This window comes from Corvus cornix, chromosome 6, assembly GCF_000738735.6.
Source record: "Corvus cornix cornix isolate S_Up_H32 chromosome 6, ASM73873v5, whole genome shotgun sequence".
Classification (NCBI taxonomy): domain Eukaryota; kingdom Metazoa; phylum Chordata; class Aves; order Passeriformes; family Corvidae; genus Corvus; species Corvus cornix.
Window position 1 is genome coordinate 494,433 of NC_046336.1, and position 121,896 is coordinate 616,328.

At 51.3% G+C, this 121,896-nt stretch overlaps 3 protein-coding genes across 7 annotated transcripts in view; 1 reads left to right on the forward strand and 2 right to left on the reverse strand.

The window, feature by feature from the left end:
* Nucleotides 1–9,784, reverse strand: part of PWWP2B (PWWP domain containing 2B) — an 18,956-nt gene extending 9,172 nt beyond the window's left edge. Inside the window, exons 1-3 of the mRNA XM_039553972.1 lie at nt 9,189–9,784; nt 3,026–3,113; nt 1,467–2,981 (exon numbers count right to left, since the gene is read on the reverse strand). Coding sequence (XP_039409906.1) covers nt 1,485–2,981; nt 3,026–3,113; nt 9,189–9,784 — 2,181 coding nt within the window. The 3' untranslated portion in view covers nt 1,467–1,484. The remainder of the gene's footprint in view (nt 1–1,466; nt 2,982–3,025; nt 3,114–9,188) is intronic.
* A 25,646-nt stretch (nt 9,785–35,430) lies between these two features.
* On the forward strand, nt 35,431–105,260 carry STK32C (serine/threonine kinase 32C). Of its 5 annotated transcripts, none has more exons than XM_039554232.1 (12): nt 35,431–35,607; nt 76,125–76,180; nt 93,882–94,033; nt 95,595–95,768; nt 96,210–96,247; nt 96,929–97,018; nt 97,639–97,742; nt 97,834–97,950; nt 99,408–99,533; nt 99,682–99,813; nt 100,448–100,515; nt 103,754–105,260. In XM_039554232.1, exons 1-12 carry the CDS (start codon nt 35,523–35,525, stop codon nt 103,941–103,943), a joined length of 1,332 nt encoding a protein of 443 aa, XP_039410166.1. In that variant the 5' UTR covers nt 35,431–35,522; the 3' UTR covers nt 103,944–105,260. The 5 variants fall into 5 exon arrangements, with proteins under 5 accessions (XP_039410166.1, XP_039410167.1, XP_039410169.1 ...); XM_039554233.1 differs by lacking the exon at nt 103,754–105,260 and adding an exon at nt 101,329–103,495; XM_019291295.3 differs by lacking the exon at nt 35,431–35,607 and adding an exon at nt 50,775–50,793.
* A 2,909-nt stretch (nt 105,261–108,169) lies between these two features.
* Nucleotides 108,170–121,509, reverse strand: DPYSL4 (dihydropyrimidinase like 4). The gene is given in 16 exon segments (XM_039554365.1): nt 108,170–109,060; nt 109,664–109,835; nt 110,819–110,998; nt 111,660–111,830; nt 112,849–112,990; nt 113,207–113,363; nt 114,009–114,129; nt 114,215–114,261; nt 114,264–114,282; nt 115,781–115,861; nt 115,952–116,013; nt 117,370–117,511; nt 117,513–117,535; nt 118,344–118,528; nt 118,809–118,897; nt 121,151–121,509. Coding segments are annotated over 16 exon segments (2,010 nt in total). The 5' UTR covers nt 121,478–121,509; the 3' UTR covers nt 108,170–108,968.
* Between the last annotated feature and the right edge of the window lie 387 nt (nt 121,510–121,896).

The following is a 121,896-nucleotide window of genomic DNA, read 5'->3' on the forward strand; positions in this document are numbered from 1 at the left end:
GGTCCAATCCAAACACTCTTGATATAATAAAGTCTTTAGCCAGAGTTAAGCAGCAGTTCTACAGGCAAGATCAAGAAGGAAGCTGAAATGTTGCTGCTGCAGTTGTCCAGACACCCTGAGCACGCAGCACGAACATGCCACGCTCTGGTTATTTACTCCAGCCAGGCTTGCTGAGTTGGAGTCATAACCCAAGCAAAGCAAGTCCTTCATCACACCCAAGCAAGGGGTGAAGTCCCATGACAGAAGGTATGAAAAAAACCCCATTTTCCCATCAGGATTACACGAGCACTGACCATCCCAGTCCCACTGCATTATGACAGTTTAGATAAAGAGCAGAGTCTACAGGAGCAGCACTGGCTTGCTCACTCAGGGTCCTTCAAGCATGAAACAGAGCAGAGCATTCAAGGGGACAACATAACGAACCACACTGCATAAAGCACGGCCTTTGACACAAGGCTCTTCCTAGTGGTTACCTCTGCTTTTTTGACAGAAAGTTCATCCCTCCCCTTGTCTAATACCATCACAGATGAGGTCTTGTCTGGACAGTGATGACTGAAAGGTTGTGAAATGATTCCAGGTTTTATCCAAGTCACTGGATTTTCTCATGGACTTCTATTCCCAGTCACGCCACATCCTGTATTTTTAGGTACCAAATTTTCATCCCAGGCAGACTGTTTGATGAGAAAGGGAAACCCATCCCCATCCATTACAAAGAATCAGCTCTCATGTTTCCATTCCCACCTGATGTCCTCACACACAGGTGAAGCCCAAAGAAAGTTAATTTGATCCAGGCCATTCCCCAGAGAAACACTGAAAATTTAGGTACAAACCAAACCTCAAGTACTGTGAGAGATACTGAAATACTGTTCCCCAAAGACAGTTTTTGGTACAACCATTTTGAGGAGCCATAAAGGGCCTTCATAAGAAATCCAAACCAGAGGGATCAGAGGGAGGGGAACAAAGGGCCCCCAAGGGCCCTGAACTGTTACAGGTAACTGCTGGGCACCAGCACATACATATGATAAATGTCATCCTAATTCCAGTGGAAGTTTCAGTTCTTTGACCCAAGGAAACTGAAAGGCTAGGAGCTGTTAGTCTAACCTCTTAACAGGGTTAGTTCTGACACAAAGCACTTCAATACCTGCCGCATCCCAGCTGTGAACGGCACAGGACTACAGGTTTATCAGTTCCTTGAACAGGCGGTGCTGCTTCCTGACGGCATCCTGCCTGGCCTGCACCTCCCTCTGGGAATAGGGGCTCCAATTCCCATGATTCCCAAATGAGTTTGAAATTAAAGCTTCTCACCACCTCTGAAATTATCCTCACCAACTAACAGCCAAGCATTTAAGTTTCACAGTTGTCAATCTCAGATTTAATGGAAAAACAAATGCAAACAAATAGTGGAATAGAGTTTAAAATGCATCAGGAGGCTTTTCATGGGAAGCATTAGTCTAGCAATCACTCACCTGATACTGGAGGCAAAGTTATGTCTCAAACTGTGTTAAGAGATCTCGTATTTCTGGAGTCAGGTGCTCGACTGCCTTCGCGGCTTCTGTGATTGCTTTCCGGTACATCCCTTTCTTCTTGCGATTAAATCTCAGTTTGAAAAATTCCGAGAAAGGAGAGAGTTTTGAAACAGATAAGAACGAAGTTGTTGGAGAACCAAACCATGACACTTTAGCTTCTCGCCACGAAGGTTCCCCATTCTCCTTCTGGCTGAGGTTTATGTCGAGAACACGTGCTGGCCACCACGGAAACCCGTGAATTTTACCCCAGACAATATCCCCCACTGAAACAGTCCTTCCATCTTCTGTAACACATTTAGATACACTCTGGGTGTGCAGTCTGACTGTCAGGGGTGGCACAATTTTACGCTCATCTTTTGAAGATGAAGAGACGGAGGCATCATCACCAGGCAAAAAGTCACCCAGTTCTGGTGATGTCACTTCTGAACTAGAAGACTTGGATTCATCTAGACTGTCATTGCTACACACCGATAAACTAGAAGAATCTGCTTTTCTTTTACGGTAATTCATGAGGAAAGCCAAGTTATCATGTCCATCTTTACCCTGGGGAAACCTTTTAAAGTCATCATCTTCACCTGAACTTCCTGAAGATATCTCAGCCAAACTTCTGTCGGTGGACTCATCATTGTAAAACGCTCCGGGATTGGAGTCCCTGCTGTTCTGAAGGACATTGATTTCGTCAATCAGTTCTGCCTTATAAATTGAAACACTCTGACCATCGTTGATGCGATGGGGCTTCAGGCGTATCTTTGGGGGTGGGACATCCACACTGGAATGCACTGGCCGCGTGAGCTTCAGTTTTGGAATGGAAGCGAGCTGGCTGCCTGCTGACTTGTCCATTAAACATTTGGTTTGTTGACACCGTTCAGAGTCCCTGGTCTCCTCTTGGTCCCCGGCTCCGTTCTGCAATACTCGCTCTGGACAGAATGGTTTGACCGAGCCATGAACCCGGGAAGGGATTTTTACCACTTCACCTTTCCCTTGTGGAGTACTGTAGGATATTTTTATAACTGGCGTTCGATGAACCAGTTCCCCAGAAAACTTGTCATCCTCCCTCTTCTCTCTTTTGTTCCTTTTCTCCATGTAGTCAGAGTCGCTGTGCTTCTTCTGCTCCTTGTCCTGAATGCTCAGCTTCCTCCTGGTTTTGGCATTCTGCCGCGGCGCATTCGCATCCTCGGGGTTCAGCGTGTTCTTGCACTTCTCGCAGAGCACCTGCCTGGGCCGCAGCCTGATGGTGCTCATGATGAGCCTCCCCGGGTCCCGGTTGCGTGACAAACGCCTCCTCGTCCTCTTTATAGTCCGCGGCGGCGGCTGCGGGACCCACTGGTTGTAGTGTGCCGCAGCCACAGGGGCCGGGGGGAAGGGGGCTCCCTCGAAGTACGGCGGGTAGGGCGGGAGACTGCCCGGCGCCGGCAGAAGCGGCGGCACCTGCTCCTCACCGCTGCCCTTGGCGGGCTGGTCACCGGTGGGCCGCGGCTCCGGCTCGCCCTGAGCGGTACCTCTGCCCTCGGCGGCTCCGTTAGCGCAGGCGTCAGCGGGGGGTCCTCATGCTTGGGGAAGGAGGATGGCAGACAGAATAATCCAGACCTACAATGGGGTAAGAAAGACAGGGAGGGAAAGAAACAGAGTCAGGAGCTTTGAAAGGTGCTTCTCTGGGAGCCCAAAATTCCCAACCTCCCACAACTTCAGTACTAAGAACTCAACACTTTCTCTCGACTTTTAAGACCAGGCAGCCAATTCTGTCACTGAAAAAAAATAACAGCAGTGCATAAATTTGGCAAGGTGTCCTACTCTTCTCCCAAAAAAGGCACAGGGATCAAACCCTGTATTTCTATGAACTCGTTGCACAAAGTTTTGCTCTAAGAAGTTGTTTTATCCCACAAAGCAGTTTACTGCATCAGCAGGCTGGCAAGGCCAGAGGAAGGATGTGATACGGATTAGCCTAGGGAGCTATGAAACTGCCCTTCTCGCTGTAGATGCATGGCTGATTTTCCAGCTTTTCATTCTAAACCTGAACACCTTGCCTTGGGTGGATAACTTGCACAGGTTCACCAAGACACAGCACTGCTCCTCTTCCCTGGTCTCTCCATCTACAGCTGTATTTGCTACCATAAGGAATCCACTGCTCCTTCAGAGCAGCAAGGTTAACAATGATGATATTCTACCCTTCAATGCCAAGTCTCATTACAGGCCACCAAAGCCTGGATACAGTATCTTGCCTGGATATTGGCAAAAGCAAATCCTCTGAAATGCTGAAACTCAGAACTGCAATTCATGTCTCCAAAATTTATGAATTTATGCTCTTGGCCTGGCATTAGAAATATTACGCTAACACAGCACTGGGACAGATTCTGCCCTGAAACACTGACTCTGACTGGGCAATGCTCACTGCCTTGGCTTTCCAGAGACACTTCTGCAGAGAACACACCCTCAGTGAAGCATGTGGGCTTCTTTAATAGTAATGAAATGTTGTATAGGAGAGCCACGAAGAAGAGACAGAGGAATGGAGAACAGGTACAGGCCAAATACCAGTGGGTTTTGGATGCTACATTCCCATTCCCTTCCTTGCCAGCCATTGCTTTCTTTCCAATCACCAAGAAGGAAGGACCCTTCCTGAGGCAAGGGAGGAGTTCCTTGGTGGTGTCACAGAGAGGGACACTTTGGTAAGCGTTAGCAGAAGGGCACTGAAGAGCAGCTGAAGGCACCCACTCAGTCCCACACCTCTGACCAAGAGCAGCACAAAGCCACTGCCGTGGGTTTCCCGATGGAGAGGAGCCTCCAAAGTCCTTCCCCATTACTGGAAAAGTGCAAGAACCTGCTGTTAAATGACAGTTTAACCGGGAAAGGATTAAGCTGTTGTAATCATGCAATTTGGAATAAAATATGTTTGTTCTAAGAAGCTTTTTTTAAACAGAGACAACCAAAAATGTAGGCGTCTTTAAATGACAGCCCAGAAAGCCAGTACAGTGCGTACAGCCAGACAGGGATGTCGGCACCATTCACAATCCAAAGTGAGACCATTTCTGAATGAAACGATGGCTATAAATTATGGTTATTTTATGCAGTGAGATTGCATGACTTGGTCACAACAGAAAACTACTCCTCATGTAGACACAAGCCCACTCCCCCTGCTTGTGCAGGGCCCCTGTCCACTCCCACAGCCTGGCTCTGAGCAGGCAGGTCACTGTACCCTCCAGAGTGGCACGGAGCTCTTTGTCTGGCAGAACTGGAGCACCCAAAGGTTCACTCACAGGATGGTTTATGCCTGTAACATTAACGTACCAGCACACTGTAACCCCGCTGGGCTGGACACGGCCTCATGCTATGGTATGTGCCCACAGACCCCAGGCCACTGCCCTCCCCAGCTGCCACCCTGTGCCAGGCGCCAGTTCAGCAGGGAGCCCTGTTAGAAAGATGGGGACAAACTCTTCTCAGTAGGGCCTGTTGGGACAGGACAAGGAGTGATGGCTTCCCACTGCCAGAGGACAGGGATGGATGGGATATTGGGAAGGAATTGTTCCTTGGGAGGGTGGGCAGGCCCTGGCACAGGGTGCCCAGAGCAGCTGGGGCTGCCCCTGGATCCCTGGTAGTGCCCAAGGCCAGGCTGGACATTGGGGCTTGGAGCAGCCTGGGACAGTGGGAGGTGTCCCTGCCCGTGGCAGGGGGGGCACTGGATGGGCTTTGAGGTCCCTTCGGACCCAAACCATTCAATGACTCCATGACTGTGTAGCAGCACCAGTGCCAGCACTCTGGGAGAAGACATGACCTGCCTTGTCCAAGGGATGACACAAACTAACATGCTGGAAATCAAAGCAACTTAGAGTTAAGTTTTGGTGGCAGCACCTTCTACATGGCCAGGTATGGAATGACTTGTTTGGGGGGCCATGGCCAGGTGGGGAGAGATGAGCTCTGTGAAATCCCACTATGGCACATGACATGGCAGGACTGCTCCTGTACTGGAAGTGTCTCCGAAGGCCAAGAGAGCAGTTCCATTGAGGAACCATGCTTCTCCCACACCTTCCACACCCCTTCCAGGCAGATGAAGGAGGAGCTCTGCTGCCTTGCCCACCTCCCTATAAAACATAGTGCATGCCAGCCCTACATCTCGGGCACAGGGGGAGGAAAATAGCTCCAGAGAGGCCATGCACAGATACTCTCACCTTGTCAGCCATTGCCAGGCGCCCGCAGTGCCCGGTCAGCACGAGCAAACCACGGCCACTGCCCAGGGCTGCTTTTGCTTTCTCTATCCGCCCCCCCCACTGCACACTCCAGAGGGGTTCCTCTATCCCCCCCCACTGCACACTCCACATGGGGATGCACTGACAGACCAAGCTCACCAGGCTCCTGCAGCCCCCTGAGAAGGCCAATTACACCTGGTTCCATCCTACCCTGAACCAGCTGCCGTGCCCACAGCCCCTGGCGCTGCCCTCACCCAGCCCAAAGTTGCTTTCCATGGCTGGCAGAGCTCCTTGTAAGAGGATTTCATGCCAGTGTGTTCCCATCCACAGCAGAATGAGAGACACTTCATCTGACACACCCGGTCTTCCAGGAGAAGCTCACTTTTCCCACGAGGAAAAACACCAAGTTCACCACCCTTCCCTACACCCCCCAACTTTTGTGTGCAAATCAGGACAAAGTTCATGTTATTTCTTCTGCCAACTCACTGTCACTGTTGGTCCTGCAGCCCTAACCCCACTCAGCTGGGATGAAGGTGCCTGAGGTGAAGGTTAGGGGCAGGAGTGCTGTGCAGGTACAGCGTGTGCAGCGTCCAAGGCCAGGCTGGACAGGGCTTGGAGCAAACTGGGATAGTGGAAGGTGTCCCTGCCCACGGCAGGGGGTGAAACAGGATGAGCTTTAAGGTCCCTTGCAATCCAAGCCATGCTGGGATTCTGTGATTAAAGCAGCAGGAAATACTGCTGATGGGATTTCACCCTGCTTGTAATCCCCCTTTCTGGGGCAGCTGCAGCCAACTGGACTCGGTTACCTCAATCTAGTCTCTGCTTGGTACAGAAGATGCCATCCTCCTTTATTTATACCCCTGCATAATTAAAACCCAACTTTTAAAGTAAGTTCACTTGCAGTAAAACTACCAAATCTTGTTATCAAAACCACTATAATTGCAGCCAAAATGCATTTAAATCTCTACTTGAGCATGTACACTATGGAGCTCACTTTGAGCAGAGCCAGTTTATTGGAAGCAAATAACTGCCAGTCACTGGGCAGGCCCTGGTGCTTGCTGCATCATCCAGGCTGGGACAGGAAGGGACACGCATAGGAAGGACACAAGCACTTTTTTCTGCAAATAATTCCCCAGTGGTTGGAAGGTCAGGCATGAGTGTTCTCTACATCCCCCCAGTCCTAAAGGCGCAGAGTGCAGGAAGGGGGGACAGGCAGGGAGCGGGCAGGGCATGGGCAGGCAGTCCTGCTGGCCACACACCTGCCCACGGGCTGAGCCCCTGCAAACCTGGGCAGGTGGCTCAGGGTTCAAACCTGCACCTGCCTTTGTGGTAAAATAACAGAGGCATCCAGCTGGGACCTGGATGGACGGGGTGCCCTGGGTGCTCAGGGTGGCAGGCCTTCCTTCCTCCTGCTCAGCTCCCCACAGCACTCGCTACAGCTTAGGAGAAACAATCATGGAATTACAGAATGTCTGCATTGAAAGGGACCTTAAAAATCATCCAGTTCCAGCTCTCCTGCCATGGGCTGGGATATCATTCATTAGACAACTTGCTCCAAGCCCTGTCCAAGCTGACCTTGAACACTTTCAGGGATGCGGCAGCCACAACTAAGTAAAACAGATTCATCTACTGTGTGATGCTGAAACCATTTTAAACCACAAAAGAAAGCTGAAGAACCACCATACAGGCCCTCCCTCCCTTTTGGGGTAATCTCTTTCCATGCAGCTGTAACAACCTGCTCTGGTGGCTCTTCTCCTGCCAGTCCCATCTCACTGCCCAGGGGATACAGGCAGAGCATGGGTGACCCCTGCACAGGGACAAGCTGGTGGGACACAGCTCCATCAGCCAGGCAACAGCAGGAGGGGAAACAGCTCTGCCACATATCCGTTTCAGGCACTCCAAGTTCAGCACCAAGTGGATAAATTCCTGCTGCCTTTGGGACACATCCTGACCTTCACCTTCCAATCACTGCCAGGCCGACTCCTGTGGTCTGCTGTAGGATGAACAAGATCTCTCCTCCCCTCCACACCCCAGACCTGGGATGACTGCAGTGCTCACTCCAAGTCCCCAGGGACCACCAGGAGCCAGGTACCTGCCTCACACAGAGAGTTCCTTCCTGAGAGCCACAAGCAGAGGCTGTGGCTCTCCCATTGTGCTGCCCAGCGCACCTCCCTGCCCCACCACGGTCAGCACAGGCCAGCCAGTGCTTGGCACCACTACAGGCAGGATGCGGCACCTGGGGACAGCCACAGAACAAACATCGACCTTCAGGGACAGCCCCAATGCTCAGAGGGCTGGTCATCCACTGCCCCCCTCCCACCCAGCACAGACCAGTGTCACCACTGACAGAGCTGGGCCAGCACTGGGCTGCAGAGCTGCCTTAGAGCCTGGGAAAAACACCCATCTGGTTGTTTCTTGGACCCACTGGGGGCAGAGAGAGGAAGAAAAACAAATAATGGAAAAAGGTTAGGGTGGAAAAAAAAGCAGGTAAAAGAAGTGTCACTGCAGAGAAAGAACTGAAATGTGAAAAGGCAGAAACAGCTGGTTTAGGGGGCTCGAGGGACACCAACTGCTCGGGCTGGGACCAGACTCCAGGGTGGGTTTATGGACTCTGTGCAGCATTAGGTGCCTGAATGCTTTTGAAGATCTGGCTCAAATTTTCCAGGATACCCATGTGAAATTGAATAAATGATGAAAATGAAGCTCAGAAGTCCTGCCCCACACACCTCGGAGGAAAGATCAGAGAGATGAGGCTGCTGTGCTCCCACGCAGCACTGATCTGGCATGTCCCTTACCCAGCACACAGGCACCAAACCTGTTCTTCACAGAAACACAGCCCAGCACCGCGCCGGCCACAGCGCTCGGACAGCCGGACCTGCCCCGCTGTGCGTAAAATCACCTTCGGAGCCGGGGCAGGTGCGACACACGAGGGTCCCCGCCGGGCAGAGCCGCAGCCTGTGGGTGCCCTGGTCGGAGAGATGCCCCTCTCGGGTCCGCAGAAACTCGGGTAGTGCAGCGCCAACGACGAGGGCCAGGGCCGGGGCCGAGGCCGGGGCTGCTGCGGCCACAGCCCAGCGGGAACCCGGGCGACGCCGCGGGACCCCCCCGGGAACCGCCGCCTGCCCCGGGGCCCGGCCGGGGAGGTGGGGAGGGGGTACGGGAGGGGGAGCTCGGGGAGCGCCGGGCGAGGAGAGAGGACGGGGAGAGCAGTGAGCGAGGCTGCGGCCGCGAAGGGTCGGCGGGTCCAGCCCCGGGTCCGGGACACGCTCACCGGGGCCACGTGCGGGGCCGCGGCCGGTCCGGCCCCACCGGCCCCGGGGCGGGGGCACCACTCCGGCCCCGCCGCGTGCCCCGGGCCGGTCCCGACCCCGCCGCTTTGTCCCGCGGGGCGAACAAAGGGCGCGGGGGCAGCGCGGCCCCGCCGGCCCCGGCCCCCGCTCGCCGCCCCCCGCCGTGGCCCCGGTGCCCCCATCCCCGGCCGCACCTCTTGGAGCAGTCCAGCAGCACGCCGGTGAAGCGCCGCTCCCCGCAGCTCAGCGTCACCACCAGCGTGTCGTTCACCATCTGCTCCACCAGCACCGGCACCCACGCGCCCACCCGCGGCGGCGACGCCCCCGCCGCGTCCCCCGCCGCCGCCCCGGCCTCGGCCATGCTCCCGCCGCTCCCCGCCGGCGGGGCCGCTGGGGCCGGGCCGCGCGGTGACCTCACGGAGCGCCCGCCGCCGCCGGGCGTGACGTCACAGCACCGCCCCGCCGCCGGGCGTGACGTCACAGCACCGCCCCGCTCCGGAGCACGTGCGTGAGACGGGGCGGGGGCGAACGGGGCGGGGGCGAACGGGGCGGGGCGGGGGGGCGGGGTCTGTTCGGACCGGGCGGGACCGGGCGGGACCGGCACCTCGCGCCACCTGGCGGCCGAGCTGCGCACCGGCACCAGCGGGCGGGGCGGGAACGGGGCGGGGCCACCCTGGGGCGGGGCCACCCTGGGGGCGGGGCCACCCTGGGGGCGGGGCCACTCGCGGGGCGGGGCCACCCTGGGGCCCGGAACCACTCGCGGGGCGGGGCCGCCAGGGGGCGCGGCCATCGCCGCCTCAGCGCGGCCTCCCCGTGTGGGGAGCCGGGTCCCTCCGCCGGCAGGGCCGGCAAACCCAGCCCGTGCCCGACCTCAGCGCACTGTCACACTCAGCTCCAGCTTCCTTTGAATTCCGACGTTCTGAAAAGTTGCACCCACTTACCTTCATAACCACCCTTTACAGAATCCCAGAATAGCTGGGGTTGGAGGGGATCTCTGGAGATCACCCAGTTCAGGGCGCTGCCCAGGCAGGGTCACCTGGAGCAGGTGACACAGGAACGTGTCCAGGAGGGTTTGGGATGTCTCTGGAGAGGGAGACTCCAGCCCCTCCCTGGGCAGCTGTTCCAGGGCTCTGCCCCTCCATGGAAAGAAGTTTTTTCTCATGTGGGGCTGGAACTTGCTGTGGTTTAGTTTCTGGCCGTTGCTCCTTGTCCTGTCTCTGGCACCGCTGAACAGAGTCTGGCACCATCCTCTGACAGCCCTTGAGGATATTTGTATGGATTGATGGGATCCCCTCTCAGCTTCCCTTCTGCAGACTGACCAGGCCCAGCTCCCACAGTCTCTCCTCATCTCAGAGATGCTCCAGTCCCAAAATCATCTCTGTGGCCTCTGCTGGACCCTCTCCAGTAGCTGCTTGACTTTCTTGTCCTGAGGAGCCCAGAACTGGGCACAGCACTCTGGATGTGCCCCACTGGGGTTGAGTAGAGGGGCAGGATCACTCCCTGGCCTGCTGCCTACGCTCTTCCCAATGCAAATACTGATCCAAATGCATCCCGATGCAAATATTTACAAATAACATGTTTATTTTTACCAATGCTTTCTGGAAGGAGCCTGTGATTTCCCAAATTGCTGACAGACTGAAGCATGCCTGATCCATATGGAATCAATACAGTGTCTCTGCTGTTACTGAAGCTGAATTCTCATTGTACCCAAAGGGCTGAGACCCAACTGTGTCAAGTAGAGACTTGCCAGAAAGGCTAATAAACGATTACTCCCATGAGCAGCACTGTGCTTCCTTGCTTCTGTTAATCTAAACAGCAAAATAGAACAAAAAAATTTCAGTTAGTGTTTGGTATCATTTTAATGGAACTCTGTTAGTGTTTCAATCACCGTATCAAGAGGGCTCCATGAGCCAAGGTGCTGGGGCTGCCTTGGAAATATGTTGAGAGTAGCACAGAGGCACAGAGGGAAGTTCTGATGTCCCCAAGGACAGAGAAATCTGAACTCGTTTTCAGAAGGAAAAGGATATTTTGAAGCATCTTCCAAACACTGACAATTGTGTTCAGAAAGTTCAGCTGGTATCCCTGCAGCGTTCCCTGTCCCTGTACTAAATCCAGTGGCTCTGGGTGTACCTGGGGCAGCTGGGCCATTTCGGAATATACAGAATGAATCAGTGCCCAGCTACCATTATGGACACAGTGGACAGACACAACCTCATGTTACACACATTCAAAGGAGACGTTTCCAGAGTGAATCGAATTGGGTTTGATGGGATCTTCCTTTTCATTTTCCTCCTCCTTCTTTCATCATTCCCATGTGCTGTTTGATGTGCTGTCCCGGTTTCTTTCTCTGAGGGACCTAAGTAAACACGGTAAAATTATTATTTCAGTTGCTTTGCTTACTGTACTAACTTTCTGTGAACGTCAGACCTTTCTGGCCACAGCCATGGGATCTGGAACCACCTCTTATTATGAGATAGTTTAATGTTGTGTATTTTCCCTTAAAGCTGATGAAAATTCCCCTTCATTTACAGGCACCTGTTTAGTAGTGGTGTCCTGAGAGGATCAGCTGGAACATACCTGGACAGTGAGTTGAGAAGAGCCTCAAATACAGGTACACTACTTTTTAGAAGTGCAAACTGGAGCAAACCAACACATCTTGTCATCAGGAAACCCAGCAGAATATCTCCAGCTTTCCCCATGCACATCGAGATTACAGAAGGGCAGGTGCTGTGTCCTCCTCCACCCCGGGGAAGGCAGCAGGGCCCTGCCTGCCCCCAGGGCCTCCTGCCAGGTGTTCTGACCTCTGGCTGCCCAGATCAGAGGACAGTCAGTTATTTATGGAACACAGCTCTGCTGGGAAACACCGATGGGTGCTGACTCAGGAGCCTCGTGGGGTCATGGGTGGCAGAGCCAAGGCAAAGCTCCACCTCCACACTCCTCACATTCCCAGATTTCTGCTCTTTGGCACTCTGCTGCCGGGCTAGGCCCTTCCCTCAGCAGTTTCCAAATTAAGCTACAAAAAAATTTTCTTTGTTCTGCCCGGTTGAATGCCTTTAAAACCTCAAAAACATCCTGTGAAGCAAATTATTTCCTAGACCAACCACCTTACCACGCATGCTTCAGGTTAACAAATCCCAAGGTTTTTCACCGAGAGAAATTATTGTGGTAGATTTGAATCATTTTATAGACACTTCATTTCTGGCTGTGCAAAGCTCCCCTCTGTGCTGCTTACGGGACATCTGCCAAGTCTATTTTAGCTGCAGTGCCTGTGCTGCTGCAGTCACTCAGCTCACAGAGCGAGAATCCTATGGCACAAACCCATTTCCAGAACTCTCCCTTATGGCACTATCACCAAGGGTGGTGACAGAGCAGAATGGATGGGGCTCACATCCATCTGACACACAGAGTATTTACTTTGGGGAAAGCCAAGGTGTGCAGTGGCACCACAAGTACTCACCTGTCCTGCCTTTAGCACAGTTGCTCAGAAACAGGATTCTAAATCCAAGACAATCCCGTAATTTTTAGGAAATATATCGTAAGTTGTATTAAGTAAGAGCAGCTGCCTTGTGTTTTTTTCCCCCATTCCAAGAGCTATTTGAAAACTGAAATCTGTGGGGTTAAATAAAGGAATATTTTCTGTCATGCCTGAGGAATATGAAAACTGCTTCTAACACATGGCAAGAGAACAAAGAAATACACTTAGCATGAGAGCAAAAAGAAACTTAATCAAAGTATGAGAATTCGTTGCAAAGTTCTCATTAATTTCATTGTCAGGCATTAAACAACCCTAACCCCGGCGTGTAAGGGGACAGCACCCGTCCAGCTGCGGTGCTGGGGTGCATCCCGTGCCCAGAACAGCCTCTCCCGGCGCTGCCGGTGCCCCCGGGAGCGGGCGGGCCGGTTATCCTGCCGGGGAACGGCAGAGGACAGCCTTGCCTTGTGCTGCAGCGCGCTGGTCCCTGCGGGGCTGCTGCGGGAGAGGCTTCGGCAACGCGGGAGCTGTCGCGACTTCTTCCGTCACCCTGAGTCCAGGGAAGGTGCTCGCAGATAGTAGTGACTAAATGAGGCTACTGAAAGAGGTATCAAAGAGCAGCACGACGATGCAGAGACAAAACTGAGAAGTGAAGGTACAGAACAGGATTTACAAGATGCAGAATTACGGGCGTTACCCAATTCCCCCCAAAATATTTGTGAATATTGTGAGGCAAAAAAACCCATTGCTACCACGGCAATTATTGACCAAAAAAAAAAATTAAGACCATCTCCAGTGGGTTTGTTCTCTCCTTTACACAACCAGGTACTTTCCTGTTTCTGAAAGGATTCACCAATACATTCTCTCCAATAGGGTTTGTATTATTTGCATAGTGCAAAATGTGACACATAAAACATTCATTAAGTGCTTTCTATGCAAATGTAAAGTAACATAACATCTTGTCTTGTATTTATATATAGTAATTTATCATATCACATATACTAGAAATAAAAAAAAGTTACCTGTAGTATTTTACAGTCCACTGTTATTCAGTATTATAAAATCCTGTTGTTCTTCTGTAGAAAGAATCTGGATATTCAAGGGTACAATTACCAAAACAGGAATACAAAAGGTAGCAACTGAGAAAATAAAAAAGACTGCTAGTGCTTTGAATTCTGGAGAAAAAAATATTTTCAATAATAGAAAATAGAAAAGTTGGTTTGTATTCTATACACTTACATCAAAAATTAGAAAAGTTCGTTTGTATTCTATACACTTATGTCAAAAATACCATTCATTCATCAAATACAGATTTGACAATGATGCATATTAAACTACTTTTGTGTTTTTCAGTAGAAAAGTGGAGTTTTCCAGCACTTGCATGATTCTTATTACACACCACGGAGGCTTGGTCACCTGCACAGAGGAGCTGCCTTGGTGCAGAGCTGTTCTTCCCTGTTCCAGTAAAATCCTGGGCTGCACCGACATGTTCATCAGCAAGAAATTCTTGTACATCTTTTATTGTTTCTTCTTTCAGCTCCTAAACTCTTGGCTTGTCCTCTTCCTTAGGCCACTCTCCTGCAGATCCACACTGGACCATGACAATTCACTCAAGTTCAGCTTCCCGGCAGGAAGCATTTCTGTGGAATGAAAGGGAGATTGCTGCAGTCCTGTGTACCAACTAAACTACTTGGGCTTTAAGCAAAACACTGTGTGTGTAGTGTCAGTCAATCAATCCAATGGAAATGGGGTTCATTGGTCTATTTTCTTTTAATACATATTTTATTCTCAAGGATTTTTCACAAAGCAGTCTGTGTTCTGGAAGAAGCCAGCAAACTATTGATGTACATGAGCACAGCAGTGGCTTCCTTCTGACAGATAATTAATGGATCTCATCAGCAATGGATTCACACAGTTAATGGATCTCATCATTTAGCAAACCTTTCACCTGGATTTTATCCATCCCACCGTGTAGAAGCTAATCCAACTTACAATCATTTTTGTTAAGTGCTCAGTATTTCTGACTCATGCCAAGTTTGAGAGCTCCCTGTCCTTAACACCCTGCAGAAATGAAGTTCTCAGAATTGTGTCCACAGTCCTACTGAGGGTCCCTGGTTGCCCTGACCATGGACACATAGGCCTGAGCACGACCCCACATTGCTGCCTGAGCCTTTGCTGTCAGGGCTCACCCAACCCCCTGCACCTGATGGAAAGTCCACCACAGCCCTCAGCAAGGTTTAAATGTGTCAAATCCACTGTATAAACAACAGGGAATTCTGAAACAGAGCAGGGCATGACAGTGGAAAATCCCAACTCTGTGCTGGGATCTCTACTTTGAAGAAAAATAGAGTGGAAGCCAAGACTGACGTAATTAATGTGCATATAAGGACTGAGTTAGAGCCATATATAACCCCAACTTCTCTCGCTTCATTTGCCTGCAGCATTTATAGCCTGCCAGTGCTGACTGGGGTATAAATAAGTATTACATGAGCTGTGTATGACTGAGTTGAAGACGGAGCTCTCTGCATGATGAATACGAGTTAAAAATATGTTCCATGTATCAGAGGAAGCAAAAAGGCAAAGCAAACAGCTACAATAATCGTTAACATACTACGAGGGCCCAGATGCAATCTATGAGTCAAAACAAGAGAGATCTTTTAACATAATCAATTTAAATTTCAAGGCCAGATTAGATGGGGCTTGGATCAACCTGGGCTAGTGGAAGGTATCCCTGCCCATGGCTTTAAGGTCCCTTCCAACCCAAACCCTTCTGTCATCCTGTGATTCTAAATATGACATAATGTCATGTCATGATGACAACAAAGAAATGAAAGCCTTTGCACACCTTGCATTTCATCCCAGCTGGCATCTCAGGTTAAACAAACTGAGCATTATCTCGAATTACACCTTTATAGGTACAGAACTGAACTCATTCCATGATCTTTCATATTTACCTGCTGCTGATTAATTCAAGGGTACATTGACACGGTGCTCCAAAGCCTGACTTGCTCACTGGGAGCTGTGTTTGTGTAAGGAATTCTTTGGATGCCCATGGAAGTGCCCAGCTGATCAATAGCTGACCACCCCAGAACTCAGCCACCCTTTCAGGCAGGTCTGTACCCAGAGCTGCTGCTGCCACAGTCACCTCTGTGATGTCCAGAGATTGTGAGGTTTGGCTCTGTCCAAACAGGGGTTTGGCTCTATCCGAACTACAGACTTAGGGGGTTCCCTGAATCCTGGAGCAGACACACACTGGGATTCCACCTCCCTCCTCTGCTCACATTTGGGAGCAGAAGCATCATTCCAAGGCACACTCCATTATTCTCTGCACACAGTGTGTAGCTGCTACTCCTTCCCCAGCTCCCACCCAACACAAACAGATGGGCCTCGTGGGAGGGAGCAGAAAACTCTCGCCTGTTACAGAAGGTTCCCAAACCTCATGTACGTGCCCACAGATTCTAAATATTAAGACCATGGGGATATTTTTCTTTAAATATACACTATCTAAACTACCATTAAACCTGGTCACAGAACTAAGTTAAAATGCTGTTCCAGACCATCATTCCTATTTGGTTTGTCATTCCAGCCTATTGGGTTTGAGTTAAACAGAACAGAACACAACTCCATGTACTTGTGCAGACAAAAATCAGCAGGAACAACACTTGGTTTGCTTTTTGAAGAATAGTAATCAAATCCTGAAAACTTTCAAGATTGTGTATCACTGAAGGGGAGTTAAAAAACCAAAATCACTAGCTAGAGTGATTCAAGTATGCTATGTTTATTTGGAAAGGAAGGCTGTAACAAATGGTAAGGGAGCTTGGGAAAACAACAGGAGTAGCCCATTTTACCACACAAGCAACACACACTTTTCAACTCTACTCTGCTCATTTCCAGACATAACTCATTAAAATGCCAGTATTCACCAACACCCCTGAAACACATAAAGAAACACACCCTCTACAGCTGCCTCCTCAGAAGAGGAACCTCTGATTTATTTCCATTATTAGCAATGGCCTGTGCTGATTCACAGAATCATGGAATGGTTTGGATTGGAAGGGACCTTAAAGCTCATCCCATCCTACCCCCTGCCATGGCAGGGACACCTCCCACTGTCCCAGGCTGCTCCCAGCCCCAGTGTCCAGCCTGGCCTTGGGCACTGCCAGGGATCCAGGGGCAGCCCCAGCTGCTCTGGGCACCCTGTACCAGGGCCTGCCCACCCTCCCAGGATATTCCTTCCCAATATCCCATCCAACCCTGCCCTCTGGCACTGGGAAGCCATTCCCTGTGTCCTGTCCCTCCAGCCCTTGTCCTAAGTTCCTCTCCTGGTCTCTTGGAGTCCCTTTAGGTACTGGTGCATGGACAGTTCTGTGAAGTAGGGAAAGGGAACTTTGGAGTTCTGGCTCTATCATCATTACTAGATTTAAAACTATACTAGGACTGGACTTCCAAAACCACAGAATATCTTTAAAAGAACAAAAGTATGCTTTTAGAGGCCTATTTAATTTATCACTGGTCTCCTTCCCGGAAAACTCGGTAAATGTTTCCAGATGATGAATTTACACTAATTCTGCTGTGGCTGGCGGCGGGTATGAGGAACACTTCCTGCAGTCAGATCTCTTCTCCTGGTCCACTTCAGTCTGACCTACCAGAGTTCCCATCTCTCATGAGCCTTGCTGAGGGAGGTATCAGTGTCCGTGTGGACCTCATGGAATCTGTGGTCGGAAACAGCCTTGCTTTAGGTCTTCTGAGAGAACAGTTTAACTTGCAAACCACTGAACAACTTAATTCTCTAATCCTTCTCATCAATCTCTCTACAGATCACATGCAATGTAGCTCTCTTGCAAGTAAAAAAGCCAAGTCAGGAGGGTCACACAGATGGTATCTTGGTCTGGAACTCCACTCGAGATCCTGTGAACTTAAAATGTTAAGTAAGCAGGCATTTACATACTGTGCATGCTAAAATAAATGTTCGCTAACACGGAAAAAATGATACAAACATTAAGCACAGGTAAGGCAGATAAAATGTGTCTCCTTAGAAAAATGCACTGCTTTCTGTCAGGTCATGTTAAAATGTGGTAAAATTTGAAGGTAAATAGTGGTAATTAAGCAACACTACTGATTAATTAAAAAAGAACAAGAATTAAAACCAAAGTCTTAAACCACAAAGACAGTAATCGTGTGTCATTCTGGGAATGCATGTGGTTGCCTATAATGATACCACACATGGAACTGAGATTTATAAAAAAAAGAGTCATCTGTACATCAGTATTGTGACTTCATTTCCAGTCTCACAATATTTTGAGCTGATATTTTTGTATTTTAATATTTCAACACATGGTTTAGCATTCCAAGTGGCTTATTTATACCCCAAATTTACTGCATTTCCTTGAATGATATCACATTTTAACACCCCTAATTCCAGTCTGATAGTAATGGTACCCACAGTAATTAGCCTTCATTACAGGAAAGCTTAAGTATGAGAAGAGGCATTCTGTGGGAATATGCCCAGTATTTCTATTATTAATGGCTTCTGGAATCCATCAGACCATAAATAATGCATCTTTCCCTCTCTGCTGACAACTTCTTAATTCTACCCTCCTAATGTAAATTTATAACTGCAATACCGGGGAAAAAAAAGAGAAAGTGTGAGAACAGACAAACACAATTTGCTCTAAGAACATGAGCTCAAACACCACATGTAAACACAGGCAACACTTTCAGGCTTCTGGTGTGTGGATGCACAATATCGAGCAGCTTTTAAAAATTACTTATGAGGTATTTACAGTGTACTAAATTATTTTTTGTAGTAGGTCTGAGCATCAAGTTGTACACAAATGTGATGATTATGTCCCTTGACACACGGGCACACAGAAGGCATTTCCTCCATATGTATCAGCCAGTAGTGTATTTCCATTTTTCCCCAAAGTCTTCTGCTAATTAACTGTCCTCTTTCATTCCCTAATATCCCAATTTCCCCTGTATCCCCTGTAAAATGTCATCTACCTGTACACATTCCTCTCTGCTGTTGGGATGAAGTGCCTGCTATGCAAACCACCATTTCTCATCCCAACAAAACAGCCCAACCTTCTGCTCCTGTTTCTTCTCTCCTTACTCCAAAGAACAGCCTCTGCCGAAAACTTTGTCTTGTGTTTCTCTAACCACATTCCATGGACTGAATGCTTTTGCCTCCCACAACCTCTTCTCCACCCAGGGCTGTGAGGTTCCATGGTTGATATTTTACCACACCATTTTTTCTCTTTCCTTATTTCTCCCGGTCCCCAAGATCCCCTTGGCTGCAAAGCTGGGTGACACTCCTCAGTGAAAAGGCCACAAGAAAATTGTCCCTTGGCTCACACTTTCCTTCAAACAAATTCCAGTGAAGGCACACAAATATATCTCCAACACACCTGAAGGGGCCGGCTCCATACAGAGTAGCTTTCCATTCCCAGAACGCCCCAAGAAAGGGTTTTAGTACCTTTTGTACAACACCTCAAGGTGGAAATTCAAGGGCTCAGATTGAAGGCTATCAATGCAGTCAAGTTTCCTGTGGACCGGGGACATTTAGCAAACCTGTGGTCCTGGGCCAGCCCAGGCTGAAGGGATCTCGAAGGACCCAGGGCTGTGAAAGGTGGGTGGGTGCTCAGGGGCCCAGAGCTGCTGAGCCAAAGAGAAGGGCTTGGATTTGCTGTGTTTCTGATTTCTATGATAATTACCAGTAGTACATAGGCAGACACTATATACCACCTTAAATTATTTAGTTGGCCAAGTCCAGTGATTCTCAACTAGTCCAAACCAGACAGTCTTGCTTGTAGTGATTGCCTGCATGCTTTTTCTTCTTTTACCTTTTTTGGGCCTTATATTCTCCTGTTGCTTAATAGCTTTGCAAACTTTTCATGTCTTTTTTAATTTGGTTTTTAAAATTTTTGACTGTTTCTCTAAGCAAATTGTTTGCCCCATTCCAGCTTAGTCAGACAAAATGAACTCTGTCAGCTAACTCAGTGCTACCACCCACCCATAAATGAATAGAATATTTTGATAAATAATCTTTTATACTGTATTATTTTTCTTCATATGAAATAAAAGGAGCTGAAGTTTTTAATTGAGGTTTTCCATGTTTTCTTTCTAGTTCATTGTTCTGACTTTCTGCTGCTGCTGAAATCATTGGGTCTATACTTCTTCTCAGTCCCAGCATCACCCGGAACCATTCTTGCCCAAGGAAACCACGAGCCACCATTGTCTCATATGCAGAAATATGTGCAGCAGAGGTCAGCCAGCCAGAGAGAAAGTGACAGGTAGGGTGGCAGTCACCTGTCAGGTCTTTCTCGCTGCCTGCTGAGATGGGAACACAGTGCCAAAGATGCACAATCCATTTCAGAAATCAGGTTTCTGCTGATTATTTATAAAAATTTATAAATTATGTTTCATAGCAGTAAAACAAAAGAAGCAATTTTCCCTTCCTAACTAGATTTTGCAGAATTAAATAAGACTTTCCATCATTTTTGATTCAAACAAAAGCACAACAGTTGAAATCTGGCAAATCTTTAAGAAAATAGATGTACCAAGCCTCTAAGAGAAAAGTAACATCATACTTTGTCCTGACATTTATCTTAGATGGACATATAGTTTATAAAGATGTACTTTGGAAGTACAGCACCAAAAGCCCCACTGATTGAGACAATCTCAGTCAGTTGTACTGCTGCAGTCACTGTAAATCTCCATTCCCAGCTCAACTGTACAGTCCAACCTGCCTCACCTTTGACAGGTTGGCTGCTTAAAATTCTGCCTGTGTTTGTCTGCCTCCCTCATTCCAGTATGAAATAATGGATTTTCTCTTTTTGAATGTTTCTCTAAAACCTCACTTGCAGAAATGACAAACATTGCTAATAGCACAGCTCTTTGATTCTAAATTACCAGTAATTAAAGCAGAAAGGAATGTTACAAAACAAATCTTCCAGTGCGATTAGCAGCTCCGTTTGACAGTACTTCCCTAGAAATGTCAACTCCTGCAGTATTGACAAGGTACACTTGAAAAGAAAAAACAAAACCCAGCATGAGAGAAACTGCAGGCCAGAAGCAGCAGACAGAGGCACCAGGGTGCTCTGGGACACTGGGAGAGTAAAGGAGTTTTCCCAAGCACTACGATGGGGACAACGGCTGGATCCCTCTGGGCCCATTCTCTTGGAAGAGAGACCTGAGACCCAAGTGCAGATGGATTCTTCACACCAAGCAGAGGGCACATACACCCTACTGCCTGCAGAGCTACACCCCAGGTACACCCAGAATGTACAGTCCTGGTGCTGCCATGGAATGTGGATTTGTCCCAGTTACACTGAAATTTAGAGGAAAGTTTAACTGCACTGCAGATGTGCCACATACTGGCTGCAGAACAGGCATTTTATTTTACTGTAATTAAAGTTTATGAAGGGACAACATGGAATCAACCTCCAATGTCTCACAGAATCATAGAACGACCTGGGCTGGAAGGGACCTTAGAGCTCAGCCCATCCTACCCCCTGCCATGGGCAGGGACACCTCCCACTGTCCCAGGCTGCCCCCAGCCCCAATGTCCAGCCTGGCCTTGGGCACTGCCAGGGATCCAGGGGCAGCCCCAGCTGCTCTGGGCACCCTGTGCCAGGGCCTGCCCACCCTCCCAGGGAAGGATTTCTTCCTAATATCTGATCTTACTGTACTCTCTTTCAGTTTGAAGCCATTCCCCCTTGTCCTGTCACTACATGTTCTTGTAAAAAGTTCAGGAGTTCTGAGGAGAAGTCAGGAAAGAGGAATTACCTGGGACCACAGAGCACTGGAAATGTTCCAGGCAAGCAAAAGGGCCAAGAAAAACCACATAAAGGAAGAATTTGCCTACAAAGCAAAAATCCAGCCCAGGAGTGCCATACATGTAATTATGATACAGAGTAACAAAAGTGGATAAAATTGAAAATACATGTTCATTGCACAGATTAAATATGCTGCTGTGTAATTCCTGCTGCTGGTTTTGTGAATGAAAATGTCTACAGAGCTTCTACAGGACTGTGTCACTGTCAAACCAGCGAGCATCCCCAGTGCCCTAACCCATCCCTCTGACTGCTGTCAGCACACGTTGGTGACAGGAGTGCTCAGCTTTGGGGGTTTAGCAAACTGAATGTATTCCCACAATCTATACCCAAAAGTTTGCTAAGCAAGATACAATTACCAGAACACCTTTTCATAATGTCATGAGTCACAAATTAGAAAATCACTTCAAATAATCATAAATTACAAACGCAGAAGTGGAAGAGTTGTGTTATTAACAAGCAGAAATGGCTTTGAAAATGCACCTTGTAAAGGACTATTTGGGAATACAATTAGATTTAAAATAGTTTGTTATGAAGAAACTGAATCTATTTTTAAACAGAAATTATCAAAATGAGTCACAGATGATTTCCCTACTGGAAAAATGCAATCTCTTTTTATCTTGCTGAAAGCCACTGAGGTTTGAACACTCTGATCCAAATGCAGTGGGGGAGTTGTCCAGGCCAGCAGCTGCAGCTCTGGCTGCACTGGCACGCCTGGGGGGGCAAACTGGCACGCCACCTTTCAGCATCCCTCACAAATTCAGTCACTTCAGTTTTAAACCACAGCACCTCCTGAGAAGCTTCACTCTAGAATTGTCTAAAGAACTCTTGGGTAGAAGTAGCCACAAAGTTCTCTGGTGCCTGGGCTTTCTTTAGTGGGCTGAAGAGTTGATAACTGTATTCTCACCCCCTTTTACAGCAGAGAAGACTGAGGCCTGGACAGTGAACTTTTCATCTTTGCTATTTAATGACAATTCTACATGAATCAGGTGAACCAGATTTAAGGAACAGCCACAGGTGAATAACAAAAGTGCTTTGTCACTGTTCAGGCTTCTGCTCCCCTTCCAAAGGTGGTGTGTTCATTGAACAGGCGACTTTTAACAACAGAAAGTAAAAGTTCAATCAACAAAGGTGAACACTGAGAATTCATTCCAGGTCTACATGAAAACATGCCCAAGATTAACAGCTGAGGCAGAATTATCATGGATCAGCCTCCAAACTGACTTCAGCTGACCTTACAGATTTTTGATTGGTATTGATAGTACCAGTGTCATAAAACTGGTGTTCTACTCACTAGAAGAGAAGACAGCAGGGCAGGGCAGTTCCTCTGAGTTAGTGCTGCCACTGCACCTTTGCCTCCTGTTTTGTCCTTGCATCCAGGTGGTTCTGATGGCAGAAGTACAGCCTGGGGAGCGATGCGGAACGGAGGAGGAGGAGTGGGCTGGAAATTAGCTCATGAAACATATATTTTTCAGAAAAAGCTGTCTTGTGAAAACATGAGTGTTTTGTAAAAATACACTAGATTTTGGCAACGCCTCCCTATGTCACAGGCACAATTCCAGGTGTTCTCCCAGGTACCAGGTGGACTGCCTGGTAATGTCCAGGTCCCTCTGACTGCATAACGTGATGTGGGCTGCCTTAGAAGCCCTGACAGGCACAGCTCCACCGCAAGGAAATCCCTTTAGTGATGTGGGTTAGGGAAAATCCTTGCATTCCATCTCCTTTTAGCCAAGGTTCAGATCTCTGTGCTGATCCAGGTCTCACCCTGTCCAGTGTGGGAGGAGTTGAGTCTGACACAGCTCCGGGGCAGAGGGACAGGGCTGTAAATACACCCCGTGTATGTGACGGGGTGGTGGCTGTGCTCTGTGTCACTGCCCCGACCATGCCACACACCCTCAGGCTCTGCCAAGGGAACAGAGCAGCCAAAGCAGGGCTTTTGGTAGGACAGCAGCACCCTGGCCCAGCCATCCTGCCAGCCTTACCCAGGTCCCTGTACTGCTAAAAATACCAGGAGGATGTGTCAGAGGGGTTGAGGCAAACCCTGCTGACAGCCCTGGCAGTGTGGGCCGGCTGGGACGGGCACCTCTGCACAGCCAGGTATGGCTGTGCCCGAGCACACACAGCTTGGAAAGCCTCAGTGCCTCCAGCCATCTGTCACCGCCGTGCTGCTGCCCAAAAGCCTGTCCTGAATTCCTGCAGTGCTCCGTAACCATTGCTGTGGCCTGAACAAAGCCTCCTGCACAGCAGGAACACCGGCATCCTTTTTTAGAGCTATCACCCACAGAGCCAGCAGAAATGGGTAAATTCCACATATGGCAGGAATCCCCTCATTTCAGCAACAACCTGGGAAACCTGCAATGAACAAAATATTACAGTGAAGAAATCCAGATCTAGGATCTGGCCAGAAAAGAGCGTTGCATGAAACCAGTTCCACTGCAGGAAGGCAGCAGGCCTGTGGCTTGTTCTACTCTGAGGGGTACAAAGATACTTTAATAGCCAAATAATATTTTTCTGATTTGTCACTGCTCAGCTTGGGAAAAATAGAACAGAGTTATTCCAGGAACAGACTGCTCATGTGAAGCAGGAATGGGGTATCTGATGTCCTGTCCTTCCCCTGCCCAGGTTACTGGTCATTCCACTTTGGCAGCCAGATGGGCAACAGCGGGACTGCAGAGGCCACCAAGTCCACCTCCAGCCCGAGGCCACCTCCCTGCTCTCTGATGTGCTTTGATTCCCTGTTCAAATCTCTCTCTCAAATGATCCTTATAGGAGACAGACACCCCAGGAAGAGCCCTGCTTCAGGATGCTGCAGGAGCAGCTGGCCCAGCGGAGCTGGGAGCACGGGAAACGTGTCCTGGCAAACAGCACCTGACCCACGGGGGCCAGCGGGGTCCTCCCCGCGCAGGTACTGCACAGCCCAGGTCACCTCACAGCTCCCCTCACCCTCTGGCACAGAACCCGGGGGGAGCAGAATGGGAGTGGCTTCCCAGTGCCAGAGGGCAGGGATGGATGGGAGATTGGGAATTGGGAATTGTTCCCTGGGAGGGTGGGCAGGCCCTGGCACAGGGTGCCCAGAGCAGCTGGGGCTGCCCCTGGATCCCTGGCAGTGCCCAAGGCCAGGCTGGAATTGGGCTTGGAGCAGCCTGGCACAGTGGGAGGTGTCCCTGCCCGTGGCAGGGGTGGCACTGGATGGGCTTTAAGGTCCCTCCAACCCAAACCAATCTGGGATTCTGTCATTATAAATAAGTAATTTCCCCCCCTTTCTCATAAAACATGTTTGCAATAAATTAATCTCATTTTTTAGATAAATATCAAAGTATTTTAAGGTCTAACCACAGAATTCGACACTGAGAGCCAAAAAAGTCTTTGACATCTTCAAACCAGAAGTGAGCACTCACCAAGCTCTGCGGGAGCTCATTTATAGGATTCCTTTCCAAAAGCAGAGTTTTCAATTACCTCTTCAATAAAACAGAAAAGAGCGGCAACTGTAAAAGCAAAGTTCACTGAGTTAAATAGAAACACAAGAATATTTTTCCTCCTTAATTCTTTTTCTTGCCTTTGTTTCCTTCAACAGAAAGGAGTAGGAAAGGCACACAAGACAAATCCAGATTTCTCCATCATTAACATCAGTGCTGGAAAACAACACACCCCAAAGCTTTCCAGCATGACAATCTGAAGTTTGCATTTATGCCCATTCATTATACACTGCTCCAATATTTAGTATTTGATCTTTGCAAATCCTACTTGTCACTTTAAAGTCTGATACTGACTGTCCCTGTTATAAACACAGCATTTGCTGTTGTTTATAATTTTGCTGAGCTTTAGCTCTTTGGGTTGCTGAGTGCCTTCCTCTGGCTAAATCTGAGCTAAAGCTGCTCAGCCATTTTTGATAATAAGATTAGAAAGAAATATGCCCTGTTTTTATTTAATTTCATCAACTTCCTTTTTTGAAAAATTCTGATGTTCCTGTTCTGGGAAGCAGCCTGGAAGCTTTGCATAGGGCACTAAAGACATTCATGTCACATATAAGATAATATTTTTTCATCTATCTGAAAACCTGTTAACATTTAGTCAAACCCTAAGCTTCTGAAAAATGTCAGCATGTCCAGGCTCAGAAAACAGTTGTTGTTCAGCTGTAAAATGCTCAGGGTTGCTGTGTGTGCTTCTGTTTGGAGCATCTCCTCTGGGCTCCCACGTGCTTGGGGTACAGGCACACTTCACCCCAGCACAAGGAGGGTGACCCTGTACCCACAGCCACGAAACAGAGACTAGACACAGACCAGGTTTAACTATTTCCTGATTTTCCACTGCTTCTATTTTACCATTTCAATAACATTCCTCTAAATTGCTTTTATATCCAGCAGCAGATCAGCTCGAATGAAAGTCTCTAGACAAAGTAGGTTTTACTTCCTAGCATTGCAATTTGACTTGTTTACTATTAAAACTCAACAGAACAAACACTAAGGAAGCTTGGTAGTTTCAGTCCTAATATTTCATTACCTCTAGGAAGGAGAAACAAACATTTTGGCAGCTGTTCAACACCAGATTAACATTTGTGGCAATATTTTAAGACATTTCAATTCAGTCAAAGCCTGAAAGCACTGTGTTCACATTCACATTTTGAAGTGGGGAATTCAATGGCTTTTAAAGCAGAAAAAGGAGGGAAAGGATACCCACAGAATTTCCAAATAGCTTAGAATACAGCTTTTGCACCAACATGTAATAAGGACAAAATGCAACTAAGTAATATTCAGTGGATATTTCTGACGGGCATTTCCTAAAAGCTGAGCTGCTGGTTGAAGTCAGTGGAAAAACACAAAGGAGGTAAAGTACAACACATGAAAGGACCAATAACTGACATTAGTTTTGAGGAAGATGCACACAAAGAATGTCAGTCAAAAAGGATTTCAACCCCTCATACAATGACAATCATACAACTTACAAACCATATCAAAATACTATCAGTCCTGTCCAATTTAAAAATTGTACATGAGAGCTGCATTTCAAAAAAACGTGATATTTTCCAGCCATTTTTAGAGACATAACCTTCATTTGCTGCATTTCTCTAATCACAAGTAGAGTATGTAGTGATTCACGAACAAGAGATCTTCAAATACCTTTGAGCACCTTGTTTCAGTCACAAGACAGAATCATAGAATAGAAAGGTTTGGGTTGGAAGGGACCTTAGAGATCACCCATTCCACCATTCACCCCCTGCCATGGCAGGGACACCTCCCACTGTCCCAGGCTGCTCCCAGCCCCAATGTCCAGCCTGGCCTTGGGCACTGCCAGGGATGCAGGGGCAGCCCCAGCTGCTCTGGCCAGGGCTTCTCCACGCTCACAGGGAGAAATGTCCAGGAAGAATTTCCCCAGTGACACCATCATATTGTTGTTTGGGTTTTGTTTGTTTTTTGCTTTTTTTTCTTTCACTTCAGATAATGCTGTAGCATCTACTGACCAAGGGCTGCCTCCTTTTCCTCCTCAACATTCTCACAGAAATGTTTATTTTAGTACCACTACTGCCAGCAGGCTAGTCTGTGCCAGTCTTTTCTTTCCTTACAGTAAAAAAATAATTTCTTTGTTCCAGTTAATTACCACATATTGGGACTTCTTGTCTTCCACTTCTGGAGTGAGAAGCAAGGAGCTGTCCAAGGACATCAACAAACCTGGTGAGAAGTTAATTTTGGTGGTCATGGCAAGGTGAGAACAAGTGTCACTCCTCAGGGTGATGACATCATTGTAGTGAACCCTCCTCCTTGCACACTTCATCTGAATAGGGACAGACAATTAATCCTCCCAACAGGTGATAAATACCTTGTCAGACAACCATCAAAAGCAGATTAATGGGTAACTCTCTGACAGAGCTGTCCTCCACTGTAACTGAGGAGAGACACAAGGTTTGTAACTGTGGGTCCACATTTCCACTTCCCCTACAGCACCATCAAAATAGTCACCAAATGAAAATGGTACAAATCTCACATGAAAAAAGCAACAGGTCTTACATTTCTGAAGCTAAAAGAGTTTAGAGATTCACCCTGTAATATCAGTTGGACCTTTCAGTTCATCTGAGCTTCAGCAAACGTTAAGCTTATCTACCATTGCCCTGCTCCAAAGTCAATACCAAAAAAAAGCATCCCAAAGTCTGACTGTTGCAATGAAATTACAGTCAGGCAAGTGGAAGATAAATACAATTGTTATTAAATTGCCTGTATGAGCAGTGATCTTACATGTGGTAACCAATTGCATAGGGAAGCTTTAATCCTTTTAGACTGGAGAACCAGCCAAAGCAGATCTGGCAGCTTCTGAAATAAATTGTCAGGAATTGTTGATAGGACATTTTCTTCCAGATGCCAGTTCTGAGAGAGAAAAACACAAACATGTTTTAAACCTAGAAAGAGGGGCTGGTGTTCCTTGGTATGTAAAATGTCACATGAGAACACTGTAAGGGGCTCTATGTTTATGTGGGAAGAACAGCTAAAGGGCATTAAAGAATGCACAACTGCATCAATTGCACATAGAAGTGATTTATTCAAGCATTTTTTTTCTTAAAAAAAAATAAAATCCAGGAATTATAGACCATAGCTGAAAATCTGTAGGTTGCCCAGAGAAGCTGTGGCTGCCCCATCCCTGGAAGTGTCCAAGGACGGGGGCTTGGAGCAACCTGGGATAGTGGAAGGTGTCCCTGCCTAGGGCAGGGGGTGGGATGGGATGAGCTTTGATGTCTACCCAACCCAAACCATCCTGAGACTCTACGAAACACTGAATACAAGGGTGCAAATCAGTCTGGCACTTTAAAGCAGGGTCACACCTGCTTATCTGCTCCTTGAGATCTGTCCCCTGTGCACAGGAGAACAGCTAACACCCTCACACAGGGCACACTTGGGAGTGTAAGAACCATCCCACGGCAAAATAGACAGCCTAGCAAATAAATTTTTGGGCAGACAGTAAACATCTTGTTAGATCCCATGCATGTGCAACTGGAAGCTGAACACCTCACACAGCCAGGGACGCTGCCCCCACTGCTCCCACCTTGGCTCACTGGATCAGTCCCCTCGTTTAGGAACTTCTGAACTCCGCGGGCTGCCCAGACAGGAGTCTGCTGTGTGTTAGAGCATGTGGGACCTTGAAAAGCTCTATTTTACAGGAAACCTCTGAGTTCTTAAAGCACCCACCATGTTGTCCTGCAGTGACATATCATGCTGCTGTTTCACAGAGCATTTGGCTTCAATTGGCCTAAATCTCCATGGGTTTTTTATGTTGTGTTTTTTTGGGTTTTTTTTGCTGGGGGCACAAGCTCTTGGAAAATGCCCTTCCCTGGACTGAATGAGGCAAAGCACCTGTTCTGCAGCATGGATGCCTCTCCCCTTTGAATGGACAGCTGCTACTAAATAGGCTATTACCTGATTTTAAGAAAAAGCAGGTATGACTAGTCATTGTATCATGCTTTTCCGGGAATAGATTTTCTTTCAGGCTACTTAGGTAATTAAATCCTAATTACAAGCAGTATTTGTAAACCAGAGGGCAACATTCATGGCAATTACAAATGGATCAATGGCAAGGAAGTGCTGGAAGAAGAATTCCTTTGTATTTGTTTACATGAAACAAAAAATATTTGAGGGTAGTTTTATTTAAGGTTACGTAAGAAAATACATTAGGATTGAAAGCAATGACATTGTTCCATTAATTAAAGCAGTGATTATTTCAGCTAGTTTTGATCTCAGCATTGTGTTTAGAATTTTATAGCACAACAGTAAGGGAGAAACAAGTTCACTGACATTTCAGGAAGAAAAAGTGGATTGGGAAAGATCCATAACTTAGGTAAATCATCTTAAAGCAGGACTTTCAGTGCTCCTTTTTCAAATCTAGTTGTCCAGTTCACCCTCTTCACTGAAGCCTGAGTTCTCTGCAGCATCAGCACAGTAACACAGTACCATTCCTTTGACATGACACCATCTAAGAAGGTTTTATCCTAATGAGGCAGAAAGACATAGTAGATCAAAATAAATACATCCCTCCATAGCTTCATTTGACTTTCAGCAAGCCAGTCATGAGCTCCAGTCCCAAAGCAGCAGCCAGAACTAAATGACTGAATTCTCAGAATGCATCTTATTAAACTATAGCAGCATATGTTCTTAATTTCTTAGCAAAACATTTGGTCAATAAATAAATGAATGACACGAGGAGAAAAGCAAACAGACGTGAATGAAAAGAAAAAGAACAACAACAAAAACTTAATGGAGGCAGAATTCCCCAAAAAATGAAAGAGCTGAATTGCTCAAATAGTATCAGAAATAAAATCACTCTTTCACAGCATTAGGCAAGAGAAAGCCTTACAGCATAGAGAAAATTAAGCAGAATATATATTTGATACTGTAAAAGGCTAAACCAAAACAAGCAACTGGAGTAGCTGCACTTACCTCACCAGCGTGGGAGGCGGGAGTTTGGCAGGGAGGGAGGCAGCATTTTTATCACACTTGGGTTTTAAGTACCTGCTGGTAAAGGCCCTGTAATGCCCCTGGAACTGCTGCTGGCACCTGTAGGATTGGCAGAAGCCTTGAACTGCTCTGAAAGGTGCGAGCCTGCCCCTGCCAGAGTGTTCAAGCCTTAACCTCAGTGCTGCATGAGCACTGTTCCTGCTTCCTGTGGGTCACTGCAGGTGATCACAGAATCAGGGAATGGTTTGGGTTGGAAGGGACCTTAAAGCTCATCCCATCCTACCCCCTGCCATGGCAGGGACACCTTCCACTGTCCCAGGCTGCTCCCAGCCCCAGTGTCCAGCCTGGCCTTGGGCACTGCCAGGGATCCAGGGGCAGCCCCAGCTGCTCTGGGCACCCTGTGCCAGGGCCTGCCCACCCTCCCAGGGAACAATTCCTGCCCAATCTCCCATCCAGCCCTGCCCTCTGGCACTGGGAAGCCATTCCCTGTGTCCTGGCCCTCCATCCCTCGTCCCCAGTCCCTCTCCAGCTCTCCTGGAGCCCCTTGAGGCCCTGCAAGGGGCTCTGAGCTCTTCCTGGAGCCGTTTCCTCTCCAGATGAGCCCCTCCATCTCTCCCAGCCTGGCTTCAGAGCAGAGGGACTCCAACCCTTGGATCATCTCTGTGGCCTTCTCTGGATTCTCTCCAGCAGCTCCACCTCCTTCTGATGTTGGGCCCCAGGGCTGGAGGCAGCTCTGCAGGTGGGGTCCCACCTGAGCACAGGGGCAGAGCGGCAGAATCCCCCCCATTCCCTGCTGCCCACGCTGGGGGACCAGCCCAGTACATGGTGGGGTTCTGGGTTGCCAGGGCATGTGTCTGGGGCATGTCCAGCACCCTCAAATCCTTCTTCCCAGGGCTGCTCACCATCAGCCTGTGTTTGGCCCTGGGATTACCCTGATGCTGGTGCAGTGCTTTGTGCTTCGCCTTGTTGAACTTCATGAGGTTCACACAGCCCCACCTCTCCAGCCTGTCCAGGTCCCTGTGGATGCCCCATCCCTTCCTCCAGAGTGTGGCCCCTCACACAGCTCAGCGTCACCATCAGTGCCACTGGCCATGTCTCCGGGACTTTACACAGTGCCAGTGCCAGGCCCAGCCCCCGAGGATGCCACTCCTCACTGGGTTCCACTTGACATAGAGGCCTTGATCACAGCTCTTTGTGTGCAACCATCCAGCCAATTCCATATCCACTGAGTGGTCCATCCATCAAATCCCTGTCTTCTAACAGGGTTTAGTTAACTGTGGTGCTGTTAAAAGACTTTGAAAAGCTGGCTCAGAGTCATTACTACTAGCATCTTTAAAAATAGAATTGGCAGTATTTACAGAAACACTAATGATAGGAAAATATGTGAAATTTCCCTCTTATGTAATGTTTATTGAAAGAATTATGCGTTCTCTTAGAGGAACTTTTAAAAATAAACATAGGCTTTTCTCTGTAGGCTTTCTTCTCGATTAAGAAGGCATGTGAATTTTGGGAATCACAGTAATATTCCTTTCAACATCTTAAACATGTCGCAATTACAGCCATTATATTCTGGATAGGGCTTTTTAAGGAATTTAATATCATGGTATCTTGCCTCCCTTGTTTCTATGCCCAAATTAGGAGTTTCTCACAATATTTGCCTCTTTTGCAGTTTTGTGATAATTGGTGGTATTTTTGTTTAGAAACCGCTTCATCAGCTCCCTGAGACCAGATAACCATGAAGAACATAATGCTGCTTCAGGCAGTTCTATTTCTGTTTACACTGGTTTTGTTCAGGATAACTTCACTGATACCAGGGAACCTGATCCTGATTTACAGCCATGAAAGGAGAAAATTGTCATCATTCTGTGCCACCAGAAACATGACAGAATGGGAACTGTAGTAGCTCCCAGTAGGGTACAGCATAACGAGGTAAACTCCAGGATCCGTGCCGCTTTAATTGAAATGTGAGATTAACAGTAAAAGTTTAAATATTATCTTCCGTTTCCCTCATACTAATTTTGACACGATATGAAATATGCAGCTCACAATGCTTGGGAATGAGAACGATCAGTCATTCTTCAAAGAAGACTCATTCACTTGCAGAACTGAGGCATTTGAGAAAAGTGGGATGAAATAATAGCTGATATAAATACTTTGATTAAAATACTAATCCAGGAATTTAATAAAGAATTTATTTGGCTTTATCATGTCTCCCAGTGAAATGAATGCACACTGACTTTGCCCACTGAATGTCAGTGGATTGTGATGGTGGTTCTGACCGGACAGAGAGTGTGTTTGGCTCAGCATATGCAATTCTGTAAGGCTGGAGATGATTTCATGGCTGGTGAAGTGAAAGAAAACTCTAATCTCTTTAAATCTGTGAGAAAAGAGTGAATACACAAAAGTGAACATGGATGGGAAAAGACAAACTTCCAAAATTTGTCCGAGTGGTGGCTGCGCCCTTTGCCAGGCTCTGCTCTCAGCCAGGCGAAACCCTGCGGTGCCAGCTCACCTGCGCAGGGCTGCAGCAGGGCTGCCACAGCACCTGACCTGCGGGCTGGTCAGCAGCCACACTCTCCTGGCCAGCGATCTTCCAGCACCGTGAGCCCTGGAGCGCTCCAGGTGTGGATCCAGCCCCGTGCGGGAGCAGGAGCTCCCAGCCTGGAGCCCCTGCAGCACCTGGCACAGGGCAGAGCTCTCCAGCAGGCTGGGCTGGGGCACTGCACACTGCTCCCACAGCGGGTCTGCTTTCCCTAAGGGTTTTCTCCTGCTTTCCCTAGAAGGAACAGAACCTTCTCGCAGCTTATTTGTCTTTTGTGATTTAAGCAAACCATCCAATCTGTTGTATGTTCACAGTTGCCAGGACTGACAGACATGCATAGAATATCCCCAGGACTTCCACTGCTCAAATGCCTGATTGTCTCTTCATAAAATATAAAACACAAAAACAAGGCTGGAAAACAAAGAGGGAAAACTGAAAAAAAGGAGTAAAGAATTCTCAGAGTTTTCAAGGACAGCCTGTTCTCAATGACCTCTTTGGCCACCCAGATTGTATGTTTGCCCCTTAGAGGTGCAGTCAGAGCTACAGCCAAAGATGTTTGAGGAATAAATTACTGTGAAAGTCAGCTTTTATTTAAACTCCCTCATTTCAAACACAAAGTGGTTCTCTGTTTCCCTGGAGACCGGGATATGTAAGAAGGCAGAATTTTCTCTCCATTTCCCTTTCCTACACTGGACCACTGTAGAGCAGCTTTTGGATTTTCCCTTTTCCTTCCTGCAGGATTGGCATTAATTATGACTGGCCACTTTCCTCAGGTGACTTAATTGTGTCACTGAGATGAGTGACCTGTGCTGAGACTCCCAACATGCAGGTGTTGCTGAGGGGATTGACATCTTTCACTGTACGTTCCTCACTGGGTTTAAAATTGGTATCAAGCATGAGTGCCCATTGAACAGAAAGGGAGACACTTTTCAAGTTCTTGAAGTAGAAAATCATTACAATTAAAATGAATATAATTCTACTACAGAAATAATGCAGCAATAAAAAAAATCAACAAACCAACTTACAAGATCTTTTGTCTCCTATCTGACTCCTCTTTAGGAAGGTAAAACCACTTACTATGCTGCTCAGTGAAGAATAAGTTGAACAAACCCTGTGTTGCACTGTCTGCCTCAGCACAAAGAAAGGAATTAGGAGATGGAGTGGAACAAAACCCCCCCTCTGGCATGAGGACAAACACATCCTTATATCCCAATCCTGTTCCTATACTACATCTTGAAAATTTATTGGGAAAAGACTCTGACTCTGTGCTCTGGATTTCACTGTCCAAATATTAATGGAGAATGAGAAAGAAATGACAACTGACTGAAGCCGTTTAATGGCATCTTTCGTACTTTTCCTACAGAATGTAAAGGCAGGAGAAAGGAAGGAGGAAAGCTGATAGCTCAGGATTCACAGTGTATTTAAACACAAACCTATCCCTAAACAAAGCTAAAATTACTGCCTTGTATAAATGTTCTATCTTTTTATTTGAGAGCAAATTCTTTCTGATTTTTCAAACAAATATTCTTTGAGAACTATTCTTTGCCATTGGAAAACTGTTCTTAAATGATACCCTTCCATTGTAATCCTTTTACAACTTCCAGGCTCTTTGAAATAATGATTGCCTCCCCGTACACATTCTGTGAGGAGCACAATAACTGATGTATCCATTTCAAAACATGCTGGGAAAGAAAACAGCATCAATTTTAAATGAAAACTTGGGAAACAGTATCTCAGGAACCATGAAAGTGCTGCTGGTGTAATAGCTGTGGCCTACTGGCTTAAGGGCTGTCCCTTGCCATGACATTTCTGATGTGGTCTGCTGGCACTGGGAGTTATTTCTGAGAGATGCTTCATTAGCCATTCCACGAGACACTCCAGTTCAGCAAGCCGTGAAAACCGAAGTCACGAGCATGTTCCAGCTCAACATTCTCACGAGCTTTAGCAAGACCAAGTGCTGGTGTTATGCCTGGATTGGGACAACCCCTGGTATCAGTCCGGACTGGGGTGTGAGCAGGTCAAGAGCAGCCCTGGGAGAAGGACCTGGGGTGCTGGTGGGTGAGAGCAGGCCATGGCCCAGCTGTGTGTGCTGGGAGCAAGAACCCCTGTGTGCTGGGGTGATCCCCCAGCGTGGGCAGCAGGGGAGGGGGGGATTCTCAGGTGAGACCCCACCTGCAGAGCTTCCTCCAGCCCTGGGGACGCCAGCACATCGGCCTTTTGGAGCAAGTCCAGAGGAGGCCATGGAGATGGTTTGAGGGATGGAGCACCCATCCCATGAGGAAAGGCTGAGAGAGTTGGGATTGACCAGCACGGAAAATAAAAAGCTTTGTGGGGACCTTATCGCAGCGTTTCAGTGCCTGGAGGGGGGCTACAAGAAGGATGGAGAGAGACTATTTACAAGTGCCTGGAATGACAGGACAAGGGGGAATGATTTCTAGTGACTTTCGATATCGGTAGTGAGCCCTACGGACCGCCGCAAGATGAGCGGTGTATGCTGGCACTGATACCGCCGAGAGCCGGGGAAAGGCTGGGCTGCACCACAGCCCGGCAGCTCATCCTGCCGGTGCGAGATTAAAAATAACGGGGCTGGTGCGGGAGCTGCTGCGGTGGGAGCGCCCGGAGGGAGAGGAGCGGCGGGGCCGGTGCAGAGCCGGGGACACGGGGACAGGCGGGGCTCAGCGCGGGGAGCTGCGGGGGCCGCGGCTCCGCCACCGCGCCCCACGGCCCCGGCCCGGAGCGCCGCCCGCAGCAGGGCCGCGGCCGCAGCCCCGGCGCGATGCGGGCGGAGCCGGGCGGTGCAGCCCGGCCCTCCCCGGTCCCGCCCCCGGTCCCGCTCCACCCGGGTTCCCCCCGGGCTCCCGGCCCCGCTCCACCCCACCCCACTGCCCGCATCCCACCGGCCCGGTTGCGCTCCCGGCCCCGCTCTGCCCGGCCCCACCGCTCCGCCCCGCCCGCATCCCCCGGCCCCGCCGCTCCGCCCCGCCCGCATCCCCCGGCTCCGCTCCGCTGTGGCCGCCCCGCCCGCATCCCCCGGCCCCGTTCCGCTCGCTCCCCGCCCCGCCGCTGTCCCCGCCCCGCCGCGCTGTGGCCGCCGCGGGCAGCGGGCGGGAGGCGGCGGCGCCGGGCGCTGCCATGCGGGCGGGCGGCGCCGGGGCGCGGGGCGGCTGAGGGCGGCGTCAGGGCCGCCCGCGGGAGCCTCCGGGCTGGCGGGGAGCGGCCGCAGGGCATGCCAGCCGCCTGCCCCGATGTTTCACTGGAGCAAGTGGAAGAAGAGGATGGGAGCGAGCGCCTCCTCCTCCAAGAGACCCGTCTTCGACGAGCGGGAGGACGGTGAGTGCGGACCGAGATGCTCCGGGGTGCCCGCCCTGCCCCGGGATGCTCTGCCCGGCCCGGGATACTCTGCCCTGCCCAGCCCGGGATGCCCAGCGCCGGGGCACTCTGCCCTGCCCTGCCCCGGTGGTGCCCTTGCCCAGCCCGGGATGTCGCGGGGTGCCGAGCTGTCCCCGCCCGGCGTTGTGGTCCCACCGCGGTGCCCCCGGCGGAGCGGGCGGCAGGGGGCTGCGGGCGGGGGGCCGTGCCGGGTGCGGGGTCGGGCCGGGCGTTGCCTCTCCGCAGGACGCGGGGACTCTGCCCATGGACACCCCACGGACACCCCGCGGACACCCCGCAGACACCCCACGGACACGGGGCGGCCGCCGTTAAAACAAGGGGGGACTGAGAAGGGGGAAGTGAGGGGACAGTTCAGCAGCAAAGTTTCAGTCTCTGCACGGACAGCTCCGGTGGTACCAAAGAAGGGCCAAGTGCCGCCGGCCATCAACACCCGAACGCTGTCAGTGCAGAAAGCTTGCTTTGGGGTTTTTCCCAAAATACAAGCTGGGGGATTTTTTTAGAAACACACCGTGAAATACCACCGTTGCATTAGAAATCTCGGGTGCAAGGTGAAATTTCAAAAGAGCAAAGGAAGGAAACTTTGACTGTGGGTGGGAGAAGAGTCGGGAGAGCCATCGGGCCAGCAGCCGGGTGCCGGGTGGCCGGGGCAGTCCTGAATGCTGTGCTGGCCCTGTGGCACCAACCGAGCACACGCAAAAATCCCTGTGTGTGTGAGGTGCTGGAATTGTGCACGGGATAAACCCGGAGTTAGATGTGTTAGTTTGAGTCTGAGTGCAGTGATGTGTGGGTCGGGGTCTGCTGGAATTCCCTCGGTGAGGGGATCAGACCTGTCTGTGCTGCTCTGGCAGCTGACAGGGGTTAAATTAGGCAAACTTTTCCTGGCACAGGAGCTGGTTGATTTCTCCAACATGTTTTTATTAGCAATTCACACTGAGCAAGCTGAGTAAAGACACTTAAATCAGAGGCTTTGCTGCAATTTCATTCTGAAAGCAAAATTTCTTTCTGAGAAGCTTTTAATTCTGCCCTGAGCCTGTGTGCAGCCAACCATGGAGAGTGAGTTCTGCAGGTGAATAACTACTGACAGGAGCCTGGGAACACCTCATCAGGTACTTTGAAGCAGCGCTTTTGCTATGTCCCAATTACTGGGACATCACTGCCTTGATATCTCCTGCTTTTCCATGATTCCTTGTTAGAGTGTGCTCAGAGCAATTAGTGTTGTTCCAGTGAACTCATATTTACTGTCGTGGCACAGTTGCTATGGTGATCTCTTAAGACATCCCAATAACTTCCTTAGATAAAGAAGCCAGTTGATACTCAGGTTTGTGTGTGACATAATGTGGAAGAGTTACTAGTGACAACAATTTGATGAGAAATCAATTAAAAATATAAAAAGGAAGAAGACCATTTGATATGTGGAATTCTGCCCATAGGTGGTTCCTGGTGATGAATTTCTGCACAAGGATGAGCCTGACTATCCAGCAGATAGTCCCTGTTTTGTCAGGGTGCATGTAAACAGAAGGTTAACGTTTATTGTAGTGAGTAGTAACACAACTAGTACTTTCCCTCAGATAAATCCAACTCCAAATCGTTGCAGACCTTACAGTCTTTGTCCCTGACTTCCTGGGGACTGGTTTTGGAACTTCACTGAGTCACTGGTCCCTGTCACACCGCTGTGGCTGAGCCAGCTCATGGGGGGTGTCCTGGGGGTGGGGAGTAACGTGTTTGCTCTCTTGGTGTAGAACACCTGGCCCCAGAGGGTTATCCACTGTTTACCCCTCCATTAAGAATTGCTGTTTCTCCTCAGCCTGCATCTGTCCCGCCCCAGCTGCCTGCTGTTGGATCTCAGCGGGATAAACGCAGGAGTTCAGTGTCACACCCCTCTCTCTGGCAGGGCCATGGCTGCTGGTGTCCTTGTTGGTGGGACCTGTGGGTTGAGCTCTCTGAGTCTGTGACTCCAAGGGTAAACTTAGTATTCCAGAGTATGTCCTAAGGATCTTCTCTCAATCCTCTCCCCTTTTTCAGCATCTTTTCTGACAGTGCTGGGGCTGGGCTTGCTCTTTGGCGGAGGTGGAAGCTGGTGCTGGTGCAGCTGGTGTGTGAGGCTGGCTCCTGGTCCACTCAGGGCCAGGGTGGTGCGGAGCTGTGCTGTGGAGAGCCATGCCCAAGGGACAGCTATGCTGCTCCCTCCTTGCTTCTCTTCCTGGGTGCGGTGGTGTCCCCATCCCCCCAGTTTTCCCCTGGTTCAGGTCACTTCCCTTGGCTGTGAAGCCGGGTGCAGGCCAGGTGTGCCTGGTCCTGTGTGTTGGGTACACTGCATCTGTCTGACCCTCCTGGGGTGCCCTGCCTGTGCTGCTCCGTGTCTGCACACACAGCCTGGGGGACATTTCTGGGCATTTCAGAACTGCGATTCAGCTAACAGGAAAGCTGACTGTGAAAGGACAGTTGCCTGCGTGTTCGTGTGTGCTTCCAGGGAGCGCTGGTATGGGGGAGATGGGTTTCTCTGGCCGTGGGAGCCACTGCTCCAGCTGGTTCCAGTCCCACAGAAACCTGGCAACCTGCACATCCATCATCTGGGAGGGAGCTCCAGCCTGTCCAGCCGGAGACACTGGCTGGGGATGCCTTTGTGAGAGCTCGCTTTTGGCGAGGTGCGTTGTACCCTGTTCATGAACAGAGAAAGTTAATGAATGGAGGGGAAGGAAGAAAAACAAAGTAAGGGGAAAAGTATGGGAAGAAGAAAACAAGGCAAAAGGACAGAAGGGCTGCAGGGTTGAGCACCTGCAGTTGTGGTGTGCTGGAGTAAGGTGGGCTCAGTGAACTGAAGTGAATTGTAGTGGGCTTGTGGATTCTGTGTTACCACCGTGGGCTGTTCTCCGTCAGGAAAAACACGCCCTTGTCTGCAGGGGCTTTTCAGGGTTTGTTATTTATACCTGTAAGAGTCTGTTGAAAACTCCTCACTTGGGGGGCAGATTTGTTCTCCAGCCCCACGAAAGGGTGGTCACTGCCTGTCTGCTGGCTGAGAGACATCTCTCTGTGCAGGGCATGGGGCACTGGGGTGTCTCACAGAATCACAGAATCATTTGGGTTGGAAAAAATCCTCCAGGATCATCGAGTCCCAGCTGTGCCCACCAAGGGATCCCCACCTTGTCCCCAGCCCAGTCCTTCCTTGGACACCTCCAGGGGTGGGGACTCCATCACCTCCCTGGGCAGCTCCTGCCAATGCCTGACAACCCTTTTTATGAAGAAATTCCTCCTGATGTCCAACCTGAACCTCCCCTGGCTCGGGTTGAGGCTGTTTCTTCTCATCCTGTCCCTTGTTCCGTGGGAGCAGAGCCCGACCCTTGCCCTGGCTGCCCCCTCCTGTCAGGGAGTTGGAGAGTGAGAGGAGGCACAGAAGTCATGAGTCTTGTTTGTCATTTGGGCAGGAATTACGCTCTCATTCTGGGAAACAGCCAAGCAAGTTTTATTGACACCTCCCTCCTTTTAAAATTCTTTTTTATTAGTTTCTTTAAAATTGATTTTTTATACTAAGTGAGGAAAACCTGTCATTGTGAAGCCAGTGGGAATGTTTCAACTCAGATATTTAAAAAATACTTAGTAGAGTTGTTGGACTTGGGCAACGGGGCTGAGCAGGAGGAAATACAGGGCACAGTTAGTCTATTAGCATTGCCCACAGTTGTGTTACATGAGAGAGGGGGAAAACCACAGCATGATTTATCTCTCTATGCAATTATGTCTGAAGAGGAATTTCAAGAGTGCATTTTGGATGTGGTTTCTCCTGAATCAAAGTGGTTTACTAAAAAAACTGTGTGTAAATATACATGAGAATCTGTGAAGCCATCTGCTGCTTTTTGCTTTGCTGTGCCTCCCCTCGCTGACACGAGACGAGTGGTCCAGGGTTCCTGTCCGTGTCCTGATAATTAGTTTTTCAGCTGATGTACAAGGTTTTAATGCTGCAGCCCAGTGACTTTCATCATGATTAGCATTTTGTCTCAATCACTTTTCCCCCTATCCCTTGTTTGACTCTCTGCCAGAATGCAGATTGTGTTTCGTAAGGGGGTCAGGTGCAGGCTCCTGTGTTTATCCTACTTGCATCAAAATCAACTTTTAAACACAAGTTTCCAGTTCTGCAGCTCATGGGTGGAGCTGTCCCAGTACACCAGCCTGAGTGAGAAGTGTGTGCTCAGGGTTAGTGCGTCGGGTGAAGTGTCCGTGGGTGTCATGTGCGGTGTCCCCTCTCAGGGAACAAGCTCCGATCACACTGGGAAGAGGCACCAGGCTGGGGTTGGGCTGAAACGCAGCTGCAGGGACAGCCAGCAGCGTTCGGGGGTGTGAGGGTGTGAGGTGCTGCGGTCACTGTGCCCTGTGGCTGCGGGTGCTGGTCCGTGTGGGGCTGACAGGTCTCAAAGCCGCTCAGCGATCGCCCGCTGAGAGCTTCCGAGCGGAGAGACTCTGGTCTGTAAAATGTGGTCATGTGGAAAGCCAGGAAGCTCTCACACGCCTTGATGCCGCCTCTCTGGCTGTGCCATTTGCTGAAGGGCCCAGCTTTGGGGACACGCAGGGCAGGCGGCTCTGAAGCCCCGCGCTGCCTCCCCGCCCGGCATGGCACCGTCCCCATGGAAACGGGCGAGAAGCTGCAAAACCTGGGGGAACTGCTTAAAATAATACCCGTTTTGATACCAAGCCGTGTGTTGGCAGGCGGGGGGTCACACGCCGGGAGCGAGAGCGGGCAGCCCCGCTCCCTCAGCCCGGGCCGGAGCCGTGCGGGGCCCGGCCGGGCCCGGCTCCCCCGGCATCCTGCGCCGCCTCCTCGCAGCCTGCCCCGGCCGGGGGCTGCTGGCCGCAGCTTCGGGCAGCCTCCCGGACCCCTGTCCTTGTCATCTGCATCCCGTGCAATTCAGGGGTTCAGTCCTCGCAGATCGGCAAGCTGTTTGTGTTCTGCTTTTCCTTCCTCTGTCCTGCTCCGATGGGAGTGAGATGTCCAACATTCTCCACGGCCCTCAGCAGTAGTTTTTCAGCTTGGGATTCTTCCCCATAACTTTTTGTTCCAGGGTTTGAGACCTTCAGGGAAACGAGGGCATGCTGCCAGACATTCAGAGGTTCGGGGCAACAGGGACATGGAAGGATGGGGAGCAAAGCCTGACCTCCCTTGTCCTGTGTCCTTTACCTCTGCGGGCACCCAAACCCTTCTGGCCAGGTGTGTGACAGGTCTGGGGACATCCTGCTGGGAGAGGGACCTGTGAGATGGACCCAGGGACCAGGAAAAGTTTCTCTCTCTCTCCTGAGGTGATCAGAGCCATAAACCACGTGCTGGTCTTGGGGCAGCCAGTGTGGCCTGGCTGCGTCCCCTGGTCCCTGTGGGCCAGGGCTGCCCCTTAGCACTGTCCCTGCTCGTGCTGCTGCCGCCTGCCTTGGCTGCTCCTCACAGGACCCAACTCTGTCACCTCAGCTGGGCAGGGCTTTCAAGCCCTGGGCAGGAAACACTGTCCTTTTATTGGAAATCTGTGGACTAGTGCCCAGTAAGGCAGTTGTGAAATCCCAAAAACTGCTTATTTGGGGTCAGATACAGCTTCCATGCTCTGCAAACCACTGACTAAAGTATTCCCTGCTCAGGCTGCAAGGAGCACTTTTCCCATAGCCTGACTTTCATGGCTGTGGGTTGGGAGCACAGATGCCTCTCCCTGATATTTAAAAACAAGGGAAAAAAGCCTTTGTGTATTATCGAAGTGGTAGCTAAGTAAGTAAGCAGGGAGAGGAGGGAGTGGGAATTGCAAGGAGGTGTCAGCAAAGCTGTGTTTAGCATCGGCGGGGCTTTGTTTCTGCTGCCCCCAGATCTGTGATGTTTTGCCTGTGCTTTGCCCAGGGACTCGCTCCCTCCATGGGCTCTCTGCCCCCGGCCTCCTGGCAGAGCCATTCCGGCCAAGAATGGAAAACTTTTCTAGCTTTTCAGTGTGTCATGTAATGCAGAAATAGGTTAAATCCTGGGAATTCAGCATTGTCAAGTCATGGAGATATGTGGTACCATGAGCAGTATTGGGATTACTGGCTCTGAACTGGTTAATGACTGTGCTGCCCCTCTCCACGCTGGTGGCCATGGTCCCTGCGCTGTAGTGCTGGCTGAAATCTGAAGAAAAGCCATTCTCGAGGGGCTCATGTGTCTGTGGGAGATCTGAGGAGAGGATGTCAGGGTGAAATGAGCCCTCAGGACAGCTGAGACTGTTCGCATGGAGCTGGAGTACCAAAAAATAAACAAACACAACAGCAATTTGAGGGACATTTGATGGATAGGGAGGGACAAGGGCAATCAAGGAAAAGTCACTGGAAGTACCATTCAAGTGAAATATTAAATCAGATTAATACTTGATGTATTCTGTGGAGGCCACAGTCCTCATGACTAGCTTGGAATGGGCTTCCTGTGAGTTGGGAATTACATGCAGGAGCACGTTATGGATCTGCCCACCTTCCTCCCCATGTCCCCAGTGCTGGCGTGGTGACCTTCCTGGCTCAGCTGGCATTCCCCCTGCAGCTGTGCTTTCTGGGGTGCAAGTCCCAGGATGTGGAGCTGATGGTACTAGGTCGCTTGTAGAGAACAGCACCAGCAGCTGCCGGCCGGGAGAGCTGTGCTGTTAGTGCTGGCTGCGGAGGCAGCACAAGGTCACCTCGTGCCGTGCCTGGTGGAATGTCAGTGAGCAGCACTTGACAAAAAAAACCTTCCCAGAAATGAAAAAAGCAGCTCTTTTGGCAGTTTGGTACTTTCACCAGCTGAAACTGGGGTACTGAACTGGTGAAACAGCTCGGTGTGTCGGTGTGTCACATTATGGGAGAAGGGGTGTGGAGCTGGTGTGTGCCATGGGGTCCACTCAGGGCTGGGGAGAGCCTGTGTTTCCTTCTAAATATTGCTTTATTTCTTGTGGGAATGCCTGAAATGGAGTGTTGCTCCCCCACAGTGGTGTTCTGTCCTGGGTCACGGCCTGGCTTTCCACTCGCTGTGGACACAGGTGAGTCTCTATGAGCATGGCCCAGCTGGACTCGGACAGGGCACGTTGCTGAGCCCACTGTCCATGGCAGCCTGGGATGTAAAAGCAGGCTTGACTGTTCCCACTCTTTTCAGTGGAGCTGCTCTCCAGTTCCGAAGGCACAGTCACTCAGCAGGCTGTGGAGCCTCTCGCAGCTGTTAAGGTGCAGTTTCCACCACCCTACCACACATCCTGTCCTGTGCCACCCCATTCATCATGGCTAGCAACTTCCTGTGGTGGCACGTGGCCACAGGTCCCAGAGGTGCCACAGGGAGCCGTGGCAGGCTCCGAGGGCTGGCGGGTGGGGTGTACCTCCGAGATGTGGTGTGTGCCAGCCCTGCACAGCTGTGTGCCGGGGAGGGGATCCGCGCTGGCTGGGCCCTGCTTTGGTGTTCATCTCCTGAAGTACAGAGTGTCGGGACAGCCTGTGAGCGGCTCAGCTTCTCCACACAAGAGAAGATAAATGTCAGTGTCCTCTTTCCCTCTCCCACTGTTCTTCACGAATTAAATTGCTTTCGGTGACAGTTATGGAAAATTAAAAGGGCTTCAGATGTGTGGGAACAGCCGTCTCTGAGCACTGCCAGGCAGTGAGGTGTGATAGCGTGCGAGTGTTGATGTGTTCATTTATATCTCAGGTGGTGTTCAGGGGCTGTCCCAGTACCTGGGAGTGGTGAGGAGATGCAGGCACTGAATGATGTTCAGAATTACGTGGCTTGCTGGTTTGCCTGTGCCCATGAATCCTTACAGGCTGATGGTTAGCCCTGCTGTGTAATTAAGTGAAATTAAATTAAACTGCAATGTAATGTCTTTATAGCTTTGCTGATGTTTCTGGAAGCTGATAAATTTCATTTATTTTTCCAGAAAATACTTGGTTCAAGTGGCTCCAGCAGAGAGCTGGTGGGCTCCTGAGGCTGATGATGCCTGAGTGACTTTCAGGGTAACCTGCAAAGGGCTGTCCCAACACAGAGTTACCGTCTTGTCCAGGGTTTGCATTTGGTTACAGCTGAGCTGTCCAAAGATACAAGTGATGTTCTATATTTCCGTGGGTAATATGTGCATTGGAGCACTGGAGAAAGTGCCTGGAGTAGCTCTGAAGCAGAGTGGGGAGGACAGGAGTGAGGCTGTGGAAGCACTGCAGGTACTGGTGTGTCACTTTGGGTCTCCCATTCTTCCCTGAGCCGTCTTTGCTCAGGAAAAAATACTTCTTTCTCATTTCCTTTATTTCTCCTGACCATAAACCACCTCCTACCCTCCAACAAAGAAACAACCCAAATAAAATGCACAACACAACAAAAGTTGCCGTCACCACTTAAAATACTGGGGTGTGATTTGTGTCCTGGGATTTTAGAGGGATCAATGGTGGCAACAAAAGGCCATCATATGAGTATTTCAGATATCCGGGCTGGGGGAAAAAAGCAAAGGAGCAGGGAAACTTGGTGGAAACTTAGATTGAGAATAACCTGTTGGGGTGTTTAGGAACTCAAGAGCCGAGACACTTCCCAGCATCAGCAGTGAACAGCACTGGTGTGTAGGTGGGACAGTCAGCATAAGGCACATGCTGGTTCCTTGACGAATTCCTGTGGTTTTGATTCTGGTATCTGACAAAGGTCAGAAGGGTGGGCTGGGCAGGGCTTAGGCTAAAGCTCAGGTTCCTCCTCTGAGCAAGCAGTTCTCCATGAGTTTTCAGAGCTCCTCTTGCCCCTGGTGCTGGCTGGACACCACTTTACCGCCGTGGTTCAGTGTGTTTCACTGTCAGAGGGATACAGGCCATCTCCTGTAGGAGAGATGTGGCACTTTAAATAAAGTTTATTTAAAATGCCACAGAATCCACGGGAAAGCTGTGTACTGCACGTTGGCTTTTTGTGTACTGGTTCCCAGTCTTAATGGGAACTGGCAGGCAAGACCAGCGAGCAGGGAACACAGAAAATGATACACATTATGTTTGGATTGTTTGCACTGTTGGAAAATGTGCTTTATGCTTCACAGAAAATAGGGCCAAAGCTTGGTCCCAAATAATTTTCACTTTAAAGGCTCAATGCTGCATATGGTAATCACATGAATAATTCATACACATGCAAACAGGCCCCATGATTTCATATTCAAGCCTGATTCTAGATTTGCACAGAACTTTGAACTGGCATGGGTTAGTGGCTCGTCCAGCACAGAAGAGGCTTGGCAGGACCTTCAGCCCAGGATGAAACAATCCCCTGTCCCGACAGTGCCGGCTGTGCGTCTCCTTAAGGGCTGGGAGCTTCCCTGTCATCCCTGCTTGGATGGACTGGCCAGTGGCTCTGACAGTGTCCAGAGCACAGCGCCTCGAGTGCCTCCTGAGCCTGACCTTGACGTGCTTTGTTTCCTTTCATGCACTGTTTCTCCTGTAACCAGTACCAAAGATTTTGGGGAGAGCTGGTGTGGGTCCAGGCTATTGCTGTGAGCTCAGCACAAAGCTCTGAGCTCCCCAAAGGGCAGGCAGTACCTGTTCAAGGAATGAGCTCAGGTTGTGGGAAGAGGTGTGGATACGGCAGCAGTGGGCAGGAACGGGAACTGGGCAGCTGGCATTGGCTGGGGGTCTCTGCCCCGGTGTGTGGGTGTGCCTGGCTCACCCCTCCAACAGGCACTGCCCATCAGCTCATCCCGGGATTTCTGGAGTAACTCAGGAGTGCTGAGGTTTAGGTACAGCCAGCACAGGCAGGAGTTCTGGGTGCAGCTGAAGAGCAAAGAGCTGCTCACATTGGGCTGCTGGTGGTGGCACTGTCTGGTGCTGCTCGGACATCCTGGCTGGCCGTGGCTCTCCGTTCTCTGCCTGCAGCTCCTTCAGGAGCCAGACTCAGGGGCCATGTGGAAGCTGCCTCAACCTGTCAGTTCCTGCTCGAGCACCAGCACAGGGGCTTTGCCGAGGTCCCTCAGTAGTGCCTTCGAAGGCAGTGACAGCCCAGCAGCCCTGTGGCCGCTCTGGTGCGGCGAGTGCAGCGTGGGGCGAGCGCAGGCACCGGGGGCACTGGCAGCTGCTGCTGCTCTGCTCCACTGGGTTTTATTCCATGTTAAATGCCACAGCAGGAGCATCGCAAGCAGGTGTCAAAACAAGCACAGCTGCAGCGAGGCAAACTTAGGGATTGATTAATGAATAGTTTCAGCCTGTTGTGTGTTTCTCTACATGGCTTTCTGATGTAAAGATCAATCTGTGAATTTATTTAAAAAATAACAGGTTTCTTTTAACCAGAACAAATTGCTTCTGTTTATCAAAAGGCTGAGTAACATCAACAAACAGTTCAGTCTCTGGTTGCCCCTCAGCACTACTTGGGAAATTATTTTAGTTAGTGCTTCTTCTGGCCTTGGTTTGAATTTTTCCATGCTCTTAGCTTGGCATCTCCAAAGGCGCCCCTGCCTTCCCCACTGCTCTCTCCAGAGGCCACTCTCCTCCTCCTGCTCTCTGTGCTGAAGTGGGGTTTTTCCATTGCCAGCTCTTCTCTCGCTCTCTTGCCAAGGCTGCACAGGGGTTATTCCCTGGGGGTTTGCTCCATGGGGTATCCCAGGGCGGATGGCAGTGGGCAGATGGGTGGCCCGGGTGTCCAGTGGTCAGTGTTGGTGGTGGGGATGCTGAGCTAACAGCCCCAGGGACGTGCTTGGGCCCCACAAGCCATCCGTGCTCAGGCAGCAGCGCCCCGAGGTGCTGTGCAGTGTGAGGAGGGGGCTCTCCCAGGGGCCGGCTCTGTGCCCCCTGCAGCCCCCCATGGTGCCCACCACAGCCGGAGGGGAGGGCAGTGCCCCTGCTCCACGTGCTGCTGCGAGACCTGGCTCCCCTCCTCCCCGTGGCTGGGTTCTCTGTCAGGAGATGTTCTTTCCAAAGCGACTTGCACATCACTGTGCTCCAGAGAATTTCTTATCACAGCAGTAGGATGTCTGCGTTCCCCAGAGAATTTGAACTTGGTGAATAATTCTGTTTGACATCCGCTGTGAATTTGGGTCTGCTCTCTTCTTGTGCAGTTGAAATGAATCCTGAGTGGTTATGACCATCCGTCCTGCAGGTGCCAGGTGGGTCAGCTCAGTCTCTGCGATGCTCGGGCGCTTGGGTGCATCAGTGTGGTCTGACCGTGGAGTGAATTTGTTCTGACACCTCCAAAAGAAAGAACAGGCTTGTTCTTGACTACAGGGAGCACCAAAGGAGATCACTGCTCCTACCTGGGGTCAAGCAAAATATCTTCAGGCATTCATCACTCTCTTGTGGCTCTTTTTTCCTTCCCAGATTTACTGTCATTGCCAGCATGTGTGAGTGATACCCCCCTCATTCATACTGCCTTGCTCCTAATTTTTCCTTCTTTGCCAAAAAGAGCCACTTCCATTGCCAGAACTGTGAGAAATGCCTGCCCAACTCAATGTGTGGCAGAACACAGACCTGCACTTGGGGACACTGGCGGGCCCAGAGACACCAAACCCCCTCTTGGTGCTGCCTTGGTGTTGGTGCTTGCCACCCTTGGAGCCGGTGGCTCTCGGAGCCGGTGTCGATGCTTAGCCTGAATGCCTGGTGAGCTGCTGCCCCCGGGTCTCCCCTCTTCAGCTGAGTTTGTCACAGGCATGTGGGTCAGTGGAGAAGCAGCATTTCCACAGCCGTTAAAATGCTGCTGCAGCAGCTCTGCCGAGCACCACATCCACTGATCCCAGCCAAAGGTATTTTGGGAGCATGTCTGCTGCTCACGAGCCTCTGGGACAAAGATAGGACCATGTGCCTGAAATAGCACCCTGGAGCCTGCACACCCCACCAGTGGCTGCTCTTGAGAGGGAAATCCAGAGTTTGTTTTCAAGTCATCATCACTGTGTTGACAAGGCTGTCGTGAGGAAAACGGTCTCAACTGGGAATATCTGAATTAACTCCAAGTGCAGTGTACACACACAGACAGTGTGCACTGCTCACCGCCCAGTGCGGGTACAGAAAGGACTCCTTGCCTTTTGAAACAGAATCACAGACTCACCTAGGGTGGAAAAGCCCTCCCAGCCCATCCAGTCCCAGCTGTGCCCCATCCCCACCTTGTCCCCAGCCCAGAGCCCTGAGTGCCACCTCCAGCCCTTCCTGAGACACCTCCAGGGCTGGGCACTCCAAACCTCCCTGGGCAGCCCCTGCCAAGGCCTGAGCACCCTTTCCATGGGGAAATTCCTGCTGCTGTTCACCCTGAGCCTCCCCTGGCACAGTCTATTGAGCTGCCTGTTGAGGGAGACACGGATTGCTGTTGTGGTTCAGTGCCTGCTCCGTTTTCAAGCTGTTTGCTGAGGGGCTCCTTCGGGCTCCTGTGTGCGAGGACACGCGTGGCAGCAGTGGGTGCTCAGGGCAGTGGACATGCTGGGGGTGCTGTGCCCAGGGCCCTCCCTGCGGGCAGAGCACGGCCGGTCTGCTGCCAGGCCGTGGAGGAGTTCGTGGTGGACAGTGTGCATTCATTAATGTGCACATGTTAAAAACCACAACCCCAAACCAGACATCACTATATTTTCATGGTGTTGATCCATCCAGTTGCCAAGAAATGAGCATAGCTGCCAGTTCAGCCCGTTTTCAGGACATTTTTTTCTATTCTTTTTGATTTTCTTTTTGGTGCTCCAGTGGTGTGAAATGCTGCAGCAGAGACCATCCTTCAGTGCTGTAATTGCAGTGTGTGCAGCAGTGCTGGAGTGCTAGAAAACAATTAAATGGCATTTCAAAATGAAATGTCTCTTCTGTTGCATCTCTTGCAGCTCAAATGCAATATGGCTGGTGCACAGTTTGACTTTTTGGTGTATTTTCCCAGCATTCTGGTAGTTGTCACCAGCCCCAGTGACGCAGCAGGAGGAACAAGACATTCATGACCCACAATAAATTTGGTGGTGTGGCAAGTAGTAAAAGCCTCTTTTGATTGAATACCAGAAGCAGCTGATTGTAGAAAATATTCTTGGGCCCTCTATGTTACAAAGAGTTCTTGTCACAGGGCTGTTACATCTGCAGGAAACTCCCATGCTTCTGGATTGATTTGGGAAAAGCAGTGATGATCAGGAGACATAAAATAAATGATAGAATATGGGATATCAAATAGAATGAGGGAGGTTGTTCCCCAAAAGACCTATGTTTGTCTCGGACCTTTTAAATCCTCTCATTTAATTTTAAAAAAGAGGTAATGCTGAATTCTGTTTTGTTATCAACAGTTTTTAAGTTCTCACTCAAAAATGCTTGCGTGTGATCCATCACACACTGGTTGCTGCTGTGAGCCCAGCAATTTTGTCACAATACCTCGCTGTCTACTGCTGCATAGAACACAAAGTTAAACAAGAAGTGGGCGGCTCCTTCTCCTCTGCCCTGAGCAGCCTTTGTGGCTCTCCTTGGGCGCACAGAAAAAATATGCCAGGTCTGAGGGCTTCAATTACCTGTGGTGACTGGGTTTGATGTGGCTCTTTCTTAGAAAAGTGTTCTTAATTATTGATATTGCTGCTTTTTCTATTAATTAATGTTTTAAATCTTCCAAATACAGTGTCAGGGCCTTCCCGAATGTTGTGGCACTGAGGTTAGCCATGGTCTTTCTATGTCCTTGTAAGCCGTTTCCCGATCTTTTAATACAAAGCCTTGTTGTTTTCCCTTCTCCCAGGTGGCTCCTTCTCTCCAGGACGCAGTTGTGCACTTGCAGGAGGGTGGGATACTGTTACAGCATGATAAAGTGCATTGGATTTCATGGCAGCAGTTGGTGCATCTGCGATGACTTGTGCTGTTCATTATTATATGTATTTCCATAGCAACGGGGAGGTCTGGTCAGGGACCCGGGCCGTGGTGGCGGCGTGGGGGTGAGGGCAGGGTTCCCTCTGCCACCACAGCCCTGGCACCGCGGGGAGAGGGCTGGGCTCTCCCTTAGCAGAGCTCCAGCACCGCTGTGCCCATCTCGTGTACAGCTACTGACTCATTTTGTTCTCCTTTTCCCTGACCAGACTGCAGCACTCCTTAACTTTCTGTGCCACACCTACTCCAGATGAGATCCCTGAGCCATCCCAGCCCTGTCTCCATGTGTGGTCCTACCAGTGCCTACCAATGGGAGCCAGCGGGGCAGGAACATCTGCTTTCGTTGGTGCATGCCCTGACAAAGTGTGAGCGTCCCTATTGCTCCCTGAGCTCGTCAGCCTGGGAGTGTAATACAACCTGACAACTCTTGAAAAAACCCAACTGGAGAATCTGTTCTCCTGCAGTCTCGGGGCGCTGTTTTCCACAGGTTGGCTGTTGCTATATAAAGAAATAGTCTGTTGTTTCTAAATTTACCTTATTAATGTCACAGAGCATAAAGAAAAATAGCAACAACAAACTGGCATTTCAGGCAGGGAGCGGTGCAGGAGCGGGCAGTGGTGGCCGTGCCCAGCTGGCTGGGTGCTCTGTGTTTGCACCTCTCTCTGTTTGGGTACCCGAGGCTGTCGGGTCACCCATGTGTGTGTGCCTGTCTGCACCCCAGACACCCTGCTCTGGGTGCCTGGCAGCTGGCTCAGGCTTTGAGGAAAACACAACATTGTCAGAATTTTTAAAGGAACAAGAAGATGAGCAAAGCACTGCTGAGGTTGCAGTGGGGCGTGGGATGTGGCCTTTCCACAGGCAGGCAGGAGCAGAGCCATGTGCCAAGGGGGGAGCTGAAAGCCCCCTCCATGTTTCAGGGAAGCCACCCTCAGGTTTCATTAGCACACAGATTGTTGTCAATCTCCTTGGCCTTGGCAAAATCTGGATACAGGCATCATTCTGCCCGGAGCTGTGGGTGTGTCTGACCAGTGCTCTGTGTGTCTGACCAGAGAGCCTCTTCCCTGCCACCAACAGCAGCCTTCTCACTGGGTGGGGAAAGGTCAGATCTGTAACTGCAGTCCAGAATAATCATTAAACATAGGAAATTACCTATGGTGCCACAATTACAGGCACATTTGCAAAAGAAGTAATTCTTTTTTTTTAGGACAGGGATGTAACATGGATGTACCTATCTGAACAGCTTCCCTTTATGGCCCCCAGGTGCCCCCAGCTTGTCTCACACTGGTGTTCCTCACGAGGATCTGCCATTGGGAGTGCGACTGGGGCTGTTCTGACTGGCCCAAGATCAGATTTCCCATGTGTGACCTAAGTGGCAGCTCCATTCTCCAGGTTTGATTTTAAACTTCTTTGTGAAGCCCCACTGCTTGCAAGTTCTTTGTGTCTCAACACGATGCAAATTCAGCACAAGGTTTGCTGCAAAGTAGGTCTCAATGCAGCAGCATTCGTTGGCGTTGGGCTCGAGTAGAGCTGTACAGTGTTGTCAGATCCATGCCCTACATACCTGAATTCCTTCCTCCAGGTGCTTCCAGGGGGGATGTTTGGTACATCAGGATGTGGTATGCCTCTGCCTGCAGGTGAACTCTGAATTGTTTTGTTGGCTCTGAGCACACAGAGGTGTTTGCCCAGGTGGTCCCAGCGCCGCCCAGCAGTGATGCTCTTGCTTAGGCCATATTGGTTTGTCCTTGGTCATGAGTGTCCCTTTGGGTCACAAAGTCCTCTCTTCAGGCACATGAGTGTCAAGGTGTTATAGCTGCCAGTTTGACTAATGAGGTGGAAGTGACCTGTTCAGCGGTGTAGGGACTACCTGCTGCTCTGGGCTGGGAGCCTCCAGGCTGTGCTGTGCCCCTGTGTTGGACTTGTGCTCCACGCATCTGGCACCAGGAGCATGTGGGGTGTCCTGGTAGGCACCCATGCTGGTGTGCTGGGACATGAACTGGGGGAAGAGACAGATGGAATGGGAAAATGATACCTGATTCTTCTGATGGAGCTTCTGCCTCTTTTAGACTGATCACTTAATGTTGTTTGAAACTCATCCCTCTCTGTTGGTCTCTCTGACACCGAGGCTCTCCCAGTGCAGTACTGTGGCTGCCCACTGCACATCAAACCTCTGTGTGTCCAGCCTTGGTGGTCGGAGTTGCCTTGAGTGGTGTTAAGGGATCAGTGTGCCCCCAGTAGGGAGACACACACAAATCCTCCATTTTTTCCCCTCTGGGAGCCCAGTGGCTGCCCCGGTGCAGCGTGACCAGTGGGTCAACACCAGGGAGGTGTGTTTGGTGCCACACAGACCCAACAACCTGGCTGAGATCAGCTCCTAATTAAAGCACACTGTGTTTGGAGGGCAGGGAGATGCCATTGAGAGGCGCTCTGCTGAGGCTGCTTGGGTGACACTAATTGCTGGCAGTTAATTAAAAAGCAGTTAAGAGGAGAGCTCTTTGAGGGATGCTAGCGAGGGCACAGGGTGGCTTGTTGGGTTGATCTCGTTACCATTTCTGTCTGACCCCATGCAGCTCTGCCCCATGGCTGTTCCATCCCCGATGGAACTCGAGATGTGCAGGAGGCGCCAGCAGCCGCTCCCAGGGTGCTGCCTCGTCACCCAACCCTGCCACCCCCTCTGCCTCCTTCCATCCGCCACATCCACCACCCAGCACTTGCATTTTCCCATTTCCACTGCAAATCTATATCAGCAAATGAGCAAAATAAACGTTGCTTGTTTGTTTTGACAATTACAGTAGAGATTTAATTACACTCCTTCCTCATATACTGCTGAATGTCATGTGGTGTGTTAGGCGTAAACAAAGATGTTCTGCCAACATGAGATATGGTTATTAAAGACACACTGTCAGCCTGCAGCCTCATCTCCGAGACTGGTGTCAGCTGGAACCCAGCTTCCAGCATCTGTATTCTCATGTCCATGTGCTGTTTGTGAGGAAGAGGCAGATGCTGAGCAGAGATGTCACCGAGAGTGACTGAGCGAGCTGTGGGGAAGTGAGCAAGGAAACAGAAAAATAAGAAAAGAGTGAAAACCACGCCTGTGTCTTCAATGATTTTGAGGCAGCTGCTTCAGGTATTGTAGCAGGAATACAGTATTTCAGTCTTTGAGTAAGTTCTCTGTTCAAAACAGTGGGGAGTCTCAATTGCCATCATGAAAAGGGCCCAATTTTCTTGCTCATCACTTACTGCCTTTGAAGAATCTGTCTTAAAGCCTGAGCCTATTGTGTTGTGTGAAAGCAGCTGTGGCATTGTCTGGCAATGGTAAATTGGCAATGACTTTGCATTTCATAATTATCTGACAAGGAATCATTTACGATGCACACGTCTCTCAAACCCCATTGAAATGTGCAGCACACGTTTGACGTTATTAATTAAAATTAGGAACTCCAAACTCTCTCTGGCAGCAGTTCCTATTTCCCCTCATTCCACTGGGCCATTGACAGGGACAAGGCTGAATTAAAGCAAGAGTTAGAAATTCTTTCTGAAAACTACTTTGGGACTCCAGGGTTATTCAGGAGGGCAGAAGAGACCATTGACCATGTTTCAGATCCCTCCAGCCCTTATCCTTAAGCTCACGAAGAGGCTCTGTGAGCTCCCCCCACTCCCAGTGAAGGTCAGTCTCTCAATTACATCTTGTCAGAAAACCTCTCAAAGAGGCAATTCAAGAGAGAAATTACTTCTAGAGATTCTTGTCAAATTACAGAAAGCCTTTAATTAAATGAGCGTCCATTACTTAATGGCAATTATGGAGAGAAAATCCTTACTTCTGAAAAAGGGGAAGGTCCACTTTCCTATGGAAAATTTAGTTTTTAAAATAATAAAAGATGGCTTATTCTGCTCCAGACCTGAAGCCTGAAAGAAATGAATGTGTATCCTTGGAGGGATTTAATTTGGAAAGAGAAGAGGCCTGGCGGTATCGTTCTGTGTGCTGCGGGAGCAGCCCCGCCGCAGAGCCGCCCTCGCAGCTTCTCCCTGCCCTGGCGCGGAGCCGATGGACCTGTCAGTGCTTTTGGGGTGCCAGCACCCCAGACCTGACTCTGGCTTTGCAGTTCTTCCCCAGCCATTCAGAGCCTTTCCCAACATCTTCCAATCAGCCTTGAAACGAGCTGTGTCACCAGAGGGGTGCAAGGAGGGCAGTGGCAGGAGGGTGCAGAGCCGAGCTGGGGAAGCCGTGTGGGTTTGGGCCCTGCTGGCCACCCTATGGCTTGTCCCAGCCTTATCCCCGTCTCACTGCAGAGCTTGGTTTGGCAGTGAGTAAGAAAACATGGCCCAGCCTTGCTGGTTTAGAACCAAAGGAGTGTTTTTGAGATTTGCCTTACGTCTTTCGGGTATTTTTATCGTCTGCCTCATTCGAACGGTCTCAACTGAGTCATCTCATCCCTAGTTTAGATTTATGCTCCTTCTACGCCTACTCCAGCAGGACCCAAATCCTCCTGGCACAGCCTGCTGCTGGCCTCGCTGGAGTCATGGAAGTCTGGCATTAAATTATGTGGGCACTAGGTTGGGGAGTTATGAATATTGATACATTTTATTTAGCAGCTTTCTGAATTTAATGAGTGTCCATAATACAGTAATTCATAATTTATCATAAATAAAGACAATAGATTAGGTTGCAGTTTAATTATTGCTTGTTTTGTAGCTGTTGTGGGGTTTGTGTAGCAAAGTACAGACAGGAAAAGCAACCTTCCTTAAATTCCAGCCCTTCCTTTCTGCAGGATTAGGGGAGTAGCTGTACCCCTTCCAGTGGCACTGTTCATGGGACAAAATGACAGGACTGTTGGCTTAGCAGGAACCTTGTCTGGTTTTGAAACTCCAATAATCATTATTCCGATGCTGTGGTAATAAAGAATCAGGGATTCACTGACACATTTTTTGTGCTTGCATTGACTGGCAGTCTGTGACAGGATGAGAGGGAACGGCCTCAAGCTGTGCCAGGGGAGGCTCAGGGTGGACAGCAGCAGGAATTTCCCCATGGAAAGGGTGCTCAGGCCTTGGCAGGGGCTGCCCAGGGGGGTTTGGAGTGCCCATCCCTGGAGGTGCCCAAGGAAGGACTGGACATAGCACTCAGTCACAAGGTGGGCATCAGGCACAGCTTGGACTCGGTCTGGGAGGGCTTTTCCAACCTCAGTGACTCTAGGATTCTGTGATTTTCCTTCCACAGACACTTGGTTTCTGCTTATTTAATGAACAAAACCCCTCCAAGTGGGACAATGGACAGCTGCTCCGCTCGTTTAATTCCAAATGGTGAATATTGTATTTATGAGGGAAAGATCCAAATACGGTCCATCTGGTACGAGTTACTCAGCTGTTCACTTCACAGAGAAGAGAACGTTTCCATATCTCTCCCGTGATGTTCACATGAAGAGCTGAGTCTTTTAAAGCTGTTCAATGTTTTTCTTTGCTGAGGGGTCCCGTACACATGAGAAATTCCACTAAACCTTGCACTTTGTGTTCCCTAAACAGCAGGGCTGCCCAGGTGTGTCAGGTTCTGGAGTGCAGCCTGGGCTCTCACAGCTGTGTGTGCTGTCGTGGCTCAGGTGGCCTCTCTGTCCCACCTGCCCGTGACCAGCCAGCTCGGGTGGGAGCACGCATTCAACGCCTCTATTCCAGTCACCGTGCTGTAGTGTGACGGTGCCAGATGTGTTGAAATTGGGCAAAATCAGGCAGAGCCATCATGTTTAAGTGCAGCCAGGCTCAGGGCAGCCGTGGGAGCTGGGTGCCGGTTCTGCTCCTGCCTGGGGAGGTGATGGCTGATCCCAAGGGGTGTTGGGGAAACCACCCCATTGCCCCGGTGTCTCCTGGGCTGGCTCCAAATGCCTGGCAGCTCCTCTGGGGTCACTGAAGTTCTAGTGCTGGATGCCACTGTTAAGAGATGGATGGTACAAAAAGCTTTAGGAAGTGGAGGAGGAGCTTTTTGCCAGAGATTTTAATTTTGCATTGAGCGTAAGGGGAGTGGAAGGAGTCAGACATAATCAGAAGAGAGCGAGGAGCTGTCCAGAAATAATGTCCTGTCTTTCCCTCTGAAAGCTTTGAGAGTTTCTGATTGATTTCAGGGGAAGCAGCACTGGAGACTGAAATGAAGGAAAGTTGCAGAAGATATGGTAGGTCAAAGATGAGATGGTTTAAAGGATTGGTGATCTGAGAGCTGCTAAGAATAGAGCACGCCAGAGACAGAGCAGAGTGTCAGGCAGTCTGAGGGGATGGATGCTCCTGCAGCTGCGGCGTCTCCAGCAATGGCAGCAGCAGCAGAGGTGAGGGATTTGGGGGAAACTGGTTAGAGAGCAGATCTACAAGAATAGAAGTTGTGCCTGGAACTGGAGCGCTTGATCCATAACAAAGCCTTGACATGGCAGCAGCCTGGGGAGGGACTGGAGGCAGACCCTGTCCAGTGACCTCGAGCTGAGAAGGTTGGCCTTTGGTCTGGGATCAGGCAATAGTGCCAGAGGGAGGGAGGCACCTTTTTCTCTATCTCCATCAGCAGCCAAATAAGCAGTAGCTGGTTTAATAAACAGGAAGAAAGCAGCGGTTGGAGGTTGTGGAAGGTTTGCTGATGGCATGGACAGCCAGCTCCGTGGGGCAGGCTCCCAGGGCCAGCACCACATGCAGAGCTGTGGGGACCACAGGGTCTCCTCATGGTGGATATACCCAGCTAGGTAAACAAAACCCTCTACAGGTGTATCTGTGACTTAATGCTTTTCCATAAAATATTTATTATTCCATTTTAGAAACTAATTTTCACTGAAAATTATTTCTTAAGAATTCTCGATCACCTCAATTAGAAAGAAGAACAGTTCTAGCACACTCATTTATGCACTGGCATAAATGGGAATAAAAGCCTTTGGTTTCCTGTGCTGCCTGGCAGTCGGGGTGTGCTGCGAGCAACTGCTGCAATTGCCATTTCCATAACACACGCATGCACACACATTAAATTTTGATTCACATCCCTGACATCTAGAAAATTGCTCCTTAACAAAAGGAACATTATAGGCATGCTACAAAATACAGGCTTGGTCTGGCCACATTTTGGATAACGCTACCCTATTCTTTAGAAAATTGGTTTTATTGCTGATAATTAGGCTAAAAGGAAGACTATTTAATCCTGGCCAACCCAACTTTCTGGGACATTAAGTTCTAATAGGCAGATATAAACTGGTCTTAATAGATGAGTCTGACATCATCTGGCTGCTTATTAACTATTAAACTTTGTTTCAGTAATTCTCTTGGCAGCTCTGTGTGTGTTGCCATAGTTTCTTTGTTAACAGAACAAGACATTAATGCATTTTGAGTACTTCTTGCCCAAAAGACATGAAAAAACACCTTCTGTTTAAAGATGCAAACTGGCAGCTGTTCGGGCGGCAGGCAGAGCCGCGGCGGCTCCGCGGCTGGTGGTGCTTGGGGCGTGGGTGTGCGCCGTGGAACGGCACCGGGCACCTCTCTCGTCTCACCTGGGCTTTGCTCACCTGGGCAGTCACCTCGGAAATGTAGGGGCCTTTTAGTTAGCAGTGGCTGGGCCACCAGAGTGGAGATTTCCAGCGCTGTGCAGTGTGCTTGGCTGGGGACACGCGGGGGCCCTTGGGGACAGCGTCCCCAGGGCTGGGCAGGATGGGGCTCAGCATCTTTCTGACTCACGGACCATTCGCCAGTTTTCATCTGGGACTTGAGCCGTATGCTTTTCATTCCCTCTCCTTGTTGGCACCTGGCATCCTCTTGAGAGCCATCGCCAGAGGGGACCGTGGGCAGTGTGACCTCCACGGCCACGCCGGCCTGGGCTGGAGCTGTTGAAGGACTTTCAGTAAATATGAGTAACATCTAATTCGTTTCTTCTCATCTGTGGGATAGATCAAACTGGAGGATAAATAGGCTGAAATCAACTCCTGTCTCTCGGCTGACAGTGATCAGCTTCAGCCTGAACTTACTGAGGGAAAATCTGTGGGAGATCTGTACAGTAGTGAAAGGCTTTTGTAAATAATTATAGGCTTAAGGGACGTTGTAGCATTGGATAGTGACAAGTGGTATTTATTCCATATTTTGTTCAATATTGTAAATTACATATTTATTAAAAAAAATAATAACAGGCATCACCTGGACCAGCATCTCCTCCCACACCGGGGTGCAGCAGCTGCTGCCTCTGGACTCCCCAACTCCTGCCAGAGCCAGTGGAGTCAGCCAGCAACTAACACGGCAGTTTTTAAAGGAAAAACAAATGCCTGTGTATATGCAAAGTCAACCTTGGTTTGCCTAAAGCAGCTGGGAAGGGCCTTCTGTGGAGAGGTTACTGTCTGGGGATGATTCAGTGTCAGCACTTGGTTCCGTTACCCTTGGAGATGCTTTGCAGGAATTCCAAACAGGTAGCTGAGACACCCATATTGTTTACAGAAGAAGGCTGAAATGTTGCTTTGCTGGGTGGGATTTGGGCTTCTCTGGCGTGGATGAGCAGGCTCTGCTGGGCAGGAGTGTGGCCACATCCCCAGGAGGGTGGGAAGCACTCGGGGCAGGGAGGTTCTCCTGTGCTCAGCACAGTGCTGTGACCAAGCTCTGATTTCACAGACTGTTTCTGTTCCTTTTGGAATTTAGTGGTGCAGCTGGGTGGGAGGGGAGCACGAGTCACTCAGCACTTAGAGCCTTGTTTTGATCCCCAGCGCCAGGCACTGACAGGCTTCATTCTGCGCGGGGATAAGCACAGCTCAAGGGCTAACAGTTTAAATACCTCCTGCAAAACCAGCACACAAAGAGGAGGAAAAGTCAAGAAAAAACCACAGAACTTCTTTTTCCCGTTTTTTTTTTCCCCATTTGTGCTGGGATGAGGCTGTGGTAGGACACTGGTTTTAAAGCTGGAAGGAACAAAGCAGGTTATGCTCTCGCAGCTTTTCCAGGAAGGGTGTATCTGTGTGCCTGTCAGACACTGGATCTCCATCCTTACCATGAGCACAACACTTGGCCCCTCCTCTGGCAAAAAGTCCCTTCCTCCCAGTGATCAATTATGGTGTAAATGTACATATTCTCCATTGTATGAAGATACATATATCCATTATAGTGACTTTTTGATATTTCTGGATACTAGTAGGCTAATTTAAGAAACATTTAGTCTTTCTCTCTCTGTTTCTGGATCAAAAGGAAGCAGATTTTGAACAATTTTTTCCCCAGGAGGTAGAAAAGTAGTATTTGCCTTTAGGGAATAAAAGAGAACACTTTCTGTTCATTAAATCTAACTGGAAAGTGCTCGAGATGTCAAGTGTGAAGACAGAGGCTGAGAGAAGGGAAAGGTTTTGATTTCATTCAGTTGATTGTACAGTTTATCAGGAGTTTGTTGAATTTGATATTTCTCACTGCTGTTCATAGAGAGATGCATGACAAAAGATGTGGCCCAGCTGTAGGGAAACCAGATGGAATATGAAGAGATGGAGGAGGGATTTGGGGCAGTGTCACAGGCAGGTGAGAGGACTGGATAGCCCCCGGTGTTGTCCCCACCTGCTTGTTGAGACTGTCTCCTCCCCTCCTTTTTTTCTTGGGGGAATTGCACTAGTTTGAACAAAGGCAGGGCTTCACTGGCATTTTCAGTATTTCAAAGTTATATTTATGATGTTTCATAGGAGTTTATTCCTTTGTCTGTTTACTTGGGTGCTTTTGGCATCAGTTAGATGCTGGGTTTGAGGTTTTTCCTATTTTTGGGGGTGAGTCACAGTGTGGCTTCCATGTGCACTCTCCTGGCAGGCAGATGGGGTTCCTGCCTCCGTGACAAGACTGGAGAGGCTGCTGGGTGATAGCGCGAGCCCCTGAGCTGACAGTGGTGTTGGGTTAATAGCTCTGGGTTGCTGATAACGAGGATGGGACAGTCTGTGCCAGGCACGGGACGCCAGCCCCCGGCACAGCCCCGAGCGTCCCCAGCTGTAAGGGCTGCCCTGGTTCTGTGAACATCTGTGAACATCTGGGAACATCTCCAGTGTGCAGGTTCTGAGTGTCAGCTGCCACACTGGGACATCGTCACGTGAGGAGCTGCTGTAAATCCAGCACATCAGCAGCCGCATAATCTGGAGGATAAATCGCGGTGACATGGAGCCGGGAGCCCATCAGCTCCAGATTACACCATTTGCTCGTCTGTCACCGTCACACCGATCGTGGGCTTTTCCTAATGCGTCTTCATTTCGGCTTCCCGTGGCCTCCCTGCCACGCCGGGAGCGCTGGGGAGAGGGTCCGGGTGGCTTCCCGGCAGTTCCCTGCTGGCTCCTCCGGCACCAGGCTCTGCCGTGTGCGGCGGCTCCGCTCCCCGGGATGTGGCGCCTGGTGGCAGCGCTCCCGCCCGGACAGGGACATGGACATGGACATGGACATGGACACGGACATGGACATGGACATGGTGATCCCGGGCATCTCCTCCCTCACACGCAGCCGGGCTCCCGCCCGGACACTGAGATCCTGGCATAGAAATAGTTCCTTCCTCTCTTTCCCTGGAAATAAAATTGCACAACTGTATTTACTAAGATTTGTTGGATGAATTTCAGTCATGTCCACTGGTGGAACTGCACATTTCGTTAGACCTCAGGCACGGTCCAGCATCATTGCACCAGTGCTTTTATTGGATCCTGGGATTGTTTTGTTCTGCTGTGTGAGGTCTAAGACAGCTACAGAATGTACAGAATATACTGGGTGTCCTTATGCTTACTGGAGTCACACTTACAGAATAGACAATGATGCTTTCCTGTTAATATTCGTTAATACTAGGTAATATATATTCACATATACATTCCAAGCATTAAGAGGATCCTTATTTTCCAGCTGACTGGTATTCTAAGGACATTTCATTATAGCAGACTTGTTGTGAGATGCTGGAATACCCCCAGTTTTGTTTTCCATATAACAGCCAGTGGTGATGGCAGCAGCTCTGGGCACCTTCTGTGCCAGACCAGCCACTGCTGGCAGGGGCCAACACTTTTGTGGGAAGCAGGAGTGAGCCTTAAACAATTATTAGACAAGAAAGGGGCTAATTTGATAATCAATAGTTTCACTGGCTCTTTGCAGTAGTATTGCAATAGGTGTCACCTGCTGTGGCAGAACCATTCCTGTAAGCACCGTAGTTACTTGCCTCAAACTGCAAAAGGATCCTTTCCAACTTTGCCTTGCTGATGTAGAGAAGTGAAGAGGATTTTACATAGATTAGACATCTCAATCAGCGTGTTTCCAGCAGAAGCTGGTGCCAGTTTGTTGCAGTAGTTGAGTGGGAGGAAAGAAATGTGAATTTGTAAGTGAAACAAAACAGGAGAAGAGGAATAAGTACAGGTAGGGGATGGAGAAGGAGAGAGAGTTTAACGTCAGGATCTGGCGTAACCTGTATTTTCCTTTTGTGTGTGATTCCATGATAATTTCATGATGTGAATTCTCTGCTTTGAAAAATGACAGAAGCATGAAACAGAGGTTTTCCAGTGAGAGAAACTGCCTTCTGAACAGGCATGAGCTTTTGCAGTCTGAAGTGATGTCCTGGGCAATATCTGATGAAACTGATCTCAAGGATCTGCAGCCAGTCCTTCAGCAGTGATACAGAAATGGTTACAACCGAGTTGCTTGTGAAAAGGATTTGGTTTTGAAGCTCCTTTAGGGATGGAAGTGCCTCTGTACTGGCAGGAGGCATCATCTTGTAGGGAACTTGATGGCCAGGTGCTGCTCGTGGAAGGCTCCCTGGCATCCGGCAGCGATGCCTTCGGCTGGAGCAGGTGGCAGGGGGGCGTGGGGCTGGCGGCGGGGCAGGAGGGGCTCTGGGTCCGTGTGTGGGGCGGTGCTCGGTGTCCCCGGCGGGGCACTGCAGTGAGGGAGCACGATTCCCTTCCCAGCTGCCCGGAATGCTCCTTGCGTGCCAGGGCAAGAGTGGATGGATCTTGGAGATGCAGATTTGCTGGCACGCGAAGTGGGAGTCTGGAGATCCAGAAATAGCGTCTGTGTCATCTGCACAGGGAGGAACTTCCGTCGGGCGCCAGCGGGGTGGAGCCGCCGCCCCTCCCGGGGGTTCCAGCCCCACAGGTCCCATCTTTCCAAGGTGGGGAGGCTGTGGGAATGCTCCTGTCCTGCCAGGGTGGGGGAGGTGTGAAGGGAGAGGGGTGATAGGGCTTGTGGGCAGCACCAACTTCTTTCTCAGAGAGCATCCTGCCGTTCCTACCTGCCTGCTCCTTGGGAATCACTCTGGTGGGAGGGAGCAGAACGGGACCGGCCAGAGCGGTTCGGGAGGTGCAGGACCCTGTGAAAGGGTTTTCTGCACTGGGTAAAGCTGTCAGCCTCAGCTGTGCTGTTAAGTTTCCAAAATGACAGCCATCCACAATTCCTGAACCTTTGCTGAAGGAAAAAACAGCCAAGATTTTTAAGAATTGTAATTTTAGCAACAGTCCTTTCCCCACTGACTTCACGGGAATCATCCTGCTGGCCCCGTCCCTGGGGCCGTGCACACATACCCACACACACCTGTGCCCATGGGAAGGTGGACTCTGGGGTACCTGGTGTGGAGCAGGTCTGAGAGATCTCCCCCAAAAATGGGCATCTCATCAGATAGGATCCCACGGGATCCCTGCTGAGGTGTCCGCATCAGCTGCGGGGGGGTTCTGGGGTTCATACCTTTACACCTGTTACAGAACATTTATTTTCTTTCTTGCAAGTATGATAGTAAAGGGATATTTTTTAGGTGACAAAGTTTTGGGGAAAAAAATAAACCGTTGGCACAAGTGCTGGGAAGCAGGTCAGCTGCCAGGAGGAGGAGCAGGCTGGGCTGGCTGAGGAACAGCACAGGAGTCTGCTGCTGCTTTTCTGCCCGCGCGCAGGAGCTGGGGCTGTGGCAGGGATCCAGATGGGTGCACAGCTGCTAGGGAGGTCCCTGAGTTTGGAGTCATCCTTTAATCAGCAGTATCTTGATACCAATTTAATGGTTTGAAGTATTTCTTTTTGCAGACTCGTAAGGCAGCTCAGCAGTTTCTCAGCGCAGGATTCCCTGACGCTGTTCCCAAATGGGCACTGTTGGCACTGCAATCACAGAGCCCAGTGCTTCACAGATACCTCCATCAGCTCTTGGGCACATGCTGATCCTGCCTCGCTTTTCTCAGCGGCTTCAGCCTTGCAGATGTTTGTTCATGTGGGCCATTGGTCCGTGATCAGAGGTGTCTGCTGAGCTTCCAGGAGCACAATGTGCTCTGGCTCCTGCCTGCCAGCGGCACGGCCGCAGTGTGCCCGCTGTCTGCTCCTCGTGTTCCGTGTGCCTGGGTGGGACACACCACCAGGGCATGGGCACAGGGTGCTCTGAGCCCATCCCAGCCCTTCCCAGCCCTGCCTGCTCCAGAGTGCAGCTGTGACTGCACTCCTGCATCTTCTGGCCAGGGCAGAAGGGCTCACACAAGGTCTGGGAGTGCCCACTCTGAATGGGGTGCTAACATCACTATGAACACTTTATATTGGGTATCAGGGAAAATTTCTCCATGGAAAGGCCTGTCCAGCCCTGGCACAGCTGCTCAGGGTAGTGCTGGAGTCCCCATCCCTGGAGGGATTTAAAAGCCGTGTGGATGTGGCAGTTGGGGACATGGGTTAGTGGTGACCTTGGCAGTGCTGGAGGTGCAGTTGGACTCGATGGTCTCAGGGGGCTTTTCCAACCTAAACAATTCTGTGATTCTGTGGGCAGTACTTTTCTGAGCTTTTTTCCTTTCTCCCAGCAAACATCATTGGGTTTTGCAGACTCACAGGAGTGAGTTGTCTCGCAGAGCCTGGGTGCACAGCGTGGCTTCTGGAACATTTTGTTTTCAGTTTAGACAACACTGAAAAAGTTGCACTTGGCCCCCCAGGAGTCCTAATTAGCTCCGTCAGTGAATGTGCACAGGAATCATTAAATGTGTGTGGTTGGGTTTAGCTAAGGAGGAAGGAACATCAAGAGCCACCTGACTGCACGTAATTAAGTTTAAAGCACGAAGAGTTAATCCTGCTGTGAATTAGAATTTGTGCCATTTGAGTGTGAACTTCTCAATACATGGGTGTTAAAAGTTGGTGGGAATTAGTGTAAGCTGTTATTGAGCTGAACAATCAGAACAAGCGGAATGCTGGAATACGACTGGGAGCAATACTATTATTAGCACTCATGTTCCTGAGTTGGTAATGATCTCTTCGACCTGCCATGGGAACGAATGATGCAGTAATTAATCCGCTGCATATGGCAGGGCAGCTGCATTCTGTGATCAGCATCCCTCTCTCGTGGTGTGAATCACAAACAAACAGCATCCTGGAGCACAGAGTCAGGCTGGAGGGACTGGGCTTTGCAGGGACTGGGCCATTGCTGGGCTGTAACCGTGCTGGAGGGTGCTGACCTGTGTCACTGGGTCTGGCTTAGGGCAGGTCCCTGGTGCTTAACCAAACTGAGCACCCAGCTGGTGCAATGGGGTGGCACTTCCCAGAGCCTTACTGGGGCAATCTGTGTCTAATTAAAGTCAGACAAAAAAGATTCCACAGGGCCAAAATATCCCCAAGCTCTGCCTCTGCCTTTGTGCATAGAGGACTTCTCATTGTTTTTGCTTTTTCTTCCCCTGGGAGCTGCAGGCGCTGTGCCACGAGCAGCAACCTCTCCAGCCTGGGGGCAATTCTGCTCCAACATCTCCGCACAGTTCCTGTGGGGATCCAGAGCCCCTGTGTTGCTCCCATGGGTGGCACAACATGGGGACACTTGGCACTGCAGAATGGGCTGTTCAATGAGCAGCACAGAGTTCAATGAGTCAGGCAGTGCAGTTCACTCTGGATCAGAGATGGCACCAGGAACAGAGCACAGGGCTGGTGGCTGTCCACGTCCTCGGTGACACTGTCGAGGTGCTGTGGTCCCCTCCATCCTCCCTTGCACTTGCCACACTCAGTTTCCTTCCCTCCCCTTCCTTCATGATGGGATTAGTCTTGATTTTCCTCTGTCTCGTCAGTTCTAGTGAAGGTATTGAACATTCCCAACCCTGGAAATGTCCAACGCCAGGTTGGACAGGGCTTGGAGTAACCTGGGATAGTGGAATCCACCCCCCCTCCCCGGGCAGGGGATTGGAACTGGATGAGCTTTAAGGTCCCTTCCAACAGAAACCAGTCTGTGATTCTTAGATTCTGTTAAAGGTCTCTTGCTTTGTACTTTGGTTTCATGTGCCACTTGTTTCCCCTGGGCTGAATCCCGTTCCTGGAGGCTGGAGGCACCAGTGTGCTCTCCAAGTGATCCAACGCTGGCACTGCCTGTGCAAAATGCAACAGGAGCACAAAGCTTGAACAGGGCCCTTGTTCTGTGGTTCTCAGTGAGGAAAAATTCCCGTGGACCAAACAGACAGCAGCAGCCTGGGCATATCCTGGCTGACAGCTTGCTGGGAACAGGCCTCGGCCAATTGTGTTTTGTTTGGGGATGTGTAGAACCAGAAAATTAAATGTGCCAGCAAGAAGTTTTGGTTTCGGTTTTTTTTTTAATGTCACATTAAAATCTGTTTATTTTGGAGATATTTAGGTAGAGAAAATGAAAAGAAGGAAAACTACAACCTGCTCCCCCTTTCAAGGCAGGTGCAAACCCCACTTGGCCAAGGGCCATGGTGGCTGGGCTCCAGGCAGGATGGAGTTTTCCCAAGCCAGAGTAGTGGCAGTGGAAAACTGGGGTTATTTCCTTTGCAGTTATCATTAAAGCTTTGCTCGGGTCTACAGGAACACCAGACAGAAGTTGGTCTGTTAGTATTTTCACTGGGTGCAGTTTATTAAAAATGGAAAGTCAGGGCACATGGTGGAGACTGTGGGAGCAGCATGAAAAATGCAGACGGTTTAAATTTGGCCCATTGTCACGTGGAGCAGAGCTTAAAAATGGAAACTGGGGAGGGGAGCACACGAAGTGTATGGTAATTCTTCTATGGGATGAGCATGACCTATTTCTGTAAGTCATTCTTGGCTGCCAGCTCTAAGAAATGAAAATGTATTTTCTGAGCAGTGAATAATTTAGCAACTTTGGAGTGATTAACATAGAGGAGAGGCTGGAGCATGGAAGGTGGAGTGCTTTCGGAGTGAGACATGCTGCTGGGCAGGATGGCAGCACAAACCCTTTGCATCCTTCTAGTTCTGTGAATTCACTCAAAGAAGGTTCCTACTGAGAGAAGGGCCAAGATTTAGGTTGTCTCATCCTCAGGGCACAGGTGAACTGAAGACCTGAGGGCGGGGAGCAGTTTTTGTGTCAGACCCTCAGAGGGGGCTTTGTCACAGAGCATCTTTTGTTTAAATTGTGGACTGGAGTGATTTAAAGAACTAACTTCTTGTTTAAGGGGTTTCCCTTGTACAGTCAGGACCACAGGGTGAGCCAAGCTCATGGAAATAAGCAGATTTATTTCTGATATAAGCCCTGTACTTCTTACTCTGCAAGCTGGGGACACTCAGTGGAACTATTACTGTGCCATAAATGTTAAAAAAAATCTGTCCTTGTTGTATTGGACAGGACTGAACTGTGGTTAATGCTTTAATATGGTGCCAGAACAGCACAGCTCAGTCTGCCCCTCACCCAGGCGATGTGTGCTTACTGGCACAGACAGAATTAAACCTTATCTCAAACACTAAAGCACAGGATGGATGGATGGATGGATGGATGGGTGGATGGATGGAGGGATGGATGGATGGATGGAGGGATGGATGGATGGATGGATGGATGGATGGATGGATGGAGGGATGGATGGATGGATGGATGGAGGGATGGATGGATGGATGGATGGATGGATGGATGGATGGATGGGTGGATGGATGGAGTGATGGGTGGATGGATGGAGTGATGGAGTGATGGGTAGATGGATGGATGCATGGGGCAAGATGGAGCCTGGCGGCTCAGGTAGCCAGAGGGTCCTGCACCACTGCCTTCCAGTGCTGTGCCTTCTGGAAACTTCAGACAAGGCAATGGAGCTTGACTGGTGGAATTGCTTCCCCACAGAGCAGTAAAACCTGCCATTAATTGTTTCCTGCTTGTGTTTAGGAGAGAAGCCAGCAGAGCTCCTGCTGTGTGTACCCGGGGTGAGGTGCACCACACTGGCTGGCAGGTCCCTGTCATGGCTTTTGCCCCTGCACCACAGCCTGTGAGATGCTGATCCTTCCCTTCCCTCTTGGGGAATCCATCCCATGTCACACTGGAGTGGCTGCCAAAGGGAAAGCCAAACAGGAAAATGGCTGTTGGACAGGCTGCCACAGGAGCAGCTGGTTCTGATCCTCCTGGCTGTAGGGCCTCTCTCGCATTTCGGCCGGAGAATGGTGCTGGTGGTGTCCTCAGGATGCGAATCCAGAGGCACCAGCTCTCCAGCAGGTCTTCAGACACATCCTCCTTCCACCTCAGTCTGGGTTTGCATAAGCTCAGCTGCCAGCCCTGCTGGTGTCCCACCTCCAGAATTCATCCAGCATCTCTGGATGGGCTTAAATATTTTAGAGTTCAGCTGCAGCTCGAGGGTGCAGGACAGGCTTCCTGCTCCAGTGAGGAGGCTGAGGAGTGCTGCAGTATCCATATTTTATGAGTGACAGGTCTGATGAGGACGGTTGTGATGAAGGAATGAGTTGAGGGTCCGATCCAGCCTCTGCAGAGCCCTGACCAGGAGGGGAGTGCCAAGGACTTGGGCATCTTCCCTTTCCACCTGCTGTGTGTTCTGGGGGCTGTGGCTGATGGTAAAATACAAGGATGCAGTTGTACTTAAGGGAGGACTTCTCCTGTAGTAACATAAACCCTCTCTGGCTAAAAAGCATTTATTGGAGTTGTGTTTAAGGGCATGAGCTGTAGAACTGGGGTCCCATGAGGCTACACACACATCCCATAAAGGGGGAAAAATCCTGCCTCAAAGGGATTTCTAATTAAATCAGTTTCTTTGATTTTAAAAGATTAAACTGACAGAGGTTAAATTTAGTTTAGATATACAGGAGGCATTCTTCCCTGTGAGGGTGGGCAGGCCCTGGCACAGGGTGCCCAGAGCAGCTGGGGCTGCCCCTGGATCCCTGGCAGTGCCCAAGGCCAGGCTGGACATTGGGGCTGGGAGCAGCCTGGGACAGTGGGAGGTGTCCCTGCCATGGCAGGGGTGGCACTGGATGGCCTTTGAGGTCCCTTCTCACCCAGTCCAGTCTGGAATGCTGTGACTCTGTGATCCATCTCTGTCATGTGTCTTTCAACTTAATATTGGAGATGCTTCTTGAACTTCCATATCCTGAATTTTATTACAGATTTCAACAATGTTTTCTTCTTTTCTTCCTCCTCAGGCTTTGTTCTTCATCACAAGGGTCCCCTGTGGACTTCTGCTTCATCAGATGTTAGTAACAGTTGTCTCATAGAACTGGGAGGACTGGAGCTGGCTTACAATAGCAGTGATGAGTTTCTTCCTGGAAACAGTATATGTCTGCTGGCTGGGTATTTTTTCTGATTACTAAAGGCTTCTACATCCCTATGAGAGTTCCTTAATTGTCTTTAAGCTGGGCTTGCTCAGCAAACCTTGACACTGAAGAGCCAGAACATAAAACCATGGATGTTTTCCCAGGGATGGGGGTGAACCCAGACTGACAAACCCCAAATATCCTGTTGTGCTGAGCAAAACTGCTTGTCAGCTTTCAGTTTTGACAAAGACACCCCAAACTTTGTTCTCAGCCTTATTTTTGGCACTGAGGGACTGGATTGTGTGCAGAGCAGGGAACAGAGCTGGGAAGGATCTGGAGCCCCAGGAGCAGCTGAGGGAGCTGGAAAGGGGCTCAGGCTGGAGCAAAGGAGGCTCAGGGGGGACCTTGTGGCTCTGCACAAGTCCCTGACAGGAGGGGGCAGCCGGGGGGGTCGGGCTCTGCTGGCAGGCAACAGGGACAGGAGGAGAGGGAACGGCCTCAGGCTGGGCCAGGGCAGGCTCAGGGTGGATACTGGGGAAAAGTTTTCATGTAAAGGGATGTCTGGCCCTGGCACAGCTGCCCAGGGCAGTGGTGAAGTCCCCATCCCTGGAAGCGTTCAGAAACTGAGTGGATGTGGCACTTGAGGTTTATTGGTGACCATGGTGGTGCTGGTTGATGGTTGGACTGGGTGAGCTCAAAGGTCTTTTGCAACCTTAATGATTCTGTGATTCTATGATTGTTTAAGCTTTTTTCCCTTTTTTTATGAGAGTGTTTTCCCCCAAACCAAAGTGTGTTCCCTGTGGCCCACAGGGGATGCTGACCAGGGCTGGGGATCCCTGCCTGGATGGTCAGGATGTGGAGCTGGGCGAGGAGCTGAAAGCTGGGCTGGAGCTTCATCAGCATTCCAGAGGAGTGGTGAAAAATACCCAGTTTGGGTATTTCACCTGAAATTCAGCCTTTTTCAGAGGAGAAAAGAAAACTTCACTTGAGGTCAAACATTTAATTTTGTGTAACTCTTTATTCTTTTTACCTTTTAAAATAAAACTGCAAAAGAGTCTTTATTGTGCTAAAAAGTGCTGGCATGGCCAGTATTGAAAACACTCCAGAAGAGACAATTTTACACGTTGTAAACAAATGAATGGAGGAAATTAATTCAGGGTCCTGGTCCAGCCAGCTTTACAATCCTTGTTGGAATTAATTTGTCTAAAATTACGTAGCTTTACAAAGGTGCTTCTGTTCACTTTGGGGATTTTAGCAGTCCCAGCCAAGCCCTGAACACGGTACAGCCTCAGTCTTTCATGAGGCACCAAAACTCAGCCATTTATCATTTCTAACATGTGCTGCAGAAACATTAAGTAACATCCAGCAGCTGTTTATTGGTGACGTTACGCTACTATAAACATGCGCTATAAAGGCTTTTTTTCTTTTGTTTCTGTAAACGAATTTTAGTTCCTTGAAATAAAATTTTCTCATCGGTAGAAGCAAGGAAAAAAGCAAGAATCCAAGTAAAGTCCAGCGCTGGGGCTGCTGCTGTGAGGCAGAAGTTGACTGTGCTGCCGCATTAGCCCATCCGTGCGGTGCTCCTGTGGCAATGCCCGCACTCCCCGGCTCTGCCCCGGGGCTTTGTCACATCCAGGGAGCCGGGATGGAGCCGGGATGGAGCCGGGATGGAGCCGCTGTGTTCCTGTCACTCCTGGGAGGGCTCTAATTAGCAAGCCTTTCAGCCCAGATCCGCGATGCTGTGATCAAACGGCTTCAGCTCTCCTCTGCTTCATACTCGGGGCGCCGGAAGGGTTTGGTTGTTTGCCAGGGAGGGTTTGTTCCAGCTGCAGATGAAGTTTTCCATCCGGGCTGGTGCTGGCTCTGGGCAGGACGCCGGCAGTGGCTGCTCCTGGCACGGGTGAGCGAGCGGGTGTCCCGGTGTGCTGTGGCTGCTGAGTTTGGGCAGTGGCCCCTGCGTGCTCCGGGCCAGGAGGGTGGCTCTGCGGGCTGTCCCTGTCCCCGGCCAGCCCGGCACCCGCCTGCTCCCTCGGCTGCGGGACGGAGGGAGGCTGGCCCGAGCCCTGGCCCTGCAGGCTCCCCGGGGTGTTTGCATGGGCGGGGGCGAATGCGTGAATAACCTTTGCTTCCCCAACAGCTCCACTCTAATTTCCCGGGAAGCTGTTTAACGAGGGGCACCACTGTGAAATGGACCATTTACCAGGGTGCCCTTCTGGAAATAGCAGCCAGACACGTGGCAGCACCGGGAAATAGAACCACCCTCCGTGTTGGCCTTGGGGCACTGGTCACTCACTCCGGGTGGTCGCCCTGCAGCCAGCCCCCGAAACACGCTGCGCCCTGAGCCCGGGGAGGCTGAGCGCTGCCGGGGCTGTGTGCGTGCAGCCTGCGTGTGTGAAGCGCATCCTCATCTCCCGTGCTTTCGGCCAGGACCGCTGTGAATTCATTTAGGGCTCGTTAATCTGCACCAGCCAGGGCTCAGCTGGTTAATGAGTGACCTGTTGGCCTCCCCGGGTGGTTGTTGCACAGTAACGTGTATTTCTAACAGGAATAGCGCTGGTCAAGCGCACGGAACACAAGGGATGGGGTGCTGGGTTTCCCTCTCGGTCTCTGGTGCCTCCTGAGCTCAACTGATGGAGATCAGATGAATGCAATGCACTCACACTCCTTGGAAGGGCTCCTGGCCAACACAAGTGGTATCTTTTTGCTAATTAGGAATGGTTTCTGGCCAATGCAAACATTTTTGTATTCTGTATCAATTACCCAGTCTGCCTAAGCTGACTTAGCAGTTGCTTTGCTCGGTGCATTTGATTCCTTAGGGAGTTGCAGGGACTCATTTTTAATTATACAATAACTCTCTGTTTTTACACAACTTTAGAGTTGCTTTCTAATAGTAGGTTTGAGTCTGTGGTTTCTAGAGGGGCTCATTTATAGCACTGGGCTGGCATTGTACCCTTAATTTCTTCCATTATCTACTAGCATTCTCTGGATTCCTGGGTAGTTAATGCTCACTTGAGGTTCCTGACAGTCATATTACACTGCATTTCCATTTCCCTCACCCGTGTAATCTTCTCTGTGGATGTGAATAGGCAAAACAGATTGGCCCGAGATGCTGGAGACCGAACATGCTGCTTGTGCTTTCTCCAGGACAAAAGGGAAAGCAGTGGTTTCCTGCACTGCATGGAGCCCTCTGGTTAGAGAAAATAGGATGCCTTGTGTTCCAAGGGTTTCAGGCTCGGGAAGGACTGCTGACATCACCCCATTGCCCTTTGCTCCCTCTCTCCATACAACACCTCTGCATTTCTCCCCGTGTTGCTTTGCCTCATCTCTGAACACAAATCTCACTTTTCATCTTCCCCGTCCTCCCAGTTCACCCAGGCTGATCCTCCGGTTTGAACTCTTTTCACACTGAGTCCTCCCGTCCCCCCCGTTGTCCTGCCCCTCTGTCCCAGCTGTTCCTGGCAGGCTCATCCCACCTTTGGGAATGCTCGTAGCTCTCCATTTGCCGTGGTGCTGCCGTGTGGACTCTGCCGTCCCTCCCTTCATCTGCCCCGTCACCCTGCCCAGCCCAGCCCCACCCTGTGGCTCCAGAGGTGCCCCAGATCCCCACATCTGTTCATCCTGCCGGGTTTCCTTTCCTTCGCTCCTGCCCTCCCCGCCGTTCCCGGTGCCGTGCCCGTGTCCCGGGATGTCCCCTCCGTCCCTGCCCCGGGGCTCACAGGGGTGGCCTCCCCTCTCTGTGTCACTCCATGTGTGGGATGGCTTTGGAGCAAAGCTGCAGCTCTCCTTCCTGCCAGATGAAACTCATGGCCTTTTGTGGCAGCAAACTCGTGGTTTCTGTGGCCACAATTTAATGTTTCTACGCCAGTTACTGGGGTGCTTCTTCCAAGCTCCATTGCAGAAGGACAGTGGGTAGAGAAATGCTATTAATTACACCAGTGTTTAGAAATACATTGATAGAAAGTAGATCATGTCATACTACTCCAACACATTTGGTGTTACAAGATTTAAAAAATAATTTCTTAGGCCTTTAGTGTTGAAGAGAATCATTCTTGGAGTTAAATGTCCCTGTTGATATTAATGAAGCTGGAAAACATGCAGATAAAGAGTAAAAGGTTGACTTGAACCTTAAAATGTGATTTTTAATTTGCTGGTTTCCCCTGGATTTGAGGGTATTGTAGACCAGGTTTACTAACTGCATCCTACTACGTTGTTCTGCTGTTGGAGATTAATACCAGGTCCTGATGTTGAACCCTCACTGGGAGTCCACTGTGTATCTGAAGTGTTACTTTCAGGTATCTTGCAAATAAATGCAGAATAAACAGCAAAAAATAATGAAAACATTCATAGTTTCAAAATAGTAAAGACAAAGCCCTCTTTTTTTCCTTTTTGCATCTCTCATCCTTCTGTATAATGAATTTTTGCAGGGAAATGGACTCTTCATTCTCTCAGTTTCACTGGAACGTGGAAGCTGTGCATCCAGCCTGCTTTATCCCACAGCACATCTTGTGATTACAATGAGATCTTAATTACAGGGATGTCAGGGCAGCACCTGGCACTCTGTTGTGCAGTGGGCAGGGCTGGGCTGCGTGAGATTTGGGGAGGTCCCATGGGCACATGGAGCCCTGCCATCCCTGCCACCCCTGCCACCCCTGCCATCGCTGCCACCCCGCTTGTCACACGTTGCTGGAGCTGGAGAACAAAGCCCCAGCACACGGAGCAAAGCCAGGCTACGGTATTTATCTTTATTTGTGATTCATGATTTGTCACTGGGTGCCAGGGAGAGCCAGGAAGAAGCACACGGCAAATGCCAAGATCTTAGGTCCCGTGGTTTCCCTGCCCTGCGAAGGTGCTGCATTGATCAGGAGCTGCCAGAGGGGTCAGTGGAACAATTGGTGTCCTGTCCTTGTGAGGAGCTGAGGAAATACCCCTGAGGGCATTGCAGCACAGCAGATGGCACTGGCTGGGTGTGATGGGCAAGGCAGCTCCTCACGTTTGCACATTGCAGATGGGATGGGATGGGATGGGATGGGATGGGATGGGATGGGATGGAACAGAAGAACAGAATACTTTCAGTTGTAAGGCACCTACAAGTCCCACTCACCTAGACTTACCTAGTCCCACAGTTTGGTGCTTCAGGGCTGCCCCAAGCTAAAGCAGGCTATTAAGGGCATTGTCCAAATGCCTCCTGAACGCTGACAGGCTTGGGTCATGACCGTGTCTGCAGGAGGCCTGTTCCAGGCCGTGAACGGTCTCTCGGTACAGAAATGCTTCCCAAAGCATCCAGGTTTCCAGGTCCCTCTGCCCCTCTTGTGAGTTACTCCAGCTCGTCCTCGAGCCAAGGCCATTTCTGCTTCTCCAGATTGTGGCTGTCGGAGCCGTGCTGGAGCCAGAGCAGCGGGTGAGCAGGGCCTGGGAAAGGCAGCAGCTGTCACCTCCTGCTCGCTGCCACCAAAGCCTCCACTGGCGCCTGTGACTCAGGCTCGTACCAGTCACCCCCAGATAATCAGCTCCTCTGGCTGTGGGTGAATGACAGCTTTCTCCTGTCAGCGCAGAGAGTGGAGCCTCTGGAGCATACACAATTGTTCCAGGCAGGTTCAGGGTTTCTATTTTAGGGATAATCACATATTCTGTAGTGATAAGTTAACATTTTTAGTAATCCAGCGTGTTGTGCACAAAAAGCAACACACTGCTACTATGGTTTTCTTCTTCAAATGCTGAGATTGCTTTTCCTTTATTGGGATCATGGAATCATAGAATCATTTACTTATATAGAATCAGATTGCTTACTGAATCCTGCAGAAAATACTGGAACTGGGAGACCAGTCAGTGCATCATCTGAACTTCCCATCAGCAGAACTCTCTATTAATTTATTAAAAGTGACATCTCTGCTGATAGGTTCAAGGGCCTGGTGAATATTCATATCTAGGTTTGTTTCCTGCCTGCTGACTTGAGCAGGCTTCCCAGATCAGTTGTAGTCATGGATACATGGAAATGACACTTTGGGGTTTGTTTTCTCAGTGGCAATGCTTTTTTACACAATATTACAAACATTATAACAAAGAATTGTCAAAAGCTCTCCTCCTGGAGTGATGGCAGATCATGAGCACTTGCATGTGGTTTAATTGCCAAAAAAATGCTGCCCTTCCAAGGGGCTCACTGTAGCTGGGCATGCTCTTGGTGATGGGAGGTCAGTCAGTGGATTTAACTGCATGTGGAAAACATTTGTTCTGGTGCTCCAAATGCTTCAGCCGGAAGATTTCAGACTGAGTGTTTATGAAGCTGAAGCTGCAGTTTTGCATTGCTCACTGCAGCCCCTCTAGTAGGGGTGGTAGGAAAATTCTCAATAAAATCACTGCTTAAATGAAAGGCCCACAGAGAAGGGAGGTGATGAGGAGGTGACACACCACCCGTGGAGCTGAGCTCTTCCCCTGGAGATGTGGGAGGCTGTCAGAAGGCTGGGGGGACACTGGTGTCCCCATGGGGTCTGTCGTGGGATCTCCTGGAGAAATCTCAGGGAGATCACAGGATCATTAAGGTTGGAATAAGCCTCCAAGATCAATGTCCAGCCTTTGACCAATCACCACAAAGTCAACTAAACCAACTAAACGTGGAGCAGTCGTGGTACATCTGCCCTTCAGCGTCACTGAGGGAGGGGACTGGGAGTGCAGGGAGGCACAGAGTACGAGCTGGCCCAGATTCTGTTTTCAGTTTCACTTGGCCAAGTTTTCTGGGCTCTCCTACAGAAAATGTCCCACAAAAGTGACAATAACAATATTTTGGATATAAGCCTAGCACAGAAGGGTAATAGGAGCTCAATGGGCATGCGTGGGCTCTTGATTCATCCTCAGAGATGACAGATGTGCATTTATTTAAGATCTGGGAGTGGGACTCATAATATTTATAGAGAATTCTTTGTTCCCACTCTTCCTAACTGATTTTGGTCTCTGTGGCCAGTCAACAGGGTCAGTGCTGATTGTTGACCATCTCGAGCTGCAAACCCCCAAGCCCACGCCAAGCATTTCTTTTCAGACATCTGGCGAGGAATGCTGAGGGTCCCCTGCACGGTCAGGGTCTCGTGGTGGAACTGTCAAGGGCTGGCAGCTGTATCTGAGCAGGTGGGCTCAGTCCATCAGTGAGCTCCTCCTCGCCTCATCTTTTTTATTTAAAACTGATGTTAAATGAAATCGCGGCAGTACTTTGGTATAAAAATAATTTTGTTTGCAGCAGCAGCTGATCGAGGCAGTGGCTGAGGTGTTATGGCTGCACGATCATTTCTTGTCATTGTTCCTCCCCCTGGCTCTGAAAAAACAACGGATCTGGTCCAGATGGGTTTGCATGTGAAGGGAGTGGAAGGCTGTCCCTGCCCTCTGAATGCTGCTGTCCTTTGGCAGCACCAACACCAGCACACCCAGCGCTGGCTGAGCACAGGCGGCGAGGGGAGCAGGGCAGGGGCAGGGGGGCAGTGTTTGTGGGGCAGGGGGCAGTGGGCAGGGGCCAGGGGCAGTGTTTGTGGGGCTGTGGGCAGTGGGCAGTGTTTGTGGGGCAGGGGGCAGTGGGCAGGGGCCAGGGGCAGTGTTTGTGGGGCTGTGGGCAGTGTTTGTGGGGCAGGGGCAGTGGGCAGGGGCCAGGGGCAAGTGTTTGTGGGGCTGTGGGCAGTGTTTGTGGGGCAGGGGGCAGTGGGCAGGGGCCAGGGCAGTGTTTGTGGGGCTGTGGGCAGTGGGCAGTGTTTGTGGGGCAGGGGGCAGTGGGCAGGGGCCAGGGGCAGTGTTTGTGGGGCTGTGGGCAGTGGGCAGTGTTTGTGGGGCAGTGGGCAGGGGCCAGGGGCAGTGTTTGTGGGGCTGTGGGCAGTGGGCAGTGTTTGTGGGGGCAGGGGGCAGTGGCAGGGGCCAGGGGCAAGTGTTTGTGGGGCTGTGGGCAGTGGGCAGTGTTTGTGGGGCAGTGGGCAGGGCCAGGGGCAGTGTTTGTGGGGCAGGGGCTGTGGGCAGTGGGCAGAGTGTGGGGCAGGGTCACTCCACACTCCCCACTTTGTCCCACTTGCAGTTTGCCTCTGAGCTCTGTGAGGCTCTCCCTGGGTCCATACAGGTCGAAGCTGTATTTTAACTTGGGCTGCACCACTAATGTAGTAACCTCATCCAACCCTCTGCCAGTTCCCTCCAGCAGGTGAAAAGGGACTTGAAAGGAAAGCAGCTGCTGTCCTGCAGCTTCCCCAGAGGCAAACTTTTAATACAAGCTTGGCCAATGCTCTGTAGTTGTTTCCCTGTCTTCTTTTAAATGCAAGCTTCTTTGTAGTAAAGCATTTACGAATTTAAATTCTTTTTTCTTTACCTTGTAGTGAACTTTGACCACTTCCAGATTCTCCGGGCAATTGGGAAGGGAAGCTTTGGCAAGGTAGGCTTGAGCACTTGGTCTTGCATGGTTTATCAAGTGTCTGCTGTTATGTACTTGTGTGTTACTGGAACGGTAACAGAGCCAAAATTGGCTATTTTTGTATTTTTTTTACGACGGCTGCTCAGTCAACACAGGAAAAATGCTCAGGAAAATACCTTGTTGCCATTTGGCATTGCTTTAATTCTTGGCATCTCGGTGCAACAGATGCATTTTAAATTACCAGCGCAATTGTGACCATTTTATAGCAAACATTTTTTATGTTTTCAGCTTGCTGTGGGGATGTCTGGGTTGTGAGGGGGGGCAGTGAGTCAGGAAGGTGCTGGAAGTTGCCCTTGGTGATTGACTGAGCTGGCACACCGGTCAAGAGGGTTCTGTGAAGTCCTGGGCTGTTTTCCCAATCAGAAATCAGTTATGCTGAAGAGGTTTTGTTGTTTATTTTTAACTGTTTTTTCTTGCCAAGCATGTGGGAGGATGTGGGAGGTGATGATCAAAAAGCTGTGTATCTCTGGGAATCGGTTACTGGTTGGTTTCCTGGTGTTAGTCCTTTTCCATTCCCTTTTTCGCTGGCTCTCACTCCATCCCTGTGCAGGTGACTCTCAGCATTTCCCCCTGAGCTGGCAGGGCCAGCACAGCATTCAGGGGCTACCTTGGGAGGTCTGCAGTCCTTTTGTCACCCGTGTTTTGCTGTGACCAGCAGCAGCTGTGCCCCTCTGTGCAGCAGAGTCCCCTGTGTGTGGTGGATGGGAGCTGTGGGAGCAGAGTCCCTGTGGCGATCCCTGGACCCTGCTGAATTGGGTGTGTCACCTGCTCAGGTGGCTCTCTGTGCTGTGGGCCGTGTGCCAGGACTGGGGCTTTGGGAGGGGACATGGCCTTGGAAAGTGTGCAGAACGTGCAGTGTCAGACCTGTGGAACAGCCCAGCCCAGCCCAGCCCAGCCCAGCTCAGAGGGTGACACAAGTGTCCCCACACACTGGTAGGAGACAGGCCAAGCCGAGTGCTTGGGGTAGGCTGCACCTGCTCGCGTTTCCCTCTGGTCGGGTCATCTAGGCCAGTTTCTCCCATCGTACTTTGATCAAAAGCTGGTGCCATGAGGGTGAGAAGATCCAGATCTGGCTCTGGAGATGACCCGCACTGTCCTTTGCCTTCTCCCTCTGTGTGGTACAGCTCCCTCGGCCTCGGGAGCAGCCTGACCTGCTGTGCTTGGATGGCTGGAAGATGGAAACTTTGCAAAAGCAGAAATTTCCCAGGAGATCTGAGACCTGTTTGGCCAGAAGAACCCAAATTTTTACCAGTTACTGAAAATCTCTTTTTGAATACTTGAAATGTATTAAGCAGCGTCAGTGCTGAGTAACGGCAGCAGCACAAAATCAGCCACAGTCTGTGTGGGGAGGGTCCAGCTGTTCTGAGAGTCAGGAGAGGGGACACAGTCAGTCACAGTGCTGCCATTAGTGCTTCTTCCTGGTGAAGACGTTTCATTACAGCCTCAGTTCCCTGACGAGCACCAGGAGATCGATTACCCTGCTCTGGCACAACCCACCCACGTGAATTCCTGCTGGGCTTCGATGTAAGTCTGCCTGGGACTTCCAGGGCTGATGAAAATGGATTGCCAGCAGTGTGCAAGTCACTGAGGGGGTGGTTTGAAACACTCACCCCTCTTTGCAGCCACATCCCTTGAGCAAGGAGAGGTGAAAGCTTGCAGCAGAGCTCTGTCAGATTTCTGGGCTTCTGTTGAATGATGGTGGGTGAATGATTAAATACCAGCTCAGTCCTTGTGCTGTGAGGATAAGGCAAACAGCAGAAGAAAGTCTCCCCAGACACTCCTGGTGAGAACAGGAACACTCAGGGTCTTGTGTCTTCAGCTCACAATCAAAGACCAAACACTAACTCAAAACCTTGGTGAAAAAGAGCAGCTCACATTTTTGTTTTGCACTGATAGGAGAAGATTTATACTTCAAATATAAACTTTGCAGAGAAGGAGGTTTTATTCTTTTAAGCAGCAGCACCTGGAAAATTAATTCTGCTCAGAACATGAAACAGAGAAAAAACCACTCTTATCCCAGGGCAGGAGCCTCTTGGCTTTGAAGAGAGCTGCTCCTTGTGGCTGCTCCCCGTGGCTGCTCGCTCTGCGCTTTGCGTTGCAGAAAGGTTAAGTCTGGCACGTAGCAGTCTATCAGGCATCAGAACTGTACATACACTTTCAACAAAATACTGAAATGATTCATCTGTCATCTTTCTGGATAATTATGTCAATATGCTGAATTTCCCCTGACACTGAGAAAAGCTTTTTGCGTTTACCAAGTCATTTACAACTCACATTTAATTACAGAAAACATAAAACTCTCTACCTGGCAAGTGTATTTGAAATTGAGGAGTGACTTAGTTGCTTTGTTTGATATAACCACTCTCTGCCTGTGTCCAGGAACATATTTAGGGGCCAGTGTCCATGTCCGTGTGCATGAGCGGGCTGTGGAAGCTGTGACACCGTGTGACTCATGGTGACAGGACCCGGGAGCAGCGTCTCTGGTGGCCTTGGGCACAGCATTTCCTTCCACGGCCACTGTGCACCTCTCAGGACAGACTGTGAGGTCCTTGGTGTGGGAGCTGTAGGAAAGGAAAGAAAAAGGAACTCAGAAATCCCATTTGAGAAGCCTGAGAGCCCCCGAGCTGTGGCTCTGGCATACCTGAAATAAATGGCCAATTTCTGATGTCTAGAGATGGGTTTAATCAGCTTTAAGGTACAGTTAATCAAATGAAGGTCAGGTTCAATTCCATGTTTACTCCAATTAGCAAGTGTGTAATATTTTCCACACATAGTAGAGGTGGTATGATTTGATTTTCAGTGATTTAGTATCAGCATAGTGTTCCTCCTGTAGCACAGGCTCCTTTCCAAGCAGCAGCAGCAGTTGCTCAGGTTTTGGCTGCTCTGGTGCCATTTCCCAAGGAACAGCAGCCAGGAGAGGGTTTCTAGAATGGGGTGCAGATTGTGGCCCTGTTTTAATGGGAAATATGCTCTGAAGTTCATTGTGCTTCAGGAGAGACAGGATGAGACCCAGAAATCTCCGAAGGCATCGGTGGCGTTGCAGGGTCTGGACCTCTCCCTGTGAGGAGTTGGCCTCTTGTGGCTGCAGTTGCCGTCCATTTGATCTGTGAGGCAGCTGGGGGTGTTTGGCCTGTACTCCTCCTCCCACCTGGGCTTCCCTCCTCATTCTGCAGCCTCAGCCCCAGCCGCCTTTTCCAAGGGATAAAGAGCTGGATGGGGTTGTGGGAATTCATTATTTACACTTCACTGCTGTGAAGGAATAAGAACACACCTGAAGTTTTTCAGCACAGATTTGTGTCTTTGTGTGCCATTGGAAATAGGGGATTAAACCAGGGTTGGGGCAGGAATGAGCAGCAGCAGGAAATGGAATCTTCCAGAGGGAACCAGTGGTGTGGGGCCGGAGGCCCGTGGGGACCTGGCTTTCAGTCTCCTCTAGAAGGGATCCTGGTCCCTGTGCCCGGCTCCGCACTGACCCTCCCAGGGAAGGCTGGCTGTGTGTGGGTTGCTTTGCACAAGTACTTCTACTTCATGATTTTGGTGCTTCAATAATTCACACAGCCTGGAGCTGGGTATAGAAAGGCTTTAATCCATTTTCTAAAGGTCACAGATGCCCACCCAGTAGCTGCACCATAAATAAAATTCCCTTCAAGTCTATTCTCAACTGAATCCCTCTTTGACATCAACACTAGCTTGATCCATTTTCTTTTTTTGCAGCTTTATAAATGTTGGATTTTTCCCCCTAAAGAAAGGCTGGAAACTTAATCCCTTGATATTTAGCTGCCACAGATATTTTTTGCCCTTGATTTTTCCTTTATTGTCCTGGATCTCACATGAGGCTGAGGGTTTGCCAGAGCCACAGGCAGGGACTTGGGGTGCACGTCCCTGCTGGACGCTGCTCCTGTCACTCGATCGCGCGCCATGTCACTGGCAGGCTCCGGAGACAAGGGTGCTTTGTCAAAGGGCAGCCTGGTACTGGAGAGGGCACAGCCAGGTGAGAGGTGTCCCAGGGTGCTGGAGAGCCTCTGGTGTTGGGCCATCAGTGCTGGTCAGGCCCCATCCCGCCTGGCCCCCGAGGCTGCCCACGGAGATGGGCAGCTGCAGCAGGAGTGACGTGAAGGACATTAACATTAGGAAGAGGTTCTTCCCCCAGAGGGTGCTGGGCACTGCCCAGGCTCCCCAGGGAATGGGCACAGCCCCGAGGCTGCCAGAGCTCCAGGAGCATTTGGACAGCGCTGCCAGGGATGCCCAGGGTGGGGTTGTTGGGGGGTCTGGGCAGGGCCAGGAGCTGGATTCATTGTGGGCCCTTTCCAACCCAGGATATCCCATGGTTCTGTGATTCTCTGATTCCACAACATTCTCCACCATTGCATCCAGCACAGGAGCAGCTCCCTTGGCTGGGGACAGTGACCAGGAGCAGGCGTGTGAGAAAGCACAAAGCGCACACACAGGGGGATCCTCCCTTTAATGCAATCTCCCAGGTAGTACCAAGTGATTTTTCTTCTTTCGTGGATGCTCAGCTGCAAGGAGCCGGGGATTATCCTGCCCTTCCCCACTGGAGACCTGTTTGGGGTTTCTGAAAGATCAGACTTCAAAAAACAGTGATTTATCAAACAAGCTGCCCACTTTAGTTATTGTTAGACACCCGGTGCCTTATTAACATTTGCATTAGAAAGTGCCTGGGGTTTATTTGAGCCCCCATCATTCCCTGTGGGTGAGTCACGCTGGTGGGGGGGTGTAGGTGGGATGGGAGGTGGGACAGACCCTCCACTCCAGCAGCCAGGTTCCTGTGGACAGGAAAGGTGTGAGAGCAGAAGGCAGAAGCATCATCCTCCACCCAAACATGCACCAATGGGCCTGGGCCACCCCTGCAGGGCTCCACGGGGGGCTGGCACTGCCAGCAGCGGGTGTTGGAGCGTGGCCGTGGCTCGGGGCAGGTGGGGAAGAGGTGGTTGATGTCCCCACGGTGGCTGGCTTGGCCTGTGGCAGAGGTGATCAGTGCCCTGTGGTGGCTGGCTGGACGGGCTGCATCCTCAGCATCCGGCAGCGGCTCCGCTCAGTCTGGAGGCAGGAGCGGCATCGGAGAGGGACCGCACGGCAGCTCCTGCCACTGGTGCGGGGAGAGCTCGCTGTGGCTTGTGTCAGCAGGAGTGTTTTCTCACCTGAATTCCTGTGTGTGCATCGAGGCTCAAGAGCAGTTGGCTGCTCAGGTTCTTCCTGGCTCTTAGATGAGAGTTTTTTCAGCATTAGATTCTACAACAAAATCCACCCACACCCTCCCCGCTCCCCCTCCCCTCCTGAACCCAAAAGAGATCTCATTTTGGGGTCTTTGATTAAGGAAACCTTTTTATGGATCAGCATATGCTGCCTGCTGAGTGGCAGATGTGCCTGAATCCAGCCCTGACCCTTTGTCAGAAGGGCCAGCCTCGCGGTGGGTGAGGGGACAGAGAGCTGCAAGCGTTACAGGAGCAGGAGGAAGAGGAGTTGAAGCGGGAGCAGGGCAGGATGGAGCTGGGTCATGGTGACCTGGCTGTGTTGGAATAGGCTACCCAGGGAGGTGGTGGAGTCCCCATCCCTGCCTGGTTGTGTTCAAGGAATGACAGGACGTGGCACTCAGTGCTCTGCTCTGGTTGGCAGGGTGGCGTTTAGTCAAAGATTGAACCTCAATCTTGGAGGTCGTTTCCTACTGAAAGGATTCGGTGATTCTGTGAGACGTAGCCTAAATGCATCACTGAATTCAATAAACATCCATCTGTAAGGACAAAGAGCAGAATGTTTTGGCATTGATCAGATTAATAATTGGAAATCTGATTATAGTTCTGTTAGCACTGCCCTCAGGAGAACCTCCCGTTCCACTGTGTGCCGCTGGCAGAGGCTCCTCCTGCCCTCAGCATGGCCCACGTGGCCACACCAGACTGCAGCTCTCACATGGCTAACATTAAAAACTCTAACTTTTAAAGTAAAAATCTGTCCTCTGTCACTGTCACGATCCGCTAATGCAAGCGGGGGTCGTGATGGTTCGTTTATCGATCTCAGAGTGTAAAAGGACACAAGAGATTTCAGTTTTAATCAAAACAGTGCACCTTTATTAAGTGCCCACAACACAGTAATGGCAATCGAAGAGAGTAAGAGAGAGAGAGAGAGAGAGAGAAACAAAGTAGAGAGGGGGAAAAGAGGGGCAATAGCTACCAACGGATGAGACGAAGTCCTCGCTGTCTTCCGCCAATAGATTCGTCTTCTTTCCGTGGGGAGATCTCCGATCTCGTTATTTCAGAAGTCCCTTTATAGTCCTTTTCAGAAGCGAGGGGCAACTGGCCAAGAGGTTGGAAATCTACAGCCATTGTTATGGGGTCCGTTGCTTGGGGAGCAGGTACAGGACAGACGTACAAGACAGGTGTACCGGAGAGGTGTACAGGACAGCCATTCCTTTCTGCTTCAGCGCAGTCCTTCCCGCCTGGGCAGCAAGAACGGCGCAGTCCATTGTGACCTGCACTAATTTTCCTCAGGAATGCGTACCAGTTCCCAGTGGGCACACCCGTAGGCAACACTTGGCAGACAATCCCACCTCAGCCAGGCCAGGACTGCTGTGTTCAGTCTCTGTCTTCGGCGATGATCGTGAGGCAGATGAGGGATTTTCGGACCGTCTCTTACAGTCACTAATGATAATTATAAATTTCTAGAGGCTGAAATGTGACCAGCATTTGGATCTTGTTTTTGTTCTGACAAGCCATCATAGCACACACCCCCACCAGCTTGTAAATGGAACTGAGAGATGGAAGGTTCCAGCGTCAGATGCAGCTTTTGGCAACAGTAAAATTGAAGCTGTGTTGGACATCGAGGTCATCTACAGGTCCTTGGAAGCTGCAGCTTGTGAGTTTGGGATGTTGTGTTAATGCTCATGGTTGGACAATCCAATTACAAACCATTTAATGTCATAAATTATAAGGAGCAATGTCCTCAGTTCCTATGAAATTATGAATACATCAGCATGATACAGCAAATAGAGTTTATTAAGGAAAATACTGCCTGGGTTTGTCCACAGCCTTATGGGTGTACCCTGTTGTTACTCTGGGCAGTACCATCAGTCAGTGGTGCCTGTGGAAGGAGACTTTCTCCTCTTCTTCACAGGATGTATTTCTTCTTGTGGGTCTAAAGTTCATGAATTCCTATTGAAGTGTCTGTGTGCTGCTGAGAAACTGATCTGAATCTCTTGGGAGTTGTGTGGACACAGCTCCATAAGGCTGGATACAGTTCTGCTCTGGTTTTCCTGCGGTGAAGGCAGGAGCTGCCCACAAGCCACTACAAGGCTGTTGGGATTTCCTGTGCCTCAGCAATGAATTAAAGATGGAACATGAAAAACAGAAGCGGAAACTGATGCAACTGGTGCACAGCTAACAATAGAAACGAGTGTTGTGACGAGCATTTGACATAATTTTGCCGCAGTTGGAGGGACCCGCAGCCTGTGTTGGGCACCTGGAGTGAGTGGCAGTGCCGGTGCTGCCATGGGACAGGCCCTTCGTGTGGGCCAGGCTTGCTAGGAAGTGTCATTCCCAGTGATGACAGGTGCTTTTATTCCTCCCAGTTTTCCTGCCAGCCTTTCTCCTTTGAAATGGCCTCTTTTCCTGTCCTCTAAGGTGGTGATTTGCCTTGTTTCCCAGATGAACAATGTTGGTCTACTGTAGAGATGGGCAAGAAGAGGATGTAGGAAAAACTGCTGTGGGATAGACCTTTGGAGGTGGATCAGAAAGGTTGTGTGGAGGGTTGGGTGTCTCATCCAGCTGAGGAGGTCCCTTGCACAGAGCCCCCGCAGCCGGGCGTGGGCTGGGTCAGGCCGGGGCTGTGTTTGGGAGCGGGGCCGGGCGCGCGCTGCCCCACGGCCTGGAGATAAATCCCTGCTCTCCAGAACCAGAGCCCTCCCTAAGGAGCTGTGCCCTGCCACTGCTCTGCTCCACACTACCTTCTCTGCCCAAGACTGGTGGATTGATCTGGGAGGAAGAGACAGAAATGGGTAATTCTCATGGCACCTGCTCTTTTTGTCTCTGTTGATGAATCTCCATGCTCAACACCACTCTCAGCACTGGGGAAAGAGGGCAGCAGAGGATGGGCTGAGGGAGGGGTCAGGCTGCTCAGGCTGTCACTGCAAAGGGCTCCTGAGAAAATGGCCAGGAAATACAGAACATGTTTGTGAGCAGCATAGGTATTAGGGTGTGATTTTTGGTGGGTTTGGGTCCCTTCCCCCTGGCTCTTTCCATCAGTGATGCTGTTGCCAAGGCCAGGGTGAGGGGCCCTCAGGTGCAACTCAGCGAGGGTCACCTGCTGAAAAGGCCTGAACATTATTTATGTAATGTGCATAGCAAAATCATGTCTGTTTCAATGGTTCCATAAAATTAAAATATCAGGAGTGAAAGTGTTGTGAATTCTAAATTTAGTGCTTTCCATTTTCATACCAACTGGCCGTTTTGTTCTCTGAAATAAAACTATAACTACAGGATCACTCTGACAATTGCAAATTGGCTTTTCTTATTTTTTCTTAGTATTTTTTTATTCTTACTGACCCATCACATTTGGGATAGACTATATTTTATCTGTATTATCAGGGATTCTACCTCCCTTCAGAAAACACTCTGGACTGTAAGTCCATGAGATTTTTTTAAAAGAAGGAAAAGCATGGAAAGAAACTATATTTATTGAACAGAAGCCTTTTGTGTCTCTGCTTTCCACCCTCACCTCCCGTTTACTTACTATTTATGTCCAAAATCCTTTGAGATTCCTTCTGTTCCTGTCGCTCTCTCACGGAGTTGCAGTAAGATTGTTGTGCCATATTATTACTTTTGATCTAAAAATCCTTTTTAAAAGTAAATGCTAAAAATTCCTCTCAATAAAGGGCAATGCAGTATGAAATACTTATCTGTTCATGTACAGCAAGTGGTGCAGTTAAACCAAACCACACTGAAGATTACCTGACACCAGCCCATTCTCCTGGCTGCCAGCTGGACAAGTGCTGTTTGCCAGGATGCAGGAGGTTTGCCCACCTCTTGCCCCACGTTGGGATTGTGCCCCGTGTGCCCCTCGCAGAGGTCTGGGCATCTGCTGCATCCTCCGGCTCTCAGCTCTGCTCTGCTCTGCTCTGCTCTGCTCTGCTCTGCAACTCCATTTTAGCCCCTGCTGCGATCTTCGGGCTTGTCAGAGAGATTAAGATTGTTGTCCAGAGCAGCTGGGGCTGCCCCTGGATCCCTGGCAGTGCCACAAGGCCAGGCTGGACACTGGGCTGGGAGCAGCCTGGGACAGTGGGAGGTGTCCCTGCCCATGGCAGGGGTGGAATGGAATGAGCTTTAGGGTCCCTCCCAACCCAAAGCATTCTAGGATTCTGTGATTCTAAGATTTGCAGGGTGCTCCTGGGCAGAGGAGTCCCATACCTGGAAATATGGAGAAATATAAAGCTTATTCCTTTATCTTGGTAACTTGATATAATTAAGTGCTGTTTGGTAGGTTTGGTAGAGAGGCTTGTGAAGCCTGTGAAGGCTCCTTGGGGACAGGCTGCCCTTGTCTGAAGGTGGCTGCTGAGGTGTGGCCGGTGGGACCAGTGAGGGAGGAAGGAGCCCAGCCAGGAGGAGCAGGAGTTTTGTCTGTGTCCAGGCACATCACAGCCCCTGTGCCCCCACGCTGGAAGGGATCGGATCTCCGCCCCAGCCTCTACAGCTGCTCTTCCAGGGCCGGTCCCTTTGTGCAGCCTGGTGGTAAACACCAGCTCAGTGGAGCAAGCTTCTGCCAAGGGAAAAATAAGCATTTGGCTGCAAGTGGCATTGATTCCTCCTGAGGGTTTTGCACTGTGAAACACGAGTATCCCCTTCTTTCTTGGCTGAAAAGAAAGACCTGTGTTTATTTCCTTCAGCACAGAAGGGAAACTCTGGTGCCTGGGGCTGTGTTGTGGCAGCAGCACAAACGAGGACATTGGGGCCACTTGGGTCTCGATGCCAGCGCCCATCAGGGTTGGATCATGATGAGTGATGAGGCTTTTCAAAATAGCACAGCGAGTGTTCTTGCCTTGGGGTCAGGGAACTTCAACATGAATTTACATTCAGAGATTAAATAAGGCCCTCCAATCTTCATTGGAAGTAATTAGATTTCTTTCTGTTCCCAATATCTGTCAAATATATAGCTAAAAAAAATAATTTTGCCTCTTTAACCAGCCTATCACAGAATGTAGTCTTGGCCTTAAGGAGACATGGCTCCAAATGCTAGACATAACTCAAAACACCTGTCACCCACAGGAAAACATTGCACAATTTGTTCAGAAAACACTCATTAGCTGTGGTTGTGCACAGGGGTCCAGGTCCTCATGTAGATCTGTGGAGTGCTGCTGAGGTGGAGGAAATGCTGGATCCAGGTTTGGATCCATCCAAAAGGCAGAAAGATGGGTCACAACGTCTTCAGGGATCTCTGCAGGTTGGTCTGAGTTTTCATCATTCTACTTTAATTATTGGGAAAGAAAAGCCCAGCAGAGATCTCTGAGCATGTGATTAAAGCCAGACAAAAATGTAGATGCCTAACAGCCTTTCCGTAGGAAGTGTGACAGCTCCAGAACACATCTCCTGGGCTGTCCTCCTCCCTGCTCTCGGCAGAGCTGTCCACACGGTGGAGGCACAGCCCATCCCCTGCCGAACCTCCCCGGGCGGCTGCTCCATGGCCTTGAGGCAAAGTCCACGCCGTGCCACACCGGAGATGTGCTCTGGGCTGTGGCCAAAGGATGATCCCAAATGTCGACATTTTTGTTTTAACGTTGAGTGAAGACGCCAGGTTTGGGGTGCCTGGCTGGTGATGAGGCCGCACAGCCACGTGCAGGGGGAGAGGTGGAGAACCAGGACAAGTAAAAGCAAAGAAAAACGCTCCTCTTTCCTTTTTGTTCTTTAGGTTTCTCTGCTGTCAGTTCTTCAGTTTCTCCTTGTTTATTTGGATTAGTGTCTCTCCTGAGGAAGAGAATACACGTGTTTTGGAGCTGCAAGTCAAATAATCCCCCATATCCAAACTCAATTACAGAAACATCTGCTTAATGTCTGATGGGACCTTATTTTCTCAGCATGACATTAAGGGGAAATGCTTACTCTGAATCACCTTAAATTGCATTAAATCACAGGATTCAGACCTTGTAGATAACATTCTGCACCCCCCTTCCATGATTTCTTGCAGGGAAATTAGGAAATGTTCCCAGTTAGACACCAACTGGAAGGCCCCGGCTCCCTGTTTGCAGGGTACCAATGAGGAGAGCTTTTCCTGACATCGTTTCAGTGTGCTGGTTGTCCCATTTGTGTGAGCAAGACAGAATAAGGCTCATTCTGGGAAAAAAAAACAAACCAAAAAGCATGAACAAGCTTAGCTTTGCCTGTGTTTCGAGCCACTCCAGCTGCACCTGCGGTTTCCTTTGGCAGTACATGGAGTGCTGGGCACACCCAGAGGTGACACAGATCCACAGGGGTCTGCTGAGCCTCAGGGAGGTCTGTGGACCTGCAGGGGAGAAGCATAGGAACACATTCTTAGGATTCCAGATTGAAGCTATTGAGATTACCCAAAGCAGCTGGGGCTGCCCCTGGATCCCTGGCAGTGCCCAAGGCCAGGCTGGACATTGGGGCTGGGAGCAGCCTGGGACAGTGGGAGGTGTCCCTGCCATGGCAGGGGGTGGAGTTGGATGATCTTTAAGGTCCCTTGCAACCCAGACCAGTCTGGGATTTTATGATCCTCTGATGTACAGCACACTGAGGTGCTGCTGAGAACAGCAGGTGTTATTTTGGGTCAGAAGACTTTTTTGGTTCTAGCATAAGCAACTGAGAAAGAGATTTTTTATGGAAGTGTTGACATGACCTGGAAACACCAAGAGGCTTGCTATGAATAAAAGTTTCATCAGCTGCTGTTACAACTTGGCTGCAGCAAATAGCAGTGCTGCATAAAGAGATTTTAATGATTTATGGTGTTCTGACAAATGAGCCCATCAATCTTGTGGAAAAGCACATCTTTTCAGCAGGGAAAAACTAAAGTTGTAAGGCTCCATGAAAAATATCTTAGGGAGGGAAATGTGGCAAGGTGTTTGGAAATGGAAACAACTTCAGCACTTAAAGATGTGAAGGCAGATTTGTTGAGCTGATAACCTCATACTTAGAGCATGGCTCCTGAGGGTTGCACTTGTTTGGCTACCACGGCAACTTTGGAGTTCTAGATGGGATACTGGGAACAAATTATTCCCTCTGAGAGTGGGGAGGCCCTGGCACAGGGTGCCCAGAGCAGCTGTGGCTGTCCCTGCGTCCCTGGCAGTGTCCAAGGCCAGGCTGGACAGGGCTGGGAGCAGCCTGGGACAGTGGGAGGTGTCCCGGCCCATGACAGGGGTTGGATGGGATGAGCTTTAGGGTCCCTTCCAACCCAAACCATTCCGTGAGTCCATGCTTCTGTGAGCTGGATGGAAAGGCTGAGGAGAGCTGTTGGCACAGCCAGCAGCCGTCACTTGTTTGTGTCCCCTGGGCTGGGTCACTGGCACACAGGAAAGGTGGGAATGTCAGCAGATGTCCTGGTCCTGCAAATGGGTCTTTGTGTGCTGCAGATAATGGCTGGGAGAAGCACTGCCAGAGACACTGCTCTCAGAGCTGTTCCAGGACAAAGTGCTGCTTAAATAAGCTGCATAGCCCAGCAGTGCAGGGTTTTGCTAGATTCAGTGTGTTTTTATTCAGGATGAGACAGAGTTACAGGTACGTGTCCTCGCTGAGCATGGGGCGAGTGCCGCTGTCCCGGGCAGGTTGTGCACAGCTGCAGCCCTGGCCCAGGACTTTGCCTGGTGCCACAGGCCCCGCTGAGCTTTACTGGACCCATGGCCCACTAAGGGTAGGTCTGAAAGGATCTGCCTCGCCCAGAGCTCCCTCCCTGGGGCCAGCCCTGAAGGGATGGAGAGGGGTTGCACAGGCTCCTGCAGGTGCTGGCAGCCTTTAACATTTCCAGCCTCTCGTGCTCGTGGCACCAAGCTCTGGGTCAGCATCTGTGGAGGGCGAACCCCTTCGAGGGACCAGCAGCTCCCTTGAGGGGCTGCATCCCCTTCTGGGCCTGCTCTTGTAGGGGAGGTGCTCCTGGGGGTACCCGTGGCAGATGCTTCCAGCAGAGCTTCATCCAGCTGTTCCCATGGCTCATGTGCTTAACGATCCCTGATACTGCAATTATATCACTGCAAATACACCTGCGAGGCAGCTTTAAGCTTTGTTCTCTTGGCTATGCCTAAAAAGAAATTGGATGAGCTGATTTTATCCTTAATATTTGTGAGAATTGTAGAACAAATTATGATGAACTTTTTGATTACCAGTATTACACAGATGCTAATTACCAGGGAAGGGTTGTATTTTAATTGCCAACAGCACCATCATAATACAGGACGGATACGAAGATGCATTTAAATGCCAGGGAAGTAGTTCTTTGTCCTGTGCAGCTGTGGCCATGTCCAGAACAGAGTGATCCCTGTTTGCAGCTTTCCTGATAGCAGCTGAGAGTTGAAATTTTTTTTTTTTTTAATAGATAATTGGCAAGATTCTGCCTGCAATTCTTGGTACAAGAGCAAAGCAGAGGGGTCCTGGGGATGACAGGATGAAAACCCTGGGAAACGTGAATGAAGCCTTGGTGTAAGAGCTGAGCCATTCAAGGAGAACTTGGCTAAAGGAGATGAACTTGTTGGAAGCCAATATTGAGGTTATTCTTTTGGCAGTGCATAGGTGCAGTAAAGCCCTTCTCACCTGCTTTGTGCTTTGCTCAAGAAGCTCAGGAAACCAGTGAACACAATTGTCCAGCCTGTCCTTGCTCTTGCAGTCTGTCTCTAAAGTAAAATTTAGTGTTCAAAAATGAAATCAGTTGTCAAAAAAGCTTGAGCTGTTTCTACATCATGGTAAGTGCCTTCTCATTGCTTCTGGTCCTTCAGAATGGAAGACCTAGTTCTTCCTGCTCCAGAGGCTGCAAATCTCCTGTTTCCTCAACACCCTTCCTGAGGCTGCTGCCGTGTGTCCCCCATAGCAGAGACTTCTTTCCCCAGGCAGTCCCAAAGCCTAGAGATGCTTCTGGGTGCTGTGGGCAATTTTATATTAATGCTCTGCATTTCAAATTCTAACCTGTCTGGTAAAATGGCAGTTCTGTAGATACTGGGGAAAACAGGGAGGGATAAATTCCCAGCAGAAGCTGGAGGAGAAATCAGTATATGTGGGCAAGGTGCAAACACTGCAAATAAGCATTTTTGTAAACTAGAGCAGTGTCTGGCCCCGGTTCAGAACTGGGTGGGATTAAGGTGTTTGTTGTAGGTGTGTAGTGTTGGCTGACTCTAAGCCTTGACTCTGCTCTAAAAACAAAAAAAGTGAAATCCAGGTTTGTGCACTGAAATGTCCCAGTGGCTCTGAGCCGAAGTCAACAGTGTCTGTGTGTGTGCAAGGATTACAGGGCATCGGTCTCGTCTTACAAAGGCAGAAGCCAAAGAAAGAGAAATTCAAGAAGGAAACCCACTGCTCCCAGTTCAGATCCCTGAGTCAGCTGTGGGTTTGTGCACCAGCCGTGACGGTGGCGTCCCTCAGGGGGCACGAGTACCTTCACTTTGGGTGACCTCTGCATGGGCAGAAGGAAGCAATGTCTTTGTGCAGCCGAGGTAGAGCGATCCCCGCTCTTGACCGGCTGCATGGATCCTGCCCGGAATGCAGACACTGCCTTCTGTTTGAGCCCAGGAAGACTGTGCTGTCCCTGTATAACAAGGCTAAGTCAGGACAGGCTATTTAATGATGATTAGGTGACCTCTCATCTGAGTGGGGATTTCAGCCCGATGAATTCCTTCAGAATCAGCAGGGGGGAAAGTTACTGGATTCCTAAAGGAGAAAAGGCAAAGCCCCCTTGAGGAAGCGCAGCGGGCTGGGAAGCGCACGGATGCAGAGGAGCTGCCAGCTCGGGTGACAGCACAGGCGAGGCTGGGGTGGGCCCGGGAGGTGTTACCTGCCCCTCTCCTGGCAGGAATCGTGCCTGGGGGCTCCAGCCCTCCCTGCGCTATGGGCGGCTGCACACAACCCCTTGGCAGCGCCGGAATGCTCGGGGTATCTGGGACTCTCTCAAAGCTTTTGTGTGCCGTGTCTTGAGCAGTCCGCTCCCAGCTGCTGCCCGCCTTCTGCCTCGCAGGGCTGGCTCCGTTCCACTCGTTTTTCCTAATGGCTGTATTTAACCACCAAACATTCCCTTTGTGTGGCTGCATTGTGCAGAATGAGGACACAGTCATTTCTGCTTCTTACCTTGCTCTGCATCGTAGACTTGCCTGAAAATGGATTAATTTAAAAAATGCTCTCTTGACTTGTGACCAAATAGATGTTTATTCCTTCCTCAGGAGCAGATGCATGAACGGAGAAGCACAAAAAGAGAGAGATACGTCTTGTGTCACTGACATTTTGGGGGGACACAAACACATTGATGCATTTCTGTAAGCCCGGGCAGCTTGGGAATGGTCCCTGCCTGTGGAGGGGCACCGAGTGGCTGCGCCCAGCCGAGGCAGCACCGGCACCGGTCCGGGTGTTGAGTTAGACCCCGACCAAGAGCCTGTAATGTGATCAGTACCTGGAGATGGCTGTGCTGCAGCGTCGCTGCAGCACTCAGAGCCCCAGCCCCACCTGTCCATCGGCCGTGGGGCTCATTGTGCCCTCGGGCAGCTCCCGTGGGCACGGGGCAGCCCCCGCTCATTCCACGGGGCTCAGCTGCAGGAAGGACCTCTCCACTGAGATCCACTTTTTTCCCCAGAAATCAGAGAACAAACATTTCCAGAGTGCCCGGAACTGGTGCTGCTGTGTGTGGAGGTGATGCTGTTCCATTGCAGAAAACCGTTTATTATAATTACAGAGTACATGAAGTTTTCATCATTTTCTCATTTATTATGCTGAGCTCCCATTTTCACTGTGGAGAAACAAGAAACAAATGACATCAGAATAACATGCAATACTCATTGAGGTACGGCAAGTCACAACCTAAAAAATAAACCACCTAGAAATTAATGAGCTTCCAGCAACAAAGTGGAATAAACTGACATCAGGAGAGAATGTTGCTCGGTGCCTTGATGGCTGTTACCCAGAGGTTTGTTTTTAGAGCAGTTCTGCAGCAATGACCATGTTTTAAAGGAAGATTGTTAGGGCTTTGCTGCTCAAAGAATTTATAATGTATAAAGTTATTTTTGCCTGGTTTATTGAATGTACAACCAATTCAGCCTGCTCTAGGCGGGGGCTGGATCCTGCTGGTGGTGTGCGTTGTGGTAGGCTGTTTATTATCATTATTAAGTTTGCATGAAGGAGGTTTTCCCTAATGTTTGTACCTGGAACAGTCCTTGGCAGCTGGAGTTGATGGGCTCTGCTCGCCCATGGGCACCGGAGGGGTCCAGACCCAGGGAAACAGCTCAGGTCGTTCTACCCACGAAGCGCCCTTAACGTGAGCTCTGAGGTGTGCAGAGATTATTGCAACACCTGATTTTCAGCTCTCACCGTAATTGTAACGACGGCGGAAAATAATCCCGGTAATTCCTGTGCATCGCTAATTGCGGGGTTTATCAGGCTAACGATAACCAGCCATTATTTTGTCACCTCCGTGCGGCAGCGTGTCCTTGATGATATTATACTGAGCACCATTAGCACTTGCAAATGGTTATTAACGGCAGCGTTTGGAGGTGCGGAGTGTTCGCGGCTCTCACCGGTCTCCGGCTTCCTGCCATCCACAGAAATTCCCTTTCCTTGTTCCCACCCGGTGTGAGCGGGACCGCTCTCGGCCTGGAGCCAGCCCGGGTGAGCCGCCCTGCGCCCCGAGCGCGGCAGTGGCCAAACTGCCAAAGGGAATGCATCCAGCTCATCCTAGTTACCAGCAGGTCTGATAATTAAAAGGGGGCACACATAATTATAGCAGATATAGACATGCCATTAGTTCATTTAAAAATAGTTACCGTGAAGCTAATTAGCCTTTTAAAAACAGTTACCTTGGTAATTAAGGTGTCATTAGAGGAACTGAGGAGGCGCCCAAGGCTGTGCCGTGGGGAGCCCGTGCCCGCCCGGCGGGCTCCGTGCCCGTCGGCAGAGCTGGGCTCCGGGGGCACTCTCGGGGTATCGCTCTGCGCCAGGTGGTTGTTGTTGTTGTTGTTGTAGCGAATTTGCATTTTAAGCGCTTTCTGCTAACCCAGAGGGGATTATTTTCCTCTTCCAGAGCACAGCGATGTGCGTGGCAGGTGAAACCCACCCTGCTGCGCTGGGCAGCCGCGGCTGTGGGCAGCAGCGAGGCGAGGCTGGAAGGGAGGGAGCCCCGCGGTTGCCTGACGCCGGCTTCCATCCACAGACAGCGAGCCGAAAGGTCTCTCGCACAGCTCCCAGACACAGTTGTTGGGAAAGCTCTCCCTTTGGAAAGCTCTCCGCAGCCGGCCATCGTGCCCTGGAGGCAGCTGCAGTTACTGATGGCCCGTGGGCTGGAGCAAAGGCCGTGCACTCCCCAGTCGGGCACGGCGCTGGGAGCAGGGATGCTGCTGTCCGTAGGTGCCAAGTCACAGCCTAGGGATCAGGGATGTTTGAGGTGCTGAGCAGAGTGAGTGTCAGCCCCTAAAGCAGCAAACGAAGATGTGGAACGTGTTCCTGACTCTCTTTTCTCCTCCCCGCCGCAGGTGTGCATTGTGCAGAAGAGAGACACGGAGAAGATGTACGCCATGAAGTACATGAACAAGCAGCAGTGCATCGAAAGGGACGAGGTGCGCAACGTGTTCAGGGAGCTGGAGATCCTGCAGGAGATCGAGCATGTGTTCCTGGTGAATCTCTGGTGAGCAGCTCCCTCCTCTGCGCCTCCAGTGCTTGCAGGGCCACACACCTGATAATTCGAAGGCCTCTCATAACTTTTTCAGCAGCAGATCACTACAAATAGTGACATTTCAAGTTGCTCAATAATGACTTCACTGTGTGTGCACTGGCAGAAATATCCTCATTACTGAGCAACATTTTAGGGTCTAATTTTAAAAAACACTCCTCAAATCACATTGAACTTGTAAAAACTGAGAAAGTTTTATACCCGAAGTGATGGAAGTGGGAGATGTGTCACATTTGTTTTGTTGATTAATTGCTCCAGAATAGCCAATTGAGTTAATATTGATATTTTTCAGGTTTTCAGCAATTGCAAATGTTTTGCCCAACAAGTAATGAAATTCTAGATAGAACTTGTTTTCATAGCAAGCCCTTTCAGCTCATAGTTTTAGAATAAACCTACATTTAAGATGGGAGCAGAAGTGAGTGATTCATAAGTATTATACAATCCCACATACTCTTTCCTTCTGCAGTCACCAAATATAACAATGAGCGTTGTTTTGGTGTATCCCCACTGCTGTCAGTCTCCCGTGGGACCCACGGCAGATTTAGAGAGGCGGTTTACTCCACAGTAAATATAAATCTCTTTTTCTGGTTTATCTGGTTAAATTAGCAGTTGTGTTCTCCAATTCATCTTCAGGATAGGCTGAGATATTTTAAGCAGGTTTATGAGATTGTTTGCAATTGAAAATGTGAAGTTTCTCTGAAGTGTGTGGCTGACAGAGCCTGAGCTCTGCGCTGGTGGGCTGACACGGCACTGCTGCTCAGGGACAGTGACAGGGTGAGCAGGGGGACATTCCCTGGGATACTCACCTCTTCCAGGGAAGCATTGCTTAGTGTAGGAATTCATTTAAAAAACAAGCCAGCATCTTGAGCTGGACTTGCTTGATTGCGAAGGTGCAAGCAGCAAAGCTGCATATTTAGTTTTGGGCCCATCACTGCAAGCACCTGGAGGGGCTGGAGCGTGTCCAGGGAAGGGAACGGAGCTGGGAAGGGGCTGGAGCTCCAGGAGAGGCTGAGGGAGCTGGAAAGGGGCTCAGGCTGGAGCAAAGGAGGCTCAAGGGGGACCTTGTGGCTCTGCACAAGTCCCTGACAGGAGGGGGCAGCCGGGGGGGTCGGGCTCTGCTGGCAGGGAACAGGGACAGGAGGAGAGGGAACGGCCTCAGGCTGGGCCAGGGCAGGCTCAGGGTGGATATTGGGGAAATTTTCTATCCAAAAAGGGCTGTCCAGGCCTGGCACAGCTGCCCAGGGCAGGGGTGGAGTCCCCATCCCTGGAGGAATTTAAAAGCCCTGTGGTTGTGGCAGCTGGGGACGTGGGTCAGTGGTGGCCTTGGCACTGCTGGGAATGGTTGGACTTGATGGTCTGAGAGAGCTTTTCCAATGCAAACGATTCTGGGATTCTGTGCCCATAGTGGGACCATTTGCAGTTCTCACAGGAGCTGTGTAATTAGGGGAGGGGAGAAGCCTGGCTGGGTTTGTGAGCCCCGCGAGGCTCAGCTGCTCCCCGGGCACTGGTCCCGCAGGTATTCCTTCCAGGATGAGGAGGACATGTTCATGGTGGTGGACCTGCTCCTGGGAGGTGACCTGCGCTACCACCTGCAGCAAAACGTTCAGTTCACGGAGGAAACAGTCAAACTGTACATCTGTGAGATGGCGCTGGCTCTTGACTACCTGCGGAGCCAACACATCATCCACAGGTAAGTCGCAGATGGCACCTGGTGGGACCTGCCTCTGCTGGGTTTGGGGTTGGTTATGTTGTCTGTGCTGGTCCTGGCCACCCTCTGGCTGCTGGTCCTGCCCCCCACCACTCAGAGGGAGTCTGATGTTTCACTGGGGGGCTGAACCTTCCAGGGCAGGTGTCAAAGTCATCCAGGGCTTCCCACAAGTATCTCCAGTATTGCGTTATTCATTTTCCTTGGGAATGAGGCCTGAACAAGTCTAATGCTTCCAGTTTTTCACCAAGTTGTCCAGGAAAAGCATATTTCTAGTCCATCATAAAGGGACTTTCCTCATGTTAGAGTATTTTTGTGTTATTTGTTCCTAATTTTTGATGAATAAAGTTTCAGGATTTTTGTCATTAAGTCTCATCCCTGATCTGACTGAGATTCCATCTGCTATAATCTTCCCTCTTTTCCCAGAGATGTAAAACCAGACAACATCCTCCTCGATGAACAAGGTAGGATCACTCTGTTCCTCTCTGTTTGCTCCCTTGTTCATTCCAGGGACAGATTCTTTACAGTCCTGTGTACTGGGCATCTTTTTACCTGGGGAAAATGTGGGAAAAGCTGCTCTCCTTTCACTGGATCATGTTTGGCTGAACATCCCTGTGCTTTGTAATGCTGGGGAGGATCACTCAACTGGCCGGTCTGGTGTGCTGTGGTCAGCGTGGAGTGGCAGCTCTGCTTCAGCCCTGGGAATTTGGAGTCATTGCAGTTTAATGGCTTGGAACACCCTGGTCTAGTGGAAGCTTCATGGCAGGAGCTTGGAACGAGATGATCTTTAAGTCCCTTCCAACCCAAACTTTCTGTGGTTCTTTGATAGCGTTTCCCTGTTTTTCGTCCCTGTAACTTCTGGCCAGAGCAATTTGGCCAGTGCTGAGGCTGCTGGGGGTTACTGGCTAGCTCCAAGTGTGATTTAAAATCAAGACCCAAAGCTCCCTACCCTTTAATCACCTGGCCAGCCCAAATCCTGGGAAAGCTTTGGGATCTCTTATGGCCATTCCATGGGATCTGACCCTGACCTGCCTGTGTCTGTGCTACCCTGTCCAAGGGCAGAAGATTATGAAACAAATGTGTTCTGACTCTGCATTGCCACTGCACTGCCATTAATTCCTTCTTAAAATGTGTCTTTATTTAAGGTCATGCCCATTTAACAGATTTTAATATTGCAACAATCATTAGGGACGGTGAAAGAGCGACTGCTTTGGCTGGGACAAAGCCATACATGGGTAAGAAACAATTGCTGCTCTCGTGCCTGTGCCACGTTTTGGGAATGCTCAGCACAAGCTGCCTGATGGGCCCTGGCTGGGGCAGGGGCCCTGAGTTAATTTCGGACATTGATGCTTGTGTCCAAGTTGTTCAGCAGAGTCTGATTGTTTGAGAAGGGGAAGAAGCTCCCGGTGTGAAGGCAGTGTGGTTGGCATGTCACGCCATCCCATCCTGTCCCGTCCTGTCCTGCCCTCTGCGTTACATCCTGCCCAGTCCTCTCCATCCCACCCTGTCCTCCTCATCCTGTCCAGCCTCCTCCTCCTGCCCTCCCCATCCCATCCTGCACTCCCCATCCCTCTCTGTTCTCCCTCTCTGGCTCCAGCCTTGGCCTTGCTGTCTCCTGGGGTCCCCATGGTTCTGCTGTCCTGTATTGGGAGGGCTGTCCCTGCAGGTGGCTGACATCCCAGTTCCCAGAGAGGGCAGGCACAGGGCTGCTGCCGCTGCTGCTCCCCTGCCTCACGCAGCCTCCCCTTGGGCAGTCACGCACAAAAATCTCCATAAGCGTTGTGCACTGACTGACATGGAATACTGGAATAGAGAACAAGAAATAACCTGTTGCATGTTATCCCTTTCTGCTCAGCCCCGGAGATTTTCCACTCCTTCCTGAGCGGCGGGACGGGCTATTCCTTCGAGGTGGACTGGTGGTCTCTGGGAATCATGGCGTACGAGCTGCTGCGGGGCTGGGTAGGGCTCCGGCCGTCCTGGCCCTTGGATCGTGTGCTCTGGCTGACCCAGAGGGAGGGGGGACTCCTCACCTTTGTGCTCTTGTCCCCAGAGGCCGTACGACATCCACTCCAACAACCCCGTGGAGTCCCTGGTGCAGCTCTTCAGCACCGTCAGCGTCCAGTACTCCTCGGCCTGGTCCAAGGAAATGGTCGCGCTGCTGCGGAAGGTGAATGGTCCTCCTGGGCCGGGCTGGGGTTGGATGGTAGCTACTGTGTGGGCAGGACTAGCTGGGAAGTTATCAGCATGTATCATCAGCTGGTTTAGCTCTGGCTTGCTTGAGGACTCAGAAGAGTAGCTGGTGAGTTCGCTGTAGGAAAGATACACGCGGTGCTGGCAGCAAATAAGTGCCTGTGATAGGAGTTAATGTTGGGTGGGTAACTTGCATAATTAGATTCCGTTTAGTGAGGAGCAGCGTGGCTGGCAGAGGCTGTGCCGGCGCATTCGGCAGGTTTGCGCTGCCATCTGCCGGGCAGCCGGGCTTCCAGGGAATCCAGCCTCTCCCTGGAAGGTGCCAGCAGCCCCCTCAGCCGGGAAGGGACCCCCACGTCACCCCAAAGCGCTGGGGTACCCCGGCCCGGTGTCCTGCCCACGTGCCCTTTACAGCAGCCGTGTGCTCGGGAGCTGCAAGTGCAGCCAGCATCACCTGCTCCGTGCGTCGTCACCTTTGGCGTTGGAAAAAGACCCAGTGCTGACCTTATTTTCTGGAAATAGGTTGTGGCCACCTAGGACCAGTGTGTGTAGGACTGTGCCACAGTTTAAGGGAAACCATCCTCCATGGGCACTTTGTGGAGGTCCCACTGTAGGTGCCCATCAGTCGGGAGACCAGACACGCTCAGCTGCAGATGCCCATACTGAGGGGTCAGGACTCAAATCCTGTGTTCTGGGAAAATGGCAAGAACTGGTCCAGAGTGAAGGTGGGGCTCCTGGAGAGGGGCCAGAGTGGACACAGCTCAGCTGCCTTGAGCATCCCACTCTCAGGAGAGCTGGGACACGTGTGGGGCTCTGAGTATGCTCTGCAAAGGTCTCATCAATTGAACTTCGGGGAAGGTTTTCATGGGAGAGACAGGCATGGAATTTTCTGGAAGCCTTGCCCACACCCTGTGTTAACGCACCTCCACGTTGTTTGTACCCTCACATTAGACATCCCTCCAGCAGTGGGACACAGGTGCTGAATGCTTTGAAAACCAGCTCTGCCCTCAGACTGCTGTCTCGCAGAACAAGCGAGCATTGAGAACTTTGTGCTCAGTAATCCGTGTGTGTGATGAATGGAGCGGTGTCCCTGGTGTCACAGAGGCTGGACTGAAAGGATGAGCCTCTGCAGGGATCCATGCCTCCCTGGCAGGGGGAGGAGCATGCGGGGTGGCAGTGCTGGGTGCTGTGGGGAAGGGTTGGGCATGGAAGGAGCAAACCCATGCTGATCCAGGAGCCAGTGGTACCTGGTTTCACAACCTCCAGAACATTGTGTTAGGTATTTTTCCTGTAGTCAGTTATCTGTTTCCCACAGCAGAAAGGCTCCTTGACGTGGCTGAACCACTGGAGCTGGCCCAGGCATGCTGCTGCTGGGTGCCTTGTCTTCCTCCTCTTCTCTCCAGTGCTTTATCACCAGTGTTTTTCCCTCCCCAGCTGCTGACAGTGAATCCTGAGCATCGCTTTTCCTGCCTGGCCCACATCCAGGCCTCGGCGCACCTGTCAGGTGTGGTCTGGAGCGATGTGTGCGAGAAGCGCGTGGAGCCGGGCTTCGTCCCCAACGTGAGTGGCAGTGATCCGTGTCCCCATCCCGGGCAGGGGCTGCTCCTCAGATTGGAGGAACCACTGTGGGAGCAGAGGTTTTCTGAGGGGGAAGTGGTTTCTGAGTCTCTGCTGTGCCTGACCTGAGTCGTGTCGTGTGTCCTGGCAGAAGGGCCGCCTGCACTGCGACCCCACCTTCGAGCTGGAGGAGATGATTCTGGAGTCGAGGCCCCTGCACAAGAAGAAGAAGAGGCTCGCAAAGAACAAGTCAAGGGATAACAGCAAAGACAGCTCCCAGTCTGTATGTGCTCCCTGGGGCAACATCCAGCTGAGAAAAGGCTGGATTTGGGCGGGTATTGCAGCTGTTACTGCCACACTGCAGGAGCCACAGGTTTATTTTGATGAAAACATTTGCCCATTGGAGTGTTTTCAACAACCAAGTATTCCTTTTATGGAAATTTGACCAGACTTTCACAGTAGTGGGTGCTTTGGAAAGGGAAATGAGCAGCAGAGGTTTGGGCAGCCCGCTGTGTTCAGCCTCTGCCCAGCCTGGGCACGAGGCAGCAGCTCCCTGTGTGCCTTTGCAGGGGCTTCCACACGTGGGCTGTGTGCTGGGCTCTCCCCACGCTGGCTGTGCTTCCTTTTGGCTGACAGCACTCCCAAAATACAGGATACATGGATAAATGCGTTATGTTTATGTCAGGAACAGTGTGATCTGTGTTTTATGGAAAACTGCTGCCGTGGATGGCACAAGCCCCTGGTGAAAGCCACAGGCAGCCAGCCCTGCTGCCTCCAGCTGTTGGGCTGAGGTTCAGGGGGTGGGGGCTCCCTCACACATCTGGAGGCTCCTGCGCACAGCTGGGAGTGCTGGGGGCTGCAGGCAGCAGTGAGATGCAAACGGGGCTGCTTATGCATGTTTTGTTTTTCTTCAATAGGAAAATGACTATCTCCAGGAATGCCTTGAAGCTATCCAGCAGGACTTTGTCATCTTCAACAGAGAGAAGTGAGTGTGTAGGGTGCTTTTTTTAGGGAAAAATACTCCTTCTGGCTTCCCATAGGAATCAGTGCCAGTGTCTGACAGCCAGGAGCACCTTGCTGCCGGCTTAGCCCCAGGTGACTGGTGTCAGCAGAGGAGCTCAGGTGCTGGCTGTGTATGAAAAATGGTTCTGGCCACAAAGGGAGACCAGATCGGGGATTATTAACTGCCATTAAATAAAATATGCCGTAGAGAGACTTCTGGGATTGAACATGTGTGTGTGACACTGCTTCAGTTCCCCCATGGCACCTCCTCACCCATCCTGCTTTTAGCAGATGATGTTTTGGGAAATGAAGGTGAGGAAGGTTGGACCCAGTGATTGCAGATGATGATCCTATGAATCTATTCTATGTGTTAAAGTCCCTGGTGGAAATAAGCAGGCAGGGGAAGCTCAGGCAGCAACAGGAAGCACTGGGTTAAAGCCACTACTTCCCCAGTCTGGCGCTGTTTGTTCCATAAGCCGAGCGTGAGGCAGGCTCCATGGAGGAGGAGGGGTGGCAGGAGCCTGGCTGTGGTGTGGGTACTCATGGCCGAGGTCTGGGTGGCTGAAGCCTTGCAGGCTGTTTTGGGGCGTTTCAGAGCAGTTCAGTGCGGTTGCTGATGCGCTGGGCTCTGTCACGACCTGTTTGTGTGCTCTGCGAGACTCCTCACGCTCCGTGGCTCTGCCGTAGGCACCTCTCGAGCGGTGAGGAGGCACCAGGGCTGCAGCCCACCCTGCCCACTCCTGGGGTGTTCGTTCGGGGGGTGGCTGTGCGACTTCTGATTCCTCTGCTCCCACAGGCTGAAGAAGAGCCAAGAGCAGCCGAGCGAGTCCGTGTCCGCCTCCGAGACCACGGACGAAGCGGAGGCCGAGGCCGAGGCCGAGCCTCTGCACATGTGCAGCTCCGTGTGCTCCTCGGGCAGCAGCTAGGCTGGGGCCGCCGGGCCAGGCTGCCCGCGCCCTCACCTGCCCTCAGGTGCGCTGAGCACCCGAGCCCGCCCCGCTGCCGCCGGACAGCGCCGGCAGCTCCCCTTGCAGAGCTGGAGCACACCTGAGTTCCCACAGGACTGCCCTCCCGGGCCGTGGGCCGCCAGCCCGGCACCACGGCTGCCTGTCGGGGGAAGATACGGCCTGTGCAACTTGTCAAGGGAGGAGATCAACTTACGTAGTCCTTCTGTTTTAATGTCAAGTTGCTGATCTACACGTTTATAATGCAGTGAGAGGACAGGGAAAGAAGCCATGTCCTCGGGTCCCACGGGGAGAGACGAGCAGGGAGGAAGGCCAGAGAGGTGGTGTGAGTTTGACTTCGGCATTCCCTGTTCACAGCTGCTGCTCTGGGGATGGGCAGTCCCTGCGTAAACCAGAGCAGCCCCGGGGCCTCTCTGGCACCAGCTCCTGGCAGCCTCCAGCTGTTTGGGTCCTGCAGCTCAAGGATGTCCCAGGCACCTCCTTGTCCTTGCGTCACCTGTCAGTTCCTTTCCCGATTCAAGGCAAATAAATGGGTTTTGTGTACTCCATGGATTCTTCAGGGGCTGGGAAATGTGTATTTGAGATGCAGAATGCATTTAAAATATTTTCTTCCTTGATGTGGCTGCTGCAGGCAGTGAGGAGCCGTGGGATGGATCGGAGGGTCTGGCTCCACGTGGCCAGGTTCAGAGGACACAGTTTATCATGGGCTGAGATTCTGTTGGAGGCAGATGGGGTGGCCTTGCAAGGCTGCTTGGTTACGAAAGACAGGAATATCAAATTTCACCCTTTGATTTACTTTATTTTCAGTGTAAAGTACAAGTACTGTATATAATTTGCCAATTCCTGTCTTAACTTCTTAATAAGATGGGAAATCTTCCCTTGCTGCAGCTGTGGATGTTGCCTTTCTTGTTGCAGGGGCCTTCACTACATCAGTTGTTTAACCTGCTGCAGAGTGGTTTTTGGTTACTGTGGCTAAACCCGAGCCCTGCGGTGCCACACGACTGCTCTGGTGCCCCAGGTGTGCAGTGGGACCGCAGTCACCGTCAAACCATCGGCAGCTGTTTGCTGCCAGACACTGGGAGGCTGCAGCGTTTGCATCCGTACTGGATATTCCTAATGCAAAAATGGATGGGAGATGTTTTTAACAGGCCAGATTCTGTCAGGACCAGTTTTGTTGTGGTTTTTCTTTCCATGAAAAAAACAGAAAGGTGGAATGGTGCGAAGTGATCTTACACAAGCAAGGACACAGTGCGTGTCTCCCACAGTTTTATGTGGGAATTAGTGTGTGGCTGAAATTGTGCCGAGACGTTTTCATGGAAGTCTTTAAGGGTGTGCAGGAGGAGGGGAGCCAAAGCTCTGAGTCCAGTTGCATGGTTATTTTCTGGGCAGAGCCAGTAGATGCTGTCAGGCCCGGGGTCCCACCGGGGGTCCCTGGTGTCAGCCATGGGTCCTGCACACCCCGTGCCTCGTTTGGAGCTGTGTTAATGACGCCTCAGGGGCTGTGGCCATTCAGTGAGCGAGGGCCGAAATGAGCGTGTCCTCCTGCTCCTTCTCCCAGCTACAGGAGGGCACCTATGCTGGCTCTGATCCCAGGCTGTGCTGGGGGAACCTGCCCTCTCTGCCCCCAGTGAGTTCCAGTCTCTTTACTGGGCACCAGCGAGGCCTAATTACCTTCTCTCACCTGTCAGAGCTCGCCTTTGTGTGCAGGTGAGCCACGTGCTCTGGCCCCTTTGCTGTGCTGAGCAGCCCCTGCTCTCCACACGGGCAGCCTGTCCTCTGCCCGGGGCTCTGCGCTCACCTCGTGTCTCCATCCCACATCTCTCAGCTGGAACACCAGCTCTATCCTGGCGCAGCAGGTGAGGATCAAACCATGCATTTAGTTACGGATTACAGGTGATTTACTCCACTGGTGTGGGTAGGGTTTTACAGTGAATTCCATTGCACTATTTAGCAATTTCCTGTAAATAACAGTAAAATTTTGGACTATTGGAATGAGAATGAGCGTCACTGATTTTTTTGACCAAATGATCCCATAGATGAGTGATGAAGATAGATCCTATTCAGCCAGAAGCTCTCAGGCCAGGAGAGGTGTTGGCAGTTACAGGACGTGTGTAATTGATGTTTTCGTCGCTTTCCTTAGGACAGGAGACAAGTGGGCCCTGAAGTGGGGGTTGGTGTGTGTGGGAAGGAGCTGACTCACTTCTGAAACTGAGTTTTCTCAGCCCAAACCCTCTCCGTCATCTGTTCCCCTTGCAGCACCCCTCTTCTTCAGTGCATTGTGCAAAACAGCTCAGCGGCACCCAGCAGAAACCAGGAGAGCTTCTGGGGGGATGCCTGGGAATGGCTCCTTCCCAGGGGAAGCACTCTGGGCAGATCCTGGCTGCCTGGGAAAGCAGCTCTGGACTCCAGCACTGCATCTCCAGGGCTGTGCTGGGGACATTGCTGAACCTGAATCCCCGAGAACAGCACCAGGACACAGAGCTCTGGGCTCACTGTGCTGAGTGGGAGAGACACTGTGAACACATCACTGAAGCGCTTGGTTTTGATCTTAATATTTGGGCTTAACCTCTCCAGAGCCTGTCGGAGACAGGCTTTCACTGACACCCGTTTGCACTCAGTCCCTGGAGAAGAAATGGCAAGAAAAGAGCAACTGGAAAAGGGACAAATGATGGGAAAGAGCTCAGTGTTGTTTCCATTGTCAGAAGCCCTGTGCTGGGTTTCAGTGCTCCTGTCCCCCCTGCGCCCCACTCTGGGCCCCTCTTGTGTCCCCATCGCTGTGTCCCTGCAATGAGCCTGTGCCCACTGAGCCGGACTGGCTCCTGTTGGCCCTGCACATCTCTGTGGCTCCTGCCAGGGTGTCCCATGTCTGGCTCACGCCATCCACAATGGAGTCCTGGGCGTTTGATCCTCCTCCCTGTGCCACTCCCGTGGGTGTTCCCTGTCCCTGACCGATGGCACAGGCTGGGTGGGGATGGGGAGAAAGGTGTGGGGGCGTGGCAGGGTTGTGGTGCCCATGTTGGTGCCCATGTTGGTGCCATCATTTCGGCTGAGCCCTGGCTACTGCTGCTGAGCAAACCTCACAGTGAAGTTGTGGCAGAGCCCCGGTCCCAAATCCCAGCTGGGAAGGTGTCACTAGCAGCTCTGGGTTACACCTCCACTACAGCCAGAACATAGGAATTTTCTGTACATAAATATTTAAATACCTGTATTTTTTTGTATGACAGATTTATACAGTGTGTGCCATTATCTGCTGTGAAAAGTCTACAGCACCTATAAATTATTCTCCTTTATCACTTGCCATGAGATTGTTTTCTTATCTCTGTTGTGTTACTAAGTTTTGCAAAGTTGCATATTTTAAGCGTTTGCATTGAATTCCACAGCCTTCACTGGGAATTTTGTGCAGAAGACAAATGCCACGTCAGGTCCTGATGTTTCTTCTGTTGCCAATTCTCTAATACTCCAGAGCTTGCCAAAAAGAGTCTAAGAGTAATAAAATAATAGCAAAAATGCCAGTAACATGGACTTGACCCTGGACAGTGCTGAAATCCTGCTGCCTTGGGAGGGTATTTTTAAAAATTATTTCAGTGCAGATATATGTAAATATATCTTTGTATTTTATGTTAATACATTCCTGTAATTTTCTTGCATGACAATTTTACCACGTCACAGACTATTTAAGTTATGACAAGGTTGTGTTTTTGCAGATACTGCCGGAAGCCATTGCACATGTGGAGTAATAAATGTGTATTTTTAACATTGCCAAGGATTTGGTGTCATTTCCAGGGTATTGAGCTGTAGATGCATGACACCACGGAAGTATCCAAACGCTGGAATTCTGGAACCCAGCCGGAATCGGGGCTGGTGGGACGCTCCCAGGTACGGCCGAGCCGTGCGGGACGAGAGCTGCGGGCCGCTGCCATGGAGTGCCTCGGGTGCTGAAGGGGAGCCGCTGGCTCCGGGCGGCTCCGTGTCCCGCTGCGCGGCTCCGTGTCCCGCTGCGCGGCTCCGTGTCCGCCAGCCGCTGCTGGTCATTCCGCAGGGACGCTGTATGTGCGCACAGCGGGCGGGGATCGCGGTGGGGACCAGAGCCCCAGGCATGGCCACTGGCCTGGGACAGCTCTGCCCACGCCGGGCCCCGCTGCCATCGGGGCTGGCGGCCGGGTTGGGAGCGCCAGGGTGAGGCAGAGCTGCGAGGGGAGGGCGGCAGGATCCCGCTGTGGCAGGCAGGGCACAACAGCCACGGCTCACAGGGATTTGGTATTCCCTCACACAGCCCTGGATGTTGCATCTTAACCTCAATAAAAGCAGCCCCTGGAAGTGTCAGGAGATCTCTGCTTTTTCTCTTTGATCCCCCCTCAGTGCAGGAATGATTTCTCTCGCTACAAAAGCTGCTCCTCACTTCAAAGGAGCCGTGAAGGCACGAGGCGAATCGATGTGCGAGATGTGTGAGATGTGTGAGCCCGGGCTCGTCCCCTCTGCACCGCGCGGCGCCAGCGCTGCCGTGCCTCTGGGGCGGCGTTCCCGGCTGTCCCCGAAGCACCGCGGGCACCCCCAGCTGGGTTGTTCACTACGGGGGGAAAAGGTGAAGGTCACAGAGTGCGGGCAGTTTCCCACACACAGCCCTGAAATACAGGGGAGGAAAAGCTGAGGGATGGAAAGGCCCGCAGCAGCCGGGAGTGCTCAGTGCCTGCCTGCCCGTGCCCTTATCACTGTGCCTAAACCCCGGGAACTGGAATTTGCTGGGGACAAACAGGGAACGACCCTCCCGGGCTCATCAACCAGCCTTGTCTTTCTTACCTGCTGGGATTGATCCTGCTGCTAATCAAAGTGCTGGATGTGAGGGAAATCACAGAACCACAGAATTGCAGAATGGTGTGCTTGAGAAGGGACATTAAAGCTTGTTCCTCCCTACCATGGGCAGGGACACCTCCCACTGTCCCAGGCTGCTCCCAGCCCCAATGTCCAGCCTGGCCTTGGGCACTGCCAGGGATCCAGGGGCAGCCCCAGCTGCTCTGGGCACCCTATGCCAGGGCCTGCCCACCCTCCCTCAGGGAACAATTCCTTCCCAATCTCCCATCTAACCTTGCACTCTTTTTCATTTTGCATGGCAGTGGGAAGCTAATGCAAAATAAAAATAAAGATGCAGTGAGCGTGGAAAGCAGGGATAAGCACAGGGATAGTTCAGTGCCAGTCTGCCAGCTCATTTGCTCCCTTAGGAGCACTGCTGTTCTGCGGGAATTGAGGGGTCCATCCCCACTCCAGGCACAAGTGTGGGGACTTGGGGCTCCTCCATTGCAGCCACAGAGCTGCAGAGCTGGGGATGTGCTGGGAAGGGCATGGAGCGTCTCCTCAGTGTCCCTGACCCAGAGCCTGCAGGAAAGCTGTCCAAAGGAATTAGGGCCAGACACCGCGTGGGTTCCATGGGGGTTTTTTCCCGGAGGCTCTGGCTCCATTAGCAGGCAGCTGTGGGACTCAGCTCAGCCTCTCCTGGCACTGGGAGAGCTGCAGAGATGCTGCTGGCTCTGATCCCTGCATTAGGAGAAGGCTGGGGCAGCTGTGCTGGCTCCAACAGCTCCCTGACAAAGGGAATAAATGCAAACCCTCTCTCCATAAGGGAAGGGCTGGCAGGGTTTGAGCCTTAGGCTGGCACAGAGGGTGCAGGGACCTAAACCGGGTGATGGGGGAGAGGGAACAGTGTCTCTCTGGGTCTTCACCAGCCCAGGGGCCTGGTACAAACCAGGCCAGCTGTGGGAAAAGGGACATTTACAGCACAGAGACCTCAGAACTTCCTTTGCTAAGTGTTTACAAGCTGAGGGTGTTGGGGTGTCCCTGTCACCCCATGGATGTTGGGGTGATGGGGAGGTCACTGCCATCAGACTGTGACTTCTATCTCTCCCATTCCTTATGGAGGTCCTACTGCTGTAATTTAACCTCTATTCAGAAAGAAAAGAGATCATAGAATCATAAATACTTTGGGTTGGAAAGAACCTTATCTCATTGCACCCCCTGCCATGGCAGGGACACCTTCCACTAGATGTTAATTGCTTTGATGAAATTGCAGGGAAAATCAGAAAATCAACAAATGAAATTAAGTTAAAATTAAATATAAAACGTCCAAACAAATGCATTCCCATATGCTTGATGCAGAAATTACTGCAGCATTAAGCTGTGAAATGTAGGTCATATCAGATAATCAAAAAAAATAATTCAACAAAAAATTAAATCCCTCCCTGGTTTACATTTGTGGGTTCATTCCTAATTCATGGATTTGTGTATCTGGAGCTGCCATATGTGTTGTTCCAGCTCCCACTCACAAATCAGATCCCTGCTTGTGCCGCTACATCCTGTTCCCTTTCTCATGCCTGGCTCAGAGCTGGAGACTGAAGTCCAGCAGTGCCCAAGGGAAATTCGGTGTCTCACAGACGCATCACAACATCTCACCAGCCCTGGGACCAGCGTGGGCCTAGAGGGAAACCAGCCCCCACCCCTGGGGTTGTGGGTTTATCTGCAAACCAAGGGGCTCCGGGGGCAGGCACAGCTGAGAAGAAGGGTGGGATTCTGCCCACACCATGGATGATGAGGCTCCCACCGCTCCAAGGGGAGCACAGTAACCTGCAAGTCAGGATGGGATTGTACAAGCCTCACCCAGAAAAACTCAAGAAAACAACAAAATGGATTCGGGTGGATCAACCACTTCCACCATTTCGTGGTTTCCAACCAACTTTATTCCAAGCAAGGAGTAGACAGGAATGGAAAGCCATTCCTGGAGGTACATGCATGGCTCTATGGCCAGAGGTTCACTCTATGTACACACCTTTAAATATAATAACTGGGCTATAATAATCTCTATAAAAAAGTGTGTCGCACGCACCTGGCCTCCAAACGAGCCCTGGTATTGGGTATTGGACTCACACTCAGTTCTTGAAAAACTGTATAAATAATCTTTAAAAAACAAGGCTGACACTGGCCCAGGGCATGGCCAGGTCCTGGAGAACCAGCACCACTCTGCCCCGGGACACGGGGCTGCACCCACCCCTGAGCTGTGACCACCGAGGGACAGACGCGGTGACGGTGGCTCCGGGAGCACGGCCAGGGCAGAGGCCACTGACTGGAAACCATGGAAGTGCTCACGGGCTGGAAGTCCTTTGATGTGAGTGGGCAGTGGGTGCTGCTGGAAAAGAGCGTGATCCAGCCCGGATGTGCCTTCATTCCCGCCCCGGCCCCCAGCCGGCCCGGCTGACCCCGCAGCCCTGGGTACGTCGCGGTGCCGCATGCACAGGGAAGGGCTTTCCAAGCAGCTAGCGGAGGAACACTGACAGAGAATCCAAGCTGGGAGCGCTACCTCAGGGATCACTCTACTTTCTACCTACGAGGGAAGGGCTGGCGCAGCTGACAAGCGCTCGCTCGCTTGTCCTCCTGCGCGGAGAGCGGCCCGCTGGCCCCTTCCCGGCAGGGACAGCTCAGGACAGCGTCAGGACAGCGAGGTGATGTTGGACCTCCCGCCCGGCGGGGCCATGATCTTCTGCGCCGTGCGCCGGGCAATGTGGTCATCTGCCTGTGATCCTGGGGGAGAGCAGAGAGCGGGGCAGTCCCACTGCTTTAAACGCTCCAACCATAAAAGAATTCCTCAGGAGGAAATACTAATAATTTCATTATATGTCATTTTGGACACTCTACTAGCATAGCCCAGTTTGGAATGGCTGTATTTGCATGAACTTCTTCATTTTTCATTGCTTCTTTCTGGAAAATGTTATAAATGGCTTTCCTATAAATAAATTTTGTGTATAATAAAATGTGGGGCCTTGTGACATTTATCAAACAATATGGGACCCATCTGATCCAACCAGCTAAAAAGCCACTATGGAAGTCATTTTAGGGCACAGCATTGGCTTTCCAAGCTCCTGACAGCTGCTGGGCAGGTTTCTGCAGAATGAATGCTGCTGAATCACTGCCTGCTCTGGCTCCTGGAAACAGAGCCCCCGACAGGCTTTGTGCACTGACAGAAACACTGTAGAACATTCTAGAGCTTTCTGTGCTGCGCTTGGTCCTTTGGCTGCGGCCACAGGACAAACTGCTTTATTACTGAGCAAAAACGAAGTTTCTGCTGCTCAGCCTTGCCTGGACACTCATCCCGCCCCGACCCGCCCCCGTTGTGGGCCCACGTACCGGACAGGCTGAAGCCCGACTGGTGCAGGTTGCGCACGGGTGGGGCCGCGGCTTTGCCGGCGCCGGGCACGATTCGCGGTGCCGCGCTGGGCGCCACGGCCTTGACGCTCGCTGGCACCTCATGGACCGGCCCGTCGTACATCCCCCGGGGCACGCCGTGCACCTCGGCCAGCTGCGGGGAGCAGAGGGTCAGTGTGCGGGACGGGCGACAGGGCGAGGGGGAATGGCCTCCGGCTGGGCCAGGGGAGATTCGGGCTGGATACGGGGAACATTTCTTCATAGAAAGGGCTGCCCAGGCCTGGCACAGCTGCCCAGGGCAGGGGTGAGTCCCCATCCCTGGAGGGATCTCAAAGCCCTGTGGATGTGGCACTTCGGGATGTGGGGCAGTGGTGGCCTTGGCAGTGCTGGGAATGGTTGGAATCGATGGTCTTAAAAGGACTTTCAACCTGGCCTTGGACACCACCAGGGATGGGGCATCTGCAGCTTCTCTGGGTTCCATCCCCCCCTGCAGGGAGCTGGCACATCCTCATCCTGCCCTCCAGGCACCCCAGGCACCCTGAGGCACACCAGAGTCGTGGCTCCTGCCTCTGCAGTTAACTTGGGTTACTGATTCCTGCTGTGCCTTTGTGTAGGATGCAGAGTTACAGTGTCTGCAATAGCACAGGGAAAAGGGAAGGAGGACAGAGCTGTTAAGAAGCTCTTTACATATTTGCATGTCTTTGTGTCTCTTTAAAAAGCTATGCCAGCACACAGGAGGATTTATCTTGCTGTATTTCCAGTACCTATGGGACATCCACCCCTCACCCTCCAAGGGCTGCAGAGCAGGCACTGGGAATACAGCAACAGAAACTTCTCCAGCACAGCTAGGAGAGGAATTCCTCCCTCTACTTCAATACAAACCAAAAAAACCTTTTGCTAAAAGTCATATTTTTGCTTTGTAACATTGTAATGGGCTAATAAAACTGTCATTATTAGCTCTAATACTAAGAATTCTTGATTGAGGTGCCAGGCAGTTCCATGACAACACACAGAAAGAAATAGCATTAATAATATTCCTGCTGCTGTTGCAGGTTTGCCATCCCAGCAGCCCCAATTCACTAAAGCAGAGACATTGTGATCAAAACACAGGATTATGGCAAATAAAACTCTCCTTACCCTGTTTCTTGCCTTTATCCTTTTATAAACAAAGTCAGGGAACGTCTTCCTAGGAATGAAGCGACCTGAGCCCTGGGTGACACACAGATTTCCATCTTCAAGGACAACTCTTCCCTGACTTATGACCACGGTTGGGACCCCGTGGCACTCGGTGCCTTCAAATATATTGTACTCCACGTTCTGGAAAAAGCAAACCCTGTTATTCAGAGCCTGTAGGGTTTAAAAGAAGGCCAACAATGCCCCCCATTTTTGTACACTGCTCCTCATGCACCATATGTCAGAACTAACTAACCCCTCATATTTCAAATAACAAGATTCCAGTGGGAAGCAAACTGGAGTGGAGAAAATAAACCCTAAACCCCATCATATTAAACGACAGCAATAATTTTATACTTATTAAATTGTATTTATATTATTATATTATTTATATACTCTTTATAGAATATTTAAATTATATACTATATTAATACCATTATATATTAAATTATAGAAATAGTTTAATACAAATTAAACTATAACTAATACACATTACAGTTTAGCAGTAGTTCAATACTTAAGTGCAGCACTTACATTTTTCTAGTCCACAGCAAATACATTGACCTTAAGATTTCCATACCAGATGCTGACTGTTTTGGGGTGGTCACTCAGTACCAATCCCACCCTTTACAGCAACAAAAGGGTATTTTCCTTGTATTTTTAAAAGCAAATGCAAGGTCACTTAACCTACACAGAGAACTCCTCCCCGGCTGAATGATTTGATCTTGATAAGGACATGCATTGCTTTCCAGATCTCTTCTGACTCTAAAACCAGCTCCAGAAAATGATTTTTAAAATATTTTACCAAATTGTGGGTTTTTGCTGAGATGATTTTCATAGCCTTGGGGTTCCACACCACCAGGTCTGCGTCGGCGCCCACAGCCACGCGCCCCTTCCTGGGGTAGCAGTTGAAGATCTTGGCAGCGTTGGTGCTGGTCACCGCTACGAAATCGTTCTCATCCATCTTCCCGGGGACCTGGGGCGGAGAGGGGAGGGAGCATCACAGATGGACACAGCTCCATAGCGGGCACGGTCCCTCCCTGTGGCCAGACCTGTGCTGTCCCACTGGCAGGAGCGGCCAGACACACCCCTGTGCCCATGTGGGGCGAGGGTCTGCACTGCCACCGGGCTGCGGTACAGGGGAAGGGGGATGGGGGCCTGAGCCTTGTCCCTGTGGGCTAAAGGATACGAGAGACAGGTTTTATTTTCCTTCGACTCCAAAGCTTCAAGTCTCTGATAAACAAGACCTTTACTGGTTGGCTCCAACTCCTGTACAGGCATCTCAGGGTCAATGAAGAGGGTTAAGCTCAGTGAAGAAAGACTGGAAGTGAACCTACGCAAGTGCTATTTATCATCTTCATTTGCTATCTTAAGAAAAAAGCTATTTCTCTTTGAACAAAGCCCACCTAAGAGAGGTTTCAGTGTGGCTTGGCTCCCAAGCTCCTGCAGTCAGCACAGGGACATCTGCTTTGTGGGATGCAGGGTAGAGCCCCCCAGGGATGCTGCCAACAGGGAAGTGTGCACTGGGGTGCCAGGACACAGACTGACCCCACCCTCAGATCAGAGCCCTGCTGCCTGGCAGACACTGAGGTGACACAGAGACTTGTCCCACTGGTGGGGCCGGGGGTGAGCAGCCAGTGGGAAGTATGGCCACGGCCACGTCCTACGAGAGAGACACCCTCTCCCCATCCTCCTCCCAGGCCTCTGGTGAGCACGAGGGGATGGGAACACCTCATCACCCTCAGGAAAAAGTGCTGGAGAGACTCCCTGGTGACTGTGAGCGAGAGAGGAGGGTGGTCCCTACAAAGCAGCCTTTGAAGACACTGGGAAAGCATTTGTGTGTCTCAGTCTCTTGTTAGCAGCTCTCTGAAGCTGCAGCAGTGTCTAGACAGTGTCACCTCTCTGGCTTGTCTGAATTAAGGAGGCTGTGACAGCCTCGAGCACAGGCACAGCTCACGTGTGCTCCCATCCAGCTCCCCCACTGCAGCACCTACCACACACTTCTCCCAGACCATGGACATCCGCTCCTCGATGCCGTTGGTGCCCTCGGGGATGAGGGTGAAGTTGTCCTTGCCCACGGCCTTCTGCGCGGTGGTGAAGGTGCAGTGGGCGCTGCCGGTGACCTGCAGGTCCCCGCTGGGGAAGGACAGGGCAGGGGTCAGGGAGGGGGGCACCGACGGCACCCCCAGGCCAGCAAAGCCCCCCTTGCTGGGCAGACCATGGGGGGCACCGACGGCTCGCGGGCGTAGGGCCCCACAGGCCACGTTGGTGCTGTAAATGGCACCCGGGTGGGTGTGGGCGGGATGCAGACAGCGCAGGTGTGCTCAGGTGCCTGTGTGACACGGGACCCACCTGGACAGCAGAGTGCTGAGGTGATCCGGCGTGCTGGGGTCGGGGCTGATGGGGGGCGACGTGACGAAGGCGGCGGCTTTGGCCCAGTTCTTGCTCCAGTAGTGGGAGCCGTCGGTGCCCAGGCTGGCGGTGATGGGCTCCCCGTACACCACGGTGCCTGCGGAGCGAGCCGGGAATGAGGGCGGCAGGGACAGACACGGCACCGCCGCAACCACACACGACAGTTTCACTTCGTTCAGCATTCCCAGCCCTTCAGATTCTCCTTAATCCTTTAGATTATCTCAGATGAGTGGGAGACACTGCCAAAGCAAGTTCTGGATCTGTCTGTTATCTCCTTACACCAGACACACATTCCCACAAGCCATCATGCCTTCCTTTAAACCAAACCTGTGTCTGTCTGGCAGCCCCCAGGCTGGGGGAAGCGGTGACTGTGCTCCCCCTTCCATCGTGCTCCCCACAAGACTGATCCCAGCCCTTCCCACTCCACCCCCAGCCAGAATTGGCGCTTGCTCCACATCTGTTTTTCATTCAGTTCACACATGGATCATGAGTGGATTATTTCCCGTTTCTCAGCTGTGTCTGCCGAGGTGCAGGTGTCACAGTTTCCAGCACATCCCCTCCAGTCTTCCCAGCTCCAAGCAATTAGTGCCAGCACCCCTGCCATGGAAACCAGCATGAGCCTCAGTGCCCTCAGAGTGTGGGGGAGCTCAGAAGATAAGGACTTCTCAGACCTCACCGCTAAAATGAGAATCCTGGCTGGATTGAGAGGCTCAGTTACCGTCTGCGCAGGCCAGCGTGTTACCTTTCCTCTTCGCCTGAGCCAGGACGTCTGCGGCGCCCCTGCTCATGACCTTGGTGACGTAGAGGGGGCAGTTGGCCTGCCTGGCGATGGTGATGGCGCGGAACACGGCCTCCGCCTCCACCTGCGGGCACAAGAACACGGCACAGGTGTCCCAGCCCCTCTGCACGGCGGGGCCCGGAGCTCGGCGCGAGGGCTGGCGGCGTTACCTCCTCGGGGCGGCTGAGGACATGCCCCTCCGGCCCCGTAATCCCAGCTCCAGCAGCCTCTTCTGCTCCTGGGTGGGCAAGGAGGAAGGAGAGAGCAGTCAGTGACGGGCACAGCCTGCCTGGAGCACCCTTTGCGGGGACACAGCACCCTTTGTCCAGAGTCACCCGAGGGCTGGGGACAATTCATGAACCCACCGAGCAGTGCCATGAGTCCCTGGGACCCCCCCTCACTGCGGGGCCACTTCCCAAGGACCTATCCCGTGCAGCAGAAATGCTCCTGCGTGGGAGCTGCTGTGTCCCAACAGCCCCTCTGGACCTTCCCAGCCCTCAAAAGCACGGTTCTGGAGGAGGGCACTCACACCCATCGCAGCTCATCCCCAGGCTGCCCCAGCCCTGGTGCACGACTACAGCAAGGGAGAGGTGCTCCCACCACCTGAGCCTGCTGGAGCTGCTCAGGAGCCCCTGGAGGAGGCAGGGATGGGCACAAGGATGTGAGACTGTCACTGGGGTGCAACAAGTGCCACCTCTCCCGAACATTTCTGTCCCTTTGCACTTCGCCATGTGGCACAGAGGAAAGGGAACCCCTGGTGGCAGATGCTGAGATGAACTCTGGGACGTCCAAGGTCACTCACGTGGCACCTGAATGCAGATGTCCAGCACACACCTCACCTGTCCCCTCTGTGCTGCTCTGTATCATGTAACCTCCCAGTCAGCTGGCACTAATGCAAGGATGTTATCCAACACCACGGAGCAGATCCCACAGGAGCCTTTAAAGGACCTTGCTCTTAGAGGATGCTTATTTGTCTGTATTCTTGTCACAGATCTCCTCCAAGTTTGTCCCCAGAGCTCAAGTGTCACCACACTGGCAGCTTACAGAAACACTGCTGCAGCTATGAGCTGCCTGGGGTCACGTTATTCTGCACAGCCAGCTGAGGAACAGGTTTCTAGCTAAAATCCCAGGAGGTGGGAATTAGCCTCTATCCTGTTTGTTCAAATAAACCCATTTGAAGGATTGGCTCTGGCTTTCAGTTCAGCCTTCCTCCCACACCAGACTGAACACTGGCGTGACCATGAGCTAAAGGAACTGCCAATCTAACTCCACCTTGTGCATCTGACTGAGGCTGGAGCCAAGACTGTCTTTTCTACAGGTAAAAAGGGAAAATAAGGCCCATGAGCAGAGGCTTTGACATCAAGGAAATGCTGATGGTGGAGTTAAACACTGCCAATGTCATGGATATTACTGTAAAAGCCTCAAACCTCATGCTTTTCTCAAGTACTCCAGACTCCTACACAACACAGATAATGGGATAAAGCATCACTTAAGGCAGTCAGTAATCCTTTAGGAACCCCCAAAGTGCTTTTTGGGAAGATCCATGAGGACCCTGATGATTCCACAGGACACTCTGATCCTCCTGCACGTTCCTCTGCCTGCACATGCTGCTGCACAGGGTCCCATGAGCCCCCTCCCTCCACCAGCTTCCCCTGCAGGGGCAGAGACAGGGGCAGGGATTCTCCTCCCCGAGGGCCCTGGTCACCCTTGGGGTTCAGTGGACACAAGCACGGCACCTCTTCGATGATGTCCCCGTTCTCCGCATGCACTTGGGCGATGGCCCCCAGGTCCCGGAGGATGCAGAAGATCTCGTACATCTGCCAAGACACAGCAGGTCCCCAGCGTCAGCCCCACCACCACCCACACTCAGGTGAGGCTGTGGCTTTCCCTGCATGCTGGTGTCCTACCTGGCCATCAGTGCACTGCAGCTTGTCCTTGTAAGCCATGAACACCAGGAAGGAGTTCACACCTTGAAAAAAGAAAATGACACGTGTGGCTTTGTCCATCTGAGAACTCATTGCCCTCATGTGGGCTGTGACGGTGGTTGAACCAGGGGGTTGTGCTGGTGAGGGTTAGACTGTAAGTAAAACAAAGCCAAGGGCTGATGTGAGGAATGTCCCCACAAGCACTGACCCCAAAGCATGGGAGTTGTGAAAGACAATAAACCCCTACTTTTTGGTGCATCTGAACCAAAAAAAGAAACCCCTGTGGTCCCTGTCTGGGTTTAGGTGCCCTTGGTGACTGGCTCCAAACGCACACTCAGCTGCCTCACTCCCAGGCTGGTTTTCCTCCAGTGGTGGCTTCAGTCTATGGTTTATCTTCAAATTTGGACAAGCACCTGGAGGGACAGGACACAGGGAATGGCTTCCCAGTGCCAGAGGGCAGGGCTGGATGGGATATTGGGAAGGAATTGTTCCCTGGGAGGGTGGGCAGGCCCTGGCACAGGGTGCCCAGAGCAGCTGGGGCTGCCCCTGGATCCCTGGCAGTGCCCAAGGCCAGGCTGGACATTGGGGCTGGGAGCAGCCTGGGACAGTGGAAGGTGTCCCTGCCATGGCAGGGGTGGAATGGGATGAGGTCCTTTCCAATCCAAACCAGTCTGTGATTCTGTGAATTGCTGCTGTATTTTATATAGATAGAGGCAATAAGCAATACCAAACCCTGATCAAATTACAACTGTATTTCATATGTGTTCCAAGGAATAGCTCCATTACTTCAGCCACTCTGCATTTTAATAGGAAATTCACTGCAAATTTCTATGGTAATTGGCCAATTAAACCCTTGCTTGCAAGACTACAGATTACACTGAAGACACTTAGCTCTGCATTAGCATATCTGAAGGAAAACGTAGTTCCAAACATGGCAATAGGTATTAATGAATGCATGAATCCCTGCCGCTGGTCTACTTTCCTGCTTTCCAGCCAGCCACATCCTGCGGATACCTCGGGATGCACAGGAATTACAGGCACAACGGAATCTCTATGGAATGCTTAAAGCTGAGTTTTCTTCCATAAGCCCTGTCTTGGAGGTCTTTATTTAAATGTTTTTTTGTATACCCGGCAGCTCATGTCAGGGTGGCCAACCCTACTCCTTTAATTTCCAAAATCCCCTTCCATGACCAGGCTGCCAGTTGCCCAAAGGTGAGGGCACAGACCCCGATGTTATGGCAGGAAGCCGGTGCCAGTGTCCCCATCCACAGCTCTCTCCAGCTCACAGGAAGGAGCGCGGTCCCTCTGCAGCGCGGGGTGCCGGGGGGCAGCGGCGCCGTCCCCGCTCCTCCGGGGCCCCGCAGTGACCCCGACCCCGGTGGGGCTCCCTCTGCCCTTACCCTTGTCCTTGACCAGGGCCTCCAGCTCCTCCCTCAGGCTCTCGTGCCAGCGCGGGACGTCCACGCTCAGGCCGTAGTCGCAGCAGGCCTGGCCGTCGGCACGGCCACGCCACTGCTCGTAGGCGGCCAGGAGGCCGCTCCCCCGCGTCTGGGCACACGTGGTCAACTGCGGAGACACCGCGCGGCGTTAGGGACGGGCGGGACACTGCCGGGCACCGCGGGCACCGAGCCCCTGCCAGAGACCCGCTGCTGTGGGAGCGGACAGCGCGGTGCCGGCTCATCTTGTAGCGCTGCTTAGAGACAGTGGACAAGGAATGTCCCAGACAGAGTGATACAAATGGAACAAGCAAACCCCAAGTTATGGCTTCTTCATCTTGTTTTCAGCCAGCACAGCACTGTGAGTGGCTGGTGACAAACCTCACACTTCTGCTCTGGGGCATTTCCCATGGGCAGCACCCACTGCCCGGCACTTCCCTTGGCTCTGCTCCCATTCCCTGCACTGGCTGTGGGCTCGGCAGGGAGCTGGGCCAGCACTCTTGAGACTGGTCCTGCAGCCCCATACTACAGTGGCTCTTGGAAATGGAATAGGAACAAAACAGGGCAAAATTATTTTACATTAACACAAAAATTGAGCCTGTGCTTAAAGCCAAGAAACTTGACATACCCCCATAGTTGTAAAGCTGTTAAAAACAAAAGGTGTTTAAAGTGTTCTTCTGTTTTGCTCTCTGATGAGGTGAGGCAGGAGTAGACACATATTTTTAATATACACCTGTATTTTTAATATCAGTGTGCAGCAAGGGAAGGAGGTTCTGCATGGTACACAACACCTCCAGTTAGCCTTGTGATGCTTTGATTTCTCCCACAGAAATTGACATTTCTGTGCTATGAAGGTAAATAAATATCCCTGCAGTGACTCAAGGCCTGGTGTATTATGCTAGAAAACTTAAAGCCTGTTGGAATGTGCTCCCTCTTACTGATCATGGTGGTGCCTCCTGCCAGCGCTGCCTTGGTGCCTTGGAAGAAGCCGTCGGCCGAGCTCATGCCCATGACGGGCGCCTGCAGCCGCGTGTGGACGTCGATGCCCCCCGGCATCACCAGCTGCCCGTAGGCATCGATGCTCCTCGTGCCACCGGGAACTATCAGGTTTTCTCCGATTTGTCTGGAAAGGAAATCAAGATCTCCTCTTAACTGGCAACAACTTTGAAGTGAGGATGCCCAAGCAACCTCTGTTGCTCCTCCCCAGGCTGCCAGTGCTTTGCAAGTCTTTCCAGCTGCAGAACTACACCAGTGTAGCTCTTTCTTGACACTACTCTAAAATGCTGCCTTTGTTTTTCAAAAAGATTGCCAAGAAAAAAATGATGGGAAGGAACCTTGTTCAAATGCCAAGGCACTGTATCATTCTAAGAAATTACATTATCAAATATAAATTCTTAACTTACTTTATTAAACCATCCTCCACATAAACGTCTGCATAAAATGACTGATCATCGTTGACAATTTTTCCTCCTTTGATTAGAAGCTGGTCACTCTAATGGGAAAAAACCACAGTTTTTAAAATATTCTTTTGTTTAGATTTCACTTGACTCATTCCGAGCTTTATTTAAATCTAGGATTAATATTTTCCCTCCAATCCCTCAAGTTCAGTGACTATCCAGACTATTCTACAACTACATTTGCAAGAGGAACATTATGAAATTGTCACTTGGAGGAGCACAGGTCTCTGAAGGGTGGCAGGAGCCAGGGGTGCATCGCTGAGCCTGGCAGCCCTGGGTACCCCCAGCTCCAAGGGCTGAGCTGTGTTCCTGCCTCCTCCCTTGGCTCCGGCTAGCTACGAGACTGCTCAGTGCATCTCTCAGTGCATCTCATTAACCTGGTAATTTATTGCCATTCATTATCTGCGAGGCAGAGGCAGATAAAGCCTCGAGGACTTGCCTCACTGCAAAGCCAGACACTGGCACAGTTTTCAGATTTGCAGAATCTTTACCCAGAATCTTTAAGTAGAAAATTTAAGAAGCAGCAGCACTGATGTCTATGTGGAGCTGCAGCCTAATTTCAGAGGATTCCTGTCCTGCTCTCTGGTATTGCTTGAAAAATTATTTCCAGTGCTGAAGTGGGCAGCACAAAGAGCACGGCCTGGGCACAAAACCAGCGGAAGGACGCCTGAGCACGTGGCAGCACAGCCTGGAGATGCTGCACCACAAAGCGCCGGGTCCTGAGGCAGAACTGCCTAGAAACATTTTGGGGCTTGTTTAAAAGAGCATCGTTGGCATATAAAAGGAAAATTAAAGAACCGCATTCCTTTTTTTTTTTTTTTTAAACTGTCAAGGATTTATCGTGTCTTTATTGTTTTCCCTTGTCCCATAACATCAATCAAAGGAAGCCTCACTGTTGCTGCCCCACGGGAGAGCCTGACGGCCCCTCCCCTTGTGGGGCCCATCTTCAGCCCATCCCCATCCTTATCGCATCCTCATCCTCACTCCGTCCTCACCCTCACCCTCACCCTCACCCCATCCCCAGCCCAGCTCCAGCCCCCTACACCCAGGGTCCGCTTCCGCAGCCCAGTAACGCGGCTGGTCGCAGGCTCCCGCACCCACCGGGATTTTCCCAAGGGAGTTCTGCCACGAGCCAGCAAAAGGAGAAAAACCAAAACACAAGGCATCGCAATCGAGGGATTTGTCCCGACTCCTGCTGGGAAGCGCTGGCGCCGGAAGGAGGGAATCCCCTCCCACGCAGCCCGGCCGGGGAGCTCCGGAGCAGGGGCGGCAGCGCCGGGGCCGCGGGAGCCGCGGGGGACCGGGGAGTGCGGGCGGGGACCCCCGGGCTGAGGCGGGGGAGCAGAACACGGCTGCGAGACGCTCTCCCACTCCCAAGCCCACCCCAGGATAAAAGCGTTCCCGAAGCGCATCTCCCGCCCGGCGGCGCAGGGAACCGGGGGCACGGCGGGGCAGGGAACCGGGGGCACGGCGGGGCAGCCCCGCGGCCGCGGTGCGGGGCGCGCCCGCCTTTGTCCCCCCGGGGCGGGCCCCGGGACAAAGCGCTGGGACCGCCGGGCTCCGGCCGGGCCGCGCAACAAAGGAGAGGAGCGGGGAGGCTGCGCGGCGGGGACAGGGCAGGGGTTCGGCACCGCCGGGCACCGGCACCGCCGGGCGACCGCCCCGGGGGCGGGCAGGACCCCGCGGCGCTCCCCGGTGTGCGAGACCGCCCGCCCCGCTCCATCTCCGCCGGCCGGGGGGACCCCCGGCCCCCGGCGCGGCCCCAGCTCGCAGCCCCCGGGGTCCCGCAGCCCTCGCCCCGCAGGGAGCCCTCACCGTGGCGCGGGTCACGCTCTTCCTGCCCGGGTGCGACATCGCCGCCGCCTCCGCCGCGTGTGTGCGGGGCTGCCGCGCGTGCCCGCCCCCGCCGCCGCGCGTCCCCGCCTGCGTGCGCGCCGCCGCCCGCCCCCCCGCGCGCCCGGGGCCGCGGACAGAGACGATCCGGCGGGAGGCGAGCGGAGCCCGGGTGGCGGGGCTGGAGACAGTCGTGTCCCCCGAGAGAAAAGCGGCCGCTCGGCGCACGCCGACCGTGCCCTGCTCAAACCCGCTCCGCAGGGATGGTCCCAGCGCCCGCTCCCGGCGCGGGGCTCCGCGGGCCGGCGGGACGGGACGGGACGGGACGGGACGGGACGGGACGGGACGGGACGGGAGGACAGCCGGACAGATCCCCGCTCGCCCTCCCGGAGCGGTCTCGGCCGGGCCGGCTCCGAGAGGCGCCCCCGGGCCCTGTCCCGGCGCAGCCCCGTTACCTGCCGGCAGCCGTCGGGCAGCGCAGCCGGAGCGGCGGCTCTCGGGGGCGGCGCGGCCGCGGCGGGGCCGGGATCGGGGCCGGGGTCGGGATCGGGGTCGGGGCTCGGTCCCGCGGCGGGGCTTGGTCCCGGGTGGGTGCCGCGGCGGTGCCCCCCGACGGGTGTCCCTGTTCCGGAGGCAGCGAGCGAGGCGAAGTTCAGCGTCTTGTTGTCGAAGGCATCCTCCACGCTGCAGAACATCCCGCCGCGCTTCTGCCGCGGCCGCGGGCTGCCCGCTCCCAGCCCCGCAAAGCAGGCGGGCAGAGCCTCCTCCTGCCGCCCCGACATGGGCCCGGGACCCCCTGCGCTCCCCGCGCCGCTGCCGCTGAGCTCCCGCAGCCGCTCGCCCTGGGGACGAGAGCCCAGCGCCGCGTTAAGAGCCGCCCAAGGACCCCCCGCCCCTCCCGGTGCCCATCCACCCGTGCCCGTCCCCACGTACGACCGGGAGGTGACATCTCCCAGCGTCTGTGATGGCAGAGACAGCGCGGGGTTGGCTGCCCGGGGATCAGCTGAACGCCCCCCGCCTCAGCCCTCCCGGGCATCTCCTGGTCCCCCAGGGTGGCCGGTGTCACAGTCCAGCTTCCCCATCCCCTCAACCCCAAACCAATTCATCTAATTTGAAGGTTTAAAACAGATCTTTTTAATTAAAAGTTCACAATAATTTATGTATTTTACAAAGGAATAGAAAGTCTCTCGATATATATCAT

What these genes read in the sequence shown, in the direction of transcription:
- STK32C (XM_039554232.1), top strand. Translation starts at nt 35,523, where the DNA reads ATGTTTCACTGGAGCAAGTGGAAGAAGAGGATGGGAGCGAGCGCCTCC. An exon ending in TGGTCGCGCTGCTGCGGAAG is followed by an intron (nt 97,951 to 99,407) that starts GTGAATGGTCCT and finishes TTCCCTCCCCAG; the next exon opens with CTGCTGACAGTGAATCCTGA. An exon ending in AGCCGGGCTTCGTCCCCAAC is followed by an intron (nt 99,534 to 99,681) that starts GTGAGTGGCAGT and finishes GTGTCCTGGCAG; the next exon opens with AAGGGCCGCCTGCACTGCGA.